Below are 144,179 nucleotides of genomic sequence, written 5' to 3'. Positions count from 1 at the left end.
CCAATGGTCCTGGGGTTTCTCTTGGTGTCTGAGGCGGCTCTCACACACAGAGGAATGGCTATGTGGGAGGCGTGATTTTGTCTTTCAGCTGACCATACCTCCAGGGAAACCGGGTGCGTTTTGGTTCGCAACCTCTACTAAGGTCAGGACGTAATCCCACCTTAATGCTGTTCAGCAGCATTGCAGAGAAACTCACTCAATTCAATGCCACGGAGGCATGATGACTCTGTAGGACTGGGTCACACAGCCCCTGTGAGTTGCCAAGACTGTAACTCTTTGGGGGAGTAGAAAGCCCCATTTTTCTCCCTCCAAGCTGGCTGGTGATTTCGAACTGCTGAAACTTTCAGTTAGCAGCGCAATTCACAACCACTACACCACCAGGGCTCCTTGTGATGAAAGCCACTGGCATAAAGTCCTGAATTATAATACATCACATAAGGAATTAGGCTTGGAGCCCTGGTGGCTTAATGGTTACACATTGGGCTGCTAACCACAAGGTCAGCAATTTGAAACCACCAACCGTTCTGTAGGAGAAAGACGAGGTTTGCTACTCCCATACAGGGTTACAATCTAGGAAACCCACGGAGGCACTCTTACCCTGCCCTGTAGCGTTGCTATGAATCGGAATCAAGTTTGAGTTTTGGAAGGAATTGGCCCAGAAGGGCCATGGCAATTGACTACATCTCACCTCCAAGATTGAAGAAGGCCAAGCCAAAGAAGTTGCCGGAACCCTCATCAGTTCATTTGGATAACTTTGTAACACCCAGCTTCACTCTTGCAGTCCCACCAAATGTCACATCCTCTGCAGGGGGTGGTGGGGGTGGGGGTGATGTCAGAAGGGCTTTCTGAGAGATGAGCCATAAAGGGCTAGAAGTCTAAGGTTTGGTGAGAGCAAGGACCTGCGACTCAGCAAGCCAGCTCTCCCTATATGTTCTGTTAACAATTTGAGCCTTTGATGATGACAGAGGATCTGGCCTAGTGTAGCGCCACCCCGCCGCCACCCATATTTTTTACCTGGAGTATGAAGGTACCATCCATCTCACTGCTGGCAGGGCCTGAGGGGTCAATTCGGAACTCAGCAAACACAGCCCCAAACCACGTGATGAGCTATAGGCCTTGCCTCCGCTATTGCTTTGTGAGACCCGCCCAGCTTCAGCCCCACCAGGGCCTCATCCCTCCTTAGTAAACAGAAGAGCTTTAGAATCACCATGCCGCCCCCCCCACCCCTGCCCCTCTGCCTCTGCACACACACCCCTAGTGCACAAGGGAAAGGGACAAGGACTTAATTTATATTTTCTCTTGGCCAGCATTTGCCTTGTGTCTGCATTAATCACCATAAAGGATAAATGCCACCAGGAGAATGGAGCAAGCCAGAGAGAGAGAGCGAGAGAGCGAGAGAACGAGAGAGAGAGAGAGAGAGAGAGAGAGAGAGATATCACACAACAAGCTTGAGCAGGTAGTCAGGCTTAATGAGAGGGAAGGAAGCACAGTGGCCTGAATGAGCCCTTGGTGGGTTCTCCCTTCAAGCTCTGAAGCTCTGAGCCCTTGGCTTCTTGAAAATTTGATCTCCTTCCAAGTTATGTTGTCCTAGCAGTGAAATGCAGGCAGGAGATGGGATAAAAAATAATTCAATTCCCTTCATAATTTTGTAGATTAAGAAACTGTGATTCAGGGAGTGGAAAGGATTTACCCAAGGCCACCCAGCTAATTAGCCCAAGTAGTGCCCCAGAAAGGAGCCCTGGTGGCAGAGTTGGTTAAGGGCTCAACTGCTAACCAAAAGGTCAGGGGTTCAAACTCACCTGCCCATCCACAGATCGATGCGGCCATCCGCTTCCATTAGGACCACACTCTTGGAAACCCTACGCGGCAGTTCCGTGCTGCCCTAGAGGGTCGGTCACTATGGATTGGAATTGACTTGACAGCATATGGGTACAGGCAGAGCCCCTGAATTGCAGACCAGTCGTTTTTGGTTTTTTTTTTTAACAATTTGTTGACAAATTATTTTGGCAAGCAAAACCCCCAAGAGCTAAGAGTTCTTTTTCTCTAGAACATCTTTGCAAGGTGGTACAGACTGAAGCCTGATCTTTAGAAAAGTCTCTCCTCCCTCCCTATCTCACCACAGCAATGTGGCCATGCTCTGGAGTCAGGCCAAGTTCCAGGAGGCCCTCGCCCTCTTTGCAGCCTGCTCCTCCCCCCTCCCTTTTTTCCGAAGCTTACTGGAAAGGCCATTCTGAAATGAAGATAATATCAGTGAAGCGCTTGTTAGTAGTTAGCTGCTGGCTTGGCCATATACTTGGGTCTCCATTGAAAACCAGACTCGGTTGACTTCCTCTTACCTTTGACTCTGAGCAGAGGGGTCAGTTGATTCTGCCCTTGGGCATATATATAATACATTATGGCTCTGTAAGGTCCATGGCACAAACCCACCAGTCGTTCCTTGGAAGAAAGTTGAGGCTGTAAAGAGGTACAATATTGGAAGCCTTACATAGGATTGCTATGAGTTGGAATCGACTCAATGGCAGTGAGTTTGGGTTAAGTTCATGGAAAATTTCCATTATTTTTTAGTTTCATTTTTCCACAAACATTTTAAAGCCTCCATTTGTGTACACACACACGCTTTATAAAGTTCATGGGAAAAATTCATTTTTCACCACAAGTTTATTGACAGCCCCTGGTGTGCATGTGAGGGATGTTGGTGGCCTAGTGGTTATGTGTTCAGCTGTGATCCCAAAGATCAGCGGTTTGAAACCACCGGTCACTCCACAGGAGAAAGATGGAGCTTTCTATACTCGATATGGGCAATTCTACCCTGTCCTACAGGGTCTCTGTGAGTTGACATCAACTTGATGGCAGTGAGTAGTGAGTTTGTGTGTGTGTGTGTGTGTGTGCGCGTGTTTACAAAACAAAAAGAAACGCTACTGTTGAATGAGTTCCAACTCAAAACGAGGCTATGTAATGTTGCTGAGGCTGTCAATCTTTACAGGATTTATCTTTTCCAACAGGAGTGGCTGGGAAATTGGGACTGCCAATTTTTCAGTTAGTAGTCCACCGCTTACCCAACAGCACTGTCGGGGTTCCTATGTATAAATAGATACATCCACATACATGCATTCATGTGGTCAAAAGTTAAAAGAAGGATTCAGCAACCCAGCCAAGGCACTGCTTTCTCAGTTTACCTGGATGAGAAGGGATACATGCCATCATCCCTATTCACGGGCTTATGTCTACACAGAGGGAGTAGCATTTTCTAATTTATGCAAAGGGACTGAATGAACTACTTGTGACTAACTGCCATCAGCCCATGGCCCCAGTATCCTGTGTTGATCAATCCCTAGGCTCCCAAGTTTCTCTACAAGGCTCTCCCCATGGCTATGTACCCCTTGGTTCTAGGCCAAGGTTTTTTGTTCTGGCCAACCACTCTAAGCAAAGGGGGAGAAAAATCCAACAAAGCAAGCCTCTTGGGGCTTCTGGCTCCATGATGACTCCCAGATTCCTGAGTTCTCCAAGTCCTGGATTTTCTACTCCTGTGTTTGGCCTGAAGGAGCCCTGGCATGTTGGACTGTTAACTGCCAAGTCAGCACATCAAACCCACCAGCCTCTCCACGAGAGAAGGATGAGGCTTTCTGCTCCCCTAAAGACTCCCAAGCTCAGAAACCCAAAGGACAAGTTCTAGCCTGCTCTGTAGGGTCACTATGAGTCAAAATTGACTTGGTGGCAGTGAGTTTGGTTTTCGGTTTCATGGTTGGCCCATCGTGGCACCTCATTCCATTCCTGACAGTTTGGTGCTAACTCTGAGTCAGGGTGATGATCGCTGTGTCCCCTGTTTCCTGTGCTCTGTATGTTATAGCCAGTATTCATCCTCTAGGCCTGGACTCTTGTCTGCCCATGAGGGGGCTTCAAAGAGTTCATGGAAAAATCCCACGATCTTTTATTCCATTTTTCAATGAACTTTTGCAAATCCCCTCAGACATTCGCGGTGGGTGGGGAGGATGCCAGTAGCAGAGGGCTCTCATTTGGAGAATTTGGTCCTTTGACAAGATACCCAGCTGGTCACTGCCCCATTCTTCCTGGGCTGTCCAGGGAGAGGCTATAGTAGGGCCAGAAGCAGGCCTGGGCCTCTGTGTGGTGGGAAGCAAGTTGGTTCTTGAGATGAAAATAGCTCCTTCTGGCTGTGCACCAAGCCCCCACCGGGCCCAAGTCTCCAAATGAGACTCTTCCAGAGGTGAGAGGCTTATGGACCCAGAGGCAACTGAAGCAGATAGCTGTAGAAGAAAGAGGCCCCTAGCAGACCAGCAGGGGGCCCGCTGGGGAGGAGAAGACAGCCAGGGAGCTGCATTCCCTAATCCTCATCAATGCTGACAAGAGGCCAGCATCTTCTCCACGGACCCCCTTCAAGTGGGGACCAGTCAAAGCCCTAGAGTAAAGAAAAATGTGAATGCAAGAGCAAAGCATTCTCCCTCTCCCTCTCTCTTCTGCCCTCTCCCCTCTCCCCTCTTCCTCTCTCTCCTCTCCTCTCTCCCCTCTCTGCCTCTTTCCTCCCAAGAAGCCAGACTGTGGGAGAAGGGATGGGCAAAGATAGCAATAGGACCTGCCATCCGTCTCCTGGCCTGACAAGCTGCAGCATCGCTGGCTCCAGCTGGTTCCCCTGGGGCAAGGGGGAGGGGAGCTTGGTGCGGTTCCTGGCAGTGAGAAAGAGAGCGGTGCTGTGCGTGAAGGCCCGGGCCCTAGGTCTAAGAACCAGAACTGGGGCCGAGGAAGAAGGCTGGGGTCCCCACACGAGGTGGTCAAACACAAAGAGGTCTAGATCCACCAGGTCGTGTCGTCTGGGGAGTGTGCAGAACTCCAAGTCTGCAGAGAGACAGGCAGCCCAGCTGGGTAGGGTCCAGAAATAGTCTCTCTACCCTCCCCCTCTCCACCCCCCCCCCCACACACGTCCTCAGAGGAAGAGAAGCTATTGTTTTTTTTCCCCCAGTGCCTGCCATTCTTCACCTGCAGGACTTCTGACCAGCTCAGTCAACCACCCAGGGGTGGTTGCTAATCCCAGAGAAGGCGCTGAGCTCATTGTGAAGGCTGAAGCTCTGGCCATGCCAACATGTGAACATCAGAGAGAGCGCACCCTAGATTCCGTTTGCTTTCGGTCAGATATATCTGCTTCCTCTTCCTCCAGAACTCGCTCGGAAAGAGCCACATCCAGTGGACGAATGTTTCAATTGAGTCACATACCTGGGCTAAGCCAACCAAGTAGTTTGGTGAGGTGGGAAGAAAGGGGACAGCGAGAGAAAACAGGACTGAACAAGCATCTTGTCCCTGGAGCTTGGGTTCCCCTCTGTTGAGGCAGTTCGTTGGGAATCCGGTGCAGGGCCACCTGGGTCTCTGCGGGGTCCCCACTCCAGGGACTTGGGCCATCTCAGTTTTCTTTCTGGGGAGCAGGTAGGGTGGGTGGGGCAGAGGGCAATGTTGAGGCAGCAGAGAGCATTCCCTATCAAGTATCTCCCATCTACTAAGAAAGCTAAAGGGCCAAACAGAATCCTGTTCAGATTTCACTGTTGTTCGCCTCTTGGTCCATTATATTCGATAGTATATGGGGGTCTGTCCTGAGTCTAAATGGTTTGCAGGATTGTAAAACAAAACAAAAAACCCACCTTGGTTCTGTGTTCAGTAAAAAAGGAATCCAGGAATCCAAGTGGAGGTGGCGGAGAGGAGGAACCCAAACTACTCCCATTTGATGAGTTGATTCAAACTCACATGGACTCTATAAGACCAAGTAAACTGTTTCCTGGGGTTCCTGAGCAGACTTCCTCATCTTTCTCAGAGCAGCTAGTGGATAGGAACTGCTGACCTTGAGACCTGAGCCCAAAGTGTAACCCAGTACACCCCAGCGCTCATTGCATTTCATGCAAAGTATGTGCTCTGGTCTACTCACTTTAAGGTCCCGTCCCTGAATAAGTACTCCTGGGGGATGAGGGTTGGTGCTAAAACCCGGTCGCCTCTAAAGCCACAGGTTCTCTGGAAACTTAAAGGAAGGGGGAAGGGTGGGCAGTGTGCATTACTCAATAAGCAAGACAAGCATGGGCACCCCTGTGCTTACTTACTACTATGCAGTGAGCAGTTTCACATGTTTTCCACCACATCGAAGAGTCTGCTTTTAGGGATGACTGGTATCTGCCTCTCTCCCTACCCTGCACATCACCTTCCTACAGAATCCAAGCCTCTTTTCAAATGTACAATCCCTGGCAGCAGCGGGTGACTAATAAGCAAGGTAAAGCCTGGACTTACTGGTGCTTACTTCCTAATCTGTTGTTCACCACATAGCAATACGTGACACTGTTCACCACGGATTAGTAAGTCAGATAACTAAGTGTGGGTTTACCCTGCTCCTGGGGTAGAGGAAACAGAAGTGCTCCTTCTTGTTTCTGTCTGGCTTCGTGGTTTTTCCCAGAGAACTCATTTGTCACATTTAGCCTTAGGAGGCATGACAGCATGATCCATCCCTCTGACCAGGGCCTAGAAAAACAAGGAATTGACCCCTGCAATCTGCCATTCTGTGCCTTCGCCTGCTCTCACTGCAGCTAAACTGCCGCTACACTGCTGATTCCTGCCTTGTCCATCATGGGGAGCTGGTCATGAAGCTGGAATAAAGAGCTGGGAGGGCCTGTGGGGAGACGCCCAGGGCTGAGTGTGAGAAGCGCCTCGTGGGGGTAGGGCAAATGACCCCTGAAGATGTTCCAGATATTACTCAGGTGTGGCCACCCAGTGCCAGCTCCATGAGCCGGCGACACCACAATTGTGCATTTTGAGGGCTGCCACAGTTCCCTTCGAATCACAAAACCTTGTTTCCACTTTTTACCATGACCTCTGAAAAATACTCCTTTGGGTCAAGACATGGCCATTGGAGGACCCTTATTCAAATGTATCATCATCTGAGAAAAATGGTCATAGGTCAGATTCACTGGCTTTTAACCTGCCAAAGAGTAGAATCCTAGAAAAAATGTGGGATCCAGGACGAGGGTTGTTTTATGCGAAGGAGAGGGAACATGTTGGTAGCATGGTGAAACACTGGGTACGTTGAGGGAGGAGCCATAGTTGACGAGGTAAGAAGGGACAACTGGACAGCCAAGAGGGAAGTCAGGAGCAAGTGCTTGTGCCCAGACTGCCTCGAGGAAGCCCCTGACCTGATCAGGGCCCTTAGTCTACTCCGGGATGTATCGCTCTGTCGCCAACCATGTTTATGTGACAGTTTTGTCAGACCGCCCACATCCTTTTAAAGTTATGTATGGCAGCAAACCTTTGGACAGCATTATGACTTCATGCTAATGGTCTCCCTCATCTGGATAATAAGTCTGTGAAGTTGTCCTGTCCGTGCCCAGTTCAAGACTTAAATGTTCTCTTAAGAAGAAACGAAGACAAGATTGATGGGATCCAAGTATTTGGCCCCTAGTTACCCTCCTGCTCTGGAACTGAAGATAGATTACAGGGTGGCAAGGAGAAGGGATGGGAGGAGCACACACAGGGAGGAGGTAAGATGACGGCTGGCCAATTAAGAGGACTGCAGTGTCTAAGTTAAGACAAGGTATGTATGAATTGTTGAATGGAAACCTGATGTTCTGCTTTGTAAACGTTCAACTCATTCACAATCAAACTGAGGAAGGGGAAAAAAAAAAAGAACAAATGCCTGGGCTAACCATGCAACCTGAGTGACCACATGCTCTCCGCTGCCCATAAAACCTAGATAAGATTATGCCAAATACAGTGTCCTCCAAGGCCTCTGTGAACACCCCGCCCCACCGCCCCCGAAATGGCTTCTGACTTGACAAGCTTCCTCCCCACTCCCTCGTCTCCAGGCCCACGGCTCCTCTGAAGGAGTCGCACAGCTTCTAAGCTTGGGCCACATGCTAGATGACCTGGAGGGATGTTTGGAAAATAGTGATGCCAAGCCCCACCCCAGACCCATTCAAGCACACTCTTCGAGGGGAGGACAAAACGCTCCCCAGGTGATTCCAATGTGCAGTCAAAGTGAAGAACTGCTGGTTTCCTTGAGCCAAAGCCATCCCCCAAATCCGCCGTTAAATCGAAGAACAGTTTGGCTCAGTTCACAAGCGATGTTTCCCTTGAGCTACATTGTGCCCTTCTGAAGAAGCTTCTCTCAGTGTCCCTATTGACAACAGTTCATCTAAAGCTCAAATGTGAACTTCATTTTAAGGGAAAGAGGGTCATAATTGAAGGTGATGCGGTGGTGAAGGAAGATGACCCAAGGCGAAGTGTGTCGCCGCTGGCATTCGATTGTACATGTAGAAATTGCATGTGCATGTATGCTTGGTTGTGTATATTGCTACCAAAGCTTTAAAAAAAACATTTTATTAGGGGCTCATACAACTCTTATCACAATCCATACATATACATACATCAATTGTATAAAGTATACTGCTACCAAAACTTTAAAGCAAAAACAGAAACTGTTGGTTAGAATGAGTGTTTCCAAACATGCGCGATACCAGCCCATGGCAGATGATACACTTGATCCTGGATTCGGGGTTAGAGGACTTTTTCTTTTTTTTTCATTGTGAGGAGTTGAGGTTGCTGAGTAATTTTTTTTTCCTAAAAAGGGATGGTAGGCCAAGTAAGTTTGGGAACCTAGCTATGGTTTTGATGTTCTCCTTGATTCTTTGGATGTGAACAGAAATGTAGAACCTTATCCTTAAAAAGGAAAACCCAAATCCATTATCATCGAGTTGATTCCAAGTCATTGCAACCTTACAGGTCGAACAACCTTATGAGGTTTCCAAGGCTGACATCTGTGCAGAAGCCAACGGTTGTCTTTTTCTTCTGGACTGTTCCATTAGAGTGCTTAACCACCGCGTCACTAAGGCTCCTTCTCTCTTGCCTCAACTAACCATTCACCCAAGAGAAGGCATCAAAGGCGTGAGGGAAACCGAAGGATTGACCTCGAAGGAGCACAAACAACTTAAACTGTCAAGTTACCCCTTGCGCCGTTACTGCAAGGGGAGCAGTTCGAAACCGCCAACCCCACTGTGGGAGACAGATGAGGTGTGGTACTCCTGTGAAGAGTTACAGGCTCCCACGGGAACAGTGCCGCCCCATCCGGCAGGGCCACTGTGAGGTGGAGTGGACTCGGTGGCAGTGAGTTGTTATTGAATGAAGAAATCCTTTGGTTGTTTTCTCCGTCAGGCAGTGGTCGCCCACAATGTTACTCAGTGTCCTTTTCTCCTCTGGCCACTCCTCTTTGTTCTCTCCCGGTCCCCAAATCCTGTTCTTTAAAAAAAAAAAACATTTTTAAACCACACGGTGTTAAAGCTCTCCTCAGTTGCCTTGGCTTCTATATACCCAGACTGCCAAGGTAAGCAGCTTACCGAAATCTTTGTCTCCAGTCAGTCCTGATTTCCTCCCTAAGAGGAGCCCCATGCCAGCCGGTGAGGTGACTGCAATTTCCCCCAGCTCCACATAGTTTTGACCAGGACCCAGAATCACCCCATCTTTATGTCTCCAAAGAACATGCAAGTGGAGACCCACCATTGGCAAAGCATTGGGGAGTGCCTGGCTGTGTGTCCACATGAGGGAGTCTTTGTGTACTTGGGGGTTTCTGTTCCTAATGGCTATTTGCAGACTGTGACACAACAGTCCCTCGTGCACAGAAAAATGTCCTTGATTCATAACTTGAAAGGAAAAAAAGGAAGAATGTAAAGAAAGAAACAGTTACTCCAAAATAGGCTCCGAGTTAAACGAGTAACACTTTATTCAACCAATATCGTCTGTGTCAGCTGCTGGGCTAGGCAGGTGCTTCAGACTCGATGAGGACCCAAACCTGCGCCCCTGGTACTTACAGTCTAGTGGGGTTTGTGAATGTCTTTCTTGAACTTCTCTTGAGCTTTAAAGGTACTCTTTAGAAAACAAAACAAGACCCTTGAAGCTCTGAATCAAAAATCACTAAAATTCTCCTCCGAAAATGGTATGCTTCTACACATGGGCCTGAATAAGTTATTTCTCTGTGTGTGTGTGTGTGTGTGTGTGTATGCGCGCGCAAGTGCACGCGCGTGTGCTCCTTTAACAGGCTTGTGCATGATTCTAAAAAATGGATTGTAAGAGCATTTTTAACTCTCAAACTTCCCTTCTCAAATCTCGTTTCTAAGTTCTTGAGCACTGGATCCCTGGCTACCTAGTTACTAGCTGTGGAGTGTTTGCAGCGAGCTGGCCAGTGGGCTTGCTCTGTTCCATACCTCATCTCATTTCATCTGTACACCAAGGCTGTGAGGATGTAAGACCATCCCCATTTTACAATTGGGGCTAACTGATCACCTACCACTAGGTCTCAGAGCCAGGATTCAAACTATCAGGCACATGACCTCCCTGCCTTAGTTATCTGGGGCTGCCATAATGGAGACACCCCCAAATGAGTAGCTTGAACAAATAGAAATGTAATTTCTCACCGGTTCAAACTCAAAAACGAAACTCACTGTCCTCGTGTCCATTCCAATTCATAGCGATCCTACAGGACAGGGAAAAGGTGCCCCCTGTGGGTGGCCGACGCTGTACATCTTTAGGGAAGCAGGAAGCCTCCTCTTTCTCCCACAGAGCAGCTGGTGGGCTTGAATTGCTGCTGACCTTGCAGTTAGCAGCCTAACCTCTAGCCCACTCCACCACCAGGGCTCTTTCCACCCGCCTCAAGTCTGAATTCAAGGTCGTTTTCTTTCATGGGACGCCTGTGGGAAGGTCCTAGGTTTCTTGTTTCCTTGGGGATCTTCAAATGCTGTGGTGTCTGCCTTCCCTCACCTATGCTTCCTTACTTCTGTGTCTGATCAGCTCTTTTGTATTTCAAGAGTGATTGGTTTAAGAAACACCCTACATTGATAATGCCCTATTAACATAACAAAGAAAAACCCTATCTCCCAATAGCATTACATCCACAGATACAGGAGCTAAGATTTAAAGTGTCCATTTGGGGTGGGGTAGAGGACAATCGCAAGGGAAACTAAGCTCCCTCATCCTGAGTAACAGCAACTTCATCAGGGGCCTCGTGATCAGGGTCGTCACTGGCATCATGTCAGCCACCATGGGTCAAGCACTTTCTTTGTGCCAAGCATTACACGAACATCATCTTCAGAATGATATTCCTATGAATAGCAGCTAACAGTTATTGTGTTCTTTTTATGTGTCAGGTGCTATCCTAAGCCTTTAATAAAAATTACTCTAATAATTCTTCACTGTATTCCTATGAAATAGATAAGATTCTTAGTCCTGTTTCAAAGAGGGTGGGAAGTGAGGTTAAGAGAGGTTAAGCAACTGCGCCCATGATCTCACCGCGATTGAGTAGCAGAGCTGTAAAGTAGCCCAGGCTCCTCCCGAACCTCAGTTCCCATGTAGTCTTGCTCCCATCTGAGGGCTTGTGCCCGCAGAGATGTTTCCGTGTCTCCTTCTCCTCTTTTAGGAGGCATTGTTGTTAGGTGCTGTTGAGTCGGCTCTGACTCACAGCAAGATTTAAAACGAAATCACCGTAAACACTGCCTGGGCCTGCACCATTCTCGCAATTGTTCCTATGTAGCTACTGTGTCCATCTGTCTTGAGGGGTGCTTTCCTCTTTTTCGCTGCCCCTATGCTTTACCAAGCATGATGGCCTTCTCCGGGGACTGATCACTCCTAACAGCATGTTCCAGAGTGCATGAGACTAAGTCTCACCATCCTTGCTACTAATGAGCATTCTGGCTGGACTTCTTCCAAGATAAACTTGTTTGTCCTTTTAACAGTCCGTGGCACTTTCAGTATTCTTTGCCAGCACCAGAATTCAAATACATCGATTCTTCCATGGCCTTCCTTAGTCAGTGTTCAACTTGCACATGCATATGAGGCAACTGACAATACCATGACTTGGGCCAGGTACACCATCGTCCTCAAAGTCACACCCTGACCCTTCAACACTTTAAAGATCTCTTTTGCAGCAGATTTACCCAATACAGTGTGTCATTTGATCTCTTGACTTCTGCTTCCGTGACAATAGATCATGGATCCAAGCCAGATGAAATCCTTGACAACTTCAATCTTTGCTTCTCGTGATGTTACCTATTGTTCTAGTTGTGAGGATTTGGGTTTTCTTTACACTTAGTTGTCATCCATACCCGAAGCTGCAATCTTAGATCTTCAGTGCGAAGGGCTTCGAGTCCTCCTCACTTTGAACAAGCAAGGAGTTTTGAGTGTATCTGCCATCGAAAAGCCTTGGTAGTTTGGTGGGCTCTGCAGTGAGCTGCTTAAATGCAAGGTCAGCAAGCAATTCCAAACCACCTGCCACTCCTTAGGAGAAAGATGAGGGGCTCTCTTCCCGTGAAGAGTTACAACCTTGGAAACTCAGAGGGGCCAGTTCTACTCTCACAGGGTCTCTGTAAGTCGACCTTTACTGGATGGCAGTGAGTTCATGGAGTGCTTGGATTTGCCATTGTTTTCTGGTCCTGAGAGGACTCTCTCCAACTCATTGGCTGACTGGATTAGAAGGCTGGAGTGGCAGGCCACCACGATGTGAGCAGCTGCCCACCATCACTGCCCCCCTGCAGGAACTGACAGCCCAGACCCCTTCCATCTGTCAGCCAGTGTCATGAGCATGAGAAATGTACAGAAAAACTTGAAGAAACGGTAACATCTGAGATCATAAAGGCAAAGACCAGGCACACAGGATGGCTCTTTATGATGTCTTCTTCCTCATTCTTTCAGGAAGGGAGAGCCCTACAGGGTATATAGTCTCTTGGCATTGTACCTCTAGAATGTCCTGCCCACTGGCATCTCTTGCTAATGAGGCTTCTTTCCTCTTCCTTATCCCAGCTAATTCCTGAGTCCCTTACCTCCTGCCAGGTGTCAGGGCCATTCACTCATCTCATTTCATTTCTCTTTCAAAAATGCCAGTTCCTCTCTGCCCCCTTCCCCCTGCTTTTACTTCTGCGCAACCCACATGAAGGTGGTAAAGCACTTTGAAAAAGTGACGAGTCAACGGAGTTTGATGATATTGTGTTGCCATTGAACTGTACGGCCCTGGCAGACCCACGTCACTGTGGGGCTGCTAGTTCACTGTGGATGAGGCCTGTGGCTTTTGGCCCTACAGGGGCACTTTGCCAATGATGCAAAGTCCCTTCAGGGAGAGTTATATTAGCTTGAGTGGCATTACCCAAATTGGCTTCCATGGTACCCTGAATATGAGGGATCAAAAGGTACCAATGAGTATGGTCAATGCCGGGTGAAACAAGCTCAACTTCCAGACAGGGTTTCTGCAGAGCCTTTCGTGTGCCCATGAAAACCATGCATCTTTCAAAGGCCATTTAGGGCTTTGCTACTCCAAGTATGGTCTGAACATCAACAGCATCAGCACCATCAGCTGGGAGCTTGATAGAAATACAGACTCTCAGGCTCCAGCTGAACCCTTCCAAGTCGGAGCAGGCATGGTAACAAGATCATTTGGTTCTTTGTATTGCAAGCTACGTTTTGACAGCATTTATCGATGTTTGTTCTGTTCTTTTTTTTTTCTTTCATCTGTGGAACCCTTTAGAAAGCCTCTTGTGGGATTAGGGTTCCGTGAGACATCCTTTGGAGACAGAATGAGGCTGGAGGGCCCTGCATAGGGATTTCTCACTGTAAAGAGACTCCACGGGAAATGATTAGCCATGAGAAGAATGGAAATCATGAGGAGGGCAGGGAGGACAGAACAGAGAAGGGGCTTGTAGGTGAGTTGATTGAACTGTTGAACGGCCAGAAATGTAACACCACCACCACCACCTATTCACAGTTTAACAAACAAAACAAAACATTAGTTTAAAAAAAAACATAACCAACACATCAAATGACCCAAAGAACCACTTTATAAAAGTTTTCACTCTCCTGAACCATGGATTATCCAAAGCCCCTCCTCCCACTCGGTGAACTCATGTTCTGGGACATTTTGAAGCAGTGTCTTGGCTAGGCTGTTTGCTGTCTAGATCAACCCACTTGCTCTGTCGACCCAGCAGCTTCTACAGATTAGTGGAGCTCAGGATTCAAGCATACAAAGAGACTTGTGTGGTCCCCTGCTGTAGAACCAAGATCAAGGCAATTGTACAGAAGTTGGGCAACTTTTCAGTCCGGTGGAATCTGTTCAGTGAAGCTGCCATTGTTTTTCTTTCAAGCCTTTAAGCAATTGTCCAAACATCAACATAGCATTAGCTATGTTGTATTTAGATCTTGCGACTCATTTGGGGGCATTGTTAATATTTTATAAGAAAATTTTCAATTTTTTCCCATTCACACTGGTGATATTTAAGCATGTTGCCACATTGCATTCATAAGCCTCACTCACACACCCCCATTTTTCCCCTGAGCGAAACACATCTCCAGTTTTATGTTAGAAAGTAAAATGAAAAATAGGTTTTGATATGTGAACACTTGCTATGCACAAAACTTGCTTTGTCCAGAATACAATCATTCTGTAAAGCAAAGAGCTGGGCCCAAGCTCGGGTTAGGACATGAGCGAAGAAAGCTCTTAGCCAGGTTTCTTGGGGATAAAGGGTTCACTAAGCACCTTCTCAATGGCCCCTTTCTATGACAAATGAAGAATGGCTATGGGAAAAGATGGGAAGGCAAACCACAAGATGGTACCTAAAGATATGTGAAACTAAGGATGATCGTTCCTTGTAATACTTTGGCCTCCAGGCGTGGTGGGCCTGCCAACCCCAGAAATTGTCCACTGTGGATTTGGAATAGGAATTCTGACCTCACAGGAACAGAAGCAACAGAGCAAAGATAGAAGGAGGTTGGGAAACCACTGCCACACTAGTGCAGGAGAGCCAAGGCTTCATTGGTTGGGGCCAATGCTGGCTGATGCTGGAAATGCAGTTGAGATAAAAGCTCGATGCAAACCCACCTGCAAACCATTGGAGCCAGTGGTTTCTAACTTTTCAGAACAGGAAGATCCTTTTTTTTTTTTAATGTGGAAACCACCCCCCACCATAGTGATTCATTCTCTCTCTCTCTCTCTCTCTCTCTCTCTCTCTCTCTCTCTCTCTCTCTCTCTCTCTCTCTCTCTCTCTCTCCCACCCCCCAGACAATCCACACATGATATATTCTAGGAATTTTCCTTTCAAGAAACGTGTGGGTCTTTGCAGGGGTCCCAAAGCACACCATTGGTTGGTTGTGATTCACACTTGGGTGCGAAGGCAGAAGAGCTTGAGAACTTGCTGTGTGTCCAGCCAGGGACTGGACATTCTGCACGTCTGGTCTCATTTCATCCTCAGGATACCTTATGGTCTCCATTTTACTGCTAAGGACGTTGAGGCCCCAAGAAGTAGATAGCTTACCTAAAGAAATTCACACAGGAGGGGGAAAGGAAGAGGAGCAGGGAGGTGGGAACAAAAAAACAAACCAAAAAATAAGTATAAATCACAAAGGAGAAAAACAAAAACAGTAAAAGCAACCCCCCAAAAGAAGAAAAGTAAAGAGGCACCAAATACTCAAATATGCCATTTGTGATTTTTTTAAAGTTTATCTGTATCATAAAAAAGAAAGCCACCCAGCTAGTAAGAAGTGGAGCCAGGAAGCAAGTTCAGATCTGTGGGACACCCAAGTCTGTGCTCCTGATTCCTCAGGCTGAGGGCCTGGCATGGAGGGGAGCAAGCCCTATAGAATCCTTGAATTATGAAGGCGTAAATGGGCGTCTGAGGAGGCAAAGGGGAGGGCTAGGGGGTTGGCAGAGAAGTGTGTTGGCCTCAGAATTTTACCCCGGGCCTGCCCTGCACACACGCGGAGGTTAAGATGGCCATCATAGGCAACTTGGAGACCTAATGGCAGAACCCATTCTGGAAGGCACCTCACATACACAACCATTCACGTACATCCTCAGAGACAGACGGTTGCCACAATTCTGGCCTCCTCCATCATTTCTGGCCATTCCAAGCACACTCCCCCTCAGGACCTTTGCACCTCTTCTTCATTGTGTTCAATGCAACAAGCTCTTCCCCCAGATCCCTAAATGGCACGCCCCTTCTTTTCTTCAGGCCTTTGCTTACCTGTCACCTCCTCAGGGTAGCCTTCCCCTCACCACTCTAATTAAAATCGCAACCCCTCATCCTCGATTGTATAGCTCCTGTCCATGTTTATTTTTAAGAAACACATGTATCGACCTATAATTTACATACCCTAAAATCCAGTATTTAAATGCATTAGAGGGTTGTGCAGTCATCACCCCCAATCAATTGTAGAACATTTTCTTCTTTCTGTTTTAAAGTTCACTTTACTGGGGGCTCTAACAGCCCTTATAACAATCCATACATCAACTGTATCAGACATATTTGTATATATGTTGCCATCATCATTTTCTAAACATTTACTTTCTATTGAGCCCTTGGGATCAGCTCCTCTTTGTTCTCTACCCCCCCCCCCCGCCCCGTGACCCCATGTGGGAAGGGAGATAGCGGTCAGTGTAAGATATGAAAATACTATTAACTTATAAACATTGGACTCTTTTATGTGGTGCTTGAGCCTTGACTGCAGTTCAGCTTCTCCCGTCATCACTCTTGCTCATATGCTGCCTCTTGAAATGATTGATTGGTTTTTGTTTTGGTTTCTCATCTTCAGACATAAGGAATTAATGGAGGTAAGGGAGACTGAGGCAGGCCCAGTTACAGAAAACAGGGGTGGGGAGGTGGGGGACAGGTAGCAAATTTGGTCTTGAACTTGGGGGTGAGAAAGTAAGGATGCTTGAGCCGGGGGATGGGGTTCAGTGGGAAGAAGGTCCAGTCTGAGGGGGGCCTGAGGGTGGTCGGACGATGTTTTCTTTTAAAAATAATTTTATTGGGGGCTCATACAGCTTTTATCACAATCCATCCATCCATTGTGTCAAGCACATTTGTTCATTTGTTGCCATCATCATTTTCAAAACATTTTCTTTCCACTTGAGCCCTTGGTATCAGCTCCTCATTTCCCCCACTATTTTCTTCTTTCTTGTACCCATTGTTATTTTCTCTCCAATTCCCCCAACCTCTCCTGGCATAATGCAAAGAAATTATTAATCTAGTTGCTGTCTCTAGAGATTTTCTTATCCTGACTTCCATATAAAGAAAAATCATTCAGGTAAAAAGCAAGCAGCAGCAGCAACAACAACAACCCCAGCAACTACAAATACTGAAACACAGAAGAACCTCAACCCCAAAGATAGCAGAATATAATAAAAACTAGAGTATATTTGAAAATGGGTGAAAATACAAAGCAACTGATATGATGTTCAATTTTACCCTAACTATATCTGCACCAATCCCCATTCTAATGCACTCCGTCTGGGGCAAGACTATTCATACCCTTGGTCGACGGATCAAGGGAATTCAGTGGAGACTTAGTCCATGTGGGTGCTCTGTAAATGGATTTGGGTCTTTGGTCCATAGCCTTCTGCACACTGGGTCCTTGTTTAACTTATCTCCTGTCATTATCTAAAATACCTTATAAGTTTACTTTTTTAATTGACTGTATGGTTCGCATGAGACTGTGAGCTCTCTGAGGAAAGGGCTTTTTAAAAACTGTTTTGGTCACTGCAGTAACCTCCGTGTCTGGCACACAGCAGGAGTTCAGTAAGCATTTGTTGAATGAATTCTTGAATAGACAGATAACTCTACTCATGGTTTTCCCCACCCCTCTCATAGCTGCAGAGACACACAGGTCCTTAGAGGTAAACCAGAAGGCAAGCAGATGAAAGAATGTGTTCGTTTGTAGGTGAGAGCACATAGGTGAGGAGTCCTTTATGAGCTAAATGTCCCTGGGTCTCCAACTGACCAGAGCCAAGAACCCATATTCTGAATACTTCTCAACAGCAGTGCTACTCTTTGTGTCTATTGAGAAACACATATGAACCACAAACTAATAGGAATGTCGTGCTACCTTAATATAAGGTTGTTTTGCTAACTAATGTGTGGAAAACCATGTGTTACATTGTTACAGGATGCTACTTAAATCCCTAGTCTCTGGCATCTTGTCAATCCAGTTTTGATTTCCAGTGTTGCCATTTACTGCCAGTAAACTTCTTGAGCATCTCTTCTTGAGCAAGTTGATTAAACCTTGGCCTCCACTTCTCATTTGCACATGACCCACTGCCACCCAATTGACTTCAACTCATAGTGACTCCATATTGGCTTGTCACATTTTTATAGAAACAGACAGCCTCATCTTTCCCTTCAGAGCAATTGGGGGGATTAGAACCGCAGATTTTGTGGTTGGTTAGCCATCAGACACTTGCCTGGCAACACCACCGGGAAAAGGGGGTTCATAACTATTAAAGAGTACCAAGCTCACCGAGTTATGACATGAGACATCTTAAGTAAACTTCATGTAGTACTCACTGAGCCCATTCCCCTGTGGGGTTGCAGGACTCGTAACTCTTTACAGAAGTAGAAAGCTTCATGGTTCTCCCTCGGATTGGCTGGTAGTTTTGAACTGCTCACCTTGTAGCTAGCAGCCCAGTGCACACTGCACTATGCTCCCAGGACCATTCTGCCATAGTAGTGACATGGTCCTCAAATTGAGAGCCCTTTTCATCGATTTGATCAGGTATTACAGATTGAGTCTGCTGGCGCGATTGTAAACTGTGTACATTTGCACCCACTCTGCAGTCCTCAGCAGCCTCGGGGTCCCAGGTGCACAGTCTAGGGGCTAGTCTAGGGGACACTTATTGCCAGTCAAAGATCAGTGGCCGGCTGAATGAGCAGAGACATGGGTATACTGAGTAAAGGGAAGGTAGGCCAGACGGAGCGTGGCCATCGGCATCCTTTGTGGAATCGTCGCTGGACATCCACATTCAGAGAGAGAGCTGGCAGCCGCACAGGAGGCCCCCCCACCCCAGCACGTTGGAAATCCTCTGACTTAGCTAAAAGTCGCTCAAGAAGACAGATAATGATAGTTATTACTGAGCAGCCCTGGAAGGCGTTTCAAGTGTGTTATCACCTCGGGGTGTTAGCTTCTTCAGAGTGGGGAGGTCACTCAGAGCATCGCTTTGCCTTTCCGAGTCCCAAGTTGCAGCCCATAAGTCGGAGGTTGGGTCTGAGTCACCTGGACGTTTTTTCCCAGCAGTTGTTCTCTCACCTCCCACCCCCAACCGGGAGTTCAAGAAAGCTGTTTTGCAGACGGAGGAGGTTCGGGTGGAGGTGTAGCAACTTGACGGACAATGATCCAAGGTCCTGAAGAGAGCGGAGTCAGGAAGCAGGAATGGGTAGCCCGTGAGCATGGATCCTCTCTTCCCTGGAACTTGACTGCTGCATTCTGCAGAGTAGGACGCGCCACGTGGATTAACGCAGGCGCTCGGGGAGTGTGTTGGTTCTTGAGATCAAGTCAGAAGGAGGTCGGGGAAGAGAGTCACACACACACACATGCACACACACACACACACACATCCTGAAGCTAAATATTATTAGACAGGAAGCAGTCCACTCATGGAGAGAGCACACAAGCTTTTCTTAGGTGGATTGATTCGATGAGAGCATTGGGACGTTCCATGAATTTTGCTCAAAATGGGTGATGGAGCCCAGGAAACTTTACCTTCCGAGGGAAGAACCCAGGAACACCAGCTTTCGGTTTTATTTTAGAAAGCTGATCTTTCTGGAACCCCCCCCCCCAAAAAAATTCCCCAAACAACCTCCTAGTGACACTTGGGAATATGCCACAAAGAAGCTGCTGCTTTGCCTTGACCTTCAGGAGGGAGACTCCCACTCTTGTGCAAGTCGGGCATTTTTGTCCTCAAATCAAGGATCTTAAGAAGACAGCTCTGTCCGTCCTGTGCAGACTGGCTGGGGACCCCCCCCCCCCCGCACCACACACACACCCTTTCCCAGATGCCATGACTCCATTCTTGTCGTCATGCAAGTGGATCATTTACCCGTTGGTGACTGCCCAGTCCCATCTTTGGCCTGATGTGTCGTTCTGCTCTGGGTTTCATTTGCATAGAAAAATGCAGACTGACATCTGTCAGCACCTCAAGCCAAGGAGCTGGAGAGCACTGGGCAACCTTCTGGGCAAATATCTTGGCTATTGGATTAAAAAATGACAGTATCAAATTGGAGCTAATTCGCATAGGCTTATCAGGTTAATTACTACTATGTCTCCAGAAACTTGAAAAATCCTTGAATTCTTATGTAACCAGAATGCTCAAAGTCTGTTGCTATGAAACTTAGAGTGTAAATTACCATGAATACCATTAATCTGTTCACTAGGAGGTTAATTTGCAATTTGTTGGCAAATCACATGTGGGTCTTATAGCAAAGAGTGTGGGTGGTGTTTTCGTGCCAGTGTGTGGACCTGCCTGGGTGGCAGGATGTGAGTTCCCATACGGTTGCCAATCCAAGCTCCATGCTCGCACACACGTCTGGACCCAGCTGACTCTTCGGACACCCTTGGGGTCCTAGGGCATGTGTTCTCAGAGTTGGAGGGCTGCCGTGCCAAGCAGTTCCTGTGGCCCAGTGCCAGCCAGCTTAGGAAACGTTAGCTCCCCCTGAAACTAGATCACCATGGTGTCTTGTTAATGCCTTAGAATCTCCTGGATTTTCTGAAAGATACATTTTCTCATGAATGACTCTTCAGTTGTTATTATTATTGTTATAATTATCATTTTTGCACATTATTGTTATTATTATCATTTTTGCACGCAGGCAAGTTGCTCCTGGCAGAAGAACCAGATCTAGATCTAAAGGAAACAAAGTAAAGGTTGGGATAAGAAATGATGATCAGGACCATCCAAGGTGGAGCTAGGAGTTGAGCTGAGGAGTTTCCATGGCTACCCTGTGTGACTGTGAGCGGCGGTTGGCTGTATTGGCCTGATCTCCAACAAAAGACTGGCACGTGGGGAATCATGGAGCTAGAAAGTAGACTGTGAGAAGCTGGAACCTCATTCACTTGGAAAGAGCATCCTAACAAGCCTCCCAGGGCTGGAAATCCCCTTTGAATGGAGGCATCGGAGATTCAAATTTGTCATCTAGAAAGTCCCAGTGGGAGAGTGGAGCTAGAAGGGAATGGAGGCACAGAACAGCAGGCAATGGTCACCATATTGGGGGCTCTCTGAACAGCATGAGGAGGGAAGCATGCCCTAGTGAAAGGAATAGGACCCTCGGAAAGTTAGAAAAACCAAACCCATTACCCTCAGTTGATGCTGATTCATAGTGACCCTATAAGGTACAGCAGAACCACCCTTTAAACAGGGAAAAATCTTTGCTGAATCAGGTTGCCACATCTTTCTCCGATAGAGTGATTGGTGGGTTTGAACTACCCACCTTGCACTTCACTCTGTGCCAATAGGGGTCCTTGAAACTTGAGATGAGCTCTACAGAGAGTTTTATCCACCTGTCCTAAAGGTGAGTCTTAGATTAGATCTTGGAGGGGCAAGATTGATATGAAATGCTAATTTAAGGAAATCGGGGGAGCAGGCAGAAGCAGATGTCTGCTAGGAACCTAAGAGACCCAGGAAATGTTGTTGCTGGGTTATCCCTTTGAACCTGTCGCTTTCCATCACCTCCCTCCTTCCAGTTCATTCAACAAACATTTGCTAAGCACTGTTTGGGTACCAAAGGAATCTTCGTGGCATAGGGGATTATGAGTTGGCTATTAAAACACAAGTTCAGAGGTTCAAAACTGCCAGCCCATCTGTGGGAGAAAGATGAGACTTTCTACCCTGTAAAGATTTACAGTCAAGGATCTCATTATCAGTACGAGCCAGGGGTAGAGCATATCCTCTGGACCCAACATCCCTGTGCAGTGAACTTCCTGGGATTCAAAAGGATCTTCAGACTTTTTGGAAACCCACAGGGGCAGTTCTACTCTGTCCTATAAAGTCACTCTGAGTCAGGATCAACTCGGTGGCAGTGAGTTTGGGTTCTTGTGGCAAGGAACCCTGGTGATACAGAGGGAGAGCACTCAGCTACAGGTTAGTGTTTTAAACTCACTCAGTGGCTCTGTTGAAGAAAGATCAGACAATCTGCTTCTGTAAAGATTACATCCAAGAAAACCTAATTGGCGGGGGGGGGGGTCTCTACACTGTTGCATGAGGTTGCTATGCATTGAAAGGAAATCAACCGTGTCTCACAACAACGTTCTTTTTTTTTAATCATTTTATTAGGGGGCTCTTATAGCTCTGATCACAATCCATCCATCCATTGTGTCACACACCTTTGTACATGTTGCCACAATCCTTTTCAAAACATCTAACAACGTTTCTCATGTTAGGTACGAGGGAAACTGTAAACAAGACATCTGCCCTGCCCACAAGGAGCTCACCTTCTAGCTGGGTGGGATCGACTTTCGCTCTTCATAGGGATTGTGGTGGGCTTCAGAGTTTCCCAGGAAAGTGTTGAACTGAGTCCGGATGGATGTATAGGTTGCCAGGTAGACAAGGTGATGGAAGGCATTCTGGATAAAAAAATCGCAAATGTGTAAGTATGGACATGTGATAAACACACACAACATAGTATGATTTCCATCAGAAAGCCAAGACAGCTTTCTTCCCAGGGTGGTGGTGGTTAGGTGCCCTTCTAACTCGTAGCGGCCTCCTGCACAACAAACACTGCCGGGCCTTGTGCCACCTTCACAACTATTGCTGTATCTGAGCCTCTTGTTGCAGCCACTATGACAGTCCATTTTGTGGAGTCTGTTTTTCCCTGACCTTCTTATTGATCAAGCGTGATGGCCTTCTCCAGGGCCAGGTCCCTCCAGATAACATGCTTAAAGTGTGTGAGACACTGTGGCCATGACAGATTTGTTCCTTCTGGTAACTCATGGTATATTACAACTGATTCTCCAGCATCGTTCACAGGCATCTATTCTTCTTTGGTCCAGTTTCCATATATGCACATTAACTGATTGGAAATGCCATGTCTTAGGTCAGGTGCACCTGAGTCCTCAAAATGACATCTTGGTGTTTGAACACTTTTCAGAGGTCGTGTGCCCCCGATTTGTCCAATGCAATCTGTTATTTGACTTCTTGACTGCTGCTTCTATGGCCATTGGTTGTAGAGCCAAGTAAAATGAAATCATTGACTTTTTTCCATTGATTTTTGTCGTTACATTTTGCCCCAGTCGTGAGGATTTTTGTTTTCTTTTGTTGAGGTGCAATTCATACCAAAGGCCATAGTAGTCTTTACTCTTCATCAAGGAAGTGCTTCGAGCACTCGTCACTTCCAGCAAGTAAGGTTGTGTCATCTATGATTTCATAAGTCGTTAGTGGGTCTTCCCCTAGTCTAGATGCTGTGTTCTTCTTCCCGTAGTCCAGCTTCTCAGCTTATTTGCTCAACGTACAGATTGAATAAGTGTGATGAGAGGATGCAAATCCTGGTGCACACCTTTCCTGGTTTTAAGACAGGCAGTATCCCTTCCTTCTGTTCAAATTGCTGCCTCTTAATCTATGTACAACTTCGGCATGAACACAATTAAAGTGCAATGCCAATTGGTTGCAATGCTTTCCACAACTTGTAATGAACCACATAACGGAGTGCCTTTACATAGTCCATAAAACACAGGTATTTCCTTGGTATTTTTTGTTGTAGCCAAAACCCATCTGGCATCAGCAGCGATACCCTTGGCTTTATAGGCTCTTTTAAATCCAGCTTGAATTTCTGGCAGTTCCCTGTGGATATACTGCTCCCACTGTTTTCACTCTTTTCAGCAAAAATTTCACTTGCATATATTAATGACGTTGATAATTTCCACATTCTGTCGGGTTACCTTTCTTTGTAATGGACAGAAATATATAGATATAATGCAGTTAGTTGACCGAGTTGCTGTCTTCCAAATTTGGGGCCACAGATGAATGAGCACTTTATTATTGCTTCCATTTGTAGAAACATCTCAACTGGTATTCCTTCTCTTCCTGGAGCCTTGTTTTTTGCCAGTGCCTTCAGCACAGCTTGGGTTTTTTTTCTACCTTCAGTATCCCTTGTTCTCGATCACATGCTACCTCTTCAAATTTTAGTTGAATATCTACTAATTCATTTTGCTACAGTGAAATACAGCTATACATTTCTTCCATCTTTTATATGTTGTCTGCATCCTTAAATATTTTTCCCATCTACTCCATCAATATTACAAGCCCGGGTTAGAATGTTTTTTTTCTTCAGTTCTTTCAGCTTGAGATTCTCTATGTAGCTCATTTACTTCATCATTTCTCACTTACTTCATGAATAAAAATAGCAATACAAGAATGCAAGTGCCAATTGACAGTTGGACCCATCGATGAGGATCCTGGAAGGCGTGGTGGGGGTAAGGGTGACCTGGACAAGCTGGATGCTAGCCAAAAGTGACATGTTCCACCTTTGCTCCAGCTGATTGTGGTTGCATCAAACTTTTAAGGCCTGGGATTCTCAGAAAAGCTTTTCCCCTAAGAAGACAGAAATCTGGCTTCATATATGTGAAAGCAGCTTATTTTAAAATGTTACGAAGTATTTTTTTTATTTGAAAACTCCTCTGCTTACAAGCTGGTTGACCTTTAGACAAGTAATTTAACCTCTTAAGCCTCCGTTTGTATGTCAAAATAAAGATAATACCTACTTCAGAGGGTTAATAAAAGAATGTGCACGCCGAGCAAATAATCGGAGAGGCTGGACGCTATGAAGAGGAACACAGCTTCAAGACTGAAAGAAGGCTAATGAACAACCTGCCGTATGCAGATGACACAACCTTGCTTGCTGAGAGTGAGGAGGACAGGAAGCCCTTTCTGTTGGGATGGATTACATCTCAACAGAAAGAAAAACAAAAATCCTCACAACTGGGCCAATATGCCACAACACAATCAACAGAGAAAAGACTGAAATCAAGGATTTCCTTTTACTTAGATCCCCAAACGATGCCCATGGAAACAGCAGTCAGGAAATCAAATGACCCGTTTTGCATTAGGTAAATCTGCTGCCAAGAATCTCTTGAAACTGGTAAAAAGCAAATATGTCACTTGGAAGACAAAGGCATGCCTGACCTAAGGCCTGGTTTTTTCAGTTGCCTCATATGCATGAGAGAGCTGGCCACCGAATAAGGAAACCCCAAGAGGAATTGATGCTTTTGAATGATAACGCTGAAGAAGAATATTAAACATAACATAGACTGTCAGAAGAACAAACATGTCTCCCTCTTTTTTTTTTTTTACACACCAGGGCATCTTATTGAGCCTGCTGATAGTTGGAGATACATGTGCAAATGACTGTGGACAGGAGCTGAGGCAGGCAGGCCAGGGGCCACGTCATCCAGCAGGGCAGGGCAGGAGGGTTTAGGACACAGCATGGTGCAGTGGCTAGTGGCCTTGCTGGCCCATCATTTGTGACAGGGCTTGGAAACTCATCCCTGTGCCAGGTGGTGAGAAGAATGATGAAGATGGGGATTCCCAGGAGGCCGTGGACCGTAGAGAAGATAGATGTTCAGGTACTTGGCGGTGGACGCGTGGCTCTGGGCCCCAATCATGTCTCCCACCATCTTCTTATCCCTAGACTTCACAGAGTAGGCGTAGGCCATGAAGCCCAGGCAATAGCAGTTGTAGAAGAGTGTGTTGAAGAGGGACCAGACGATGTGGTAGGACACGTGGGGTTCATTCTGGATGTTGATCACGGTGGACTGTGTGGGGGCGGCATGGTATGGAGCCCGCGGCCCACCCATTTGAGCTCCTCTTGAACCATCTCCTGGGTGTGAGGACACAGAGACCTGCCAAATGGGAGAGTCATATCCATCTTTAAAGAAGTAAAGCCAAAATGCTCCTTAGGAAGTAAGGATAGTGAGACTGTCTAATGTACTTTGAACATGTTAGCAGGAGGGACTAGTCCCTGGAAAAGCACATCATGCATAGGAAAGTAGAAGGTCAACCAAAAAAAGGAAGATCCTCCACAAGATCGATCAACATGGTGGCTCCAACCATGATGTAAAACAAAGTGATGGCTGTAGAGATAGTACCAGATCAGGCAGTGTTTTGTTCTGTTGCACACAGAGTCACTAGGAGTTGGAACCAACACCCAAACAGCAGTGAAACGTAAGTGAAATGCCAGTTCCCTAGTAAGTTGTACATGATAGGCATTCCAAAAACTAAACCAAATCTACTGCCATCAAGTCCATTCCAATGCATAATGACTCACCCTCTACAGGATTTCTAAGGCCGTCAGACTTTATGGGACCAGAGAGCCTCATTTCTCTCCATGGAATGGCTGGTGGGTTTTGAAGCACTGACTTTGCCGTTGGCAGTCCAACATTTATCCAACAGCGTCCCAAAGGCTCCTTGCTTATAGCTCTTAGAATGAGGTAATTCTCTAGGAGCTGTCTGTAGGAACCCTGGTGATGTAGTGGTTACATGTTGGACTGCTAACTATAAGGTCAACAGTTTGAACTCACCAGCCACTCCATGGACACTCCCAGGGGCAGTTCTACCCTGTCCCTGTCCTATAGGGTGTGGAGGAGCTGTCTACAGGGTGTCATTCGCTTCTCTGAGAAGTATCTCTTTCCAGGAGCTTGTCATAAAAGTCTCTACCCTCCACCTCAAAAGAGGCTTCATCCTTTAGCTCCACGCTGGCAGGGAAAAGATACAAAAATACGTGTGTGTATGTGTGTGTTTCTTTATATCCTTCACACAGCAAACTCAATGCACACTGATTTGCAAAACCAGTCCAGGACCGAGGAGGAACTGAGCCTGGGAGGCTAGGTAATCATTCAAATCTCACTCGACCTTCAGTTCTTACTGATGGCACCCAAGGTTTTAAAGAAAGCTCTCAGTGGCTTAAGCCTGTTTTGCTTTCCTCTCTTATATCTTCCTTTCAAGCAGTAATAAGCATTGGACTAGCTGTTAAGTTCGGTGGTTCAGACTCCCCAGCCTCTCCATGGGAGAAAGATGAGGGTTTTTTGCTCCCATGAAGATTTACCATTTTGGAAACCCTCTACAGGGGCAGAGTGAGTTGGAATTGACTTGAAGGCAGGGGGAGTGATTCTGAACTCTGGCTTCACAGGAAAATCACCAAGAGAGCTTTTAGAAAATTCCAATACAGGGGGCTGACCCTTAGAGATTCTATGGTTCTATGACCCCCCCCCCACTCACATAATCATTGTATATGTCTGAGTGTGCATGCGTGCCCTTTCCTGGGGAATTGGTCGAAGCCTCCAAGCAGAGTGCCAAAGATGAGTGACGTAGGCACATGAAGCACTATGAGCTGCTCACTGCTCTGAGCCTCAGTTTCCTTACCCATCTCAGAAGGATCAGGAAGCACATTTGCCTTGTTCCCTCGAGTGGCTGTGAGCTTGTAGTGAACTAACAACCATGTACCAGCAGTGCTTTGAAAAAGCCTAGCCCTTTCCCACACAGGAGGGCCTGTCATTACAAGGTTAAGGAGAGTGTGGGTGGGGAGGCAACAGAGGCAGTGGGGAGCAGCAGTACACATTGAGAAAAGGCCACGCATGTTAACAAAGCAGTGCAGAAATGAGAGCAAATTAATATGAGACCCAGGGAGAACAGAACATTCGCGCCGCAGGGGCAAAGCACCCATTGGAGCAGCTATGCCTTGGCAGAGAGAAGGAAGCAGAATAGCAGAGAGGGGCCAAGCGAGGGGGGTTTCAATCCTGTGCCTAAGAGCAAAAATGAAGGGATCCATCGAGCAGGAGGAAAAGCAAACTGTGGCAAGAACCCCGGGTAAGCTTAGTGAGCAGGCAGGAGGGGCACCCGGCAGCCATTCAGGGGAAGCAGTAGGTACAGAATCAATGATTGCAACCACCGTGGAAAAGGGGTGTCCCTCCAACTGCAGCACATTCGCCTTTCTCCCCTGGTTACTGGATGGAGACCACAGAGCAGAATTGTAGCCCCGGGGCAGATCCTAAGAGCTACACTTTCTCCTGCCTTCCCCTCCTTCTTTTTCCTCCTTCTGGGAAGCACCTGAGATCCACCTGACTGAATCAGAAAGCCTTGGACCTAGCCTCAGAGAGCACTGGCCTGAGAAGGGAGGGCGGTCGGACTAGAATAGGCTCCTAGATGGCCTAGAGGGCAGGAGCACTGAGCAGTCAGAGAGAGCAGCACTGGCCCGTCCACATTACTGGATAGAGAGCAGGGGAGGGGGGAAGGTGTACCAGGATGGGGGCGGGGGGAATGACAATCCAAGGGGCTTAGAGCAGGAGATCTTTATCAGTAAGTCAGAAACGTAAGAGATGAACTAGTTGGGTGTTTGCTAGTAAAATGTCAGCCTTGATCTTGGAGCAAAGGGCATCAGTCCCCAGGCCATAGGGGCTTCACAGGAAGACAGATCCCTCTGGGAACTGAAGGGCCCTTCTGGCAAGACAAGGTGAGGACAGGGGACAAGTTCTCCCTTGGCTCCCATGGATCCATGGTGCTGTGCCGAGTCCTGGAATTAGGATAGAAAAGAAAAACAAAACGAAACTCACTGCCATTGAGTTTATGCTGACTTGCAGCATCCCTATAGGGCAGAGTCCAACTGCCCCTCTGCCTTTCCCCCTGGAAGGGAGGGGAAAGCCTTGCCTTGCTCTGCAAAGCAGTGATTTCGAACTGCCGGTCAGCCCAATCAACACATACAGAACCTGCCACGCCGCCCTGGAAATAAATCATTCCAGTCTTGTTTTGACATATGGAGAAACTGAGGCCTAGAAAAAGGAAGTGTAGAGCCATCCACCTAATGAATGCCAAAGCAGCCAGGTGGCCGTACTCCTAGCCCCGTGGTTTTTCCCCCTCCGTTTTCTGTTGCCTTCTTTGCCATTATCCCAAGTCTTCATTATCGTCGAGGGAAAATGTCAGCATATCCTCAGGGCCAGCCTTACACATAGGTAAACATGATGTGATCAAATATGTCTCTTCAATTACCTGTCATTGTGCCTGAAATTCCACCCTCGGTGATTCATTCCTTTGGATCTTGCCGCTTTCGGGACTTTCAGGGGAGTGCAGATGGGGGATTTATTGACAAGCACTGAGAGACAGGCTTTGCAAATTGGACCCAGGCTATGCATTTGGGGAAGCGCAGCAGCAGCAGCAGCAAGTTCAGGGAGGAAGATACAGGCTAGGGGAGGCCTGAGGGCCCAGGGAAAGAATCTGAATCCAAAGTTCAGGCGATGCCCTGATGGGGGCCAGGAAGCAGTATTTAATCCACCCACCCCAAACGCTTCTGTCAGGCCCTGGCTTGGGCACTCCAGAAGCATTTCTCCAGGAGACTGTACTGTGACCTGGGAGGCCTGAATCACTGCTGTGTGGCCCACGCTGGAAGAAGGGCGGGAGAGTGAAGGATAACATCAGGCTGTCTGGAGTGGCCAGGGGGCACTTTATTAAGAGGAGCAGCCTGGGCGAGATGGATGTGACAAGGCAGTCCATGAAGACATGGAGAGGAGCCTCCGCTGCAAGAGGGATGGGTACGCAGATTGCCAAGGGAGGCTGGATGTGGATCCTGTCTGTTGTGCGCCTCCCCCCAGAGACCTGCTACCCGCAGGTGGCCTGAGTCCAAACTATCTCTGCCCCCTAGGCCTCCCATCCGGATTCTGTTCCCAGAGCTATGCAGTGGAGCTCCAGGCTTGGCCATGGTACCTGTGTTCCTGAGTCCGCCCTGTCAGTGTTCTTTCTAACATCGTGCTTGGAGGGGCTTCGGGGGGGGGGGGTGAGGTGGAAGGGGAGGCAGCCTGCAGATATTTCTAAACCTGCTTACCTGGGAAGGTCCTGGTTTTCCCCTGCGTAGTTGGGGTGGTGCCAAATGCTTCTGGAAATTTGGGGACTTACCTTGAAGGTGTGTTAGCAGAACAAGTATGATTGCAATATAGATGGTAGGTGGACTTGGGGGTGGTTTGGGGGTGACCTGAACAAGTCAAAGACTCTCCTCCCCACCCCGCCCCGCACCTAAGCCCCATATCAGTTCTGTTGTAGGTCTAAGCTCACTAGGATGAACCTAGGAAGCCCAGCTTTGGCAATAGTTTTAAAAATCTGGCCTCAAGGCCACCCGCTCTCCTGGCTAACATGAATCTTAGGCTTCCTGCAAAAGGGTTTTGAGGGGCCCCGAGTGGCTTCTACCCCAGTAGGTGCAGTGTTGGGACAGGGTGGGCTCAGTGGGGGAGGTGGTGGCTATGACAAAACTTGATGTGCTGTTGCTGCCAGGAATTTGAGACCCAAAGCCAAGACTGTCCCGTTGGTTCCATTCAAGTTCCCCCGCCCCCCAGCGAAGTCTCCGCAGCTGAAGGCCAGGCCATCACTAATCCATGTGTCATGGGCACTGCTGAGGAAGGACAATATTTCACAGTGCAGAGGCTTCCACCCAGGTGGAGAATCAGAGATTCAGGGAAGATGGAATTCAGTGCAATCAATTTGGAAGAGGCAGCCTGGATTTTGTCTAAGCTTAATTTCCCAGCAGCCCCCTCCCACCGTGGCGACAGACTAATCCTTGACATTTTTATAATGGCGTTAAACTTTTCAAAACTCCCTCACATCCATTATCTCCCCTGAGCCCTGCTAACACCCCTGTGAAGTGGGATCGGGAAGGTGTTATTATCCCTGCTTGACCAATAAGGAAACTGAGGTCCTGAAAGATCCATGACTCATCCAGGGTCACACAGCTAGCTATTGAGTCAAATAATTAAAGCTTAAAAAGTGCTTCCTAACTTCCAGCCCTATCATCTTTCCACTGCCAATGTTCACCCCCCACAGAACTAGTGAGGCACCTGTTTGATGCCTGGTTCATAAAAACAAAATCCATTGCAGTCTAGTTGATTCCGCATCTTACTGAAACCCCCCACCCACCCACCTACACACACTCCTGTATCAGAAGAGAACGTTGTTCCATTGATCACAAATCCACTCCATAGGGTTTGCAAGGCAGGGACCTTCTTTCAAGGCATCTCCAGTGGGTTAGAACCACCAAGCATTCAGTTAGTAGTCAAATACTTCATTGTCTGCGCCACCCATGGACACCAAATGCCATATCATAACCACAGAACCAGACCCACGGCCATTGAGTTGATCCCAACTTGACTCGCAGAGACCCTACGTTGGAATTCCAAGACTGTAAATCTTTCCAGGAGCAGACAGCCTCTTGTCCCTCCCTCAAAGTGGCCAGTGGGTTTAAACTACTGCGCTTGCAGTTAGCAGCCCACTCTATAGTGCTAATGACCATTTACTAATGAAGCGAATGAATGGATAAGTGAGGGAAGGACAGGGAGGAACACAAGTTCTAAAACTTCTATTTCCATGATCAGAATAGAAGGGGGAGGAGTGATGGGGGTTATATCTTCACTCTGACCAGATGGGAGTAAGAAGTCTTTCTCATTTTGCACATGTCACTGGCAAGGCATGGAGATCAGGGCGGTTCCCACAGGGAAGCCCTGGGGGACTCAATCTCAAGAGTCCCAGCAAGGAGAGAGAATCGGCCTTAAGGATGGAGCATCTTCCCCACCGCCTCAGAACACCTCCCTTTCCCCCTTCTCCCAAATAGGGGCACCTCGAGGTTCTGCTGTGGGACAGGTAATCTGTAGGGTCACTGCCACCACCACCACCTTTGGCACAGCCCAGATGTTACCATGTGCCCTGGACAACTACCAAGACTGAGACTGCTTCCTATTCCTTTTTCTGTCTTCTGCCTGCAGAGCCTGGCACATAGTAGGTACGCAAACAAACTCTGACTCACTGTGAACCCTATATAGGGTTTCAAAGGCTGTCAATGTTTACAGGAGCAGGTGGCCTCATCTTTCTCTCTGGTGGCTTCATCTTTCCACTCCCTCCTCCATTGGCTGGTGGGTTTGCTCCACTGACCTTGCAATTAGTCCACCAGGGCTCCGGAATCGGTATGCCCAAACCAAGAACCACCACCACCCTCACAGCTCTCAACTTGACCCCAACGCGTAGTAATCCTATAGGGCAGAATGCAACTGCTTTGGGGCTTAAAATCCAATCTCACTACCACGGAGCCTATTCCTACTCATGGCAACCCTCTAGGACAGGGTCGAAGTAACTGTGAGTTTCCGAAAGCTGTAACTGTTTCTGGGAGTAGAATGCCTCATCTTTCTCCCGAGGAGCTGCTGCTGATTTCGAACTGCTGACCTTGCAGATTATGGCCCAACGCATAACCACGATGCCACAGTAAATCTTGACATGAGCAGACAGCTTACCTTTTCTCTTGCAGACAGGAAGGAGTAAAAAGAACTACCCCATAGCGTGTTCTAGCCTGTAATCTTTAGGGAGGAGCCTTGGTGGCGCTGTTGAGTAAGCAATGGACTGCTAACCCCAAGGTGGGTGGTTCAAACTCACCCCGTGTCACAGAGATAGTGATGGTCTCCTCCCTAAGACCCGTTGCCAGTGGGCTGGGTTTGGGTAACGTTTATGGGGTGGAGATCTGGTGGCACAGGAGTTAAATACGGGTTCAAAGGTGCGCGGTTTGAACCCATGATCCATTCCACCTGGAGAAAGGCGAGACAATTTGCTTTGGGAAACCTTCATGTCTTGGGGAAAACCTTTGGGGCAACCTACGCCCTCCTGGCAGGGCGGGCCGTCGAGAGTAGAAATCCACTCCTAGGCAACATCTTGTCGCCAGGTCTTTCTTCTGTGGGGCAGCTGGTGGTTTCAAAGGGCCCCGAAGTTTAACAGTGGCGCCACCAAGGCCCCTTGCTAGACTGTTTGCTTTGTTCCTCCTCAGAGTCTCAGTGTTATTTCTGTACCACTGGGGTCGTAGGGGCTCCTACATAGAGGAGGATGGGATGAGAACATGGTTGGGGAGCTCAGTGCCCTGCACTTAGTAAGTGCTTGAGCTGCCTCCTCCCCACGCCCCCCCTCCTCCTCTCTGAGGGGGGTCTGTCCCGGGAGGGAGAGGATGTGGAGGGTGGGGGGCAGCAGGTGGGGGGCGCCCTCCTGGGAGCACTGGAGGCTCGAGGGGGCTGGGTGGCTAGGCTGGCGACAGGCGCGGTGTTTACCAGCTCTCTCTCTAGTTCGCCACCTCAGCCTGAGCCCAGCGCGGAGCCAGTCGCCTCCTGCTTGAAGATTCTGGTCACAGCTGGGGCTGGCTTTCTGAGGCGGGCGTGATCTTTCTCTTCCTACAGACGCCGCTCCCGCGACTGGCGGCCGCCAGCGCCGGGCACCGCCAGGGCAGGGCGCGAGCCGGCAAGAGGGCGCCCGGGCCGGCCAGTCGCCCGGCCCGGCCCGGCCCGGAGAGGCCCCGACAGTAAGTACCGCGCTCGCTGGCAGCCGGCGGCGGGGCTCGCCTGGGAAGCTGCGGAAAACAGGCGGCAGGCACTTGGGCGCGCGTCTCCCGTGAGGGAGGCAGGGAGGGCTTGGGGACCGAGGGCCAGACCCCCTCCCCTGAAAGAGGTCGGGGGGCGGCGTTCAGCGGTGGGTGGGGGGGCTCCTCCGGGATGAGCGCCCCACTGGGCACATGCACTCGCTGGCCTGGGGTGGGCGCCCTGGGAACCAACCCACGCGATCTTGCCCCCACCCTCCCTTGCCCCCACCCCACGGCCTGAGGGCCTGGCCCGGGGCCACCCACGAGGAAACGGCCCAGGCGGATGCGCGGGGCTGCGGGCTTGGTCTCCCGTGGAAAAGTAGCGGCGGAGCGGTAAGTTTTCTGCTGGGGAGAAGAGGGGAAGCGGAGAGGGGGGAGACAGAAGGAGCTAGCAGCGACCAGGGCTGCGTGAGGCGGGTGGGGCGGGGCAGAGGGCGCCCCCTTTAGGTACTCAGGCCTTGCCCTCCCTGCCCGCCGTCCGCCTACGACCCTGCCCACCCCCTCGGCCTTTCCCCCATCCCCCAGGGTTGGGGTTGGGGGATCTCGTTGAAAGTCTCTGGTGCTTTGAACGCACACCTCCTGCTGTCCCCGCTGGCCTCAAGACCCGGGGTCCTGTCCTGGTTGGCCTCCCCTCAAGTGGTCTACCCCTGGGTGGGGTGGGGTAGGCAGAGTGAGAGCTGGGCAAAGCTCCTGCAGGGCTGAAAAGAAAACCATCCTCCCGGGTGGCATAGCGGTGGTAGAAACCTAGGCCAGTGGGAATATGCTGGTGCCCCACTAGGGCTTTTCAAGATTCATGGGGTCTGAGATCAGAAGTCACTTAGCCCCCTCCTCAAAAAAGACCCGGATCTCCCTTCTGCACCTCCATTCCCAGTTGCTCACCTGGCCCAAGAGTAGTGATTAGAGATGTTCATGGTAGCTAGTTACTATGTGCCAAGCAGTGTGCCAATCTTCTGATGTGCTAAGAATGATCACCGTGTGACAGGAGCTGCCAATCACTCTGCGCTTTCTGTGTGCCAGGCATAAGTGCTTACATGTGTTGTCTGATTTCATCTTTACAATTCTGTGAGGTACTTACCGTCCTAATAGCCTCATTGTGCAGCTGAGGAGACTCGGGTGGACCCGACCAAGCCCACAGCCAGCAAGAGACAGGACTGGGTCCCAGACCCAGTCTTGTTTCCGCATCCCTCCTGGCAGCGACTCACTGCCATGGAATCCATTCTCAATTGTGGAGACCCTCTGGAACAGACTAGAACTCCCCCTTTCCAAGACTGTACCTCGTTATGGGAGTAGAAATCCTCATCATTCTCCAGAGGAGCAGCTAGTGGTTTTGTACTGCTGACCTTGAGGTTAGCAGCCCAATATATAACCTACTACACTATAGAGTTCCTCTTCACATAGGATAAATTGGCTTGAACTCCCAGCACCCGCAGCCAGTTACCCAACCGTCTGTCCTGTTCTCTGCACCCCCATCCCACCCCACCCCTTACACTAAGGAAGACATTTGTATCGGTTGATGAAGAAAGAGCTTCCTAGAGAGGATGGAGTGTTCTGCATGAATATGGATGTCGTTGGCAGCGTGAGTGACGTGCCTATAACATCAATAAGTTGTTCTGCTTTATAAGTTTTATTAATTAGACAACTGTCTGGTCTACTGGCTTGGAGTTATTAATCCAATATTATGGCTCTATCTGAGTAGCTATGTTGGGAATTATTTGCCAAACACTTTTTAACATGGTACTTCCGAGTGTCGGTTAAGGCCACCGCCCTCCCACCTCCTGGGAAGTTGGAGTGGGGGCTCAATAAGGGCTGTTAACAACAGGAACTGCAACCACTGTCTAAGTAAGTAGTGGTGGTGTGCCTAGTGAAATGCCAAACAGGAGTCCTGGGGCACAGCAGTCACACATTTGGCTGCTAACCATCAGGTCAGCAGTTCCAAACCACTAGCTGCTCTTCCGGAGAAAGATGAGGCTTTCTACTCTTACAGTTTCAACCTTGGAAATTCACAGAGGCAGTTCTCCCCTCTCCTACAGGTTTACTCTGAGTTGGCATCGATTTGATGGCAGTGAGTTTAAGTGCGATTCCCTAGAGCCTTGGTAGCACAGTGGGTTAAGTGCTGCGCTGTGAACACAGAGGTTGGCACATCGACCCACCAGCCTCCAGAGACAGGTGAGGCAGTCTACCTCTGGAAAAACTTCTAATCTCTGAAACCTTATGGGACAATTCTACCCTTGTCCCAATGACTCGATGACATCCCTATAGGATTGCCTCTGTGAGCTGAAAAGGGAATGTGGCCAAGACATTCAGGGATGTTCCTAGGTCCACGTTTGGCCCCAGAGTCGAGTTGTTTGTAACTTCTGGCCATTGGCCCCTGCCCGTTCACAGAGTTAGCTGCACGCAGACCTCCTCCTTCACTTTGCGCCTGCCATGGTATGGGAGCTTTGTGACTTCAGTCTCAAGTTACTATGGCTCCATCTGTGTGCATCTGGGGTAATCCACCCTTCCAGCCCCTCCCATGAGAGGGGAGCCTTCCAGATGTAGCTGTCAGATGCTCCTTAATTAAAGTGGTTGCTATCCCCACTGCTGGGTTGTGTCCCTGTAGCATTTTCTGAGTCCACTGAATCATTTCATCTGAGGGCAGAAAGGGGTTGATGAATTATGCACTCTGCCTTCATTCCTGTCACCAGAAATTACAGCTGTCTTTCACGTTTGTCTAGGGTGTCCTGGCAGCCCCGTCATTAAAGCTCTCAACTAGCTAAGCCAAAGGTCAGCAGTTTGAACCCACCAGTCACTGGGTGGAAGATGTGGCAGTATGCTTCCGTAAACATTACAGCCTGAAGGCCTGGCAATTCCACTCTGTCCTACAGGGTTGCCATGAACTGGAATTGATTAATGGCAGTGGGGTTGGGTTTTTTTGTTGTTGTTTTTCAGCTTTGTCTGATTTTGTTTTATGATTTCTTCTTTGTGTTGCTGTGGCATAAACACCGTAAATACGGAGGTTTTCTTCTTCATGGAGCCTTCCTTATTTGGAGTTGGGTTGGGCCGTGTTTACCATTCCAGAAATGGATCGCCCTGCTCTGCCTTATCCATATGATGGACCCCTAGTCCTCCTCACGAATCAGCCAGGCCAAGGGAGGTACATGCCCTGTTCCCCGTCTTTCTAGGAGCCCAGGTGGCCCAACCCGTTATGTGCTCAGCTGCTCCCTGAAAGGGTGGTTCAGACTCGGCCAGCTTTTACAGGAGAAAGATCTGGTGAACTGCTTCTGTTAGGCCATAGCCAAGAAAACGCTCGAGGGGCATTCTGCTGAGTTTTGGGGTTACCATGAGTTGGAATAAGGAGCTCTGGTGGCTTATGAGTTGGACTAGTAACTGCAAGCTGAGCAGTTTGTACCCACCAACCACTCTGAGGGAGAAAGATGAGGCTTTCTGCTCCCATAAAGATTTGGAGTCTCGGGAACCCACAGAGGCAGTTCTCCTCCGTCCTGTAGGGCCACTGTGAGTTAGGACCCTTGATGACAGTGAGGGTGGGTTGGTTTTCTTGAGATGAGTTAGAATCCACTCGGCAGTGAGCTTGGTTGTTGGTTTATGAGTCATCGAAAAGGCATCCAACTTGACTCTACTCGACCCCTCCCCTTAGCACCCTTTAAGGGGAGAAACAGACCAGTCTACCTGTGTCTCCCCAGTACCCACTATAGTACCTGGCACATCATGGGTGCTCAGCTCAGCTTTTGTTGAAGATGGAGCTCCTTGTGTGTGAGTCAAGAAATAGACAAGTTACAGCCTCTGAAACCCACAGGAGGGGGGAAACCCCACAGGGGCAGTTCTGAAAGGGTCTCTGCCATTATTTCCCTTGTCAAGGAAAGGGAATGGAGAGGGTTCACCCTAGTCTGCAACACAGAGTCCCAGCTCTGTGGATTTTAATCATCGGAGAAATTAGAAATTACTCTATAATACCCAAACCTGAATGTTTGAGGGGAAAGGCTTGTATGAATAGAATGTTCTGGTAACTGAGGATTAGGCCCCGCCTCTTACCCCAAATAATTTTCCCTTAGTTTTTTGGATTCTTTCTAAAAATGCCTGGGTCTACTTTAAAAGAAAAAGAAGCGCGAAAGGAACGGAAAGGAAACCCTAGTGAGTCTAGGGTCTTTCAGCACATCTTGCCTCCAAGAAGGAGTCTTCAGGGTCTCAGGATTTCCTAGGCCTCCGGCTGCCAAGCAGACTGCAAGAGAAGGATGTATCCTGCTCTTCTGTTTCTGGGCTGCCCCTAAAGCCAAAGAGAAAGCTGCAAGGCACGTGAGATTGACTGTTATACCTCCCACTCACCTCGAGGACACACACAGTGGGGCGGCTCCACAGCAAAAAGCTTGGGGAAGTATCTGGGTACTAACAAGGGCCTTCTGTGATCATAACTCAGTGTGCGCTTTTGTGCTTATGTGGAGGGTTCCCAACCTCACACTCCCTTTGCTGACCCCATCGTAAGAAAGGCCTTATTATCCCTTCCTCCCTCTTAAAAAAAAACCCAAAAAACAAAACCCAGATACAGTTAGGCAGCCTGAAAGGTATCCCATTGCTCTGAGGCTGCAGGTAGCATCTCTGGACACTTCCAGACTGGGTGACACCAGTTGACCAGCTCTCTGCTCACCTGCCCTCTTCTGGATGGTTGCCCCTTGTTCTGGACTCCCGAATATAGAGCTTGAAGGTTATGCACAAGGAGGAAGCCGCCACAGGGATATCCTTCACAGAAAGAGGAGGTCAGCCTGACTATGGCTTGGTCCAGCTTCGGAGCATCAGCTACTACCTCCATCATCTCAGACAAACCTGGGGAAGGCCAGATGGATACTTAACCAAAACAGTCAGTTCGGCGGGCCTTCGTTTGGTCCAGTTAGGACTAGTTTTAGGGGGCCTGGTTGTGTACAGTGATTACGCATTCAGCTGCCAATCAAAAGGTCAGCAGTTTGAACTCCTTGGCCACTCAGAGGGAGAAAGATGTGGCAGCCTGCTTCCATGGCCGATAGCCTTGGCACAGCCCTGTGGGCTGCCCCAGTAGAGCCACTATGAGTTGGAATGGATGGGACTACAGTGCATTTTCATTTCATAACTAAATTCATTAGCCTTTCTCCTCACAAACCCCCTTCAACAAGAGGATCTTCCTTACAGCTCAGCAGAGTCAGACAGATGGGAGAAGCAAGGGAGAAGCCCACTCAGGGTCACCTCCGTATCACTTCTTACTTTGCTGCTCCCCGGCAGCCTTCTTCTACCACTCAGGCTGTGTGATCTTCATGCCTCCCGTCCTGTCTCTGGGCCTGCCCTCTGGGCTTTCTCCACCATTCCCTGCTTCCTCACACCGGGCCCTTCCTGCAGCCCCCAGCTGCAGTCCTCCTCTAGAACGCCTTCCACTGCTGCTTTGGGAAATCAGCTGAGGGTGGGCAAGGCTTGAGGTAAATACCTTTCATGATCCTTGCCAACTGATATTCTCCGGCTGTTAGGCCAGAGTCAGGGATTGGCTGCAGCCAAGGCTAATGGGCCAAGCCACTGAGGCCTAGCAGCCTCACTCACAGAGAGGAGGGGATGGCACAGCCAGCCAGCTGAATAGGCCCTCATTTGGCTTCAAGAGGCTTTGCCCAGAGCCCTGTGCAGATGGCGCCAGCCAAGTAGCCCCCAGAGGGGCGCTATTTGAGCCCTGGGTCTTTGGCTGCTGGAAGCAGCTACTTGTTAGGAAGTTCCCAGCCCCTCTTGCTCACACCTGCTCCCCCTAGTTGGCCTCCAAGCTTTGTTTACAGTTCAGCTCTTGGCTGACTAAAAGCTGGGATCCAAGAGGAGAGAGGTCTAGGTGGGCAGGGACCCTCTCCCGGCTTTGCATTCTCTGGCGGAACTCCAAAGCCCAGCTTGGTCTGGGAGAGATGTGTTCACTGAGGGGAAGACTCCAGGCCTGCTGCTCCCTTCTCTGCCAACTCTTACTTTTCCCATCCTGACCGTTCCCTCCCACCTTCTAGAATTCTCTCTCCTTCCTTTTTTTTTTTTTCCCTTTTTCTTCACCTCATTCGCTCTCACAAGAAAAATACAGTTCTGGTGGCTGTGAATTGACTTAAGGTCGGATGGTGACTTGATCTCTCGCTCATGCTGTTTCACTTTGCCCTTGGCTGCCATGTCCCCAAAAGAGCCCTGGTTTACGAGTTGGACTGCTAACCACAAGGTCAGCAGTTCAAAACCTCTAGCTGCTCTGTGGAAGAAAGCTTAGGCTCTCTACTTCTGTAGAGAGTTACGGTCTTGGAAACCCACAGGGGTGGTTCACCACTGTCCTGTAGGGTCGCTGTGAGTCACAGTTGCCTCCGTGGCAGTAAGTTTGGCTAAGCTTCAGGTATGAAACAGGAAGCAAGGCAATCAGGCTATCTGCATGGCACAGTAGCAGTCTCCTTGCTAAGAACTGTGTGTGCTTTCCCCCAAAATATGTATTGTAAATCCCAACCTCTATGCCTGAGGTTATAATCCCATTTAGGAATGGGTTGTCATTGATATTAACTGAGACATATTTGTATAGAGTGTGTCTTGAGTCAGTACCTTTTGAGATATGTTGTTGTTTTTGTTGTTGTTAGGTGCTATGGAATTGACTGCAACCCTATGCACAACTGAAGACAACACTGCACAGTCCTGCACGAGCCATCCTCCCTGTAGTTCCTTATGCCTGAGCCCACTGATGCAGCCACTGTGCCAATCCATCTCATTGAAGGCCTTCCTTTTTTTGGCCTCCCCTCCACTTTACCAAACACGATGTCCTTCTCTGGGGAATGGTCTCTCCTGACAGTATGTCCAAAGTATGTGAGATGAAGTCTTGCCTTCCTTGCCTCTAAGGGGCACTCTGGCCTTACCTCTTCCAACACAGATCAGTTTGTCCCCTTAGCAATCTATGGTACTTCCAATATTCTTCTGTAGCACCACAATTCAAATGCATCTATTCTTCTATGATCTTCCTTATTTCATGTCAAACTTTCACATGCATATGATGCAATAGAAAACACCATGGCCTGGGTCAGGCACACCTTAATCCTCAAAGTAGCATCCTTGTTCTTCAATGCTCTATGGATTTACCTAATGTGCAGACAATTTACCTAATGCAATACATCTTTTGATCTCTTAACTGATGCTTCTATGAGCATTGATTGTGAATCCAAGTATGACAAAATCCTTGACAACTTTAGCTTTTTCTCCATTTGTCATGATGTTACCTATTGGTCTAGTGGTGAGGATTTGAGTCTTCTTGACATTGAGTTGGAATCCATGCTGAAGGCTGCAATCCTTGATCTTCCTCAGCAAGGGCTTCAAGTCTTCCTCCCTTTCAGCAAGCATGGTTGTATTATCTGCAAACCTCGGGTTGATAGTAAACCTTCCTCCAATCCTAATGCCACATTTTTCATCATATAATCCAGATTCTCTGATGATTTTGTCAGCATCATTTTTGAGATATAAAAAAGATTATTTTGAGCTACAAAAAAGATTATAAGAATCTTTTATTTAGAGAGAAGCAAGACCCACTTTTATCAATGAGTTATGACTGTTAATGAATAGAGAGAGGAGGAGGAAGAGGCCAAGCCACATGAAGATCTTTTAGGACTAGAAGATCAGAGGAGACAAGGACCTTCCTCCAGAGCCAACGGAGAGAAAATGCCCTCTCCTGGAGCCAGAACTCCAAATAATGACTTCTAGCCTCTGAAACAATAAGAAAATGAATTTCAGTTTGTTTCAGCCACCCGCTAGTGGTATTTCTGCTAGGGTAAAGCAGCCCTAGATAACAAAGTTCTCACTCACTGCCATCAGGTTGATTTTGACCTATAGTAACCCAACAGGACAGGGTAAAACTGCCCCTGTGGCTCATCTCTCCCCCGGAATGGCTGGCGGTCTACGAACTATTGACCTTGGGGTTAGCAACCCAACGTATAACCACTATGCCACCAGTGCTCCTGGATAACAAATATACAAGGAAATGAATTTCTGTCTGTTAAAGACAAGCAAAAGGGACAGAAATACCCCTTTGTGGTATCTCTGTTATAGCAGCCCAAGCTACCAAGGACAACATCACCAGAGACGTCTGACACCAGGAGGCTCTCATGACAATGTAGCCTTTTAAGCAGTCCTTGGCTTTAACTTTTGGGAGGTCTTGACCTCCCAAAAGCTAAAGCCAAAGTCCCTGGGTGGCACAGTTAGCACCTGTCTGGTAACTAAAACAGTTTGAACCCCCCAGTGGCACCATGGAAGAAACAAGCCCGACAATCTGCTTCGAGAAGGGGCACAGCCAAGAAAGCCCCACGGGGCAATTCTCTGTAACGCAATTCTCTGTAATGCATGGGTCTTCTCCTAAGTCATAAATCAGTCACAAACACAGCATCAACAACAAACAGCTAAAAGCAAACCGCCATTGATGGGCACCACTTCTCTTCGGTGCTTGCCTTCCCCCGAGCCTTCCCCTTCTCCTCGGTGGCCTCCTGGGTGCTCCTCTCATCTCAGCCCTTCTCCTCCGCCCTGTTTTCCCAGCCTTGCTTCCCCTCTCCCTCTTGGCTCAGTCCGGCCCCCTTTCCTGCTCAGCTGGCTGCCCCTCTTGCTTGTCTTTCCTTGCATTGTTCCTGTTCCCACCTCAAGCTCAGTCAGTCTCGATTTGTCTCTGTCTCCATCTCCAGAAGTATTTGATGTGGTGCATGGAGGGCGGAGGTGGGGGTGTCCAGGACTCCTCAGAGTGACATAACAACTCCTTCAAGCTCCCATGAATCTTTGATGGCTCCAGTTCCCCCTCAGTGCCTCTGCCAGGGACAGGTGACCATGGACTAACAGTCCGGGATCTCCCCACAAACTTCACCATGGCTCAGTAGCAGCAGCTTCACCCCTTGGGACCCATGGTGCCATATGGCATCAGTCTCACATCTGGCCCAGGCCTCACATCTGTCAGCAGGCTGGCAGCCCCCACAGGGAAGGTTCGGAGCATGACCAGGTCTGTTGGACACCATGTCTCAGTCTCCTTGGATGGGTGGCCCCTGAGGGGAGAAGTGGGAAGGGTTACTGCCCAAAGGGCTCTTGGTTGCGGTTACTTCTCAGGAGCCTCGTGGAGGGGGTGTCTCATAAGGTGACTCTGGGCTCTCAGGTACTTGTGGAAGGACAGATGATGGCTTGACTTCTCTGCCACCTCCCCTATGACCTACTAGAACAGAGTGACAGGTGTCTCCACTCTCATCTACTGCGAACAAACAACGGTTTGGATAAAAAGAGAAAAAAAATCTAGACACTAGCAGATTCCAGACAATGTCTCTCCAAACTCAGGAAGTTGTGGGGCTATCAGGGCCTGGAAAGGAATGAGGGAAGGAGCCCTAATAAAAGAATCAGAGACTCTCAGGAGTAGGAAGGGCCATCCAAGGACATCTTATTCATCCTCCTGTATTTTGCCATTTGGAAATGCTAGTAGTTGCAAGAAAAATTCCTTCCCGGGGTAGGAATGCCTATTGAATTTCTCACATGCAAAAAAAAACCCTAATGAGGCCTCAAGCTGCATTGCCTCCCATTTCTTCTGAGATGGTTGCCCTTTGGTATTCTTCCTTTGACTCCATTCCCTCCCCACTATTTTCTTTGACTGGAGATAATGGGGAGGTGCTTCCATGGGCCAGGCTCTCTTCCAGAAACCTGTTTCCCATAGGCAGAGACAGAATCAGTAGGCATTCGAAAGAGAATTACCTGGAATGGCCCAAATGATTCTAACCTCTTTCCCTCAACATCATCCATGCATTCAGTCACTTGGAAATGTTAATTAATTATTCATTTATTAAAGCACCTATGGTGGGCCAGGTAATATACTATCATAAGTATTGGGTGGCAAGAGGTGGGGGGGGGAGTGTAATTTTGAAGAAGAGAGAAAGACCCGTTTTCTACTCCCGTAAACGTGGAAACCCATGGGGACAGTTCCATCCCATCTGATGGAGTCATTATGAGTCAGCATCAACTCGATGGCAGTGAGTGTTGAACAAAAGACAAAAGAGTCCCTACTGGTATGGGGTATACAGACAAATAATCCCACGAATGAATGACTATCCAGCTACAAAGGTTGTGCTGAGCCAGTCTCATGAAGGAAGTAAACAGGTAGCAATAATAGAGGATCACAGGGTCATAAGAGGAAAGGCCTTTATGAGGAGGTGATATTGAAGTGAATAAGGAGGGAAACCCTTGTAGCATAGTGGCTACACGGCGGGCTGCTAACCCACAAGGTCAGCAATGTGAAACCCCCAGTTGCTACTCAAAAGAAAGATGAGGCTTTTCTGCTGCAATAATGAGTTACAGTCTCAGAAACCCACATGATCAGTTCTACCTATGAGTCGGCATCGACTCGATAACAGTAAAGGCATACGTGAAGAAACATCTGAATGGGAAACATCTGAAGGCTTGTAAGCAGAGCAGTGACAGGATCTGAATTGGAATTTTGTAATATCTATAGAAAACAAAGAGGAGGCCCGGTGGAATAGTGGGTAACGTGTTGGGCTGCCAACCACAAGGTTAGCAGTTGGAAACCACCAGCGCCTCCTTGAAAAAAAGATAAGGCTGTCTACTCCCATAAAGAGTTACAGTCTTGGAAACCCACAGGGGCACTTCTACCCTGCCCTGTAGGGCCATTAGGAGGTGGAATTGCCTCGATGGCAGTGAATTAATATCTGTTGAGGCCAAACTAGAGTGGAGCAGTGGTGGATACAGGAGAACCAGTCAGGAAGCTGCTGCAGTCATCCAGGCAAGAGATGACTGATGGTGACTTGAAATGGGTAACTGTGCAGATGGAGAGAGTTGGTCGGATTCTGGAGGTGTTTGGAAGGAATACCTGGTGATGCTAACTGAGGGCTTGGAGGTAAAGAGAGAGGACAGGAATCATGAATGGCTCTCAGGTGTCTGGCTAGTGTAATTGAAGTGGAACATTGCCACGCACTACGATACGGAAGAATGAAGGAAGTCTAGGCTTGAGGGAGGAAACAAATCAAGAGTACCATTTTGGACGTGTTCCATCGGAGGTTCTTGTGAGTTCTAAACGTGGAGATGTCAGCGCCGGTCATTGGAATGCATGGGTTTGGGAGTGTACCAAAGAGGAGCAAATTCAGGAGTTGGCTACTGGTAAACCAGGTGCTCTCAAGTTGATCCTGACTCATGGAAACTCCATGTGTGCCAGAGTAGAATTGAGCTCCACAGGGTTCTTCATTAGCTGATTTCTTAGTAGATCACTCAATCTTTTTTCCAAGGCACCTTGGGGTGAACTCCAACTTCCAATTTTTCAGTTAGCAGCTGAGTGCTTATTGGTCTGCACCACTCCTGCGTGCAAATGCATTATGTGTAAAGCTAGGGTACGGCTGAGGTCCCCTCAAAAAGAATGTCCACAGAAGAGAAGTTTCTGGCACGGAGCCCTAAAAGCCTCCAGTACCTAATGCATCAGCAGAGGAGGGGTTGCCTACAAAGAAGACTAAGAAAAAGTGGCTAGAGAGGTTGGGGGAGAATCAAGAGATGGTTACAGGTTCCAAACAAACAAAACCCCCAAACCCACTGCCATCAAGTCCATTCTGACTCGTAGCAACTTTACAGAGCACAGTGGAATGGCTCTGTAGGGTTTCCAAGGATGTGGATTGTTCCATAAGCCGACTGCCTAATCTTTCTCCCGCCAAATGGCTGATGCCTTTAAGCCAACAGCCTTTCAGTTAGCAGCCCACCACTTAATCAACTGTGCAACCAGGGCTCGGAAGCCAAAGTGGGGTGGGGGTGGGGTAATATCACAAAGGAAGTCATGATCGACAGTGTTTGAAGCTCAGGGGAGGTTGCGTAAGGTAAGGACTGCAGCGCATTGGTTATTTTAGCCAGGGGTAACTTGTGATAGATGTGAAAGCCAATTTATACCGGGTTGAAGAGCAAATAGACGGTGAATAAATATGGTGAGATAATACATGTAGGCAATCTTTTTGAGGAATTTAGCTGTGAAGAGGAGCAGGGGAAAAAATGGAGCAGTAACAGAGAAATTGCGGAATAGACAGGTGATTTTTGTTTGTTAAGGACGGATGATTTCCATCGGCATGCTAGCATGATTCTGGAGTGGTAGAGAGATGGATGATTTGGGGAAGAGAATGACTGCCTCCAGGAGCAAAATCTCTGAGAAAATGGGAGAAGATGGTACCAGACCATAAATGGAGAGAATTGCCATTGATAAAATAAAGTCCAGTGTCACCATTTTCATAGCAGAGGAAAAGCATGGGTGTAGATGCAGACAAGGTGGTGGTAAGATGAGGGAAATCTCATGGGATGATTTCAGTTTTCTCAGTAATAACATGAGATGATGCCATCAACTGAGACTTGTTGGGAACCAGTGGGGAGGTGAGAAAGCTTGAGGATAGGTGAGAGAGATTGAGCAAAGAAAGGGAGCTATGAAATAAGCATCTTATCGAGTGAGGAAGTTGTAGCCAGATTGTCTTGAGAGTCCATAACATGCTTGAGACCTGATTTTAAAATGAAATCTGTGTGTGTGTGTTTTAATTTTCATTTAGCTCCTCTGGTGCCGGCACAGACAATGCATATGGTTGAATCCATCAAGGAGTGAGATTTTTCAAAGCAGATAGATAAGGGAGAAGGAAGCAAGGGAGTTGACAGTGTTTTCCAAGAGAAAGATTATAATGATAGGACCAGCTCTTTTAATCTGGACTTGAGACATAACAGCAAGAAAGGGTTTCAAAGAGAGTAAGAAAGTGAACGGTTAGGGGAAGGTGATTGGAAAAGGCCTCTCAATGGAAGTGACATTTAAACTGAAACCAGAATGATATCCCTGCAAAGAATAGGGGTAACCAGGGGGGCGATTGACGATGTTTTACTTTTTTTCCCCTATGGGTTATTGTTTTTCCTGCCTTTAGCTTGTTGTTATTGTTCCTTTTTTCTGTTGGTTTGTTGCTGTTATTGGTGTAGTTGGTCTTATGGGGTTTTGATTTTGTCATATTGTGGCTGGCTGCCAAAGTAAACCTGAGTTGTGCATATCCCATGGACATGCAGATGGATTCTGGGGCTCCTACTTAACTCTAGCCCAAATCCAAGAACAGTTAGTTCTGATAACATGGCCCTACTCAAAATAACTTTCATGAAGAGATCACTGAAGATAAGGGTGCTACAGCAAAGTGTGGTGAAAAAAGCAGATGGTGCCCGGCTATCAATCAAAATAGTGGTCATAAAGACTTGTATTCAAACAAGCAGCCATCTAAATGAGGAGTCAACTAACTCCACATGGAAGAAGCACACCAGCTTGTGTGATCCAACAGTGACAATTACAAAATTCAAATATGACAAAGGGAAAAGTATCATAGCTAAAATTATGAACAACCATTTGGTAGAAGGCCATGAAGGACATTGGGAGCCCAAAACCCATCTGCAAAGTACCTAGTTAGATTAAGCCACTGGCAGATTCCCTCTAGCCATAGGCAAGGATCGCAAACAGCCTTACTAGAAAGCACAGATCAAATCATTATAATCTTGATTATGCTGGATCAAACTTGATACTTGGTTAGCTGACCTCCCTATCGACCCAACCTGAATCTGTTCTAGGCCCAAATATCTCTTGTGTGTTCCATGACAAAAGCTTCTTCCCTGGCTTTTTAAACATTGAAGGTGGCCTTTTCTGTCTTACTCTTTATTTTTATTTTTATCTTTATATTATTATTTTATCCTTACCACTTTATTCCAATTTTGTTTTTTATAGTTTCTAATGAGTTTCCCAGTTTGTGGAGCACAGAAGGAATGGATAAAAAGAGCTTTTAAGGGATGTAAGGGTGAGGTGGGAGATAGGGAGGGTGAGGGGATTTGGGGAGTGAACAATGAAGGTGGGATGGGGGAGGGGGCACTAGAATGGATTGTGATTACACAACTCATTTTAAAGGCGATTTCACCATGAGGGAGGGTGTTCTACAATTGATTGCGGTAATGATTATACAATTCTTCTTGATATGATTGAAATATTGAATATTTGGATTAGGTGCCAATAAATGTGAGGAGAAAAAAAGAATGGAGGTAAGAGATTTCTAGGAAAAGGGAATTACCAAGTAAGAACAAGTGATCACATGTTATTGATTATTATCGTAGTAGAAACCCTTGTGGAGGTAAGCTGTCAGGATAGATGTTTTAGGAAATAATGGAATATTGATAATGGTGATTTGGGAAATTATGTGATATCTGATGGTGACCCAAAGTCTAGGTGTGGTGGTGATGGAAGCAGTATTGAGTTGAGTGGAACAATTAGTTGCTTAAGGCTGCCTCATCACCTAGTGCATGCTGAAACCACCAATATCAAGAATTGGAATGGACTTCCATGAGTAATTGTCTCCTTTTCCATGAGACCTAAAGAACTTGATGGTGCCCGGTTCCCATTAGTAACATGGAACAAAGACTCTAAAGGGATCCTTATCAACAAGAGGAAAAATAATTAACAGAACTTTGAATTCTCACAGAGTGCAGATTTTCTGGAGCCATGGTGGCTGGAAAATTGCCTGAATGTGTTGCCCTGAGAGAATCTTCAAACTTAAAACCAAAGACAGTCCCAGAAGTCTTTCTAAAACCAAACAATAGTTTAGCTTTATTAATTTAAAAAGTCTGCCTTAAGAAGTAGATAGACTTTGGGTCTCTACTTACGTCTTACCTCAGTACAAAAATGGTTTGTTCTAATAATGTGGCAATGTATGATACTCACCTTCGCGACACAATCGTTGAAGAGAAAGTGGGTGCATAAACAAACAAAGCAAATCTGAAGAAAGCTGATGGTGCCCAGTTATTAAAAGATATCACATCTGGGGTCTTAAAGGCTTGAAGTTAAACAAGCGGCCATCTAGCAGGGAAGCAACAAAGCCCACATGGAAGAAGCACACCAGCCTGTGTGATCATGACATGGATGGCATTCAAGGGAAATAGGTATCAGAAGTTCAAGAATGAGTAATCAAATTGTCCTGAAGGAGTGTAGACAAAGTGGAGATCCAAAACCCACCTGTAAGATAATTGGACAAAAAAGAAGGGAAAAAAAGATAATGGTACAGCCCCTCACAAAAGGGCCACATGGAAGGGATGATATATCCAGGGTGCAGGATAGCACTCATGAAACACATAGCTATCCTCTAGCTCTTTAATAGTTCCTCCCCCTACTATTTTTTAATTGTTTTATTATGGGCTCATACAACTCTTATCACAATCCGTACATACATCAATGGTATAAAACACATTTGTACTTTCATTGCCCTCATCATTCTCAAAACATTTGCTCTCCAACTAAGCCCCTGGCATCAACTCCTCATTTTTGTCCTCCCTCCCCGCTCCCCTCTCCCTCATGAACCCTTGATAATTTATAAATTATTATTTTGTCATATCTTGCTCTGTCCAACGTCTCCCTTCACCCACTTTGCTGTTGTCCATCCCCCAGGGAGGGGGTCACATGTAGATCCTTGTAATCGGTTCCCCCTTTCCAACCCACCCTCCCAGTATCACCACTCACTCACACCACTGGTCCTGAAGGGATCATCCGCCCTGGATTCCCCGTGTTTCCAGTTCCTATCTGTACCAGTGTACATCCTCTGGTCTATACAGACTTGCAAGGTAGGATTCGGATCATGATAGTGGTGGTGGAGAGGGGTGGGGGAGGAAATATTTAGGAACTAGAGGAAAGTTGTATGTTTCATCGTTGCTACAGCTCACCCAGACTGGCTTGTCTCCTCCCTGAGACCCTTCTGTAAGGGGATGTCCAGTGACCTACAAATGGGCTTTAGGTCTCCACTTCATACTCCACTCCTCATTCATTATGATAAGATTTTTTGTTCTGATGATGCCTGATACCTGATCCCTTTGACATCTCGTGATTGCACAGGCTGGTGTGCTTCTTCCATGTGGGCTTTGTTGCTTCTGAGCTAGATGGCCGCTTGTTTACCTTCAAGACTTTAAGACCCCAGACGCTATATCTTTTGATAGCCGGGCCCCATCAGCTTTCTTCGTCATATTTGCTTATGCACCCATTTGTCTTCAGCGATCATATCACCTTCCCCTTCTATTATGGTCTTAGTTTTACCTCACTAATCTTGTTAGACCTGCATATGTTCATTTGTATAATTATGATCATTCTATACATGAAATCTGAGATACATAAATCTTTCTGAAACAGTAGCAGAAGTAATGATTCCCTTAGGGTATGAGAAGAGAGGGAGAGAAGGGGGAACTGGTAGCAATGATGACTGTATAACCCACTTGAGGGGAACTAATAACAGAATTGTAGGTGAATGGATACATTGGATGGTGTAAGAAATGGAAAAGTAATCATTGTTATTATTATTAAGGGTTCCTGGGGGGTAGTGAGGGGGAAGGAGGGTGTCAAGGGGAACTGGTATCAAAGAAATCAAGAAGAAAGAAACTGTTTTAAACTGATGTTGGGAGCAATTGTACAATCATGCTTGATCTAATCGATTTATGGATTGTTATAATATCCAAGAGATCCCATTAAATGATTTTTTTTAAAAAAAGGTCTGCTTTGAGCTTTATGCTCTTTTGACAACAATGTGGGATCAAATTGACAAGGTCAACTGGAACCATTTGGTGAGAACACTGGGACACAGTGAGTTTCTGTTCATAGTTAAGGAATAACTCCAAAATATCAGGATGAGTAAGCATGCTTCCACAACCCGAAGAATATAATCTTCGAATTATATTGTATGTATGTATGAATTGTATGAAAGGGCTTCAAAGAGTAGATAGAAAAATTTCATTTTCTTGTCATTCCACCTCCCAGCAACTTTTTGAAGCCCGTCATACATATAGAAATCGTTGAAATGGTGTAGGTTTTGCTGTGTCCATTCTCAACAGCAACAGAAATCAAGGAACAGAGTAAAATGACTGGGAAAGGAAAAGCACCTGTGATAGGAACTCCCTGGATGTAAGGACTGCCAGGTCCATAGAGAGCAGTGAAAAGGGAAAACGGGAGAGATGGATGGCAGGGTCTCTTTTCTTTCAGAAGGAAGGAGAAGACTTGGACTTGTGGCAATAGTAGTGAGCGAAGAGGATACTTACCCCACTTCTGTGTTTGTAGGACTTGAGATTTGAGAGGAAGCAAAGAACCCATTCCACTTGAGAGGGCTGGGGAGAAAATGGTGTCCTCAAGGAAATGAGGCTCCAAACTGGTGGGGGGGTGGGGGAGTGACTTAAGGGGACTTTAGGAAAATTACACTGAAGACATAGGGGAGTTTGCTGGTGCTGTGAGTTCCAGGGGACATGGGTTGGAAAGACTTGAAAGGGGGAAAGAAGAGGGGAATGGAGGTATAAACCCGACCACTATGGGAACCAGCATCTGGGTTCTGAGGACTGGCCAGAGTCCAAGAACTCTTGGACTTCTCTCTAATGGGGACCAAGGTTACAATAATGTCAGGCCTTGTGGGATCAGTTCAAAGAATGGACTTTGAGGCATGTTGGAAGTGAATTCTGGGATGGGAGTCTGCAATATGCCACCTGGTGATGTAGTAGATTCAAGGGATACTGGAAAGGGGACTTTAAGGGTTGCTCTTACAGACAGCACTGAAGATACCCACAGGTCTCTTAGAGAGGAGCCAACTAAATACTCCCATTGAGTTTTCCTCATTGCCTTCTGGGAAACTACTTAGCCCACAGGTTCTTGGCAGAAGTCATGTGGAAATGTCTGTGGAGTTGGGCTGATTTGGATTAGCGTTGTGGCTTCACTACTTCCTAGGTACGTATCCTTGGACAAATTACTTCATCTGTCTTTCTCAATCTCAGTTTCTGTTTCTATAAAATGCCAATCATATTGCCTTGCTTCTGGGGTTATTGTCCAGATGGACTGAAGTACTACATGCACAGTACCTGAATCAGAGTGCATTATCAATAAATGGCTGCAAGAATTATTGTTTTCTGCACTCCACTTTCTCTCAGCATCTTCCACATGTGCCTGCCCCATTGTCTTAGGATAGCATTAACTTAGATCCTTGCATCTCAAAGGGTGGTCTGGGGACCAGCAGCCTGGACGCCTGCTATTTGTGACCTTATTCTGGACCGACTGTCTTCAAACAACAACAAAAACCCTCACTGCCATGAAGTTGATTCCAACTCATAGTGACTCTACTGAACAGGGTAGAACTGTCCCTGGGGGTTCTCCCAGACTTGCTATGAGAGTAGAAAGTCTCATCTTTCTCCTGTGGAGCAGCTGGTGCTTTCGAACTGCTGACCTTGCAGTTAGCAACCTAATTCAGAACTGCTCTGCCACCAGGGCTCCTAGAACTACAGACTCAGAGTTCTTTTAATCCTATTCCCAGGTGATTCAGAAGCAGAGCTACTTGTATATGGAGTTGGTAGTGCTACCTCGAAGTAACAGGTGAGAGTTCTGTTATTGCAGGGCTGGGCAACTGTTTCTCTGCCAAGGGCCATTTAGATATTTATAGCATCATTCGTGGGCCAGACTGGTCAAACCTTTCATTAACTCACCCCTCATGTGATGGCTGGAACGGCTTCTTTTTGGTGAGGCCTGTGATGGTAGTTGACATTGATTTTCTGGGCCTTATACGTCCCACGAGGAGCCCTGGTAGTTCATGGTTACGCATTGGGGAGCAATCTGCAAGGCCAGCATTTTGAAGATCACCAGCTGCTTTGCTGGAGTAAGATGGACTTTCTACTCCCCTAATGAGTTTCAGTCTCAGAAACTCACTGGAGTAAAACTGATGCAAGAACTTACAAGGTACAGGTGTAGGGGTGGGATGGGGGGAATGAGAGTGAGGGGATTTCAGGAGCAAACAATGAAGGCAGGAGGGGGAAGAAGCACTAGAACTGACCGTGATTACACAACTCATTTTAAAGGTAAATTAATCATGGGGCGGCGGGGAGGAAGAAAATGTTCTAGAATTGACTGTGGTAAAGATTGTCCAATTATTTTGGTTATGATTGAATGATTGCATTGTAGTGGATTATGTGCCAATAAAACGATGAGGTGGGGGGAGGAAACTCACAGGGGCGGTTCTACCCTGCCCTACTTAATTTTGATGCGGTTTGTGGGCTGGATGCTCCCCGACCTCACTTATAGAAGAGTTTGTGTTCCATCACCTTACAAGAGGACACCCCGAGCAGCTACTTCAGAGTCTCAGGGATGGGGGTGGCCATCCCCGCCATGAGGAGAAGATGGCATCGCATGGGGGCACAGCTGCTCGTCTGCCAGGCTGCATCTCTGGAGCTCCCTAAGAGCCAGGTTTCTGTTATTGGAATCAAAGGGCTAATTGGCCCCACACAGCTCCACATCCCTGCCAGTTGCAAGGGAAGTGACAAGACTCCCCCAGGAGCCAACCAAATGCAAAGAAAAAGGAGCCAAAAGGCGAGGAGGGATGAAGACCTAAAGAACAAGCTGCTGCCTGGAAGTTTAGCTCTTCCATCTTCTTGCCCAAAAGCACAGGGGAGGAGGGGAGGAGGGGAGGAGGGGAGGAGGGGAGGAGGGGCGGAGATAGGCAGTTTAGGCTCAACTCTTTTTTTTTCCTGAGTTCCCTTGCTCTCTAGCCAGCAACAGTTGCTAACATAAACTGGAGCCGCCAGTTCTTATTGGGACAGGGATGGGGGAAGCAGTGGGGAGAGTTTAGCCCAAAGAGGAACTGGAATTTTGGTGTCCAGAGAGAGCCAGGGTGTCTGAGAGTTGGGTCAGGGAAAGGGCTGGGTGACGAAGGAGGAACCAGAGTGCATTGTGAGACTGTCTTGTTAGAGGGAGTGAACTGGTGGGGGAGGGGCCTGGACTGTTGGGAGCAGGTAGAATTGATCTTCGGCTCCCTCTCTCTGCTCCTCTGGCTACCGGTAATAACGCCACTGCACATTTGTGTGATGCGTTTCGCACATGCCACAGTGCTTCTGTAGCCATGAGCTCATTCCATTCTTCCAACAACCACGAGGGAATGGGATCAGATGACAGGTTAATGATGATGTAGACCGAGCGTCCGGACCAGACTGAGATGTGGAGGCAGCCCCGCTGGGGGAGCGCCTGGACAGCCCTGAGGGACTAGCGGAGAGGGGTGGGTTGGAGGCTTTGTCTGCAGGGTTGGGCTCTGGCTGGGTGGATTCTGTGCTTCGCCTTTATGAGTCTCCATTTCTTCACCTGTTCTGGAGGAGGAACAGTCATGTAGTCTACCTGCCAGGACAGGGAGAAGCTGTGAGGAGAAAGCCGAGTTTGTCAAATGAGGTAATGGATGTCAACATGAAAAAGAAATACATTGTCCAGACAAAGAGACATGCGAGACCTTTACCTGGCTCACTGAAGAGCTAGGGCCAGGCAGGAGTGGGGCGATAGATATCTTGAGTAGAAAGAGGGCAGAATGAAAGCATTCCATGCTTTGGGGAGAGCCACGAAAGGAAAGGAGTCACAGGAACAAAGCTAGGGGGCATGGCTTTGGCTGCTTCATAATTTTGTTCAGGGTTGCTCTGTGTGGAAGGGACCAGAAGCCAAACATCTTTCAAAATCAAACTGCCCGTTTCCACACACCCTCCCTCCCCTCCTCTCCCCTGCCCTCATCTCTAGGAGGGCACTCACGTGACTCGTGGACAGCTGAGTTCTTGTCATCCATTCTGCTGGCCTTCCATGTCACGCCAGACTCTCCAGGGAGGATGCAAATTTCAGAGGGCCTGAGATGCAGCCACCATGAGATGCCAGCTGCAGGGGGTAGGAACAACTTGGACTTGAATTTTAAAGGGACCTTCTGATCTATTCCTGGAGAGCTTCCTTTTCTGACCAGGGCTGGTTTAGAAGCCCAGACAATGGGAAGAGGAAAGGTCTGGTTGCAGAACTGGGGGTGGGGTGGGGGGATCTAGTTGGGGACAGTGAATTCAACCCATTTGGTGACAACCCAGGGACAAATGGGCTCTAGTTACATCTGGAGACCTACCTGTAGTGAGGGAGAAATAGCTGCCTGCCTGTATTAAGCTGGAGATCATCCATGGACAGGGCTTGGCTGCTCTTGTCTCTTGTCATTGCTGCCATTTCCTGTCCCTCTACCACAACCCCCACCTCCTCCATGGAGTCTTCTCCAGCCCCTCCATCCACCCTCTGAACACACGAGTCTGGTGGTACCGTTAGGAAAGCATTGGATTGCTAATTACATGGTCTGTAGTTCAAACCCACCAGGTGCTCCATGTGAGAGAGTTGAGGCTCTCCGCTCCCATAAGGATTTACAGCTTCAAATATGAAAATAAAAATTTATAATTCATCAAGGGGCCATGAGGGTGGGAGGGTGGGGGAGGGAGGGAAAAAAAGAAGAGCTGCTACCCAAGGACTCAAGTAGAAAGAATGTTTTGAAAATGATGATGGCAACATACGTACTTGATACAATTGATGCATGGGTTGTTATAAGAGCTGTAAGAGCCCCCTGATTAAATAATTTATGTTTTTCAAAAAAGATTTACAGCTTCGGAAACCCTCTCTAAGATCCCTCTGGGTTTGCAGTCAACTCCACAGCAGTGGGCTGGGTTTGGGATATACTATCCTCAGGCACCCCTGTAATTATTATGTTTGGTGTCCACTAGCCTTGGCACCCCAGCTAAACTAGCAGCTCTTTGAGGGCAGACGGCTGTTAACATCTCTTGGGTCCCCGGAACTCTAGCCTGTCCAACAGGAAGCACTCCATAAATACTTTTTCACAGGAAGAGCATGGGTTAAGAGAGAAATGCAAACCACTTGTATGTGGAAAGGCTCTCTATCCTTTGGTCCTGCTGGCTCAGGAGCGTCCACTTTCATCAGTGCTGGCAGTGTCTCAAGGCCTCATGGAGACTGGAGTGTGCCCAGCTTCAGCAGAAGGAAGACATGGCAAAGCGGAAGCTGCAGTGGCTAAAGCCCGGAGTACATGACAGCGGACTGAGCACTGCCGTCGTATACCAGTGTCCCTGCTCCCCATGCCACAGGCTCTCATCCTGCCCTGGCTGGGGCCCATGTTGGAAACCAGCTGGTGTCATCCCAAGAAGAGGTACTTTAGTGCTGATAAGGTTGACTGACAAGAGGCAAAGGGCTCAATTCAGAAGCAGCCCCTGTGGGGAGGCAAGACAACAGCTGCTTTGGGCTCCCTTTGGAGCCAAGCTTCTGCCACCAAGAGCAGACATGAGAGAGAGAGAGGCAATAACCTGAGGTGACCCCTGTGGAGCCCCTGTCCTGGGTGGCAGGGGGACTCCTATTTAGGATATCCCCAGACACATTCCTGCTTCAGAATGGTCTTTGAGAGGAAGGATCCAGTTTCTGAATCAAACTTTTTCCTTTCTTTTTTTATCATTTTATTAGGAGCTTTTACAAATATTATAACAATCCATATTTCAATTACATCAAGCATATTTGTACAATTGCTGCCACCATCATTTTCAAAACATTTTCTTTTCTTCTTGAACTCTTTGAAATCAGCTCCCCTTTATCCCCTCCCTCCCTTGTTTATTATTATTATTATTATTATTATTATTATTATTATTATTATTATCGCCATATCTTCACCATCCAGTGTACCCGTTCACCTGCAATTCTGTTATTTTTGGAATCGGGACTTCATCCTAGCATCCGTGAGATGTGATGGACAGACAGTTCTTCTGTATAAGAGACAACTCCAGACTTCTTTGCTAGATTATGAGTTTCTCTTTTAGATAATTCTTCTCAATCTGCTCCCTTCCCCCTTTCCCCATAAATAGTCCTAAAGCTCCTCTCTAATTACTGAATTTGTGTCCCAATCAACAACCTAATTGCTTGATACCATTTGCTACTGAGGAAGTTGATATTCTTAGCTAGTCAACAATCGCATCATGCTCCTCGTGTCAGAACCTCCTACTTCTTGTAGAAAATGAGTACTGTTTGATTAAATTAGCTCTCATCCCTCAGTGTCCTTTTCTGAAGGGCCCTGCCTGGATCCCTGAGTGTAGCGAATGCATATACTGAAGCTAGAGCACCTAAGCCCATAGATTAGGCCTGAAAGGAGCCCTGGTAGCACCATGGGTTCTCTGCCAGGCTGCTAACCTTAAGGCCTGCCATTTCAAATCCACCAGCTGTACTGTGGGAGGAAGATGAGAGACTTTCTGCTCCCATAAAGAGTTAAAATCTCAAAAAACTGCAGGGACAGCTCTGCTCTGTCCTGTGGGGTTGCTATGAGTTGGAATTGACCCGATGGCAGGGAGCTTTTTGGTATTAGGCGTGAAGAACTGTGGTGGGGTGATGGTTGAAGTGCTCAACTCAACCAAAAGGTTGGTAGTTTGAACCAGCAGCTGCTTTGTGGAAGAACAATGTGGCAGTGGGTTTGGTCTTCCATCGAGATCCAGTGCCTTAGAAACCCTATGGGACAGGTCCACTCTTGCCTCTGGGATTGCTGCACAAAGATATTAGGAAGACCCTGAACCTTCCAAATGGTTTCACAGTCCTTCCCCACTTATCTACCTGTTGTGTGCTTTCACCTCTCAAGGTTTAGGCTTCCCTTAGGGAGTTCCTGGCCAATCCAATGAGTGCTAACAGCTCACCCGCAGAACAACACCTTTGCAGTTGGGTTCCATCTAGTCCCAATCTCTTGAAGCCAGGGACTGAATAAAGCAGCATTAGGCTCAGCAGCATCAGTTTCTTTTGTTGGCCCTAGCCCTGCAGACAGTGGGCTTCTCCTTCCTAGACTTCTCTTTCTGTTCACTGAAAACTGAGGCAGTCATCTCCTCCGCAGGGTCCTGGAGCTCACAAGTACAGTCCTGAGAGCCTTGGTGAGAGTCCTAATTGCTGGCCCTCTTGGCTGATGCTGAGGCTTAGTACCCTTTGCCTCTTGCCTTGCTCCCATCTTCCCCTCCCCCCAGTCATGAGATGCCGGGAAAGCACGCACATGCTATGGAATGGGAGCGGCTGCCTAGAGGGACACCACGCTGGCAAGCAACCATTCAGCAAGACCCTGTATATGCCTTTGGCTGCATGCCAGGCAGTGACAAGCCTGTGGTGGTGTGATCTGTGAGGCCAGGTAGGGGTCCCTCAGAGTGTTCCCCCAACACACACATAGCTTCCCAAGGGGCAGAGCTCTTCCTTATCCTCTGTTGCCTCTGAACTCATGAAGGGCCGGTGAAGACGCACCAACCACTAACTATATAAAGGAACTGGCCTTTGAAGACTGGGAGACATACACCATTGGGGATCCTTGGGGGCCTGTTCAGAAGGTGCAGTTGATGGATTAGTAGGGTCTGGATCCTAATAAAGCTGCCCTTTGCATCAAACACTCATGGAAGAACTGTCATGGCTTGGATTTCTAGACTGCCGACTCTCCCCCCAGAAATGTTGTAGGCCAGTCTAAAACACAGCTCCTGTCTCAGGAACCTTCCAACCAGCCTGTGGATTTTGCTGCACACGCACGAAGCATTTCAGCTACCGAAGACCAGAATCAAGAGACTGACTGTAGGTGCCCTATGGCGGGAAAGGAGGTGGGGGGGAGGGTGGGGGGACAAAACAAAACACAACACAGTTACCATTGATGATGCACCTACTTAAAACTCATAGTGTCTTATTAACCAATCAACAAGTAACAATGCCACTTTTTTTTTTTTTTAACCACATCGAGGAGGTTGCTTCCAGGTCTGCTGGCTTGGGTCTCTTACCCAATGCCCGAGCACCTTCCCACAGAATCCAATTATCCAATTTGTAATTCCTGACAGGGATGGAGTACCTTACTGACGAATCCGTAGTGAATACTTTTCACGTGTGGTGGAAACCAGGCAACTGTTCCCATGTGAAATTGCTCACTGTAGATGAGTAAGGAAGTACAAGTCAGCTTGTGCTTGCCTTTCTTCACGGGCAATCCTCTAGGGAACATGCTTCCGAACTCAGCTGCGAACTGAAAAGTTGGTATTTAGAACCCGCTAGCCACTGGAGGGGCTGGGGGGAGGAGAGAGGAGATATGGCCGTTGGCTTCTGTAAAGATTCCCACCGAGCCCTGGGACCGCTGTGGGGCAGTGCTACTCTGCCACACTGGGCCCCGGCAAGTCAGAATAGACTGGATGGCACGTAACCAACATCCTTTTCATCGTCCTGTTTAATCCTTACAATCAAGCCTACCAGGTGAGCACATTCCCTTTGTACAGAGGAGGAAACGGAGGCATGTTGTTGTCAGTCCTGACTCCTAAGGACCACAGGTCCAACAGAACAAAGCACCGCCTGGTCCTGTGACATCCTCCCAACTGTTCCCATGCTTGAGCCCATCTTGTCTAGGCTGTTACCCTGTTTTGCTGCCCTTCTACTTTACCAAGCAGGATGTCCTTCTCCAGGGACTGGTCTCCTACTAATATGTCCTGAAGTGTGCGAGACGAAGTCTCACTCTGCTTGCTTCCAAGGACCATTCTGCATGTACATCTCCCAAGACAGATTTGCTGGTTCTTTTGGCAGTCTGTGGAAGTGTTATTTATTTATTTAGTTATTTAGTTATTTATTGAAGTTTTAATATTCTTTTCCAGCACCATATTTCAAATCCATTGATTCTTCTTTGTTCTTCCTTATCCAGTGTCCAACTTTCACATGCATATGAGGCAATGGGAAATACTATGGCTTGGGTCAGGCACATTGTGGTCCTCTGAGGCAGGGAGAACCAGAATGACTAGCCCAGGGTCACCCAAATAAGGTGCAGTGGAGCCAATATTTGCACCTGGGCCTTCCAGATGCTGGGGATGGGGGTGGGGGGGTAGGGGGCAGCATGGGGCTTAAAGGAGACCATGCAAATTAGAACAAATGAAAGCTTCACAGGAACTGTGAAACCTTGCCACGGTGAAGGAAATGGGAGAGCGCCTAAGCACTGTTTTGTTCCAGAGCTGCTTGGTATTGGCAGCATTGACAGACAAAAAGCTTTATTTCTGACTTGCTGGGCCTGAGGCTTTAGATGTTTACAACAGTTTCTCGCTCAGTCAAGAGGAGCAGCCGGTGTACAAACTGGTCTTGCAGAAATTTGATGAATTTCACAATCCTCAAAGGAAAAGAAAAAGATTTTTTGTAAGCTCTCTCTTCAACTGGAGGGCACAGAGGGAAAGGGGAAAAAAACAGCCAGCAACAAAACAATTCAGTACAGGAGTTAGTGGCTGACCTAAGGCTCCAGAGGCAGTCATGCAGTTGGGCAAAATGTTTTTGAGGCTCTGATCAGAAATCAAATTTGTCCTGGGGAAGGAGGGACCAGAGAAAACGTAGTAGCAGAACACCAGAAGCCCCTGCTTCAGCTTCAGAGGAGGGCATTCGAATTCCTAGGCCTGAAGGAAAGCTCCCCAGGCCTAGAAAGGAAGTGTAGGTGGCTGAAAGTACCTTGAGAGAGAACGAGAAGTTGGGAGGAGTGAGCACCCTACATGAGAGCCATTGAAAGCCATGGGATGGCAGACCCAGAATGCAGAGGCTTTGCAGGTGTTGTGGTTGAAGCCATAAGAAAAGACAGGAAGTATCTAATTATGAAGCAATTGTGAGTAAGCTGACAAATCATTCCTTGAAAATAATAGTAGATTGAAATCATGACCATCAAAGAGGCAAAGCACTTTGGAAGAAAGGGAAAGAGGGAAGGAGGGAGGGAGTGAATGAAAGAAAGGAGGGAAAGAGAGAAGGATAAGAGATGGGTATTTGAGGCAGAAGTAGATCAGAGGAATAAAATGAGTTTAAGAAATGATCTCTTGGAGGATACTTATTGCCATGTTACTCTTAGGAACTCTATAGGGCAGAGTAGAACTGCCCCCATATAGTTTTCAATGATGTAAATCTTTACAGAAGCAGACTGCCACATCTCACCCCTGAAGAGCAGCTAATGGATTGGAACTATTGACATTTTGGCTAACTTAGCAGCTAAGCACTTTAACCATTGCGTTGCCAGGGCTCCTTGAAGCAGCGCATTTAAGTGCCATTTACTGTGTTCTTACTAACAACAGGCACAGTTTTCAGTGAGATATATATATATATATATATATATATTATTCATCATTTCACTTATGTTCTCAACAGTCTTCTGATGCACACAAGCAACAACAAACATTGCTGTCTCATCAATGCGGACTCATAGCAACCTTAGATAAGGATTTCCAAGGCTATAAATCTTTTTTAAAATGTTTTATTAGGGGCTCATACAACTCTTATCACAATCCATACATACTTTAATTGTGTAAAGCACATCTGTACAGCACATCTGTACATTCATTGCCCTCATCATTTTTAAAGCATCTGCTCTCCACTTAAGCCCTTTGTTACAGGTCCTCTTTTTTCCCCTCTCCCTCCTTGCTCCCCCTTCCCTCATGAGCCCTTGATAACTTATAAATTATTATTTTGTCATATCTTGCCCTGTCCGACATCTCCCTTCATCCCCTTTTCTGTTGTCCGTCCCCCAGGGAGGAGGTCACATGTCGATCCTTGTAATCGATTCCCTCTTTCCAACACCCTCTCCCTCTACCCTCCCAGTATCGCCACTCACACCCCTGGTCCTGAAGGTATCATCCGCCCTGGATTCCCTGTGCCTCCAGCTCCTATCTTCACCAATATACATCCTCTGCTCTATCCAGACTTGCAAGGTAGAATTCAGATCATGATAGTGGGGGGGAGAGTGTGGAGGAAGCATTTAGGAACTAGAGGAAAGCTGTATTCTTCATCGGTGCTACATTGCACCCTGACTGACTCATCTCCTCCCCTAGACCCCTCTGCAAGGGGATCTCCAGTGGCCAACAAATGGGCTTTGGGTCTCCACTCTGCACTTCCCCTTTCATTCACTATGGTAAGATTTTTTTTGTTCTGATGATGCCTTATACCTGATCCCTTAGACACCTCGTGATCTCACAGGCTGTTGTGCTTCTTCCATGTGGGCTTTGTTGCTTCTGAGCTAGATGGCCGTTTGTTTACCTTCAAGCCTTTAAGACCACTGACACTATCTCTTTTGATAGCCGGGAACCATCAGCTTTCTTTGCCACGTTTATTTATGCATCCATTTGTCCTCAGAGATCGTATCATGGAGGTGTGCACCCAATGATATGATTTATTGTTCTTTGATGCCTGATAACTGATCCCTTCAGAACCTCGTGACCACACAGGCTGGTGTGTTCTTCCATGTGGGTTTTGTTGCTTCTGAGCTTGATGGCCACGTCAAGCCTTTAAGACCCCAAACGCTATCTCTTTTGATAGCCGGCACCATCAGCTTTCTTCACCACATTTGTTTATGCACCCGCTTTGTCTTCAGTGGTTATGTCGGGAGGGTGAGCATCATAGAATGCCAATTTAATGGAAGAAAGTATTCTTGCATTGAGGGAGTACTTGAGTAGAGGCCCAATGTCCTTCCGCCAACTTAATAACACACCTGTAAATATAGGCTCATAGATCTATTTCCCCATCCTCATATATATTTGCATATGTACATGTCTTTGTCTAGACCTCTATAAATGCCCTTTGCCTCCCAGCTCTTTCCTCTCTCTCCCTTGACTTTCCTCCTGTCCCACTATCATGCTTCATCCCCACCTGGGTTTCAGCAATTCCTCTTTGTTACATTACCCTTGATCATTGCCCTACCAGGCCTCCCATACCCACCTTGCCACCAATTTGTATCACTTGTTTTTCCCTTGTCCCTGGGTTTGTTAACACCACTTCCTTACTCCCCACCTTCCCCTATCCCATTTCCCCCTGGAATTCTCAGTCCCGTTGTTTTTCTTCCAGCTTGTTCATCCAGCCAATCTTATTTAGACAGACCTGTGGAGATAATAACATGCACAAAAACAAGACAGAGCAAAACCAAACAACAATATACAACAAAAGAACAAAAACAAACCACTGACTAAGAACTAAACAAACCACAACAAGAAAGAAAGGCTTGTAGTTAGTTCAGGGATCGTTTGCTGGCCCTTAGGAGCGTTTTCCAGACCAGTCTGTTGGGGCACCACGCCCTGTCCCCAAAGTCCACTTTCAGCATTCTCCGGGGACCTTGCCACTCCATTCCCTTGCTGTTCCGCTGCACTCCCCCAGTGCTTTGCCTCGGTGTGGTGGGATCAGGTTGGGCGCAATTCCCACACTGTGTCTCCAGTGCTGTCCCCCGCAGGGCCATGGGTAGTGAGGGGCGTCATGTCTCATAGTGGGGCTGGCCTTGCGGTCCTCTCTGTGGACTGGCTGCTCTAATTGGGGTATTCGTTCTCAGGGCCTGGTGGGTCAGGATGTACTCTACTCTCTCCTACTCCCCCTTCATCTGCTCCCGTGTGCTCTGATCAGATATGTCCCTCGGCTATAAATCTTTACAGGAGCAAATAGTCCTAACTTTCTTCCATGGAGTGGCTGGTGGGTTTGAATCACTGACCTTAAGCTTAACAGTTCAATGCTCACCCAACATTGCTACCAAGGTTCTTCTCTTAGGATGCATAGGTTGTAGTATTGTTCCCATTTTACAGATGGGAAAAGAGATTCAGAGAGATGAGATGCCTTGGTCAAATTCTTACAAGTAGGGATTTGCACAGGTCCTGGGTTAGAGTCCAGGTCAGTCTGGCTGTTCGGTCTTGTCTTGAAGCTCTTGTGCTGATTGGGTTAGGATCATCCCTATTCGGGTGTGAATCTTGCTGACTATTCCCACATAAGATACTCTCAGCACCCCGTCTCCCATCTCCATGCTTCAGAGCCCCTGAGCTGGGTTCCCAGGACGTATTCACTTCGTGTAGACGTTTTTTGGAATTGGGTATGTACTTCTTAGTAGAGCAAGTGAGCAGAGGCCCTCTGGAGTAGACACACAACCCCCAAAAGTCAAGGCTGGCTTGAGCGTGGGACATGTCATTAACCATTTACTTGGGGCTGGAGTTTGCCTGAGTCTGACATCTTGTTCTCCCAGAGTCTCTGAAGAGCTTTTCTCTGTGCCTTATTGCACCTCTTGACAACCCAGCCAAGAAGGAATGGCTTTTAGACAGTCTGCTTTCTTAACCCTGACAGACGAGATGGGAAAGAGAAAGCAAATTTCTAACTGCCCATGATTTCCGGTGTGTGCCTGTTTTCTCTCATTTATCAGGGACTAACATCTCTCGGTGTTGAAAGAAAATAAGTCCTGTGGGCCTTTTAGTTCATCCCCCAGCCTCCAGGCACATGAACACCTAAATCATCCCAGACAAGTAAGTATGAACAATATCGAAGTATGAAAATCCTTCTGCCTCCTCTTGTCACCTGTGCCCCCTTCCAGTAGTCTAGAAGTCATTCCTTATGCATAAGAAGATCCTTCCTAGTTAAACAGATGTCCACTTCCTAGTTAAACAGATGTCCAACTTCCCTTAGTACCAAGCCATTGAAGGACTTATGAACCCTGCCTAAGTACCAGACCTGGGCTTGCTACACCACTCCCAGCTGAAGTCTTCTTATCTTTTCCGGGCCTCTGCTGCAAGTCAGATGGCAGCAGCAAGCAGCACCACTGAGCCTACAGACTTGACACTGGTAACTCTTGCCCAGACCTGCACTTCCCCAGCAGTTGCTCTAAGCCCTCACACCTTTCTCCTCTCCTTTCCTGGAGGCCTTTCTGAGGACAAGCTCCTGGCTGGTGACCAGATTGTGGCTATTACTGAGGAGGATGTGAGTGAAGCCCCCACAGAGAAGTCCATAGAACTTTTAAGATAATAGGGACTAAGCATTGTCCTAGTCCCTGTCTCACTAGGGGCATAAAGCTACCATGATCTCCCCTTGGTCTCAGTCAGAACATCCCCAGCCAGGGCTACCGGCTATGCAAGACTTCAGGGGCCAGCCATTCAGGGTCACAAAGGATCTTCACACACACACACACACACACACACACACACACAACAGTCACTTGTCAACCTTTACATCTTACACCCAACCATTTCCTTCACCCAAGCCCCTTTGTTTTAAGTCACAACACAGCAGGACAAGAAACTCCCTGTTGGTGCTGAAGACTAAACCCTGGGCTGCTAACATTGAGGTTGACGGTTCAACTCCACCAGCCACCCCATAAGAGATAGATGAGAGTATCTGCTCCTTTAAAATGGCATGGTCTCAGAAACTCTATATAGGGCAGCGATTCTCAACTTGTGGGCCATGACCTCTTTTACATGGGTTGCTTGATTCACAACAGTAGCAAGATTATAGTTATGAAGTAGCAATGGAAATAATTTTAAGGCTGGGGGTCACCACAACATGAGGGACTATATTATAGGGTCGTAGCATTAGGAAGGTTGAGAACCACTGATATAGGGAGTCTTGGTGGCGTAGTGGGTGACTCGCTTGGTTGCTAACTGCAAGGTCAGCAGTTCCAAACCACCAATTGCTCTGTGAGAGAAAGATGAGACTTTCTACACCTGTAAAGATTTACAGTCTCAGACACCCACAGGGGTAGCTCTGTCCTATAGGTCTGCCACGAGTCAGGATTGGCTTGGTGGCAGTGAATTTTGTTTGGTTTATAGTCATAATCAACTCGATGTCTGTGGAACAGCAAATGAACAATGAGCATATAGGAGCAAGAAATTCTTTCCTGTGCTTCCGACTCTCTCCTCAAAACATACACACACACACACAGAGAGAGAGAGAGAGAGAGAGAGAGAGAGAGAGAGAGAGAGAGAGAGAGAGAGAGAGAGAGAGAGAGGAAAATCCAAGTCCCTGGCAAATCGATTAAAAGGAGAATCTGCCATTGTGGATTCTGCCCAAGGTGTTTGTGACTCCTTAGTGCCCTCCTCAGATGGGAAGGGGAGAGTGAAAGAAGCAAGTGCCGGGGGACTGCCAGCATCTGTAAACAGGACATCATCACATTGGCTTTTCCTACCCCGTACCGCAAGTCAACACAAATACCCTAGGACCACGCACACCACATCCTGCACATGTACGTGCACCACATGTAATCCACAGAGGCACCCCCCCACACCGAAGAGAAACTCCGCGCACACACACGCATGCACACACGAGGATCTCAGTTCCTTAGGGTGACGAGTTGACTTGGCTATCTACCTATTGGGGGAATGGGAAGATACAGTGTTCGTTCTCTCTCTCTCTCTCTCTCTCTCTCTCTCTCTCTCTCTCTCTCTCTCTCTCTCTCTCTCTCTCCACTCCCCTTGTGTAATATGACTTCATCTTTTTCAACCCATCTTGGTTGAGAGTATTTTAATCCTATTCATCTTTCTTAGGCGCCCAAAGTCCACCTGCCCCAAAGCCTCTCTCTGCTTCAGAGGCAGTTAATAACTCAGTTTGTATGGAACACTTGAGAGGCTTGGCATACACCCTGCTGAAGGCCGAAGTGGGTCCTCCTTGGCAAGTTTCTCCTCAAGCTCCATCTCTTGGATTGTGTCTGATCCCGAATGACCTTTAGTTGGCCTCTTTCCAAGTTCATTTATCTACCCTCACCTTTCAACCCAAATAGGGCATGTTTGGGATTCTCTCAGCCTGACCCCTAAGAAAGGAATGTTTTGCTACTAGTGGATTTTTTGTGTATGCCAAAACAAGGTAGCCTCCCCCTCCCCCCACATTGTATTCTTTTAAAATCTGAGTATCTAAGTCATTTGGTTCTTTAAATCGGTTCATCCCAGTGCCACTGATACATGTATTCTTTAGGACTTTTTGATTACCACTATGCCACCAGGCGAGTTAGCACTTTGATTGACACCTTTTCTATAACCACATCCAGGGTATTCATAAATCCAGTTATGTTTCTCCCAGTTTTTCTAGTAGTTTCTCCAGTTTTCCACATGTGATTTCCTTCTCCAGGGCCCAATCTCTCCTGACAGCATGCCCAAAGTACAGAAGTTCCATCATCCTGGCCTCTATGGAGCATTCTGGCTGTACGTCTTCCAAGACAGATCTGTTTGCTCTTTTAACAGTCTGTGGTACTTTTCAATATTTTTCTCTAGTACTAGACTTTCTCTTCTGGTCAATTTTTCAAGGAAGTTTAGAGCTGCTTCAGGGTCAGGGGGTCACTTTAAAAAATTGTGATTTAGGCAAAAAAGGTTCACAGAGTTTTCCCTTCAATAACTTATCCATTTTGTGCTTCAGCTCCTCCACTTCAGTCCCATGTGTGCCATTCATGACTTACCCTGCTTCCTCCCAGTGTTTCCTGTTTCCATTCCTCTTCCTTTTCTGACCCTCCATCCATGGGTAAATGCTGCTCATTGATCTTCAAGGATTGATTATTCTTACACAAGAGCAAGTTTGGTTCCAGACCTGAAGAGTGACTGAAGGCCATCGGCTTGGGAGTCCCATCAATCTCTATCTGGCCGGTAAGCCTGGTGTCCTTTATGATGGTGAGTTTTGTTACACATTTCTTCCCACTCTGTCCAGGATCTTCTAATGCAATCCATTTGAGAGCAATCGTTAGTGGTAGCCAGGCACCATCTAGTTCTTCCGGTCTCAGAGTTGTGAAGACTCATATCTGCATGACCCACTAGACAGTTTTCATGTATCTGCAGATTTCTTTACTATTCTTTCCTCCAGACAGGGATAGATCAAAAGTTCCCCTTAGATGGCTGCTCCTGAGCTTTGAAGAGTCTTGTTTCTATGCAACAAAATAAGGATATAACACATTTCCTCGGTGGACTTTGGTATGCCAAATGACCTGGTGTTCCCCAAGACTAAGGTCCAGAACCTCATTCCCTCAAGATGTTTGGTTATGTCTAAGACATTTTCTTAACTTTTTCTCCTGTAATGTTCCACCATATTCTTGAATATATTTGCAGCAAATGGTATTACATATTTATTAGTAGCCTTTCAAACCTATAGATAATATATTCAAGGTCATGCTCCCCTTCTTCTTCTCTTATCGGTTCAGCCTACATGTCTATCCAAGCTGATATTGCAGGATTGTGTATGTGTTGTAATGAACTACAAGTTGGGCTGCTACTGCAAGTTCAGCAGTTCAAACCACCAGTTCTGTGAGATAAATATGACATTTATAGTTTCAGGAATCCACGGGGAGGGGACAGTTCTATTCTCTCCTATTAAGGTCTCTGAGTGAGAATCAACTTGGTGACAGTGAGTTTGGCTTTGTTTTGGCTTTTGCCTCTGTTGCCTTTAACTCTTGCAAACCTCCCAGTATCTTCCCCTGGTTCCATCATTTTTCTTAGCTTCCCCCTCACTTGTATATCACCTTCCACTTCACCCAAGTTAGCACTTATCTAGTCTCTAGCCTGTGACTTTTCCTTTCTCCTTCCCTCTCCCTGCCCAGTAGTCATCAAAGAATGGTTGTTTTAGTGTAAAGACCTTTTCTTGACTTTTTAGAATAGTCCTTTTGTGATTGACAACTACAATCAGCATAAGGTCCTCCAACTCCATCCATGTCATGAGATCTTTCACAGTTTCATCATGATACTTTAATAATGCATAGCATTCAATTGTGTGTATGTACCAATGTTTATCCATTTTTCCACTGATGGACATTTTATTTCCATCTTTTTGTTAGGCTTTCTACTCCCATAAAGATTGAACGAGTGAATTCTATAATGTGTGGATTATGTGCCAATAAAACTGTGCGTGTGTGTATATATATATATATATTCATAAGACAAAAAATAAAATATGTATAGTCTTGAAAACCCTGGGGCAGTTCTACCCTATCCTACAGAGGAGCCGTGAATCAGAATTGACTTGATGACAATGACTTTGGTTTGATTTGCTGCTCTGAATAGTGCTACAGTGAGCATGGGTGTGCATATTTCTCTTTGTGCCATGCCTCTTATTTCTCTAGGATATTGTTATCAGGTAGAAGGATCGTTGAGTCATATGGTATTTCTTTTTTTGAAATCATTTTATTGGGGACTCATACAACTCATCACAATCCATACATTCATCCATTGTGTCAAGCACATTTGTGCATGTGTTGCCATTATCATTCTCAAAACATTTTCTACTTGAGCCCTTGGTATCAGCTCCTCATTTTCCCCCTCCCTCCCCACACCTCATTCCATCACGAACCCTTGAAAATTTGTAAATTATTACTGTCATCTCTTACACTGTCAGATATCTCCCTTCACCCACTTTTCTGATGTCCGTCCCCCAGGGAGTGGGTTATATATAGATCCTTGTAGTTGGTTCCCCCTTTCAACCCCACCTTCCCTCTACCCTCCCAGTATCGCCACTCTCAGCACTGGTCCTGAAGGGATCATCCATCCTAGATTCCCTGTGTTTCCAGTTCCTATCTGTACCACTGTACATCCTCTGCTCTAGCCAGATTTGTAAGGTAGAATTGGGATCATGATAGTGGGTATAGGAAGCATTCAAGAACTAGAGGAAAATTGTATATTTCATCATTGCTACAACACAACCTGACTGGTCCATCTCTTCCCTGCGACCCTTCTGTAAGGGGATATCCAGTTGCCTACGGATGGGCTTTCAGCCTTCACTCCGCACTCCCCCTCATTCACAACGATATGATTTTTTGTTCTTTGATGCCCGATATGAGTCATATGGTACTTCTATCTGAGGAAATACCTCAACTTTTTGAGGGAGCACCATACCACTTTCCCTAGTGGTTGCACCATTCCGCAGTCCTACCAATGATGTATTAGGGTTCAAGGATCACCACAGCCTCTTCAGCATTTGTTGTTTGCTTGAACTATGCTGTTAATGCTGGAGTGAGGGGATACCTGCACTCACTTTTTTGATAACTTTAGGGGCCAGTCAGTTATTCATTCATTCTTTAGTAATTAGTCACTGAGTGGCTGCTATGTGTCAAGCACTGAAGAAACAACAGTGAACAGGTCACACAAAAGTCCCTGGCCTTCTACTCAAGCACTCCCTCAATGCATGAATAATTTCTTTTATTAAATTGGCACTCTACGATGCTTACCCTCCGGACACAACTGCTGAAGCCAAAGCGGGTGAACAAGTAAATGTGGTGAAGAAAGCTGATGGTGCCCAGCTATCAAAAGAGATAGTGTCTGGGGTCTTAAAGGCTTGAAGATAGATAAGCGGCCATCTAGCTCAGAAGCAACAAAGCCCACATGGAAGAACACACCAGCCTGTGTGATCGCGTGGTCCCGAAGGGATCAGTTATCAGGCATCAAAGAACAAAAAATCATATCATTGGCTGCACACATCCATGATACGATCACCGAAGACAAACGAGTGCATAAGCAAATGTGGCGAAGAAAGCTGATGGTGCCTGGCTATCGGAAGAGATAGTGTCTGGGGTCTTAAAGGCTTGAAGGTGAACAAGAGGCCATCTAGCTCAGAAGCAATAAAGCCCATATGGAAGAAGCACACCAGCCTGTGCGATCACGAGGTGCCAAAGGGACCAGGTATCCTGCAATACACACACACCATAGTGAATGAAAGGGGAAGTGCAGAGTGGAGACCCAGGGCCCATTTGTCGGCCACTGGAGATCCCCTCATAGAGGGGTTTAGGAGAGGAGATGGGTCAGTCAGGGTGCGAGGTACTACCGATGAAGAACACAGCTTTCCCCCAGATCCTGGATGCTTCCTCCCCCCAACTACCATGATCTGAATTCTACCTTGCAGGACTGGATAGGGCAGAGGTTGTACACTGGTGCATATGGGAGCTGGAGGCACAGGGAATCCAGGGTGGACCATACCTTCAGGACCAGAGGTGTGAGGGGCAATTCTGGGAGAGTGGAGGGTGAGTGGGTTGGAAAGGGGGAACTGATTACAAGGATCCACATGTGACCTCTTCCCTGGGATTTGGACGGCAGAGACAGGGGCAAAGGGAGACTCCAGATAGGGCAAGATATGATAAAATAACAATCTATAAATTATCAAGGGCTCATGAGGGAGGGGGGAGCAGGGAGGGAGGGGGAAAAAAAGAGGACCTGATGCTTAAGTGGAGAGCAAATGCTTTGAAAATGATTAGGGCAGAGAATGTATGGATGTGCTTTATGCAATTGATGTATGTATATGTATGGATTGTGATAAGAGTTGTATGAGCCCCTAATAAAATATAAAAAAAGTTAATGGAAATATTGAATAAAATGATAGCGAAATTTTACAAATTAAAAAAAAAAAAGTCCCTGGCCTGCTGGAGTTTACATGCTTGTGGAAGTAGATAAGCTGGGAAGGAGGAACATGATCCGTAAGTGATTATACACTATATTGGAGTTATTGGGTAGTGCAAACAACATGCTCAGCTACTAACAGAAAGGTTGGAAGTTCAAATCTTCCAAGAGGTGTCTCAGAAGAAATGCCTCAGAATTGATGGCCACTGATTTGGGGGTAGGGGTTGGGGTTAAAGTGTATTCAAAATTGACAGGAAACATGGGAAGGAAGTGGGATAAACGTAACAAAGCATGTCCGAATTGTTCAATGGAAAACTGAACTGCCCCTTGAAACCTCCACCCAAGGAAGTTACAGTGAAAGGAAAGGTGGGTGGGGTGAAAAATAAATAGAGGAATAAAAGACAAGAGAAATCAACTTTAGAAAAAAGTTGGAAGATGTTCTTGAAGAATCAAAAGTAGAGCTGGGAAAAGAACACCAGGTATGTGGGGTGCAAGAGTGCAGACTGGAATTTTTAATTGTGCAGCCAGCACCAGTACCATTGAGCTGATTAGAAGAAAAACTTGAAGGAAGTAAAGGTCTTGGGATAGCTCAGACAGGTGTAAGTGCTGAGGCAAGAAGGTCTGGCCTGTTTGGATTATGCAGTTTAGCTGGAAGGGAACAAAGAAGGGGTAGACGTGTGGGAGGTAGGTCCAGATCCTGTGGTACTTTAAACTCTTGTACAGACTAGCTTTATTTTAAATGAAATGAGGAGAGGTGGCAGGCGCTGGAGCTGACCAGTCATTTAGTCTGACTTACGTATGCCCCTTTCCTGTTCAAGATAAAGGTGCTTGTTTGTTTGGGGTTTTGTTTTCCCCTAGCATTTTCCCTGAAACACAACTCCGTAGAGCTCGTGGGAGCATCCCAGATCTGAGAGCGGATTTCTCCCTGGACATTGCTCCACCCAACCAGGAAATGCTCCCAGTTCTTGAGTAGGAGACCTTGGCATGTCTTGAATACCCAGAATCAAGGCATGCTGATTCTGCTAGTTGAATACCTTTATTGTAACAGGCATTTGAAAATGGCTGACGAGGAGAGGCGACACTGCTTCAAGGCAAACTGCTTCCATTTCTTTTAGTTCAGCCAGAGGACTATGGGACAGCATTTTCATACCTCACTCAGCCTGCGTGATTTTTGGCATAATTCTTGTTGGGCGAGTTTCACCTTCTATGCCCTTTTAAATATTGGGTGTCTGGTGAGGTGTGGCTTCCACCTGTTGCTCACTGCCTCTCATTTTGGGGTCCTTCAATTAACGCAAATCTGCTGTGCATGAGGGGTCAGAAGCAAATGACCGCCTCTAGATTTCTCCTTTGAATTGCTCTTCTTGCTCAAATTCCAAATTACCAAGAATCATCCTGCATGGTTCCCAGACCTCCAAAAGGGTGCCCTTTGCACTTCATCATTCAAAGCTGTTGTTTTCCTTGAGAGTCTTCTAGTCTATGGATGAAATTACTCCTCAGGGTTGGGGATGTCTACAGGGATAATGTACAGTGTTGTGTGTGTGTGTGTGTGTGTGTGTGTACCCTGAAAAATGGGGACTTCAGCTGTAATGGTAATGAGCTCCTCAAATGCCCGTGTACCACTATAGAGATGGCGTGTGTTGGCTTCCACAAGTAATGGGAGATGAAGCATCCAGGCTGGCATTCCTATTGCCCCCTGTCCTAATCCATATACATGAATGCAGCCCCTGGGAAAATCCTGGTGTTGCTTCTTGTACTAGATGAATACCTAGTGCGTGATACACTGCTCTCCTGTTCCCTCTGTTCTCTGTCGGAGTGCTAAGAAGTCCCTTATTCTTACAGTTCTGCAAGCTTAGCAGGTGACTAGGGAGCCTCTTTGCCATCTGCTCTGCCTCCTGACCCCGTACTGGAAAGAGAAAGGGATGGGAGAACAGTGAGCAGCGGAAAGTAGGTAGCAACATGTTGGGAGCCGAGGAGCTAGAGGGGAGCCAAAAGATATTCAGGACATAATGTCTACTAACATATTCAAGGCTTGAGAATTTTAAAGGGGTTTACTGTGGCCAGTTCTGCCCTGTACTCATGGTTTTACCTCAATACTACTGCTTACTGCCTCAATTCCAGACTTATTTTCCACCTAATTTTTTTCTTGTGTCTCTATCAAGGTTTACCTATGCCAGGCCCACCTTCCATAAAGTCTTGGCAGATGGTGGATGTAAATCTTATTTATTCATTCATGGGAGTATTTACAAAACTGACCTTTCATGTATGAGACACAGCCTGGTATGTGGGGAATGCAAAAAAAAAGTACCTGGGGGAGGTACCATTACACCAACGAGTTAATCATTTGGAAATTGCTAGGGAAAGTATAATTGGACTAACTAGCTATATGGCCTTGAGCCTTTTTTCTGAGCCTCCATTTCCTCATCTGTAAATGAAGGCATTCCCAAGTGTGCCTGATCCTAACTATGTACTAAATATGACAAAGCTACCTCTACTCGAGAGGCAATTTCAGAAGACCCCTTGCCCGGGACTACATGACAACGGTAAAGCAATCCAAACTCAAATGCACAAACCTACTTGCAAACCCTCCATTGAATGAGAGCTAGGCCACATGAAACCAGGGGAGACTTCCTAGGGGAGACTCTACCTGAGCTCAGGGCCATGGAGGGGTGAGGTAGGATTTCCCAGAGAGAAAAAGAGAAGTGTGCATGGCCAGAGCCAGGAATGATGCAGAGGTGAAGGGGCTTGTGAGTCAGTAGGAGAGTCAGTAAAGATTCAAATCAAGCCCTGGTCCCAACAACTTCTCATGGTTTCCAACCCTCTTCTCTGTCAGTGTGAGCCACACACACACACACACACACACACACACACACACACACACACACTCCTAAGCAGACACACTTTTCTTATTTATGCATCTTTTGTTGAGAATATATACAGCAGAACATAGGGCAAGCCACCGATGTCTGCATGCCACCGTCAGTGAGCCCAATCCCTCTCTTGCTGGTGAGCAACCCACTGGTAAGAACCCTATGCTTTCGGAGTGGTCCCACTGCCATTCGCATCAACTCACAGCCCCCAAGGTTCCTACCTCATCTCAGTTGCTATTGTCAGCTTGATCCCGTACAGAGAGTACTTTAAAAGAGCACAATGCTCAAGGCAGACGTTCTCTACCAATTAAGCTAAACTGTTGTTTGTTTGAAAAAGAACTTACTGGGATAATTTTGGTTGAAGGGTGAAGGCTTAAAGAGGATCTCAGGACAATAGTTTCAGGAGTTCATCCAGCCTCTGTGGCTCCAGAAAGTGTGGATCCCATGAGAATTTGAAATCCTCTTTCACATTTGCCCCATTGGGGGCTCAGAACATTTTGTAATGGTAACCAAGCACCATCCAGTGGGGCTTGAAATCATCAGACAACCCAAACCATTGCTCCCTAGCCCATTCGCACTCAGAGTGACTCAGTAGGAAAATGTAGAACTGTTGACATTGAGTTCCCAGGGCTGTCATCTTTACAGAAAGAATCCCCGGTGCTACTGCAGGGCAAGCGTTGGACTACTAACCACCAGGTCAGTGGTTTCAACCCGTCAGCCACTCCACAGGAGAAAAATGAGACTCTCTGCTCCTGCCAAGATTAACAGCACCAGAAACCCTATGTAGGATCACTATGCGTCAGAAGCAATCCATTGGCAGTGGCGATTCATCTTTACAGAAGCATCTTTCTCCCGTAGAGCACTGGGTGGGTTTGATCTTCCAGTTAGCAGCTGAGTGCTTAACCATTGCTCCAGGAACACTGGAGCTTCGACCTATTTCATTGCAGAGCTCTAGATACCAAGTGAAAAGAACCTCAGTGGCATAGTGGCTGTGCATTGGGCTGCAATCCAAAAGGTGAGCAGTTTGAAACCACAGCTGCTCAGTGGGAGAAAGACGGAGCTGTCTATTTCCACAAACAGTTACAGTCTCAGAACTCAGGGAGCGCTTCCGTCTGGTCCTTTCCAGTCGCTGTGACTCAGCACCAACTCAATGGCAGTAAGCTAAGATGCCAGTTCTCCTCTGCTTCGGGCTGAGGGTATTATTTCCAATAGCCCACCCTACCCTACTGCTCATGTGCATTTGCCTACTAGGCACTCTGCTCTCTCTGCGGGATTCTTGTCTTGAAAATGGCCATCACTCTTCTTCAGAAGCCTGCCTGCTTTGTGGTGAGAATTCATTCCTCTGATCAGAGAGCCATTGGGATTCCTCTGTTAATAAAGTTTCTACCCAAATGTCCCCTCCTTGTAGAAGCCTTTCCTAGCAACCCTTTCTAAGGTGGCATAGACTTGATACTGCTTGCCGTATATACCCGTGTATAAGCTGAGTTTTTCAGCACATTTTTAATGCAGTTTTTGTGGTAACATTAGGTGCCTCGGCTGATATTCGGGTCGGCTTATACTCAAGTATATACAGTAGTTTCTCTTCGGAGTGTGTGTGTGTGTGTGTCTGTGTTTACTTTATATTTTGCACTAATGATAGAATGATAGGAAGTTGCAAAGGTAATACTGAGATGTTCCATGTACCCTTAATGTTGTTTGTTCCAATGGCTACATCTTACATAACTATAGTATAATGTCAACACCAGGAAACTGACATCAATTTAATGTGGATGTATAGTTCAATATTCGTTTATCACATGTGTGAGTTTGTGCATCTGCCATCGCAACAAGATTCTGGACCATTTCGTGACCAAAAGGATACCTTTGTGTTGCCTTTTTACAATCACACTCAATTTCCTTCCTCTCTCCCCCCCCCATTGCACCCCCAATCCCTGGCAACCACAAATCTGTTTTCCATTTCTGTACTTTTTGCATTTGAGGGCTATTATATAAATGGCATAATACAGAGATTGACTCTTTTCATTCACCATAATGCTCTCAAGAGTCATCCGTGTTATTGACATCCAATTTGTGCCTTTATGCTGCTGACTACTAGTCCATGGTATGCGTGTACTACCATTAAACAATTCATCAGTTGAAGGGCATCTGAGTTGTTGCCAGTTTGCAATTATTACAAATAAGGCTGCTATGAATATTCAGGTACTGGCATTTTATGAAGCTAAGTTGTCATTTCGATGGGGTGCATGCCTCAAAATATGATTGCTTGGCTGAAAAGTAAGTGTATGTTTAGTTTTGTTTTTCAGACTATGCCAAACTATGTTTCCACCTCAGCTATATAATTTTCTATTCCCACCGAGGTAGGATATATGTCAAACTCCTGGGTGGCACAAGTGGTTTTGTACTCTAATCTTAACCCAAAGATTTAAAGGTAAAAGTTGGTAGTTCAAACTCACCCTGTGGCACTGCAGAAGACAGCCCTGGCCATCTGCTTTTGTAAAGATCGTGGTGGTTATCAGTAACCATCCAGGTGATTCTGATTCCTGGCGACCCCAAATATGCAATGGAGAACTGCACCTCGTAAGGTTTTCAAGGCTGTGACTGCTCAAAAGCAGATTTCCAGGCCTTACTAATTAGTTGCCTCCAGGTGGATTGGAACCGCCAATCTTTGATCAATAGTCCAGTGCTTAACCATGTGCAACATCCAGCGAAGAAACCCCTATGGAGCATTTCTGCTCAGAACACTTTAACGCATGGGGTCACCATGAGCCAGACCCAACTTGACAGCAATGTGCTTGATTTGATGCTGATGATAGATAGATAGATAGATAGATGCACACAGATATATGTATACACATGTACATATATATGAGCAAAAGAATATCCTGGTAATAAAACACATATATATATGTTCACCTGCTAACCAAAAAGCTAGGGGTTCAAACCCACCCAGTGGCTCCATAAGAGAAAAACCTTTGATGTGCTTTTCTGAATATTACAGCATAGGGAACCCAATGGGGCAGTTCTAGTGTACCATATAATATTACTATGTGTCAAACACTGACTTGACAGTACCTAGCAACACGATACACACACCTTGTGTGCCTCTCTAGATAGATAGATAGATAGATAGATAGATAGATAGATAGATAGATAGATAGATAGATAGATAGATATTATACACACATACATAGTATATGTATATCAAATCCCCCTTATTATCATATCTCCTGTTTGATTCACTGCTGTGGCCCCAGCACCTGACACAGAGTAGTACTCAATAATAATTGTTGAAGGAAGCCCGGCTAGACCCTAAAGAAGAGAGAACATTTAGCTGGGCAAGAGGAAAACTGGAGAGGTGAGGATAGAGGGGAGACAGCATGAGATGAACCTAGTGGTGGGAACAAAGCCCAGAAAGTCTAAAGAACTGTGGGCAGAACTGACTGACTGCAGTACAAGATCCCTATTGAAGATAGATGGGGAATGCGGTTAGAAGGTCAAGTGTGCCTCTAGGAAGCCAGGTGGCCTGTTCATCTCTAGACAGTCCTGAAGTCTCCTGGTCCCCTTTTCGGTGGTCCAGGGAAACTAGAATGGCCCTCCATTTATCTTAGGCTCCCATAGTGGTTGTTAGAGGAATCAGGAGTATATGTAGACTGAGCTGCTAACTGAAAGATCAGTCGTTCAAACTCAGATCACAGCACTGCAGAAGCGAAGATCCTGCCATGTGAGTCCATAAAAATGACACCATATGGAGCAGCTGGACTTGTTCACAGAGGGCGCTGTGAGTCCAAATTGGCAGCACACGGGAACAACAGACTCAGAGGCCAAAGACAACCAGACGGAGGAAAGGTAAATCAGGAAGCTGGCAAAGCTTTAGAAACCTGCCACTGACTTGACAATACCTAACAAAACTATATATACTCATACACACACCTTTGTGTGCATATCGAAAGAGAGAAGGAGAGAAAGAAAGAGAGAGAGAGAACATATAACCATTTTATTACCAGGGTGTTTTCTCTGTCATATATATATATATATATATATATATATATATATGCACGATGGTCTTCCAAGACTATCATTGTAACTATAGCAAAACGCAGTTTCACACTCAAATTGTTGGTTGAACACCTGACTTGGGCTAAGATATGAGTGATCACAGTCCTGAAATGGGTAATAATAGAGCCAGCAAATTAAAAATTGGTCAAAGAATCACCAGCTGCTGAATTCAGCCCTGAGGGAGAAGCAGGCTCTCTCCTATTGCTTATTTCACCTAGCTGCTAGCGGCATATTTGCTTCAAGGGGCTTGCAGTGGCCCCGGAGGTACTTAGCAATTCTAGTCCCGTGTTTGCAGCCAAAATGCGTTTTAGCCAGAAAGGGTGCCTGTTACAAAATGAGCTTCCCAGCTCCTTGGAGGAGAAATAGAGCCAGTGTACAACTCAGCTGTACCAGCCTGTGGTCCTCAGTTGCTCTGTGCTTCATGGGTTAGGACATTTTGCACAATGCAGCATCCTGGGCAGCCTTATTCTCCCTGGCCTTTAAGAACCCTTTCTATTGCGCTACGAGGCAGGCGTCATCTGTGTCTGAGCATAAGGCTAGACATGACACTGTGACATCTAGCCGAGACCAGCTGGCAGTGAGTGAATCACCATCAGAGATCAAAGCTGATGACCAAGAATAGGCTGGAGTTTGGGAGACCAACAGGACAAGGGTCAATGAGGAATGACACACAAACAGCTGAAAATAGTGCTAAAGCAGACACCTGAAGGTGATTCTAATCCCTGAAAATATTGGCAATTCCATTTCCTCCTTCGTGCTCTTGCTCCTATAAATATCCAAGTCATTTGCAGTGGTATTTCCAGGAGAGGATTTAATCTTGGATGCTCTCATTGTCACTGAGGGTGAATACAAAAAAGGAGACCATTTGAAATTCTTCTTCATTTGGCTAAATCCATTAAGCAGGACCAAGGTAGAACCAGTGGATGACAGACTAGGAAGAGGCTGCCAAGTTCTGCCTGCTGGTAGGAGAATCGCTCATTGGAGACTGAGACCATTTGACTTTGAGTTTCAAGCACTGCTACCAAATTATGGTTCCAAGCCTCTGTTTCACATACCAAAAAACAAAGGGGGGGACTATGTGACCCACTCATGCCTCTAGGGATGTCTCATCCATCCCACACTGTGCCTTGGAGATTTCTGTTAGTAACTCATCACAGAGAAAGGAAAAAGTGACTGTCATGTAGAAAGGAGGTTTCACTGGTGGTGTGTTTGTGGCACTGAGGATGGACATGTGGACTCCTGTGAGGATGGGGTCAAGTAGAGCTACCTGAACATACCTACCAATCCACTCTCTTCCCCTTCCTCGTTATTGCTGCCACAACCCGCAGCAGCCACCCACCGGCCCCTTCCCAGGCTTCGAGCACCAGGTGGCTGTGGCTTTCATTGCACAATGGTGTTCCTTGACAGCCCTGAACAGTCACTAGTGTAAGCACTTGCTTCCGTTGCCAGCTCTGGATTAGGCTAGATCATCTGTTACCAACAAATTGCCCTCCTGACTCACACTGGGAAAGTGAAGGTTTCATTACTTTAGTAGTTCTCACCCTTAGCTTTACATTGAAATCATTAGGAGACTTTTTAAATTATTGATGCCTTGTTTTGGTGAGTAGTGACTGGGGTCTTAAAAGCTCATGAGCCACTATCTATTGGTCTCTAGCTGGTGCAACTATTGGCCTCTCCCCAATCCGAGGAAAAAAGAGTAACAGAAATCAAAGAATATCGAGAAGCAATCTATCCAGCAGACAAATAGACCACGTAGACATCAGACGCCACAACCCTGAGACCAGAAGAACTAGATGGTGCCCAGCTACCACTAACAACTGCTCCAAAAAGGATCTCCTTAGAAGGTTCTTGATAGAGTGAGAGAGAAGTGTGGAACAACAATCAGAATTATAAAAGAGACCACCAAGCTTACTGGTCAGAAGTGACTGTTGAGACACACACACACACACTACCACCACCACCACCACCACCCCAAGACTATGACCCTTAGTCATCCACGTCTGGAGCTGAACTCATCCCCATGTTAGAATAATCAACCATATAAGATCAAAAGGGTACCATTGACCTATGTTGTCCATTCAAAGGGTTGGTAAAGAAGAAGGAATAGAAGTAGGAAACACAGGGAGAAAGGGGAGAAGTGAAGGTGCATTGAGGGGATTTCAGTGGATGAGTTGAAACAAAATATATATGAATTTTCAATGTAAAATCAATGATCTGCTCGGTAAACCTTCACCTAATGTACAGGAATTCTGGTTTATTTGGTCTGGGATGGGGCTTGGCCATTAGGAGTTTTTCAAAGGTCTCCAGTGTTTCCAATGTTCAGCTAGGGCCAAAACCTACGATGTGGATTCTTACTGGACTCAGGTGGAACAGGTTTGCAATCTGACCTCTGTGGGGTATGAAATGGCTGGCCCTGAAAGACCAGGACCCAAGGGGAGGAGGATGTTTGTTTCTTGGGCTGTGATCCACAGGGTCGGTAGTTCAAAACCACCTGCAGCTATTCAGGAGAAAGACTAGGCTTTCTAGTCCTGTAAACAGTGTCAGAAATCCACAGGGAGGTGCAATGAGTTAGCATTGACTCAATGGCTGTGAGTTTGGATTGTTTTTTTAACTTAGAGCCCTGCTCACCTCTGACTAATCTAGTAGATTCATTTCAACCACAGCATTAGCGACAGATGATGGCTTAATACAACTTCCCAAATTGGCAGGGACCTTCATGACTTTAAACCAAAGGAATTCCTGATTGTAGGACTCAAGATTCCATGGTGGTTTGAAGTCACCCCCTGCCTCATTTGCCTCCTAACCGTTCTCATCTCAGCACACACCCACTGCATTCTTCCCATTGGCGCCCCTTTTCCTTAATCCCTCATATATGATCCATCAACCTACATCTTCAAAATCTATCCAGAACTCAATCATTTTTCATCGTCTCCATTATTAACATCCTAGCCTAAGCCTCCATTGTCTTTTTACTGTGTTCTTGCAATAAACTTCCAACTGTTCTCTCTTCTGCCCTTACCCTCCAATATTCTCTTTTCCACACAGCAGTCAGAGGCAGGCTTTTAAAATTCAAGTCAGGCCATGTCTGCTCAAAATCTTCCAATGGAGTAAAACTCGAAGTTCTTAACATGGTTTTCAAGTTCCTACATGATCCAGCCCCCAGCTGTGACCCTCTGATCACATCTGTACCCACTCCCCTTCTCCATCATTCTATACCAGCCAGAGTGGGCATGTCAGTGCTACTCCTACCCCAGAGGTTTGACCGTTCTTTTTTACTTGGAAGGCTCTTTTTTTCCTTTCTATATCCCCTTGGCTGTCTCTCCCTCACTTCCTTCAAGGCTCTGCTGAAACGTCACCTCTTTGGATAATTCTTTTTTCTGTCCCACACCAAAAACAAATCTACTGCCATTGAGTCAGTTATGATTCAGAGGGATTCTGTAGGACAGAAAGGAACTGCCCCAGAGTTTCCAAGGCTGTAAATCATTACAGAAGCAGATTGATGCATGATCCTTCTATGGAGCAACTGGTTGCTTTTTGTTTAACAGTTCAACACTTAACACACCGTGCCCTCAGGGCTCCTTTCCTCTAAGGCAACCGAGTGTCATCAAGTTGTTTCCAATACAAGCAACCCTATATAGGGTTTCTAAGGCTGTAAATCTTGATGGGATGAGACAACCTTCTCTTTCATCCATTTGAGTGGGTGGGTTGTAACCACTGACCTTGTGGCTAGCACTCTGGTGCTTAACCTGCATTGCCACCAAGACTCCATTCCTCAGAGGTTACAAAAAAAACCCAAACCACAACAAAGCCTCTGCTATTGAGTTGACTCATGCTTAGCTCCCCTATAGAACAAAGTAGATCTGCCCCTTTGTGTTTTCAAGACGGTCACTCTTTACAGGAAGCCTATTCTTGTCTATTTCAGCTCCTAGTCCCTGGGCTTGTCAATTAATTTTCCTCTGTCAGCATCAGATAGCCGCATCTGTCTTCCCTGTTGGTGCTCTCTTTCTCACCTCTGCTTCTCTCTCTCTCTCTCTCTCTCTCTCTCTCTCTCTCTCTCTCTCTCTCTCAATTGTTTTATTGGGGGCTCATACAACTCTTATCAAAAACCATGCAGACATCAATTGTATAAAGCACATTTGTACATTCATTGCCCTCATCATCCTCAAAACATATGCTCTCCACCAAAGCCCCTGGCATCAGCTCCTCATTTATCCGCTTTCTCTCTGCTCCCCCCTCCCTCATGAACCCGTGATAATTTATAAATTATTATTATTTTGTCATATCTTGCCCTGTCTGACGTCTCCCTTCACCCATTTTTCTGTTGTCCATCCCCCAGGGAGGAGGATATAGATGTAGATCCCCATAATTGGTTTCCCCTTTCTGCCCCACCCCCCTCCACCCTCCTGGTATCACCACTCTCACCACTGGTCCTGAAGCGATCATCCGTCCTGGATTCCCTGTGTTTCCAGTTCCTTGCTGTACTCTTTTTATAACTCAGAAGTAATTAGGTTCAAGACACACCCTACAATGGCATAGCCTCAACTAACTGATTATATTACTATACAGAAGGGGATTATTTCACATTCACAGGTATAGAGTTAGGAAACCAATACATATTTTGAGGAGGGAAACAATTCAACCCATAACAATCGGTTACATAGAACTCAGTGAGGAGTAGGGAGCAACGCCATTCATGGAACAACTAAGAAAAACTGAGTTTCCAGTGTTTACTGGCCAAATTTATGGGAGAATTTTCAAGAACCAGGAACCTAGCTGATTCCTTGGGCATTTATTACAGAATAGGATAATCAAATTTGTGTAGAATCCAGAACTAGAAGACCAGGAGGCCTGGGCTAAAGTTCTAATCCTGAAAGATGATTGATGATGTCATCTAACATAAAATGGCAATGATGTCTCTAAGGTGAACCAGACACATACATAAGCCATAGATATAGGAATGGATTTGGGGCTCACACTTAAATCTAGCCCAATCTAACAATTAATTCATATGTCATGGCCCTCCTTGACACGCACCCTCATGAAGATATCACTGAGTATATAGATGCAACAGCAAAATGTGGTGAAGAGACTAGATGGTGTCCAGCTACCAGAAAGAATAGTATCTGGGGTCTTAAAGGCTTGTCTTCAAACAAGCGGCCATCTAAGCGAGGCGCCAACTAAATTCACGTGGAAGAGACATGCCAACCAGTGAGATCCAAGAATTGTAAATAATATAATACAAATCCAAAGGAGAGAATCATATCTGAGTTTAAATTCTGAGCACCTCATTTGCAGAAGGCTATGCATGGCAGTGAAAGCCCCAAATCCATTTATAGGATCCACATATAGACTAAGCCTCTGATGATTTCTCTCTGACCATAGTCAAGGGATGTGAATAATGTTAGCAGCCAGAGAGTCCCGTAGAGACAATAATAGTGGATGGAGGTAGGCGAAAATGTAACATCGGATTTGATCCTCCTTTTGACCCATTTAAAAGCTCTATCTTTTTTTTAAGTGAACCAATAATGTGAATAGCTTTGCTATCAGACACAGTGCATTAGACAGTGGATTGTGGGAGGGAGGGAGGGAGGGAGGGGGAAAAAAGAGGACCTGATGCAGAGGGCTTAAGTGGAGAGCAAATGCTTTGAGAATGATTGGGGCAGGGAATGTACTACGGTTGTGCTTTATACAATTGATGTATGTATATGTATGGATTGTGATAAGAGTTGTATGAGCCCCTAATAAAATGTAAAAAAGAAAAGGAAAAAAAAAGAAAATGATTAGGGCAAAGATTGTACAGATGTGCTTTATACAATTGATGTATGTATATGCATGGATTGTGATAAGAGTTGTATGAGCCCCTAATAAAATGTTTTAAAAAAAGAAAGTGGATTGTGGCAGATATAGCTAGGTTAAGTCTAACACCCTGTCAGCGTGCAATATAGCAATGATGAAACATACAACTTTCCTCTAGTTCTTTAATGCTTCCTCCAAGCCCCCCATCATGATCCCAATTCTAGTTACAAATCGGGCTAGACCAGAGGATGTACACTGGTACAGATAGGAACTGGAAACACAGGGAATCCAGGATAGATAGTCCCTTCAGGACCAGTGCTGAGTGAGAGTGGTGATACCAGGAGGGTTGAGGGAGAGTGGAGTGGAAAGGGTGAACTGATAATAAGGATCTACATATAACCTCCTCCCTGGGGGATGGACAACAGAAAAGTGGGTGAAGGAAGTGGGTAAGATATGACAAAATAATAATAATTTATAAATTATCAAGTGTTTCTGGTGGGGGTGGGGAGGGCTCAAGCAGAAAGCAAATGTTTTGAGAATGATGATGGCAACAAGTGTGCTTGACACAATGGATGGATGGATTATGATAAGAGTTGTATGAGCCCCCAATAAAATGACTTTTAAAAAATCTAACACCTTATAATTTAATCTCCCTTTTGGTCTATGTGCTAGTCTGGGTAGACTAGAGAAACAAATTCATAGACATTAATATGTATATAAGAAAGAGGTTTATATACAAAAGCAATGGAATATTCAGAAAATGTCCCAGCCCAGTCCAGATCAAGTCCATAAGTCCAAGATTAGCCCCTATGTCTGATCCGAATCTATAAAGGCCTCTTCAGACTCATGAAATACTTGCAGTGATGCTGAATGCAGGAGGAACACAGGCAGTGGGTTGAAAGTCTTCTGGATCCAGTGGTATTGTAAGCATCTCAGCACTGACAGTGGTCTCTATGTGGCTTCTCCGGCTCCAGAGTTCTGGTTGCATCAGGGTAGATCCATGTGGCTTCTCCAGCTTCCAGGATGTCGTGTCACGTGTCTTGTCAGTGGAGGGTCTCCAAGGGAGTGAGCAGAGAGAGTCTTGTGGGTCGAGTCTCCAAGGGAGTAAGGAGAGAGAGAATGTGCCTCCGTCTCCAAGGAGGAAAAACAGGAGCTCCCAGAATTCTCAGGGGAAGGCCATTTGCACAAAGAGCCCTCATTGTGTTTGACAGGCCAGACTCCACCCCTTCATTCAAAATCCTCTCAAATTGACACCAGATTATGTAACTACCATAACCCATTTTATTTATTCATTCGCTAAAAGATCATTTTATTGGGAGTTCTTACAGCGCTTATAACAATTCATACATCAATTGTATCAAGCATATTTGTACATATGTTGCCATCATTATTTTCTAAGCATTTACTTTCAATTTGAGCCCTTAGTATCAGCTCCTCTTTTATCCACCCCTCCCCCTCTTTTGATCCATTTTAAAGTTGTTCTAGCTTGTAATAATTTTCTTTTCTTTTTTGTGAAAATGGTTCTTTTTTAATTTTATTTTTTATCATTTTATTAGTGGCTCATACAACTCTTATCACAATCCATACATCCATCCATTGTGTTAAGCACATTTGTACCTTTGTTGCTATCATCATTCTCAACACATTTTCTTTCTACTTGAGCCCTTGGTATCAGTTCCTCATTTTTCCCCTCCCTCATGAGTAATTTTCTTTTCAGCTGGGGTTTTTCCCCCCTATTTAATTTTATCATTGTTAGTTTTTTTGACTCCTTGTTTTTTCTTGTTTCTGTGTGCTTTTCTGTACATGAAATCCAGGATGGGTGATTCTATAGAGACATTAACTGGACTAATGGTTTCATGGGGTACAGCAGGGAAGGTTGTGGGGAAGTGGGGAGCTAATAAAGAGGAGTATAAGAAAGAAAAAAATGTTCTAACATTGATTATGGTAACGATTGTACAGTTCTTCTTGATATGATTTAACTATTGGAGTTTAATCATGTCCCAATAAAACTGTTTACAAAAAATAATAAAGTTCTAGAGTCACGATACCAGTAGAGTAAAGGGAAGGTGGGGGGAGAAAGGGGGAACCAATCACAACAATCAACATATAACCCTCTGACAAACAACAGAAAAGTGGATGAAGGGAGACAGTGGTCAGTGTAAGACATGAAAAAAATAATAATTTATAAATTATCAAGGGTTCTTGAGGGAGGTGGGGAAGGGGGGAATGAGCTGGTACCAAGGGCTCAAATAGAAAGAAAATGTTTTGAAAATGATGATGGCAATATATATATGGATGGATGAATGGATGGATGGATGGTGATAAGAGTTGTAAGAGCCCCCAATAAAATGATTTAAAATAATAATAAAGTTCTATTCCTGAACTGTGAACAAATCATTTTAGAGTGTTAGGCCTCTTTTCTTCCACCTGTGAAACAATATATGCTATATGCATCATTCTTAGGGACAGGGTATATCTGAGACCTATGTAAGACCATTACTGTCAATCCTGTGTGATACTTACATCCAGATATAATTAAGACCACTGTTTAGTCATATGTCATATTAAGAAAATTAAATATATAAACATTATGTTTAGTTATTACTCAAGAATGCTCCTTGGAAGATGAGTGGCAAGACTTTGTTCCATATACTTTGGGCATGTTATCAGGAGGGACCAGTTCCTGGAGAAGGACATTATATTTAATAAGTCAGCAGAAAAGAGGACGACCCTCAAGGATGTGGGTCAACACAGGGTTTCAAACATAACAACAATTGTGAGGGTGGCACAGGATCAGGTTGTGTTGGGTTTTGCTGTCCATGGATGAGTCAGAACCAACTTGATGGTCCCTAACAACAGCCAAGAATTTGTGCGAACCTCCCTAGGCCTAGAGATTCCATGTACCCAAATTCAATCTGCACCCAGCTTTCTTGGAACACACCAACTATATAAGGAATCACTTAGCACATTACCTTGCACCTACTAGAAAATCAGTACTTACTGATTGACTTATTGATCAGGAAGGCAGAGTGTATGTGTGCTTAGATATCTTAAATTCCAACACTGACAAAGGCTAGGTTTTCCCCAAGGATGGAGAAATAAGCAGTCCCTTGTTCTTTTTCCAGTCCCCCAAACCTGCCTTCATCAGTGCTGTGAAGAAGGCCAAGTTGAGGTCCAATCCTGGGAAGGTGTCCTTTGCTGAGCTGTTGGCAGTCGGAGAAACAGATGCAATAAGAGCAGCCTCAGCTCAGTCTCCTGGGCCCTTGACCAGAAGTGGTCTAGATTTCAAGTTCTCACTCAGGAGCAGTTGCTTGTCCACTCTTCCTCATAGGAAGAAGTGGGAGTGGGAGGACCCCTGGTGCTCTATAGGTGGGAAACAGGTGAGGAGGGTGTGGTGTCCAGAGAGGCCTCAGGCATAGTGGGGAAGCGTATATCCTGCGTCACTCTGGATCCCCATGGAGCTTCCGAGCATTTCATCCTCACGCAGCAGCTCCCACTCACAACAAATGCTCTGGAAGTATGTTCTGGTGACTTGGTGAAAGCAGGCAGGAAGGAGTGGATTGCTGAAGAGGCACTGGAGGGGCGGCTGGTGAGATTAAGCCCTCTTCACGTTGAAGTGAGCCTGCAACTCCACTTGGTTGACCGGAGAAGACTTCAGAGAGGTGGATGAAGCATTTATAGTGAACATGATCCAGACTCCCATTAAGTTACACTATCTTTAATAGGCATCTGCTGGATTTCCAGGCCTGTATAAACCAGACCAAACTCCCTGTCATCAAGTTGATACCAACTCAACGACCCTATAGGATAGGGTAGAACTGCCCCTTGTGAGTTTCAGAGAGTGTAATTCTTGATGGGAGTAGAAAGTTCAGTCTTTCTCCTAAAGGGTAGCTGGTGCTTTTGAACGGCCGACCTTATGGTTAGCAGCCCAATGTGTAACCAGTGGGCTATCAGAGCTCCTTCCCAGCCCTCTATAGGATGCAAAATAGATATCTGTTCCTTGACACTGGATTACTCACGGTGATGTTGAGGGGACACTTGGTTCAGACTGAGATAATATTGAATCTACTGCTGAGTGGCATTGTTTCATGGAGCTGGTGGTGTTCATGTAGCTGCCAATTTGGGGGATTGTAGCTTGCCCACAGGGAACCCTGGTAGCTCAATAGCTAACAGAAAGGTCGGTGGTTCGAACCCACCAGCCACTCCTTGGGAGAATGGTGTCCCATCTGCTTTCTATACCGATTACAGCCTTGGAAGCCCCAGTGGGTGGCTCTCTTCAGTCCTTCAGGGTCTCTGTGAATTAGAGTCAACTCAAGGGCAGTGGGCTTGGTTTGGGCAGTCCCCACTCTTGGTCATTGCTTTGTGGGGTTTCATGAGGTGAGATGCCTGCTCTAGGTCGGCACATGAGAAGAGGTGGAGGGAGGGCAGAAAGATGTGTATTATGCAAAAGGAAATTGGGGCTCAGAGTCCCCCAGGACTCAACGGAAGTTGGTGAGATCCCAGTGGGGCTGGGGCGAGCTGGCACTAAGGGCACTTGCATGCTTTTACAGGCTGGGGCTGGCTGGCCTCTCAGGAGGTCCTTGTCAGTCATGTTCTGAGGCACAGCTGCAATTGCTGAGAGACATAACAATCCAAGGCCCAACAGGGAAATCAGTGGGGAGCCAGGCACTCACAGAGTTCTTTGAACCAGAGATGCTCAGAAGGCCTAGAAGACTCAGGTGTCTCCCATCCCCATTTTCCTGACACTTGTTCCCAAATTCTGCTCTGTGCCCTCCCCCCATCCCTGCCTGAGGAAGTCTGGGAAGTCCAGGAGACCATAGGATGCCACTAGGCAAATGCCCATGCCATTCCTAGCAGAAGAGGTTGAGGGTGGAGGGGAGGAAAAGGAGCATAGACCCTGCCAATCTGGATGAAGCATCCTGAGGTCTAAATCACTAGTGGCCCGAGCCCTTGAAAGACCCAGAACCCAGCAGCTGCTCTGTAGGAGAGAGATGAAGCTTTCTACTTCCATAAAGAATTAGTTTCAGAAACCCAAAGGGGTAGTTCTACTGCATCCTGTAGGCTCACTCTGAGTGAGCATCAACTCATTGGTAGTGGAGTGATAGGCAGATGTATCCTGTTGAACCTGCACATTCCAGAACAATCATCCACCACCAAGCCACTCAGTGAAGAGCTCCCGCACTTGCCCTCTCATCCCTTCCCTTCCTTCTTTCCATCCCTTCACTTTCCTCCATTCTCCCTCTCCTTATGAATCCCTTCTTATTCATACGTTTCAATGCAGCCGCATACCACTACCAGTACTCCAGACCCATCAGACCTCCAGTGCCCCAGGAGGTATTTGTCTCTCTCTCCTGGATAGGCGTTGAGGCACAGACTCCAATCTTCCAACTCAGCTGTGCTCTACCTGGTACCACAACAGCAGCATCCCCCTATCCCCACCCCATGCAGATCACAACAGCCTCACCATTGGTTGAAGCCTGGGGGAGTGCAGGCCCAGATCACTCCTGGGTATCCTATCATCCTGTTCCCTTCATGTTTCAAAGCTTTATTAAGCAGCCACAGCAAAAATAAATCCTGTGGGCGTTCCTTGCCAACTCTATTTTTAAGCAAAATCAATTAAGTAATTATCTGAGTCCAACCCAGTGTGCTAAATAAAAGCTGCCACTGCTGAGCATCACCAGCCTAGGGATCCGGGGCCTCTGTGCTTGGCAGGATTCTCGGGATCAGAGAGCGAGCCAGGGAGTTTCACTTTTCCAGAGCTATATACCAGCACTTCCCACCTTGGCTTCACCCCAGCCAAGCCAGACTCCTGGCTTCCACCCCTGCCAACCGTCCCTCATCCCCAGAGGATGTGCTCGTTCCTCATCCCATGCATTCTCATGGCAGTCCCTTGATCGAAACTGTTCTGATCTCTCTTACAATCCACCCCCGTCACCACCTTCAAAATCAAGTTCCAATCCTCCTGTTCTAGGAAACGTTAACTTATCTCCGTTATATCTACTTCTTGGGTTGCTTTGGTCAAATAATCATTCTCTAGTGGATTCATGTGTGTATGCCAGGTCACTGTAACAAGAATGTAAGACAGGACCCAAGTCCTCTCATTTAGATGCCGTCCTCATGGGGCTGAACATCGTGCTGGACATAGAGACTCAGTGACTGTCCACTGAATTGAGGAATCTGGCTACCTTATGCCAACCTCCAGTTCATACAGAGCTAATGATGTGGGTCCAAAGAAATGGTCGAACCCTTCTAAGGAGTGTAACCATTCAAGTCAACACAAATTTATCCACCACTGGAATCCCTGGCTGGTAGACACAGTTCAGTGCTCGATTGCTAGCCCCAAAGCTGGCAGTTCCAACCCACCTAAAGACAACTTAAAAGAAAGACCTGCTTTTGAAAGGTCACAGATTGAAAGCCCCATGGCGTGTAATTCCACGGGGCACATCAGCCAGAGCTGACTTAAGAGTGTCTGGCTTGGTTTCCTTCCTACTGTTCATTCATTCAGCAGCCTGTTGTGGATCACCAACTGTGTCAGGAACCCAGTCATTGGGCTCCGAGTTAACCATTTGATGAGAAAGACAAACCTCTAGAAATTTGCCGAGAGGTATGTATAAACTGCGATAGGAACGCCGGGGAAGAGCAGGTCAGGTCATTGGACGAGGCTGCAAGTACCACCAATTTGGGCCGGGTCTTGGGGATGAATACCGAGTTTAGCAAGGAGAGAACGAGGAAGGGTATTCCAAGTAGGGGGAACCACCTTCACCAAATACTTAGTGAGAACTTAATACACACCACATCTTATTCAGAAGCACAGAGGCATGAAAGAGCAGTGTGCTAACCAAGAATGGTAAGACACGATGCTGGAGAGGTCTAAGGAGGCCACATCAGAAAGAACTTTAGATGCTACGAGGGAGGGGGAATGGGGAAGGGAAGGCCTAGGTGTGGCCTGGATCATGATGTTGGAAGCGCATGATGGAAAAGGAGAGGGTGGGTGTGTTAGTGTTGCAGGAGATGTGGTCAGGTGAGGGAGGTGAGCTCAAAAGGAGCTTTCTGGTCCACAATAGAACGTGGCATCAAATGAGGGATGAACTTTGGACCTGGAAGAGTCATTGTCTTGGGAGAGTTGGTTGATCTGCTTTCCCGCCTGCTTTACCTGCCAGACCATTGGCTGCCTGTCTCCTTTGCTTTGTGCTTCCTCTCCCTCCTTTCTTTTCCTTTCCACACCCCGCCTCTGGCTTCCCTCCCCTTTCTACAAGAGCATCCTGCTAAATGAGCCTACATCTAAATAACCCTGCCCTTTCCCTGTCTGTTGCAGAACATGATGAAGAAAGAAGCTCTTCTTCTTATCCCCAATGTCCTGAAGGTTTTCTTAGAAAATGGGCAGATCAAGTCATTCACATTTGACGGCCGGACCACTGTTAAGGTACAGGCAGAGGCTCCTCATGATGGGGACATCTTCTCTGGAGGACGTACACCTGCTTGCCCTCACCTTCCTCTCAGTCTGGACACAGCTGCTCACTGCTGGCACTTGGTAGCCTTTTAGCTCCTGCTGCTTTGAAAGGCTGCAAAAGTGCCATCCTCACAGTGGGCGGCGGGGGGTGAGGAATCGTTGTTTGGTGAGGTGGAAATCCGCCTGTGGATATGCATGAACACACAGATGCACATCTACTTGTGAACTGCGCCGTGTTCGTGTTACACTGGTCCCTTCGGGACTCTTAGGAACCACCAAGTGTGAAGATCATTAAGCAAGCCATTTATAAAGCAGAGGCAATCTCTATTGATACAATAACACCTACACAAGTTTACACACAGAAATCAACACATGCAATCTCCGGGGAGAGCCGTTTCGTCTTGCTTTGCTTTTTAAGTAACAACCAGATCTTAAACACAACCAAGATGGGAAAGGTTCAGCAACAGCCCCTTTGGCTATTCTTTACACAGGAAGAACAATTACGAAGCTGGGATCCTTAGTAGCTCAGCCAGGCATCTCAAAGTTGTACTGATTATCTTTGTCTTGATCAGTCGAAGTGATGATATGACTAACCGCCAGGTTCACGTTGCTCTGGGAAAAGAATGTTGACTATTGCTGCTGCGGCGGCTGCGGCTGCTTGACTCTCTCCAGAAGAACGTCTGTCCCTGGAGGCAAAGTGTAATGCAGCCAGTACTGTCCAAATGACTGGACACCAGGAGTACTTTCCAGGAAGGTCCACAGGTGTCCTGAGATAACTATGCTTGGGCCAAGATACCCATATACATATATTTTTGCTGTAACCCCTAATCTAGGGACAAGGAGCCTTGGTGGTGCAGTGGGTTACTCGCTAAACTGCTCCCGGGAGCATTGGACTCCACCAGCTGCTCTGCAGGAGACAAGGGTCCCTCCTCCCGTCAAGATTGACAGCTTCAGAAACCCAGAAGGAGCCATTAGACTCTGTCCTATAACGTCACATTCTGAGTCAGAATCGACTCGATGGCAGTTAGAAGCTAGGGAAACTTTTTGCTAAGAAGAGTGATCAGGTGTTCAGAAATTACTCTGCCAGTGGCTCTCAGCCAGGGTCAGTTCTTTCCATTCCCAGAGGGCTTCTGGACATGCCCGAGAGCCTTTTGAATCAGAACCACAATTTGGTGTGCTGCTAGCATGTAGTATCTTCGAATCAAGGGTGCCAGTTGTCTGACAGGGAGTAGAGCAATCCTTGTATGGGAAAGAGTGGTCTTGCCCAACGTGCCATTAGCACCCCAGTTGAGCAACAAACACTGTGCCCCAACCACATGGATTGAACCAAGAGTTTCTTTGGAAAGTTTGTGGTTCCCAAGCCAGGAACCTACATAGATAGGATCAAAACTCCTTCTTTGAGGGGCCAGACTATGGGAGGGAGTGTCCAAACAGATCACTCAGGGGTTCTCCAAATATCACTCCTCCTGGTAGGCAGATCTTTTTGTGTCAGAATTGCCCTTGGCAGTTACTCATGGGTTGATCTGTCCATTGGATAGTCTGTCTCCACACTGCAGTGCAGTCCCCTCTCTCCCTCGCTGAGCGACTTCTCGGAGCATGCTCCCACCTCACACCATTACTGTCACTGTTGCCTCCGGATAGCCCGAACCTTCGAGGGTGCAGTGTTCTCCTTGCTCGGGAACTCATGCTGCCTTCGTGGAGGGTACGCGTGCTACTTATTGGAACTTTGACAGCCTGCCAAGCCACTTGTACCAGAGAGGTACCTGGGTGAATCGACAGCCTGGCACAGGGGCTATTACACTTGTAACACCAGTTGGCAATCACTGGCTTGGCTGTCCACAATCCCAGTGCAGCTGAACTGCAAAGAAAACCTCATCTGTCCCTGCCAGAGTTCCAGCAACACAGGAGCCTCTGTAAAGACTTGGATACGACAAAGAGATCTTCTCCTAAACATATGCATAGCTACGTGTCTTTTCGTGTTCAGAGTGGCTTGTTTGGCAACCCTGGCTACAGACACTTCCCATCTGCAAGCGTCTTCCTTTCTGGTTTGGGGGAGGTCAGGATGTTAAAGTCACAATGAAGAGCCTCACATAGACATTTGCACAACACTCACAGATAGGTTTCCAGACACCCAAATATTAAAAGTAGGACAGCTAGTCTGAAAGGAAACATGCTGTAAGTCTAACACACAGAAGACAGATGGGATTTAGAAGAGAATGTGTGTGTGTATTTATATTTATTCTGTTCTGGTCATGTAGATGTGTTGGGCTGCTAACTCATGAGGTCAGCAGTTCAAAAGCCCCAGCCACTCTAAGGGAGAAAGATAGGGCTTTCTACTCCCATAAAGAGTTACAGTTGGGTGGGAGAGGGAAGTGGAAAGCAAATATTTTGAAAATGATGATGACAACAAAAGTATGAATGTGCTTGACACAATGGATGTATGTACAGATTGTGATAAGAGTTATCTGAGCCCCCAATGAAATGACTTCTTTAAAATAATTACAGTTTCAAAAACACACAGGGGCAGTTCTATCCTATTTTATAGGGTTGCTATGAGTTGGAATCAGCTTGATGGTGTTGAGGTTTTTGTCTTGGAGGAAGTACAGCCAGAAGCCACCTGAGAAGTGAGGATGGCAAGATTTCATCTCATGTACTTTACGCATGTTATCAGGAGGGAGCAGCCCCTGGAAAAGGATACCCTGCTTGATCAAGTTGAGGGGCAGCACAAAAGAAGAAGGCCTTCAGCATGCTGGGTTGACAGTGGCTCCGACAATGTGCTCAGGCATAGCGATTGTGAGGAAGGCGCAGAACCAGGCAGCGATTCATTCTGTTGCACACAGGGTCACTGTCAGTTGGAACCCACTCAATGGCACCTAACAACAAGATAGATAGATAGATAGATAGATAGATAGATAGATAGATAGATAGATAGATAGATAGATAGATAGACGGACAAGTAGGTAACTCACTACTATCGAGTCAATGCTGACCCATAGTGACCCTATAGAATAGGGTGGAATTGCCTCTGTGAGTTTCTGAGACTAACTCTTTATGGACGTAGCAAACCCTGTCTTTCTCCATTAGAGCAGCTGGGGGTTCAAACTACTGACATTGCAGTTAGCAGTCAATGTGTAACCACTACACCACCAAGGCTCTTCGGTAGGAAGAGAGAGACAGGTCCCCAGGTGGTATAAGTTGTTTTATTAACCTAAAGGTTAATAGTCAAGCTTGAACCCACTCAGTGGCACCGTGGAAGAACGGCCTGGTGATTTGCTTTCATAAAGGTGTTAGCCAAGAAAACCCCATAGTGCAGTACTACTCTATAACACATGGCATCTCCGTGAGTCAGAATTGACTCAGTGGTAAAGAGTTTGTGTTTCTGTGTTTGAGATGTAGAAATCTCCATATATATTATACAATTATATCTCGCTGGTAATGTTTTATATCGATTATATGCTGAAATCATAATTTAGGACATATGAGTTAAACCAAATCCATTATTAAAAAGGAAAAAAAAGTAGGGCAGCCAAGCAGATGGATCTCATAAGTCGTCAGATTTATGACTGTGCACAAGACACATGGCATAATTCCTCTGTGAGGACACATTTGTCAAGTTGCTAAATTGATCATCTATAATAGGCAGCCACAATCACAAATGAGCATTTTGCCGATAACTCCAATCATTGGATTTAGCTTATGAATCCAGAAATAGCAAATGTTTTAATCACATAAAATCATATACATGTGACTCTTGTTTTTGGCGAATGGCTTAGAAAATACTTGTTGGACAAACCAGTTAACATTCTGACTTCCCAGAGAAGGCAAAGGCAGAACCAGCTCGGGGCCTGCCACTTAGTAAGCACTTCCCTGTGAGAGGGAAGGAGGGAGGACTGGAGGAGAGAAAGGAGGGAGGAGGGCCAGGCGAAATGCAGAGACGCCTCCCTCCACTCCCTGGGCCTTTGGTGTTCCCTACAGTTCAGGCCTCTGACACTCCTGGGTCACTTTCCTCACCCTGATGCACAAGGCTTGGGCCACCATAGATGTCTGGGCAACTTCTAGATCTGTCTCCGAGGGTCCACACTTTCCCAGCTGCAGCCTTCTCAGGATATTTCTCAGTCCGGTTGAGCATTTTGAGTTCCTCCAAACTGAAGTGAGTCAGTATCTCAGGGCTCTTGTCTTTTCCACAGGATGTCATGGTGACACTCCAGGATCGACTGTCCTTGAGGTACATTGAGCACTTTGCTCTTGTCCTTGAGTATGCTGGGCCAGAACAGAATCACAAGTTCCTACTTCTCCAGGACAAGCAGCCCCTGGCTTACGTAAGCAAGTCCTTTGTCCTTGCTTGATTGTACACGCATGTGGCCTCTACTAGAGAGGAAGCCCTAAGACCTTCTCTGTTTGGAAAATGAATGATGTTGTACACAGATAGACCCCACAGTCCTCAACTGAGGTTGGTACAACCAATCTCCAGAGGGCTTTGAGAAATGTCCCATGAAGACCTGTATTCTTGGCCTGTAGTTGAGAAAGTTTGGGCTGGCGATTCACTGCATAGTGCTCTGAATGTAGAGCCTGAAGATCAGCATCACTTTCCTGTATCCTAAAAACCCCACCTGCAAGAATGTTCTGCCTCCTGAGAGGAAGCATGGCCCTTCAGATGCCAGCTCTAATTTGGAAGGCTCAGAGAGTAAAATTGCCCACTAGAGCTATTTAGTGAGACTAAGAACATGTAGGGCTTGCAGATGGGTCCGGATTAGGACCAAGAATGGACAGTATGTCACCTAGACCAACTTGCAAGGTAATAGGGGGGAAAAAAGACAAAATGATGTCCAGTATATTTCATTGTCATATGAGGAAATACTGGAGAAATTTATGTGTGCTGGATAGTTTGTTACTAATGGTGAAACACCCAGAAGAGTCCAAGGCACCCAGGGCCAGCTAATAATCGCAGGTTGAGTGGGAAAGAATGGCACAGGGACTGTTGGGAAGAAATTGGGATCTTAGGAGGTGGGGGTGGGAGTGGACCTTTATGTTTTTCTTCTTAGCTAAATGCAATCCAGAGACTCACAGGTGGGAAAGAAAGAAGGTTGTAGGTGTCCTGCTGGAAGGAAGGCCCAAGCTTCCCACCCTCATCTTCAAGAGGCCTTTTGGATTCATTTGGTCTCTTGTTCTGAATGGAAATTTTGAAACTTTTTCTATGAAAAACTTCAAACATTCACAAAAGTAGGAGTAGGCCCTCAGTACTCATCCTCAGCATCCACAATTATAGTGATATATATTTTCACCTCTGCTGCCGCAATGCTCTTTTACATCTGTGATGTGGCTTATAGCCACTAACTTCCCTTCCTTGATGCTGAGCCCCTAGGCTCATTAACCCCACAGCAAGAGGCTGAGATGCTCCCAAGATTCCTCTCTTCCTGCCTAGCGTTTTTGTTTTGTTTTGGTTTGGGGGTGCCTAGTGCTTTGAAGGCTAAGCCCCAATGGTTAATCAAGAGCATGACCAGGATAAGCGATGGCAAAAAATCTAGCCCCTCTGTATCAGAAAGACTGCAGAAAAGATGTAGCTCGCTGTCACTTTCCTCTAAGGCAGCGGTTCTCAACCTGTGGGTCACAGCCCCTTTGGGGGTCAAATGACCCTTTCACAGGGGTCGCCCGATTCTTAACAGGAGCAAAATTATAGTGATGGAGTAGCAACAAAAATAGTTTTATGGTTGGGGGGTCACCACAACCTGAGGAACTGTATGAATGGGTCGCGGCATTAGGAAGGTTGAGAACCACTGCTCTAAGGGCAATTGGAGTTTCAGGGTGGGAGACCAATTGGGAAACAGCAGCCTAGCCTGCCCCAAACCTCACCTTGAGGAGTCACTGAGTTGGCTTGCTGTCCTCGCAACCACTGATTCTGGGTCTCTTTTCCTCCTCCTTCGGCCCATCTGTGGGATTCAGGTGGTACAGCGGACACACTATCAAGGAATGAAATGCCTCTTCAGAATAAGCTTCTTTCCCAAAGACCCTGTGGAGCTGCTGCGTCGGGATCCTGCTGCTTTTGAGTATCTGTACATCCAGGTAGAGTTTGGTTTGGGGAGAAACAAGCACACCAAAGGGCACACAGCACTTCTGCCATCACAATAAGCTGCTATGTAAAAAGAAATAAAAATTTAAAACTTTCCCTGTAATTTGCAGGTAACTCTGAAGGCCCTGTTTTTTGCTGCCATTGTAGGCCATGGCCAAATTAACTGGCTTGGTGACCCGACTGGCTGGGGCTCCACATTGTATCTAAGTTGCCAAACAGGTCTTATCAGTTTTCAAGAGCAAGAAATCTTAGTAGATTGGACATTCTTACAGGGTCCCGAGATTTAACTAGCCTATTTGAGTTCCAAGCACCTAATAACAACAAAGAGACTCTAAAGTACAGTCAAGGTCAAAAACTTCCCCCAGAGGGTAAGATCACAGAAAGGTTTGATGAAGAAGCATAGCCTAGTCAGAGGAACCATTTAGAAAGATCACAAAGAAAGGCTACCAAGCAGGCAACTACTGGAGTTATCCAGAGAAATGACGAGGACCAGAATCAGGGTAGTGGGGGATTCTTCAACAAATATCCAAGAGGGAGAATTGGTAGGCCTTGATATAATACGTATCGGGTAGAGGGTGTTATCATCCCCCAAGTTAGGGAATACTTTGAAGCGGGATTGATTTGGTGAAAAAGATGAGCTCATTTTTTGGATACATTGAAGTTAGGTAGGACCCACAGAGCACTTGATAAGAGACAAAAACATTCTGGAGACATATTTGCCTTTGTTGATGGCATTGAGGGAGGTACCATGAGACATCATGGTTGTCGTTCCTGCCCCTCTGACAGCCTACAATGTCAGGAACATGTCTCCACTATCCTCCTATTCCTTTGACAGCACCCAAGGGGGCAATGAGTTGTGCTTGCTCTGTGAATTTCCTAAGTCTGTTTGCTCTACAGTGCTGTATTCAGCTTCTAGGAACTGCCTTGGTTCTAATATTTGAGAATGTGATGACAAGACCATCTCCACCCTGTCTTTCCACTTCATGATGCTATGAACTTCAGCTCTATTTCTTCTTCTTTAAAAAAAAAGTCAATAGCACCAAATCGGTGTGAAGGGGGCGTAGATGTAGTGGAGACCCAAAACCCACCTGTAAGATCATTGGACAGTCTTTCTCAGAAGGGCCACATGAAAGGGATGATAAATCCAGGAGGTGGTGTAGCGCTGATGAACCACGAAATTATCCTTTAGTTCATTAATATCTCTTCCCCTTACTATTATGGTTTTGATTTCATTAATAATGTCAATTTTGCATAGATTCATCTGTATATTTAAAATCGCTTGATACATGAAAGCCAAGATAGATAGTGCTTCAGAAACAGTAACAAGAATAACAGTTCCCTGAGGGGACGGGAAGAGGGGTGGAGTCAGGGAGGAATAGGGAGCTGAGAGCATGGATGGCTGTATAACCCCACTCAAAGGGTTTGAACAACAGAATTTTATGTGAATGGATATATTGGGTTTGTAAGATATGGCAAAAAATAAAATGAAATAAGGGTTCCTGGGGGGTCAGGTGAGGGAGGAAGGGGGTAAAGGGAAGCAGATATCAAGGAGTTCAAGAAGAAAGAAAATGTTTTGAAACTGATTGTGGTAGCAACTGTATAGCACTTGGTTCATGTGATTGAACTATGAAATGTTATGATATTTGTACAAGCTCCCAATAAAATGATTTCAAGAAGAAGAAAGAAACCACAAAAGCAAATAAAAAGTCAATACCCTCATTGTAGTGTAATTGACACATAACAAATTGCATATCTTTAAAATGTACAATTTAATCAATTTGGCCATATGGATACCCCTGAAAACATCACTTTAATCAAGCTATTGAACATATCCAACACTCCCCCAAATTTTCTCAGGCTCTTGTATACTTCGTTCCTCCAATCAACCGTTGTCCTGCTTTCTGTCACTTAGCGATGAGTTTGTATTTTCTAGGGATGTGTGCACACCCACACACTTGCTTTATTCAGCTTCTTTTACTTGGCATAATTCTTTTGGGATTCATTCATGTTACTGCATCTATCTATAGTCCATTCCTTTTTATTATTGAGTGATATGCTATTGTATGGGTGAACAAAACTTGGTTTATCCGTTCACCTCTTGGTGGGCACTCGGGTGGTTGTTATTAGGTGCCATCAAGTTGCAACCCCTAGTGATGTTGTGCACAACAGAACATTTGGGTCGTTTCTATGTTTGGGCTACTACAAAGAAAGCGACTAGGAATATTGATGTACCGGTCTTTGTACGGGAACATGCTTTCTTTTCCTTAGGAGTGGGATGGTTAAATCATATGGTAGACTCACCTTTGACTTTCAAAATGAATTCTAAAACTGTTTTCCAAAGTTAATTGCGTCACTTTACAATGTGTAAACAGCAATGTGTAAGAGTCCCGATGCAGTGTATAAGGGTTGCAATTTCTCTCGTAGGTGTACAGTGGTATCAGTATTCTCTTAGCCTTTCTCGTAGGTGTACAGTGCTATTAATATTCTCTCGTTTAGCCTTTCTCGTAGGTGTACAGTGGTATCAATATTCTCTTAGCCTTTCTCCTAGGTGTACAGTGGTATCACTCACTGTGGTGTGTACTTGCATTTCCCTAATGGCATCTATTCCTGTGCTGATTTGCCAACTTCGAGTTTCTTTAGTAAAATGTCTGTTCAAGTCTTTTGCCTACTTTTTTTGTAATTGGGCTCTTTCTACGGTCATTATTGAGTTCTGGAAGTTCTTTATGTATTCCAAATACAAGCCCTTTGTTGCAGTTATTTTCTGTGGCTTGTCTTCTTCAGTCTCTAAATAGTATCTTCCACGAAGCACGAGTTTGAATTTTTATAAAGCCCCATTTGTTTGTTTATGGGTTTGTATTGTTAGTGTCATATTTAAGAGATCCTTGCCTAGCCAAAGCTCATAAAGATTTTCTCCTGTTTGCTTCCTTCTAAGAATTTTACCATTTTAGGCTTTACCTTAGATTTGTGATCAATTTGGGAAGAACATACAAGGGGCCTTCAAAAAGTTCCTGGAAAAATGAAAAGATAATAGAATTTTCTGTGAACTTTTTGAAGCCCCCTCATGTATGGCATGAAGTATGGGTCATGGGTTTTTTGTTTTGTTTTGTTTTTAAGCATGAAGATGTCCAACTTGGCCTGTGGATGAACTGCCACTGTTGTTGAATAGACTATCCTTTCTCCACTTAATTACTTTGCACCTTTGTAAAAACTTTGCTATATATACATGCTTTAGGCTATATATGGTATGGTTATTGGGTATGTGTTGAGCTGCCAACTATTTGGTCAGCAGTTCAAACCTACCAATAGCTCTCCAAGAGAAAAATGAGATTATCTGGTCCTATAAAGATTTATAGCTACAGAAACCCTATATAGGGACACTATGAGTAAGAGTCAACTCAATGGCAGTGACTTTTGAATCTAATATATGTGTCGGTATGTTTCTGAACTCTGTTCTATTCCACTGTTCTACTTGTGTGTATTTATACCAGAATCACCCTCTTCTGATTATTATAGCTTTAGAATATGTCTTGAAATCAAGCATTGTTTGTCTTTCAACATTGTTCCTCTTTTTCAAAGTTGTTTTCGATAGTCTAGATACTTTGCATTTCCATATAAATTTTCCCCCCAAAAAAAATCCTTCTGTGGTTCTGCTTGACATTATGTTGGTTCTGTTTATCAGTTTGGAGAAAATTAATTTCTTAGCAATGTTGGGTTTTCTAACCCATGAACACAGTATATTCCTACGGTTATCTAGGTCATCTAAATTTATCTCTGCAATATTTTATAGTTTTCATTGTAGAATTTTTCACATTTTTTTAGGATTTATCCCTAAATAGTTCATATTTTGGATGCTATTATAAATGGCACTGATTTTTCATTGCACTATCTGACTTTGGTTTTTGTGTATTGAACTTCCACTCTATGACTTGCCAAGCTCATTGATTAGTTATCATAGAGAAAGAGGAGATGGATTGTTGCAGTGACTGCATCAATGGGCTCAGGCATTGGAACAATTGTGAGGATGACGCAGGACCGACCTGGCAGTGTTTTGTTCTATTTTGAATAGGGTCAGTATGGGTCAGAGCCAACTCAATGGCACCTACCAAGAACAACAGCATAGATTCTTTTATAGATTCTGCTGGGCTTTCTACATAGGTGAGCATTGATGCAGCATTCCTTTCTCGAGTCTCTCCTATGCTATTAGTGGTACCATCATGGCACCCTCGTCCCCTAGCACATTGTGAGTCTACGTCAACGAAATGGACAACTAGTCTAATGAAAACGGATTCACTGAGAAGTGGAATTTTGAACCTCTGGGTTTGGGGCTTGGCAGGTCCTTGACCAGTAGATCCAACGGATCCTTTTCAGGATGGTGTAAGCAAGATTGAATCCTCACTGATACTGCCTTTCACACCTCAAGGAACAGAGTGTTTGCCCCATCCCTACCCTCTTTCTGTCACCGTAGGCTTTGAGGCCAGATCTCAATGAAGAATTCCTCCCAATGTCTCTCTTCTTTGTTTCTTTGTGAGCTAGTAGCCCTGTGTAACTGGGGGATGAATATAGGCCTCAGAGGAAAGGTGGGAGAGTCTCTTATAATAAAAGGCCAAAAAATACACCAAAAGGGTACCATATCTCACTTTCGCAGCGATCTGGACTTCTTGTCCAGTTGCTCCTTAATGTGTCTGTCAGGGAGAAGAAGATTGTCCAATGTCTGCGGAATGAAACCAAGAGCGTTTCTGAGACGCCAGGCTCCTCTGCTGTATCGTCCCCAAGGGCAGTATCTTCCTCTCTCCCTCCATGTAGGGCGTCTTACTGAGACCCCAATTCTTTTCTGCGATGTAAGAGAGTTGATGAGGGGAGTGAGGAGGAAGCATCTTCTTTAACTGAATGGTTTGGACTCCCCTCTCTCACAGAGTCGGAATGATGTTATCCGAGAACGCTTTGGAATGGACCCTAAGCCGGAGATGCTCTTGGACCTTGCTGCCCTTCACATCTATATCACGGTCTCAGCCACTCGACCTAGTCAGAAGATCTCCCTCAAGAATGTGGAGTGAGTTGTACGGAGAGTCCCTTTGGGAGGGAGGCAAGTAGCTGTGTAGGAAAAAGGTACCTTTTCAGGAAAGTAGGCCATGGGATGGGGAAGTGAGCGTGACTTGGAAATTCTCAAACCTAGAACATATGCCCTTGAACTTCCCTGGGGCCAATGTTCTGTCCTTGCCCCTTCCCCTCTTTCTCTCCTAGTTTCTTTTTTTTTTTCTCTCCTAGTTTCTATTCATCCATCTCCTCTGTCTCTAAGATTTCATCATTTCTGCCTTACCATCTTCTTTTTTCTGCCCCATTTTGTGTCTCTAGCTGATTTCTTATTCTTTGCTTCTGTTTTTAGGAAGGAGTGGGGCCTGGAACCCTTTCTTCCCCCCACCCTCCTGCAAGGCATCAAAGAGAAAAACCTCCGGAAATCACTCTCGCAGCAACTGAAGGCTCACCAAACACAGCCTTCCAGTGACACCAAGGTACCAAGAGTAGGTCATTTGGTGCTCTGCTCAGGCACCACTGGCTATTGGGTAGGTGGGGTGATACCTGGGTGGTCTTCCAGCAGGGACTGGTGATCTGGAGGAGCCTTACCACTCTCTTTGACTAAGGTAGACACCCAGCTTAGGCTAAAAGTAGTTTTCTCCAAGCCCACGCTTCTCCTGGAAACAACTCCATGGGAATTCATGAGTGAACCAAAGGGTCTAGACCACGTGTCCTCAAACTACGGCCCACGGGCCACATGCGGTCTGCTGAGGACATTTATTCGGCCCACCAGGTGTTTTGACCCATTTGTTTTTTACTTCAAAATAAGATATGTGCAGTGTTCATAGTTTTTTTAAAAAAAACTATAGTCTGGTCCTCCAACTGGTCTGAGGGACAGTGAACTGGCCCCCTGTTTAAAAAGTTTGAAGAACCCTGGTCTAGACACAGGAGGAGATCATGGTCAAGTGTTGGCACAAATGTAGTCAATGCTGATGGAGCACCTACTGTGTGGAAAGGAGTACATTCTCAGGAAGAACATTTCCCAGAGAACTGACTGGCCTGCCCTTCACCAGCTTTCTGTTTTCTTGGATCTAGAATTCTGGGCGAGAAAAGTCCTGGCCAGGGTGGGACAGGGCCTGCCATGGAGAGTAGGTTCCTGGGAAGTTTGCTGAGGGTTCAGGGCACTGCTGTGCTCTCATCCACTTTCTAGGGTACAAATCCCTGTTCTGCTGAGGGTCCCCCACCCCCTGCTTTCCCAGCCCTGCAGGCCCTCCTTAGTCTTATACAGCTCTACCAGCTGGTGCTTCCTGCCCAAGAGGCAAGAGGATGGTGAGGGATACTAGAAACAGCACACAGATAGAGACAGGACACAGTCCCTGCCCACCCCCCCAGATATTCTAACCATCCCCCCCTTCCTTCCATTAGCTTCTCTTTTAATGCAAAGTTCCCCAGAAACTGAAGCCATTTCTACCTTGCTATGCATATGTAACCCTATTGTTTTCTAGCCCACACCCATTTCTCCAGCAAACCCCCTCCTCCCCACCCCAGGCACTCCCAGGGAGATAAAAGGAATTGTGGTATCTGCCCTCAGGCTAGCCACAGTCCTTTGGGAGAACACAATAGGCAAGTCACAACACCTTGTGACAGGGGTGGGGGCCCTGGAAGCATAGAGAAAGGGCTCCACGCCCAGCCTGAGGGAAGTTGGAAAGGCCAGGAATTGGTGGATTCTATCCCATAGCTGGGTCTTGAAGGACAAATAGGTGAGCTGAGTGGTGATGGTAGAATGAAGATGTTGCCCTGCCCAGCACAGACAGGAGAGAAGGGGGGCATGCGGAAAGGCATGCCAATCATTCCACATAGGGGAGTACAAGGGCTGGACTGGGCATCTGGGGGACACCAGTGACACAAGAGAGGGCCCTTGGGTGCTAAGAAAGGAATTTGCACTTCATTCCAAGGAAAGGGCCAATCAGCAGGTTTAGGCAGGAAGTTGATGCCATGACATTTATATGTTTATATCCATATGTTCCCTTCCTCTCCCAACAATGTTGAGGGAAAGGAGCAACAAGACCCGGCTGATACCCGGCCACACACATTTGGGGGTGCTTTCTGTGGACTTAGAGAAGAGAAAGAGAGGGGAAGTGGGATGCGAGAGATTTAGAGTGGTCCAAATTGGAACCTTCCCACCATTGTACTGAGGGACTCCTTAACATGCTCACACTGTGGCTTGCTCGTTCTCTCGCCGGCCCTAAGAGGTCAAGGTGTTTCCTGAGAACATGGCTTTGCTTCTCATATTTCTGGGTGGGTTGTTTCCACAGGGCTCTGCAGTCCAGGCAAAGCTCCAGTATCTTCGAATCCTGAATGAGCTTCCAACCTTCACGGGCGTTTTGTTCAACACTGTGGGTCTGGTCAGTGACGGCCGTGTGGGGGCGGGGAGGCTTCCTTGGCGCTGTGGTTTAGAAGGTGGAGGCAAAAGGCACTTGCCTAGGTCCTGGGGTGGTCTTCTCTGTCTGCCAATAAGGCTAAGGGCCTTCCCACTGCTTCCTTCTCCTTCTGTCTCTCCCCACTGTGCGCTTCTGGCAGAATGATAAAATCAGGTCCCTCTGTGACCCATCATGGACGCTCCCTACCTCCAGTGATGAGTTGGCCAAGGGGTTTTGGGGGTTGAGTTTTTGTTTTTAATCATTGTAATTTTATTTATTTACTTACTTTTCAATAATTTTATTGGGAGCTCGTCCAACTCTCATCACAATTCATGCATCCATCCATTGTGTCAAGCACATTTGTACATTTGTTGCCATCATCATTCTCAAAACATTTGGTGTTGTTGTTGTTGTTTTGTAAAGGGGCCAGATAGTAAATATCTTAGGCTTTACAGTTCCCTGTGGCAGCTACTTAACTCTGCTGTTGCACCGCAAAAGCAGCCAGAGACAATGCATAAACAAATGAGCCTGGCCAAGTGCCAATAAGTCTTTATTTAGGGACACCGCAATTTGAATTTCATATACTTTTCATGTGTCACAAGATATGGTTCTTTTGCTGTTTTCTTTTCCCCCAGCCCTTCAGAAACATAGGAACCATTCAGAGCTAGCAAGCAGTGCAAACACAGGTGGTAGACCGGATTTGGCCCACAGCCCAACTTGATGATCTCATTGCCCTTACCCATACTCCTTGGCTCTCTCACTCCAGCCTCTTGGGCCCTCATACTTCCTCCTGCCTGCCCAGCACCTCTAAGGTAGCAACACTCCTCTGGGGCCCATCGCAGCATTTTCCGGCCACCACCCTAAGACTGTGCCCCAGGCTTCTCTATCCTAGTGAGCCCTGGTGAGGAGAAATTCAAATAATCTTGCTGACTGCCTCCAGATGCCTGTCATGCTCTTGGAAGCACACTGTCATGCTAGTGGGACTCGCTGGTAGAAAGCTGCTTATCCATGTGTTCATAAAAAGACAGGAATGGTTCTTTGGGGTGATGCCAATGCCAGGGAATGGGATGGCAGAGGGCTCCAGCCTGATGGCTCCAAGGAATCTGTCAGAACCCATAAAAGGGATCCACTTCATCCTGGCTTAGTGGGATCCACTTGCATATTGGGATTTAAAGGACACTGAAAGCCCACTTCCCTTTCCTCTGTCCCCACAAGCCCCAAATCCCATGCTGTCAAATGAATTTCCACTCCTTGCTCCCCCCATCCCACCAACCAAACCCACTGCCATTGAGCCCATTCTGACTCGTGGCTACCCTATATAGGGGTTTTGAGATGGTAAATCTTGGTGGGGGCAGACAGTTTCATTTTTCTCCTACACAGCAACTGGTGGGTGTGAACCACTGACCTTGCAGTTAGCAGCCCAACACTCACCCAACCCCCATCAAACCATCAAGTAGATTCGAACTCATAGAGATCCTATAGGACACAGAACTGCCCCTTGTGAATTTCCAAGCCTATAACGTTTTATGGGATTAGGAAGCCTCATCTTTCACCCCAGGAGTGGCTGGTGGTTTTGAACTGCTGAACTTGTGGTTTTCAACCCAATAGGTTGTCCTCTTTGCCACCAGGGCTCCCTCCTGATCCCCATAAACACATCCTTAAATGTCTCTTTTGATCATACTTTTGGCTATTCCTTTACCTTAAGACTGCTGTCATGTCTATTAGAAGGCAAACTATCTTCTTAAAGGAGAAACCCATTAAACTCCCAGTCAGTCCTTAATACCTTAGGCAGAATTTCTTTGTCGGTGTAGCTTTGGGTAAGGTATTAAGGAAATCAGGCACAGGCTGAGAAATGCAGGTTTTAATGGCTATTCAGTGGAGGCAAGGTAAAGACCAAGCATAGGATGCTACCTGGCCAGGTAGGTAGAATACTGGGCTTTGGAGGATGGGAAACAATAAATAAGTCCAGGGGGCGGGGGTGGTGGTAGGGAGAGGGTTCTCAAAAGAGATTTTTAAAGGCACCAAAGGAAATATCTCCAAACTCATAGTTTTACTAGAACCAGCCCTCCTATTGCCTCCTTTAACCAACCCGCTACTGCTGCTAAAATGCCCGTTAAGACTGGCGGCCTAGGGCCCTCTCTTGGGAACAGGGGTGTCCCATTCCATTTTCCCCTCAAGGTTGTCCTCCTGCCCTGGCACTCAGCCTCAAATTCATGCAGGCCTCCCAGTAAACCTGGTCCAATGCATGCTTTGTATCCCCTTCTCATGCCTCCCTTTCCTACCTCCTCGGCCCTTCTTTCGGTGACTACTGAATGCCACACGTGAACACCAGGATGAGAAGCAGTCAGCCACTACTCTTCTGGTGGGACCTCGACACGGCATTAGCCATGTTATTGACCTCAAAACCAACCTCACCACTGTGCTGTCCGAGTTCAGCAAGATCAGTAAGATCCAGCTGTTCCGGGAGAACCAGGGCGTGGCCCGTGTGGAGACCAGCATCATGGATGCCAAGGTAAGCCATGCTTTGGGGCTCTCTCCATTAGTTCAGGGCCAGACCTTGGGACCAAAGGAAGAATTCAACTGGGAGCTCCAACAAAGGTAGAAAGAAAAGCTGAACTCATTCGATGAGGTCCAGTGATTCTGTAGTTGTTTAGACCCTATGGGTTTTTCTTTCTTTCCCAACTCAACCTTCCGGGACATGGTATCTTGGTTACATATTAAAGTCAGTCGATGTTAGATAAAGCTATTGGGAGTACCAGATCATCCCAGAGAGGAAGTGAACAGCGCAGCAGGTTAAGGGAATTAAAGAACTCAGAGCTACCCCAGTTTAGTCTCTCCCAGTCTTTCTCATATCATAAAAAAAATAATCAAAACCCAACCCTCCAAACTCACTGCCATCAAGTCGATGACCAGTCACAGTGACCCTGTAGGACAGAGTAGAACTGCTCTTGTAGGTTGCTGAGACTATAACTCTTGACAGGATTGGAAAGTCTCATCTATCTCCTGTGGAACTACTGGTGATTTCGAACTGCTGGCCTTGTGGATAGCAGTACACTTGTGGATAACAATACACTGTAACCACTATACCACCAGGGCTCCTTCTTGTATCACAGCTGTGAAAAAAATATCTATGTGTAGACTGTTGAGATCAATGGACCAGCCCCAGAGACTTTGGGCAAGTGCTTTGTATTGTGGATTGAATTGTGCCCTTTCTCCCCCCCCCAAAAAAAAACCCCAAAATATGTTGTAAAACCTAACCTCTATGTCTGTGGTTATAATCCCATTTGGAGGCAAGCTCTCTGTTAAGGCGATGAGGTGAATTCGTGTGGGGTGCATCTTGAGCCAGTCTTTTGAGATAAAAAAGAAACTCAACTAATGAAGCAGAGCTGGGAGAAGTGATAGGCTAAGTCCCATGGAGCGCTCCCAGGAGCAGAAGCTAAGAAGAGACAAGGATTTCCCTGCAGAGTTGACAGAAAGAGAAAGCCTTCCCTAGAGCTAGCATCCTGAATTCTGGCTTCTAGCATCCTGAACTATGAGAAATGCAATTTCCCTGAGGTAGAGCCACCCATTTGTGGTATTTTTGTTACAGCAGCAGTAGATAACCAAGAGAGAATTTGGTACCGAGAAGTGGGAATACTGCTCCAATAAATACCTACCATGTGGAAGTGGTTTGGGAATTGGGTAGTGAGTGGAGATTAGAAGAGTATTAAGATGTCTAACAGTAAAATCCACAATCAGTGCTTCCGGAAGCAGCCATCAAGGGATCAAACAAAGCACTAAACATTGGGAAAATCTGCTGCACAAGCCACAGTGTTGAAAAACAAGAAAGTTCCTTTGAGGACTCAGGTATGCCTGGCTCAACTCATGGTATTTTCATTCACCTCCTATGTATGTGAAAGTCGGACATTGAATAAGGAAGACCGAAGAAATATTGATGCATTTGAATTATGGTGCGGGAGAAGAAGATGGAAAGTACCGTGGACTGCCAAAAGGACAAACAGATCTGTATTGGAAGAATTATGGACAGAGTGCTCTTTAGAGGCAAGGATGGCCAGGCTTCACCTTACAGACTTTGAACATATTGTCAGGAGAGATTAGGCCCTGGTAAAGTGGGGAGGCAGCGAAAAAGAGGTAGGTCCGCAACAAGGTGGCTGCATTGGTAGACTCAAACATAAGAACAATTGGGAGGGAAGGGGAAGAGGGGAGCTGATATCAAGGAGCTCAATAAGAAAAAATGTTTTGAAACTGAGTGTGGTAGCAATTGTACAGTACTGCTTGGTGTGATTGAACTATGGAATGTTATGATATCTCTAATAGCTCCCAATAAAGTAATTAAAAAATAAGTATCAAAAAGTTTTAATTATATATAAAACACTTGATATTGACAAAGATATGTTACAATAAACCTCTATTGATTAAAAACACACATAAGAACAATTGTGAGGATGGCACAGGCCTGGGCAGTTTATCGTTCTGTTGTACATAGATAGGATCACTATGAGTTGGAATAGACTCAACTCAAGAGCACCTAAAATCCTAGATTGCCTTAAATAGGATTATGGACACAAAATTCAATTCTAGTGAGGACTCAGAAGGAAGTGAGGAGAGAGATAGAAAATGTCTCTATTTCCTTAGACAACAAGTCTTGCCCCCCGTAACAGAACATTGCTGGAAATGTTAGCATTAAATGTGTTTTAAAAGAAAATAATGAACATGTGATTGGACAGTAGAGGAAGGTCGATGCAAAGAACTTGTCTGAATTGCATCCCAATGCTTTGTGGAAGAACTTGAATAACTGGCTGATGAGATTTCTAATCAAGATCTTAAAGGAGCCACATGGTTTCTCCTTGGCACACACTCCAAAGCAGGAGAGGAAAGAAAGACTAAAAATGAACTGTGCAAAATGAAAACAGCACTTCAAGATGTGGAAGATTATGTCGTCCAAGTTAAGGACATGTGTACTAGAATTGTCACTGAGGAAATGGCTCCACAATCTTTTGTTGAAGATATTAAGCCTGTGACGGATGGAGCTAACCAATTACCTCAGCAGAGACTGAGCGGGCCCTAGACAGAGAACACTCTCTGCTGCTTAGATTTCTCAGACAGGACACGGGCTGGAAGAGTTATACTCATATCAGTTGCCTTCGAATAAAAGAAAAGGGGCCGTCACTGAATCCACTCATAGCTGAGTGGAACTGTTGGAAAGAACACAGGAAGCAGGCTTCAAAGGATGGGACCATGCTGGGGTCACATCCTCCTCGGTTTCGAGTAAGTGGATCTTCACCATCTTAGTTAAAGTGTGCCAGGTGATTGGGGCTGCTGCCCAAAGCTGAAGGGACAGGGCTGCCATGACCAAGGAGACAGGGGAACAGGCTCTGCCAAGGCTAAGCCGTAGGGTCACCATTCAGATGGAGCAGGAGAATGGTGTCACCATACCTGTGAGCCTAGAAGGCTGAGCTGAATTCCGGAGGGGAGAGACCTCTACCCAGAATTTAGAAAGTGTGGCAATCCCGATGGCCTAGATCAGCCGTTCTCAACCTGTGGGTCGCAACCCCTTTGGGGGTCGAATGATCCTTTCACAGGGGTTGTCCGATTTATAACAGTAACAAAATGACAGTGATGAAGTAGCCATGAAAATAATTTTATGGTTGGGGGGTCACCACAACCTGAGAAACTGTGTGAAAGGGTCGCACATTCAGAAGGTTGAGAACTGCTGGCCTAGATGGTTTCAGAGAACACTGTTCTTTTCAGACCTTGAAAACTGATGTCAATGGATCAGCTGGGTTAGGGACTTGCCCTCTCTTTTTACCCGCCATTTCCTCTCATTTGTAATGGAAATACCTTGTTCCTGTTCCACCATTGTATATTGAAAACAGATAAATTGTCACCTAGATTTCACAGGTGTACAGATGAAGATTAATTTTATTCCAAGATGAAATACACCTAAAGTCTTGCCCATATTTGATTTAGATGATTCAGAAGATGATATTTGGGACTTGGAGTTGATTTCAGGTTTGTGGGATGGTGTGATGGGGTGAATGTACTTTGCATATGACAAGGACAGGAATCTGAGGTGTGGGGCCAAGGATGGAATATGTTGGATTGAATCGTGATTCCCCCCCACCGCCAATAAAAGTATGTATTCTAAATCCTAACCTCTATGCATATGGTTATCCTCCCATTTGGGAAGGCGTTGTCTGTAAGGTTAATGAGACTGGATTCATGTAGGGAAGATCTTGAGCCCATCTCTTTTGAGATATAAAGGACATTAAACAAGCGTGAAGAGGCTGAGCCAAGAGAAAGACCAAGCCCTAGGAAGAGCAGCCAGGAGCAGAAGCTCAAGAGCCAAGGACCTTCCTCCAGAGCCAACCCCCTGACTTTGAACTCCTGCACTGTGAGAAAACCAACTTTTGTTTGTTAAAGTCGCCTGTCGGTGGTGTTCCTGTTAGAGAAGCACCAACTAACGAAGACACTGTCCATTAGGAAGGAGGGTGTGTCCAAGACTGTGGCTAAATCAAGGGTCTGGTCCTCATTTTACCTCCCAGAGACTTTCCCCCATGTATCAGCTCCTTCAGGCTGGCTGGCCATTGTTGCCCTGCCCTCTGGTGTGGGAGGGGAGCACACCCGCTTGCCAAGTGGTCACACCTGTTAAAGGGGGCACAATTTTTCTGTCTTAAAGAATTTCCCACGGGGAGGTGTTCACAGATTATGAGGCAGAGGGTTTGCGGTTCCTCTAACAGTAAATAATTTACTTTATGGGTGTGCTTCTGAAATTCAGCTCTCATATCTTAATGTTTCCATCTGTGACTCACAGGATCCCCCACTAGGACGTTGCTTGGATCTGGTTCTGAAGTCACTTATTGTTGCCCTCCTCCATTGTTGAGTAAAAAGGCCAAATGGACAGGGAGGGAAAGGGGAGGAAAGAGAAAGCACGGAGGGGAGATATGACCTCCTGAGCAATCCAAGGAGTTCAACACAAAGGAATGGTTTTCTAGTTCAGACTTCTGTGTTCCATGAATGACTCTCAACATTGGTTGGACAATCGATTTTCCTTGAGCGCTGTTAAAAAGTACAGGTGCCTGGGTCTTATGCTCAGAGATTCTGATTGAATTGGTCGAGGTGCAGCATGGACATTAGGATTTAATTTCCCCACGTGATACCATAGGTGCAGTCAGCTTTGAAAACCACTGTTGTCTGGACCCCAGAGCTTTGGAAGGAAACAGGCAGAGGAAACAGGGGTCAGTTGGTACAGTGGTGGGAAATGATTTGGTATGGCTCTTCTCGCCCTAGTCTTTGTAACTCCCACCAGATGACTAGATGGGAGCATGCAAATTGTTGTGTGAAACTCTAATGGGGCAAGGGACATGGAGGATTGGTCAGGTCTGTCATTCCACTGGGTATAAAGTGAGCCATCTCAGATGCAGGAAGGGAGAGGATCCCATAACAATCCAGAAAGAAGAGCCACTAATTGAGCATGTATGAGATCCCTGCTAGATGTGTGGCAGCAGAGGCACCAGAGGCCACTCCACTAAGACCAGGCAACAGAGCTTCCTGGCCCACAGAACAAGTTAAGCCGAGTCTTAGGGCAGGAGGTTGGCTTTTGGAGTGGGGTGCCCTTTGGACATTTATCCACACTAAAGAAACTGTGTGACATATGCTGAGCAGAAGCTAAGGGATCATGTGGCGAAGAGGCCAATGACTAGAGACAGACATGCCTGCTGGGATGACTGAGAAGAGGTACGGTGGACAAAAGGACTGTATCCTTAATGTATTCTGATCCTGACTTTCGGGAGCCTGTGAGCCTCCTTAATAAACCCCCATAGTCATGAGTATTGTCTGTGAGTTCTGTGTGGCCATTGTAGCAAATTGTCAAACCCAGCAGAAAAGTAGACAGTGCTGTGGGAGGGATGATTGGTGTCAAAAGAGAGGACAGAAAGATGGAGAGTAGAGGCATGCCTGACCTCTGTCTCCTAGCCCTCAGCCCTTGGCTGGTGTTGGCTAGATTTTCCACCCCCTGTGTAGCTAGAGGACAGCTCCCATGCCATTTCCTTGGGGGAGTTTGACTACATGAGGGGCGCTTATAGTGAATACATCTGTTGTCTACATTCGTGCTCAAACACAGAAAAGATCGAAGCCTGGACATATTTTTCCCATAAGAAATACTGGAAAACCAAATCATTGGTTTTGAGGCCCCCGCATTACACTTACAAGTTCCCTATGGGGGCTTTTAGCCTGCTAACATATCACTGTCTTGGGTACACTGTCAGCATTAAATTCTGTGTTTCTGATTTATTCACAGTCACTTTTCAAACTCTTCAATGGTCTGGGTTCTTTGTTTCGAGGGTAACCATGTCACACTTTTCATTACTTTAATCACCTCCCCTCCGCCGCCCCCCAAATGTTGATAATGTTGACTTAGCTATGTTGTATTCAGCTGCCAAACCAGACAAGTGGGGACCTGATTCAAATTTCGTAGTGACTTCTTTAACTCTCTCGTGCTTCTCACAGGCTTCCTCTCAGCCTGACTGCGGGTCTCACTCACTTTCTGTGGTGCCATGGTTGCGAACCACTACCTTAAGGTGATTAACACACACACACACACACACACACCACAACGACGACTGTTTTAACGCACTAACACAAGCACTGTATGTTGTCTGAGCAAGAGCAGCGCTTCGGCTGCACTGTCACTCCTTTGCAGTGAGATGCGCACAACGTGCTCTTGACCATACAGGTTTTTTTCAAGTCCTGTGGCCTACGGCGGATGTCCCAAGTATGCGGAAGAGCATTGCTATGCGCAACATGCAATGGGCGGCGTGGGTAGAGAAGTGAGTAACTAAACTGGGATAACCACGAGAAGCGTTGGGCAGGGAGCGGAGGGGGAACAAGGATGCACCTTGCTGACCAGGAAGCCTTGCGTGGGCAGGTAAATGCGATTGTTAAGGCTCCTGCCTTAAACAATCGATGAAACTCCGATGAAAGCCAGAGGACAACCATCTACTTCACAGTAAGATTTTTTCCGCTTTAGAAAAAAGAAATACTACATCTGGTAGAAAGTTGTCCCTGCCAGACCACTCCCCCCACCTCACCCCCCCACAACCTGTGAATATGCTATGTAATAGGAAAGTACGGTTAACACTGGAATTGTTTGCCAATCAGATGCCCCCCAAATTGGAGGCTTATCCTGGATTATCCCCACCGGCCCAGTGTAATCACACAGATCCTTAGAGGTGGAGGAAGAGGATGACAGGATATGATAGGGACTCAGCCTGAAGGTCGAAATAGGGGACCAGGAACCAAGAACTGCAAGCAGCCTCTGAAACCCCACTGCTGTTAAGTTGATTCGATTCATATCAGCTGTATAGGCGCAGAACTTCCTGTTTGTGTTTCTGAAACATTTCCATCTTTGTGGGAGCAGACAACCTCAACTTTCTTCCCTTGGAACAATGGTTGGTCTGAACCGCTGATCTTGTGCTTAGCAGCTCAATGTGTAACCCGCTACACCACCAGGGATCCTTGAAGCTGGAAAAGGCAAGGAAATGGATCCTTCCCTAGGGCCTCCAGAAGGAAGCCAATCTTGATGGCAGCCAGGTGAGACTGGTGTCAGATTTCTGATCTCCAGATTGTTACAAGAATGCGTGTAGTATTTCAGCCACTAACTTTATGTTACAGCAGTGATAGCAAACTAATACACTACCAGAGTCCCTTAGATATCAAGGTCTTTTATACCGCATTCATGATAGAATTTGATTGGCAAGCATTCTGCTCCCACCCCACTTTTGTTCCATAAAACCCAATGCATCTCTGCTTGGCAGTGACTGCTATTTGCACCATAGTTACAAGTCAGTGCTTTATGAAGTGGACCGGCCAGTATCTATCCCTTTACCAGAAAAACCGGTAAAGATACAAGCAGTGATTACGTTGTTTTGAAAAAAAAAAAAGGAATATTGAGGCGCAGGGGGAGGCTGCTTGCCCTCAAGAGGTTTAGAATTTTGTAGGAGAAAACAAACAAACGGACTCAGTGACTTTATAGGCCAGGGTAGAACTTCCCTCTGTGAGTTTCTGAGACTGTAACACTTTACAAAAGTAGAACACCTCCTCTTTCTCCCTCCAGTTCTGAGCAGCTGCTGGCTTCGAACTGCTGATCATGTGGTTAGCAGCCCAAGATGTGACCTACTATTGCCACCAGGGCTCCCTCCGCATAGGGGAGAAAATGAAGGCCACAATAAGAGGGGGCTTCAAAAAGTCCTTGGGAAAATTCCCTGAGTTTTATTCCCATTTTCCCAGGTATGTTCTAAAGCCCTCGCCTGTGTAGCACTCTAGAGAAGGTGGTCGGAGGAGAGCGATCAAGAGACTGTTAGAAGACTTAAGAGGATGGTAAAATTCACACTTGTTGGGCATTAAGGCAGCCTTCCTGAAGGCACTTTTATGCCAGCAGCATCTCTGGTTACCGAGAGGTGCCTCTCTCCATATGTATGCAAAATGGGCAGGTTTGGAGGATGGATGGGGGTAGGGGTGGGGGTGGTGGTGGTGGTGTGTGTGTGTGTGTGTGTGTGTGTGTGTGTGTGTGTGTGTGTGTAGCTCCTTACTAGAGAATGGCTTCCTAGGGCAAGGTAGGTGTCTACACATGAAATCAGTAGCATCCTCATAAGAGCTAGTTGGCATATCTCTTCCAACTTTGTATTCAAAGATGTGTGGATAATTAGAAAGCAGCCACAGTGGGAGAATTTACACCAGGTAAATAGGCCAATGCTACGAATCAGACCTTCAGATAACTGCTTGTTAAACATTTACCAGCATATCGTTATACAGGGCACCTTGAAGAAAGACTGACATTCCTTAACAGGGGGTGTGGAAAAGACAAAGCAACCCGGACCGTTTCACCCTAGATCATGCGCCTCGGCTCTGGAAGTCTTCTAGAAGGGCCTGATTGAAATGAAGAGTCTTCACTTCAGAACAGTCATGGGTGGGGGGGACGCTGGTGTTATGGTGTAGTGGGTTATGAGTCGGGCTGCTAACTACAAGGTCAGCAGTTTGAAACCACCAGTCACTCCATGGGAGAAAAATGAAGTTTTCCACTCTGGGAAAGAATTACAGTCTCAGAAACCCATTTGCGGTGGTGGGCGGGGTGGGGGGGGGCGGGGGGGCAGTTTTACTCTGTCCTTTAGAAGTGCTGTTTGTCAGAATTGACTCCACCCTAATCCTAGATCATTGAAATCACTTGGTCTGGGGATGGGGCCCAAGGGCATACAGTTTTTTGAAAAAGCTTCTCAGGTGACTCTAATGTGCATCTAGGCTGTGAACCACTACCTTAAAGTGATATTCTGCCTTGCCTCCAAATTGGTTGGTTGTGCCCAGTTAGCCTTTTCTGGTCTCCTAGACTCAAGAACTATCATCCTGTGCCCTTTCCTCTTTCAGACCCGTGGATTCCCAAGGGGCCTAGATGCTAGAGTGAGAGCTAAGGTTACCTCAAGGGCCAATCCTCTCCCTAATTGACAGCCCCAAACTCGGTGCCTTCAAGCTCCCAGAGCCCCCTGGGAAGAAGATAGGGCTGGAACATGTTAAATTAATCCCAACTCTGCCTTCTGATAGTGAGCACATGGATCAAACGCCACTGTCCTTCTCTTGGTTTCCACTTGAAAATGGCATGTTTAGTGACAGTTCTCACTCTGCTTATTTGGTCTTAGTGAAGTGAACATGAAGTAGTGTTCAAATATCTTTCTCCAAGAAACAGCAGTCTGGGACTGAGACATCACGACACCATTACCACACCCCATTACCACAGAAGCACATAAGGGGGAGCAGAAACCATCACCGGAATGTCCCAAGGGATCTCTTAAGGACCAATGTGTCTGCTATTCTTGTGTTTGAGCTTTATTGCTCTAGCGCTTTCTGTAGGGACGAGCATTACATTAGACGCCGGAATCATTAAAATTCTATTTCAAATAAAAAGCTGCTTTTGAAGGTTTCTAAGAAAACCGATCCATCCTCGCTGCTTGCCTGCCTTGGATTTGATGTTTACCCCTGCTGACAATGAGCACATCTGTGTTCCTTTGGCCCATGTGCTGGGGCCCAGTTGGCTGGTAGGGGTGGTCCCTGGTGTGCTATGCTGAGCCAGCTGAGGAGGGGCTTCGCCCATTCTGTGCACAGTACTTCGCCTCCATGCTGTTTCATTACTGACATGGGGCTCTAATAGGGATAAGAAATAAGACAGGAAGGCTAAGTGAAGTCAGACAGGTAAGTTGGTCAGCCATTTAGTCTCTCAGTCTCCAGTCAGTAATTCTGTCCATTAACCAGCCAGGTAGCTAACCAGTTAGAATGGCGCGTGGTTAGACATTCTGCCTATCCTGCAGCCAGCTGGTTCGTGACCAGTCTGCCCTTTAGCTAGTCAGTCTCACTCTGTCCATCAGTCAGTAAGTCATTTGGTCTAATGAGTCCCTCAAATGAGTCCATTTGACCTGTCGGTCGATGTCATTCTTCAAAGAAGCTCTCCCCAACTTCTGAATCCAAATTAGCCGCTCGTGTATCTGTTCACACCCACCCGCTCTAGGACATTCTGTGTTTTCATGGTTTTCTGTGCCTTTCCTCCATATCCTGGCTTGTGGTCAAATCATAATCACTTGCGTGGTTATTTGGCATCTTTCCATTGCTTGCGGGAGTGTCAGCTCCTTAAGAGCAGGAACTGTGTTGGCCTTGTTCGAAGATAACAAGGCCTTCTCTGTGTGAGTTCTTTAGCTAGTTTGGAGCTACTCACGGGGTGGACAAAGTGGGGAGCAGGAACATCTCAGCCAGAGTGATTGGCATAGGTAAGGGTGTGAGAGAACATAGCTGGTGAAGTGTAAAGGGAGGAGCTCAGAGCCTCTGGTGGCTCAGTGGGTTCCAGTTCAGATTGCTAGTCGCAAGGTCAGCCATTGGAAACCACCAGGCACTCTGGGAGAAAGAGGTGGCTTTCTGCTCGTGAGAAGAGCAACAGTGTCACAGACCACAGGGGCAATTTCTACCCTAGGGACCAGGATCAACTCAGTGGCCATGACTCTGGTTTCTAGGTTTGAACACAAGGAGCAGTGGTAACAGGAGGACACACATCAAGGGCGATGGGGTGGGGGCCTCTGCAAGCCATTTTAAGACCTGTGGTTATTGATGTTAGTTCTATGGCTGTGACTCTGTGACTGAGGGGACCCCATGTGTTAGGGAATAGAACTGCTCTGTCAGGGTTTCTGGACTGTGATTTGTGCCGAAGAAGATGACCAGGCCTGTTTCTCCCGCACTGCCGCTGGCTGGATTCAAACCACTGACTTTGGGGTTACCAGCTGAGTGCCAAACTGTATGCACCACCCAGGGGCCTGCACTGCATTCCAGCATATAGGTGATGAGCTATTGCAGATTGTAAGTGGTGGAAGAGTTGTTTTTTTAGAAAGAACTGTCAGACAACAGTATAGGCAACAGTGACATGGGTAGCAGGCGGAGGCAGGAGACCCATCAGGAGGCTACGAGGGTTCCTTAGGTTACTGTGTCCCAACCTCTTCCATATCCAGAAAAATGACACAATTTGTATGGGCCATCAGAATAAACACGTGAGGCTTCTTGTGCCCATAGAACCAAGGTGGCTGACTCAGTATCTCAGCACATGTGTAACCCACTCACACATCCCTGAACAAGGGCAGCTTTGGGGGGGAGTTGAAGAGGGCTTGAAAGGAAGCAGTGGCATAAAGGATGGCCCTGATGTCCATTCATGTGTCTTGCTAATCCCGGGCCTGCAGATTCATGGCGGTTGCAGCTAACTGCATCCAAGCCTTTGTATATCTTTCTGGTGTTGGTGACAAAGGGCTAAGGCAGCAAAGCTATTTTATTCTCTCCCCATTTCACCCCCTTCTGTCTTTACTTTGCTGCATAAAAGGTTGACTCTTGTTGCGGTGACTGAGTCTTATCCATTTGGTTGGAAGTACAAACATCCCGTTTTCCCCTTTTCGTCATGACCCCAAAGTCCCATCCCAGCCTTGGCCCTTTTCTCATGGGAGAAAAGAGCATAGACCTAGTTAGTCCCCTTTTTCCCCCTGCTCCGACTACATTGATTGGACAGGAGCACCACGACCTTGTATGCATTCTCATTTGGTCTCCTATCACTATCCAGGAAGTCAAGTTAGTGTCCCATCCAGCACAAGACTGTGTGTAACAAGAGTTATAAGCATGGCTGGCATTTGTTCTGAGCTAGGAAAAGCATTCACGAGGGCAGCAGTCTGGAAATGCTGATTTTTGAATCCCCTGCACAGAGATAAAAGTTGACATTCAGAGGATTTTTGCTTATTTGGGGGGAGGGGGGCAGATCTCATTAAGGATAGGTTGCACCACTGATTCATGAAACTGCTGTTTAATAAGTTGGACACTTATAAACAGTAGGATTGGTGAATGTGGTGTGATAGAGTAGCGACTGAGGCTGTTTATGTACAACCACTCACCTTTCGGGTTCCTTGGTTTGGAGGTTTAAGGTCATGGCTTCATGGTATATGTCAGCTAATTGGCCTAAGAACATGTATTCCTGATCTACCTCCTAGACAGGGATTTCTACTCGTATATACCAGTCTCAGAAGCTCACAGGGGTAGTTTTACCCTGCCCTATAGGGTCTCTGTGAGTCAGAATTGACTTGATGGAAGTGAGTTTGGTTTTGGGTTTGGGGGTCTTAAAAGTTTGCAAGTGCCCCCTCAACTACCATGATCCGAATTCTACCTTGCAGGACTGGGTAGGGCAGAGGTTGTACACTGGTGCAGATAGGAGCTGGAGGCACAGGGAATCCAGGGCGGATGATACCTTCAGGACCCGGGTGTGAGGGGCGATACTGGGAGGGTAGAGGGAGAGGGTGTTGGAAAGAGGGAACCGATGACAAGGATCTACATGTGACCTCCTCCCTGGGGGAAGGACAACAGAAAAGGAGGTGAAGGGAGGCGTCGGACAGGGCAAGATATGACATAATAATAATTTATGAATTATCAAGGGTTCATGAGGGATGGGGGAGCGGGAAGTGGTGGGGAAGAGGACCTGATGCAAAGGGCTTAAGCATAGAGCAAATGCTTTGAAAATGATTAGGGCAAAGAATATATGGATGTGCTTTATACAATTGATGTATGTATATGTATGGATTGTGATAAAGGTTGTATGAGTCCCTAATAAAATAATAAAAATAATAAAATGTACTGAAAAAAAAGTTTGCAAGTGGCCATCGAAGGGACAATTGGTCTTTGCCTGGAGCAACATGGGGAGAAGGAGAGTCAGGAACAGGAGTAGGATTTCAAATGTGTGGGAAAATTTACCATCATGAACAATAAGACCAGGAAAAAGGTCACAGTGACATTTTGAACAATGATTCTATGGAAGATTTCTAATCAAAGCGGGAGTATACTGAACAAAATTTCATATTCTCATGGACTGCAGTCTTTCTGGAGCCACGAGACCTGGCTGCACCCTCTTAGCTACTACCCTGAGATAATATTCAAACTTAAACCAAAAATATGCCCAGCAGTCATCTTTAAAACCAAAGGATCACATAACTTATCTTCCTAATAAAGAATATCTGCTTTAAGCACAGTGCTTTTAAAAGCTCTGTCTACATCAGATCAAATTGACAGCAGCAACTAAAAAGATTAGATCAGAAGCTTAGAGGGCAATAAGTTTATGTTCATGAGAAAGGAACAACTTAGAACCAAAGAGAATAGTTGCCAAACTCTCAGGAATGCAAGCAGGGTCACCAAAAAACACATGCAGAATTGGTTGATGGAGTCGGTGTGTTTTGGTGTGTGCATTCTCAACAATAACAGAATCATAACTTTTCAAAAAAGAATGTCCCAGCTTCATCCCACCTCAACTTCCACCCCAACGCTCTCTGGGCTGCACATCTGACTGAACTCTTACAAAAATGAATACAGCCCCACAAAGATCATAAGATGTTATATCATTTGATATCATTTTAGTTGTTGTCAGTAATGGTGGTTCATTAAATGTGTAATGAAAGTTTGATTTCATTCTTAGACCTGGCTAAGTGTTTACTATAAATAAATGCACAAATGTGAAGAAATTACTTCGCAAGCCATGTGCTTTGATTCAGGAAGTATGGTTTCCATAACTATGCAAGTAATCTTTGCGTCACTACAGTCCTTCTGGAAACTTGCCTGCCTTTCTCCTAATCCCTCTTGTGTCCTCCTGTCTCTTCCCATCTCTTTCTCAGCCTCTGGTGCTGTTGATGGAGTGGCCAGAAGCCACCAACTTTGCCTGCCTGATTGCGGGTTACTGCCGCCTCCTGCTGGATTCCAGGAAGATGGTCTTCTCCAGGCCTGCTAGCCAGCCCCTTCCTCCTCCAATGATCAAGGCAGGTAGGGCTCAGCCTCGGTTTTCAGTATACCAGAGGCCCTTTGGGGCCTGGAGATGTGGGGGGAGGCGCTCCACAGCTTTCCGTGCTCACCCTATTCTGACAGTTTGCCACGGTTCCCCACATAGCCCAGCCCAGTGGAAAGACATCTGACCCTCAGGCATACCTGTTCCACAAAGGGTGACCATGGCAAACACCTTGGGATTGAGTCAGTGAAGGAGCGTAAGATAAAAATAGCAAACAATTGATAAAGCCGGTGAAACAATTGCCTAGGATCAAAGGCAATGCTTTTGAGGCAGAGGTTCTGGGGAGATTCATGGCTTAGTTGAGTAGAGTTGAAAACAGAAATCCCAATCTTTTGGACCGAGCTGCCTGGAATAAGAGGCCATGAAAGGGTTAGGAAAGGCTTTGCAGGGCTAGCTTACAGCCTTGCAGGAGGTGCCCGATAAGAGCAGCTCATCTGCAGCTCCCTCCCGCTTCGCCCCCCACTAGCCAAACAGAAGGCTATCCCAGGAAGCAACTCAATGGCAGCCACCCTGCACAGCCCTTTTCTTAGTGATGGCATCGAAAGGGATCCTGGGACAATTAGGCCAGCCAGGAACTGAAATGAGAAGAGAGGGCGCAACTGCTCAATGTACATGTATATGCATTACGTACTGCCCCATGCCAGCACCCCAGCAGGGGCAGTGAAGGTGAGCGGGACTACCTCATAATCACTCTTCTCACTGAAACCTCCAATCCCCTTGCCCTTGCCGTTTGACTATGGTCTTCTCTTGGCAAGACTACCTTAGTAGTCAGCAGCACACCATCTCATCTAGGCTGAGGTATTTGAGAACAGAAACACACTCCCAATAGATAATCAAATACCTGGAGAGCTTTTGAAATGCCCCTCCCCCCGCCAACTCTCTCACCTCATCGCCTCTTCATTATGAACACCTCCGTGACAAACCCATGTGTCCCAGAACACCATCTCCGGGAATTGAAAAGCACTCTACCTGTATTCAGAAACAGCTAAGTGGTATAGGATGGAGGCTACACATAGAGATGTAAAGAAATAAACTTGGACTAGGAAGAGGCCAGGAATAGGTGGGTGGGTGGGCAAGATGTCAGTGAATAGTTCTGAGATAGGCAGCTGGACTTTGAAAGCTAAGACTAGCCACGTGCAAAGCCGGCATGAGTATTATCATTGTCCCTCTAGTCACGTCCACGTAAATGATACTTGGGAAAGGGGAATGTAGAAGAAAGATCCCAGAGCCCAGCCAAGAACCAAATGTAGGTGTAAGGGTTATTTAGGGAAATCTTCTGTCAAAACCCACCAGAAATGACTCTACATCCCCCCCCCCCGCCCGAATGCCTCAGAAGTGGTTTCTGTCTTCCCTTCTCACTAGTTTGTGCAGTCCCCTAGATATTACCCTTGGTAGTGGGGACAGTGGCACTGAGTGAGGGACACGGATTTAAAACTCAGCTTTCCTGAATACATCTTCTTTTGTTTTCCTGTCGCTTTTTCCGAAGGAATATTGATTTCATAGGATTCTCATTTGGGTGGTGCAGATTGGTAACGAGGTTTCTATCAATGCTAGGCATGTCTTTAGCAACCCCTAATGCGGCTTTGGAATGCCTTCAGCCCAAGGCCTCTATGTCAATGCAGGACCCCATGGACGGACCACCATGTTGCCTCTGCTCTTTGTCATGTTACCCTCATTGGTGTGTTAACAGTCAGCTCAGGAGTTAAAGGGGCAGGAGAAAGCCTCTGCTAGTTCCTTGCCATTCTCTTTTGGGAAAGGGCGTGAACTTGAGCTTGGCATCATCTCCTCGGGAGCATGGTTAGATGCCTCGGCCCAATTTCTTGGCCCTTTGGACTGCTGGCTGCTGGGTTGACATCAGCCACCAAATGCTCTTGATGGGTGGGGTGGGGTGAGCCTCAGAATTCTGCCTGAGGTCACTGAACTGCCACAACATGAGCAGTAGCAGCAGGACTCAGAGGCTGCCTTGACCATCTCATTTCATGGCTCCTAGAAGGGGAAAGTCGGAGAGCCAGCAGCACCACCGAGGAGACCACAGCTGAGGTTACAATGAGGGGCTACATTTGTTACTAATCTTGTAGACCCCTGGGAGTGTACTGGGTTATGTGTGAGGCTGCTATAACCACAAGGTCAACCGTAAGGAAACCACCAGCCCCTCCTCGGGAGAAAGATGATGCTTTCTACACCTATAAAGAGTTAGTCTTGGAAATCCAAAGGGGCAGTTCTACCCTGCCCTGTAGGATCATTAAGAGTTAAAAATGACTCCGTGGCAGTGAGTTTGGTTTTGAGTCTCCTTCCACCTGTTCTCACTTTTCAACTCAGTACAGAAACCCCCAATGCCAACTCTTGTTGTTTAGCAAAGACCTACAGGGAACAGCCATCTTTCTGCAACCATAACCAGCCTACTAAGGGCCTGGTCTTTGTAGAAAGAGGTGAAAAGGGTGTCTCTCGCCTGGCTGCATATTCTTGCCCCATAGTAGCTACCTGCTGCCAGCTAGCGTAACTTCGTGTACAACTGCTGAGCCTAAAAGGATATTATTAAACCAACATCTTGGAAAGAGAACAGAGAACTTCCCCTTCAAGGCCCTGAAAAAGGGAAGTGGGGGAATGGTAGGGAAGGGATTAGCTTTGGGGTTTTATCAGTAGTTTCACCAACGTAGCATTTACTCAAGAAATCTCAAGTATCTATTCATGGTTCCATCCTCAGTCTATGGCACATAATAGTCGACCTATACTCACATACCTTCCAATCCAGTGAAGGAATCCAGATAGATGATTAAAGGGAGAATGCTACTCAAGTATTACCTTTGTATTTACATGAGGAAAGTGTGTTAGTCTGGGTTGACACGAGAAACAAATCCTGAGGCACTCAGATGTGTATAAGAAAGAACTTTATATCAAAGAATAATTGTATATTAAAAAAATCCCAGCCCAGTCCAGATCAAGTCCATAAGTCTGATATTTGCCCATTTGTCTGATACTAGTCTCTAAATTCTTCAAACTCATGCAGCCATGCAATAATGCCGAATGCATGAAGATCACAGGCCAGTGGGTGAAAAGTCTTGTGGATCCAGTGGCAGTAGAAGCTTCTCCAGCTGGCGTGGATCTCCACATGGCTCCTTCAGCTCCAGGGCCCTGGCTACTATCAGCTTAGCTCCATGTGGCTTGTCAATAGGAATGTGTCCCAGGGAGAGGAAGCAGAGTGTGTGGGTGGGTGTGTCCTGCCTCCAAGGAGCTATTTATCTCCTTAGCACTTGCAAATGAGGTCATCAAGCTACAACCAGATTGACAGGCTAAACTCTACCAATTCACTCTTAATAGTTTCAAGCTGCCAACAGATTATGTAACTACCACAGAAGGGGATATTTAAAAGGTACAACAGCACAGCACTTGTACTTGAGCTTGAAGGAACAGTTTAGAGGAAGGCTTAGTTAGTCTATGCCTCTTTTCCCTCTGTATTGAGGTGCTGGGAAATCTAGAGGCAGCTACTCTTTTTCTCCCCAGCCCTAAGCTCCACTGTATTGAAGTTATCCAGAAAAAGAAGATGTTGGGGCCCTAGTTTCTCTGTTAGAGGAATTCAGCCTTCATTTTCCATCATAATTAGAAAGAAGTATGATTGGTGAATCTACTCTTCTGGTTACTGTTAATGGCTACTGTATATTCCCATACATGACCTTACCAATTTTCTTTTCTTGGTAAAGGTATCCAGAGTACTGAAGTGGAACTGAACATAGCTGGCTCTTTGGTTGATAAGTCAGAAAGGACCCGAGGCTCTAACAAACTCTCTAGGTGTTCATGAGGTCCAGGAACGCCCACTCAGACTAAAGAAAATAGCAGCGCTAAGTCATAGGAGAGTTGATGCCATGTTGACTATGCATGTGAATTGCATACAATTTGTGAGGAAATGCCATGATCTCTGTTTTTCCATGAGCTTTTAGAAGTTGTGTGTGTGTGTGTGTGTGTGTGTGTCTGATAGAGAGAGAGAGAGAGAGAGAGAGAGAGAAAGAGAGAGAGAGAGAGAGAGAGAGAGAGAGAGAGAGAGAGAGAGAGAGAGAGAGAACTTCAGCTGGGAACCATCCTATTCTTTGCAAGCATTTTATTTCAAGTCAGTCATCTGAGTGGCTGAGTACAGAGGGATACACCAGGGCATTCCCGTTGGGGAAAGCTGCTGAGCAATTTCCAACAGATTTCCAATCTGGGAAGCACACTGTCCCAGCCATCAGCTACGTGCACCTGGCTTTACTGGCACTTCTCACCTTCTGCCTGGAGAAAATCTGGGCTTCGTTTTCTTTTCTGGACGGCCTCGTGCTGCTCTGCTGCTCTGGAATTCCCAACAACAAGTAGTGGGCTGTGCAGCACCTGCCCTGGGAGAGTCCTTCATCTTGTGGGGGAGGGAAGCCGCCTTTAGACCTCCAGCCCTTGTGTGAGAAGAGTCACCACCCGCTTATTGGACATGCTCTCTGAGTGCCAGCTCTGATGAAGGCCTATTGCTAGGCTAGCGACCCGAATTTGCAGCCTTTGCTCAGGTCATCAGCACCTGTGGCCTTGGGATCAAGAAAACCCCAACCTCAAGCACTGCCATCAAGTCAATCTGAATGACTTATAGTGACCCTAGATAAGGTTTCGGAAACTGTAGGTGTTTGCAGAGGCAGATTGCCTCATCTGTCTCCCACCGAGCCGCCAATCTTGTGCTTCACAGCCCAGCACGGAGCCCACGGCACCGCCAGGGCTCCATTTGGGACAGACTTCCTGGAAATGAGAGGAACTTCTTCCTAAAGTCTCAGCAGCCTGAATGGCGAGTCTTTCATTACTCCCCCTTTCACTGATCCCGAGTTTGCAGATAATACCCACTAAGGCCTGAATTGTATCCACTGAATGTATTGTATTGAATCTATACTTAGAGAGGCATCGTGGCCCATGGAAAACAACAAGAGCTTGGGATCTAAAATTAGAGCATCCCTGTTTCTCCCTATGTTAGCTATACGATCTTGGGCAAGATCTCATCCACTTGAAGTCTCAGTTTCTTTGGTCAAATGAGAATAGTAATAGGAGCTGCCTCATGTAGTATTGGAGGAGAGTATGTGAGATGAACAACACGGTTCTTTCACAGTGCCTAGCACATTTGGGATCTTTTTATTAGTGTCGGGAGTTTGTCATGTGTCCAGCTGTGTGCTTTTTAACTCAACAGTTTTATTTACTGTCCAAACCGTAGAATGTGACCCTTTAAAGTACGCAATTCACTGTTTGTTTAGCATCCTCACAAAATAGTACAGCCATCACCACAATCCAGTTTTAGAACATTGTTGCCTCCTAAAATAAGCACTGTGCTCATTAGCAGTCACTCCCCATTTTCCTCATAATCACGCCTCAACCCTAATTAGCCACTAATCTACTTTATATCTCTATAACATTTCCTAATTCTGGACATCGTATACATGGGACCATACACTCTATGGTTATTTGTGACTTTTCTTCACATAATATTTTTAAGACTTTTGCATGGTTTAGCATATATAAGTGCTTCGTTTCTTTTCATGCTCAAACCATATTCCATTGTCTGGATACACCACATTTTGTTTATCAGTTGATGAACATTTAGGATGTCTCCACCTTTCAGTTTTTATGAATAATGATGTTATAAATATTCATGGACAATTTTTTTTTAGTTTTCATTGCATAAATATCTAGGAGTCCCTAAGGGCACACAGAAGAAGCATATCAGCTGTGTGTTCCAAAGATTGGAAATAATAAAATCCATGATCAGAAGAGGAGTCCATATGAGAGCTTAAATTCTGCGCACTCAGTTTACAGAAGGCTATGGAGCACAGTGAAAGCCCAACAGCCATTTACAGGATGTAAGCCTTCCTGCATTGAATCCCCTCAGTCCATTGACAAAGATGTAAATAGTCTTGTCCTCAGACAGAGTGCATCAGAAAGTGGATTACTACAAATATACGTAGTTAGCTTAAAATTTAACCTCTTACCAGTTTTTTCCCCTTTTGACCCCATTTTTAACTTGCTCTACTTTTTATTATTTTCTGCTTTCTTTTGTAATTAGGCTTTTCTGTGTTTCATTTTGTTGTTGGGGGTCTCGTTTTTTAACCATTTTGTTGGCATATAATTCACATATCATACGTTTCAATAGTCAGTCATATTCATAAGAGTTGTGTAATCATCACCACAATCAATTTTAAGACATCCCCTCTTCCTTGTACTCGTTGTTAACTTCCTACTTCCTGGCAAACTCCAACACCATGCCCCTAGGAAGCTATTCATTCCGTTGCTGTCTCTCTAGATTTAACTATCCTGAATGTCATAAACAGAAAATCATACAGACTCCAAACAAACAAACAAAAACCTAACAATAATGACAGAATAAAACAGGAAAACCTCAATTGAAGAAAAAGCAGCAAATATTAAAAAACAGGACCAAGTATACATTGGATCAAAAAGGAGATCAAATGACAAAGTCTAACAACCATTGTAAACAGTCCCTGGAGAAGGGCATCGTGCTTGGTAGAGGGGCAGCGAAAAGAGGGAGGCCCTTGACAAGATGGATTGACACAGTGACAACGACAGTGGGCTCAAACGTAAGAACCAATGTGAGGGTGATGTAGGACGGAGCAATGTTTCATTCGGTTTTATATATAAGGTCGCTTTGAGTTGGAACCAGCTTGATGGCACCTAACAACAACACACCTACAGTGATTCACCCCACAATGCACTGTCTGATTACAAGACCCTTCTCCTCCCTGATTCATAGTCTGAAGGGATTTACCGAGGCTTAATGCCCTGGAGGATCCTGAAAATGGGTTCTGGCCTTTCCCTGTCATCCATAGCTTTCTGATAACTAACTAAGTGTTCGGAATTTAAGCTCTAAAATTCTTCCCTCCTCTGGATTTGGATTTTATTATTTACAATCTTGGGATCACACAGGCTGGTGTGCTTCTACCATGTGGATTTAGCTGTCATCTCACGTAGATGGCTGCTTGTTTTAAGACAAGTCTTTAAGACCCCAGGCACCATCTGTTTTCTTTATCACACTTTACTTTATCACACATTGTTGGGATCTTATTTGTATGATTTTCTTTTTTTCCCTATTAATTATGTTCACAGAAACTTTAAGTATTAAGTTTGAAGTGACACTTTCTTTTGATATTGGTAATGCTATGTATTTTTCTTGCCTGTTAAAGTTTATGAAGAATCTTTGCTACATTCAGTTTTCTATATAAAACTCTTTTTTTAAAGATCTTGTTATTGGGGGGCCCTTACAGCTCTTATAACAATATGCATCAATTATATCAAGCAAATTTGTATATATGTTGCATGATTTTCTTTACATGAAATTCAGTATAGGTAAATTTATAGAGACCATAACAAGATTAATACATTCTTAGGAAAATAGAGGAAAGAACTAGGCATGCATGTGTTTATATGTTATTATATAACTATATTGATACAGGTCTATATACATATATTTAAAGGTTAAGTGTTAAGGTAGCAGACGAACATTGGGCCTCCACTCAAGTCCTCTCTCAACACAAGAACACTTTGTTCTAATAACCTGGCATTCTGTGCTGCACACTTTCCCGACATGATTTCTGAAGATAAAGTGGGTGTATAAGCTAATGTGGTGAAGAAAACTGATGGTGCCCAGCTATTACAATATATAATGTCTGGGGTCTTAAAGGCTTGACGGTAAACAAGTGGCCATCTAGCAGGGAAGCAGCAAAGCCCACATGGAAGAAGCACACCAACCCGTGTGATCACAGAAGGATCACAAGGAAGGGGCGAGCCAGCCAGGGTGCAGTATAGCTCCGTTCCTCCAGTTCTCCAACCACCACCTCCCCGCCCACCCCACCCCCCCGGCCGCCACACACACACACACACACACACACACTACAATGACACCAGTTCTATCTTAAAAATCTGGCTAGACTAGAGCATGTACACTGGTATAGACAAGAGCTCTCGACACGACACACAGAATCCAGGACAGATAAACCCCTCAGGACCAATAATTAGAGTAGTGATACCATGAGGGTAGGGAGAAGGTGGGTCGAGAAGGGGGAGAAAAGGGGAACCAATCACAGTGATTGATGTACAACACTCCCCACCCAGGGGAACAGACAACAGAAATGTGGGTAAAGGGAGGCAGCATATGGTGTAAAATATGAAAATAAAAATAGTTTATAAATTATCAAGAGTTCATGAGGGTGGGAAGGTGGGGAAGGGTGGGGGGGGAAAGAGACACTGATACCAAGGGCTCAAGTAGAATGAAAATATTTTGGAAATGATGATGGCAGCATGTACAAATGCGCTCGACACAATTGATGCATGGATTGTTATAAGAGCTGTAAGAACCCCCAATAAAATGATCTATTAACATTTTTTTAAAAGAAAATAAATTTTGACCAATGAACTATCATTTGTGACATTGCAAAGATAAAACAGAAACTTGTAAATAATGGCATATTAAATATCTTGGACCAAAAAAATTAAAAAGATACTTTCTGAGGGTTATGACAGGGGAAATTGGGGGAAGTGGGGAGCTAACAATAATGGATATTATTTTATACAATGTATAGCTATGTGTTTAATTATTTTGATGCTACTGAAAATAGAATTGTTTTCCTAATTTTATTGTACAGTGTTTATTGCTAATATAAAAGTTTAGCTGAATTCTGTACACTGATACAGTATCCTTGTAGCCTTGTTGAACATGGTTATGAGTTCTAATAAATTTTTAGTAGATTTCTAGGGTTTTTTATATGCAAGATCATGCCATCTGCAAATAGAGAGAATTTCCCTTTTCCCTTTTTGATCTAGGTACCTTTTAGTTCTTTCTCTTGCTTGAGTGCCCTGTAATAGAAAATACCCAGTCCAATATTACAGAGGGGTGATGAGAGTATACCCTCTTTACTCACTTTGAGGGAAAGCTTCTAGTCTTTCACTAGGTATGAAGGCAGTTCTGGAGGTTTTGCATATCCTCTTTACCCAGTTGAGAGCGTTTCCTATTCATTTGTTGACATTGGTATCATAAAAGGATATTGACTGAATGTTATCAAATACATTTTCAGCATTTCTTGAGAGGTCATGTAGTTTTTGTATTTAGTTCTTCAGTATGATATATTACATTAACTGATTTTTGGCTGCTGACCCAACCTGGAATTTCTAGGATAAGTCATAGTTGTATGAGGGGGCCTCAAAAATTCCTGGAAAAATTCTGTTATCCTTTTAATCCCATATTCCACCAATATGATTCCACCAATATATCTTTCATAGATATATTGTCAGGCCTTTCTTCCTAGGGCCCTTTTGGGTAGGCTCTAACTGCCAACGTTTTGGTTAGTTAGGACTCTGGAATTCTGCTAAATCCACAGCCGCCAAGTCAATTGTGACTGATAACCCTCTATAGGGTTCCCAAGACTGTAAATCGTTACAGGAGCAGGATAGGCTCATTTTTCTCCCTCAGAATGGCTGGTAGGTTTGAATCACTGACCCTGAGGTTAGCAGCCCAATGCTTACCCAATAGCACCACCAGGGCTCCTTGTAATTCTGCGAGTAGAGCATTATTCTTTTCGGGTCTGTAATCCTACAGTCCTCTTTGAAATGCACTCCTGGATAGAGAAAGGTTCAAAAGAACAAGGGTGGAAGGCAGGGCCGGTTCCAAAGGGAACATCATAAACCAAACCTTGCCACTTTGAATATGCATACAGCTGACTCTCAGACCAGACATCCCCACACAAGAGTCCAGTTGGGTCCAGATTCCAAGGTGCCCCTCCGAACCCCACTTCACTCCCTGCCTCTTCTCATTTAGGAGCACAGTCCATTAGTTTATACCCACTCTCCTTCCAGGGGCAGCGCTGCCATGACTCCTCAACTCGCTCCCATTGCCCTGATCACCAGGATCCGGGCAAAGCCTGTGCTTGGTAGCTGCCACCCAATTGTGCTGCAAAGACATGGGACCGAGATGCCAAGAAAGCTCAGCTACAGTCCTGAGCACCAGGGCTCATGTGTTGATTCTCTTTCTGGGTTTAGATTACATGCACAGCGCCCACCGCCCTGTCACTGGGGGCCACCTGGGGAAAAAGGAGAGTAGTTATGTGGGCAGCGTGGGCGCCAGCCCCAGGAAGTCGAGCCACTGCACGCCCCCGCCTGCCGACTCTGAGCTTGTCAGCTTCTGCTACCTCCACATGCGAGAACAGAGAAAGGAGCAGGAAAGCGGGACGGATGTCAATGAGAACCTAATCTTCTTTGAGGAGACCAGGCCGCGGACCAAGTCGGACCCCACATCCAAAACCTCTGGCCAAGACTATGATGTGGTCCCTGATGACTTTGATGCAGCCAGCCTCGACCATGAGCCTTGTGCCAGCAGGGCCCGCTCCTACACCTTGGACAATTCCCTTGGGGCTGAAGCCCTGAATTTCTACTGTGACTCTTGCAAAACCAAACTTCAGCAGCGGCGGGGCCCTCGCAAAGGCGGACGGCCTGGCTCTTCCCGTGACAATATGGTAGACTTGATGTCCCTCCCACCGCCAGGGAGTGAGGAGGAGGAGGAGGAGGAAGATGAGAGCACATCTCTGTTGCCTGCCATTGCTGCCCCACCCCCTGGTTTCCGAGACAACAGTTCGGATGAGGATGACCCCAAGCGCCGGGCCGTCCAGAACCAGGAACCAGGACGCCAGCTGCGTGGGCTCCTGTATGATGATATCCCAGTGACGCTGATCGACAGTGTGCAGACCCGGACAGTCCGAGATCATGCCCAGGAGCTAGATGATGCTTTGGTGTCCACTCTGCAGGCTCTGGAAGCCCTGGCTGCTTCCGAAGATGGACCCCATCCCCCACCCCCACAGACCGCAGGTAATGGCCCATCCCTCTGCTCTCTGGTTTCCCTTCCCTTCTCCTGGCCAGGCAGGGACAGCAAGTGACATTTCTTCTTCCAGAGCAGACCTCCAAGTCACCATGTATGTCAGGGCAGTGGATGGGCAGGCCATAGTTCAGCTAGGGTCAGGGGAGCGGAGGAGCAGTGACTAGCTGCTCAGCTGTAGCTAGAGCTCTGACTCTCGCCATTCTGTCTCTTTGCAAATGCTGTAGGGTTTGGGGCCATGACAGCTGCGAGGCCAGGCCAGGATGGAGGATCAGAGAAAAGCTGTGAGAGCTAGAGAAGATGAGCAAGGGTCATCCAGTATGCATGTGATTGGAAGAAATCCAAACCATCCAGCCAACTCACCACCTAGCACCCTAGGTGATCAAGGGAATCACAAGTCTTCACCGCTCAGGGCTTGGGGCTCAGGGCTTTATCCTGCCTAGGAACATGGACTCTGAGTCCGACGCATCCAAGTCCTGGCTTCTTGACTCACGGGCAGGATCCCCTTCAACACGATACGTGCCCTCTTTGCATCTCAGTTTTGTTGTCTTAAATGGGGTTGGTAAATATTATTCATACAACATAGGGGGAGGGGGCTTCTGTCATGATTAAATCAGATTACTGGTTAGCTGCAGTGATCATGACTCATGACTATTTCATAGGCGACCCCTGCACTATGTGTGCTGTTCTTCGTAGTAGACACATACGTCCATCTGTTGGACCCACAGCCGCATCCCACCTGCAGCTGTAGTCACGCACATAGACTTCCACACATGTACACTTTAAAGCGAAGAAGAAGAGGTCCCTGGCACAGCCATCAAATGAGCATATGGAGGAAAGACTGTGAGAAAGACAAAGAAGGGGCAGAAAGAGAGGGAAAGAGATTGGAGTCCAGGGACACCCAGCCAACCAGAGTACCAATTCCGGTCTTTCCTGTGTGTGAGGGTCCTGCTGCCCCATCGGGCACCTGGGCCTCATCCTTGTCATTGGGCATTGCCCCCACATGCTTAGTCCAAGATCGGGCACTTCTCTTTGCTCCAACTCAGGAGCACCAAGAACTAGCTGCTCCCAGATTTGAGGCCAAGGTGGCAGCCAGAAAGCTGACAAGGTCAATGAAATGGTTCTCAGCTGCTAGCATGGCAGAAGGCAAGCCTGGCCGGATGAGGAGGGAGCAGAAAAGGACCTCCCTTTTGCCAACCCTCTTCAGGGCAATTGACAAAAAATACCCTAGCTGTTGACTCTAAAAATAGTGTTGATTAGCATGTTGTCTGGCATGTGATTTGCATGTTAATTTGCGATCAAACTGCCCAGATAGTCCCTTTGCCTCTTTTGTTTTCTCTTGCAATTGCAAGCCCTACACAATCCCGCCGCACAGCTTGCCCCTCCACTCCTCCACCCTCAGCCCTGCGAGTCCCTCCTAGGCCATATTGGTTTTTGTGCTCCCCCCCCCCCCCAGCTTGAAGCCAATCTGTTTTGAAAGGAATTTGAGCTCAGTCCGAGTAACCAAGCCCTCTCCCCTTTTCCTCCAGGTCTGATCGTGCTGGCCACAATCACCCCGGAATCATCACTGGACTCGGGCCACGAAACCAACTCCTCGGAGCTCACAGACATGTCAGAGATGATGTCAGCCATGAAACAGCACCAGAATACCACCTACTTCCTGGCTCAGCATCTCAACAAGGACAGTCTCCTGGCCCGCAAGGACCTGCCCTTCCGGATCCAGAGCTGTGCGGCCCAGGCTGTTCTCACAGCCCCTTATTCTCTTGGGCGCCCGGATCCCAACGCCCCCTTCCCACCATCTGCCACAGGCCAGAGTCCGGGGCCTCCTGGTGCTCGGCGGAAGCTACCCCAGTCAGAGACCCAGCCACAGGGCGAGCGAACGTATGCCCTGGCCGTGCACCCAGCACTCTCCCCCCGGCGAAGTGAACAGCAGAATCTGAGCCTGCTGCCTCCAGTTCCAGAGGACAAAGGGCCCGGTCATACCAGGGCCGGCTTAGAGATGTCACTGAGGGCAGCCACACCGTCCCTCAGTGAAGAGCAGGTCTCTGAGCTGAGGGAGAACCTTCCCAAGGAGGTCAGGCTGAGCCCCAAGCTTATCTTGGACCCGAAGGGCAGTGTGACCCCAGCCATCATCTCTGCCGCCCTACAACAGGTGGTTCACAGTAAGAGTCTTGCCACCCCCGGCGGGGCCTTGGGGAACACCCCCAGCTGGGGGGAGAAGAGGCTGGAGGCCAGTGTAGGGAGGCCAGAAGCCAGCATGGCAAGCAGCAGTGCCAGTAAGAATCTGAAGTTCAAGATGAGCCCTGGTGGTGCAGAGAGCGGGCACAGTTCCCAGCAGCAGAGCCGCTCTTCCAGCCCCAGAGCAATTGCAGGCAGCGGGGCCGAGAGCCTGCAGCTCGCCCTGCCGCCTCCAAGTTTCCCTCCCAAGAGCTATCTGTCCAGAGCCAGTCGAGAGCCAGTAGGCAAGCAAGCTTCGGGGGAGGGGGCAGGCAAAACTGGGCCTGAGGGCAGTAAGCCAGCCTTGCCCAAGCAGGGCTTCATCTCAAGCCAGGGGGACAAAGGGCAGCTGGAGAATATATTCAAAAGCAGCAAAGTGGAGGAGACCACCTTGGTCCCTCGAGCTGGCTACCCCATGGTGCTGCAGAGCCCCAGCGCCCAGCCTCGAGGCCACAGCCCCAGAAGCTACAGCCCCAACATCCCACCACGAGGCCACAGCCCCAGTGTCCAGCCGCGAGGCCACAGCCCCAGAAGCTACAGCCCCAGCATCCAGCCCCGAGGCCACAGTCCCAGCGTCCAGCCGCGAGGCCCCAGCCCGAGCATCCAGCCGCGAGGCCCCAGCCCGAGCATCCAGCCGCGAGGCCCCAGCCCGAGCATCCAGCCGCGAGGCCCCAGCCCCAGCGTCCAGCCGCGAGGCCATAGCCCCAGCGTCCAACCGCGAGGCCACAGCCCCAGTTTCCAGCCACGAGGCCCCAGCCCCAGCAGCCAGCCGAGAGGCCCCAGCCCCAGCAGCCAGCCCCAAGGCCACAGCCCACTGAGGCCTCAGGGTGACAGCCGACAGGTGAGCACCATGCCCTCCCGGAAACTTGAAACAACCCTGGATGGAGCCCACTCTGCCTCTGAAGGCCCTGCCAAGCCCAAGTCCTCCCGGGGGCCTTTCCGGCTCCGAAATTTATTTTCTGCCACCTTCCCAACCCGCCAGAAGAAGGAGACAGACGAGCGGCAGGCCCAGCTGCAAAAGGTGAAGCAGTATGAGCTGGAGTTCCTGGAGGAACTTCTCAAGCCCCCCAGCCAGGGGGAGTTGCCGGGCACCGAGTACCTGCAACCCCCAGCACCTGGCCGCTGCAGCTGCCAGCTGCGGAGCAGCCCCGTACAGCAGGGCCCTGGCATGTCTCGCGAGCAGAGGCGCAGCTGTGATTGCAAGCGCATCTGTCGCGGGGGCCGACCTCAGGCCACCCAAACCCCAGTGTCCAGCCTCCAGGGGAGGGAGAGGGACAGAGTCCCCACTCCCCCTACCCAGAGGCAGCCAGAGGCTGGCCCAGGCTTGAGTCTCAGCAGCCCAACCAACATGGGGCGCATCCGCTCCACCAGCCTGGATTCCCGAGAGTGCCGCTCAGACCCCGAGAGCGGCGTTTCCTGCCTGACCACGTGTGCCTCCGGGGGCGAGTGTCTGGGCGCGCCCGACTACAGGAAACTGATGCGCTGTGCCAGTATTAGTGAGCTGGACCAGAGCGACCAGGCCTCGCTGACCTCAGATGTTTACCCGAACCCACCCCTGGGCATGCTGCCCCGGGAGGCCAGGGAGGTCGAGGCAGGCCTCCCCCTAGCCTTGGGTCCCCAAAGCAAGTCTCTGGAATCACCAACGCTGGGAGAGCCCTCCTATGTCCAGGTGGCCCCTGCGACCAAGGGCCCCCGGCCGATGGCCGTGTTCTCCCTGCCGGAAGAGGTGTGCCGCAAGCCAGCTGAGCTGGACGACGACGGCGAGAACAAATGCTGCTCCATCCGCTACTGCTTCTACTACCGCAAGTGCGACGCGGCCGACGATGCCAGCGATGGCAAGGATGAGCTCTCCTACTCCATCCCCATGAAGATCCTGCCTGGCATGAAGCTCGATGAGCAGATGGTGCCTGTGGTAAGCAGGACCCTGCAGGTGCTAGATGCAGCCACCTGCAGCAGCAGCAGTCCCGAGGCTGCCCGCACCCAGGAGATTGACCTGAGGGTATCCACCTTTGAAGGGAGCCTGGCCAAGATCAATGCCCTGCGGGCCCATGCCTATGGGCTGCCCGATGGCTTCCGGGCTGCCCGGCTAGACACCAACGAGCTGCTGACAGTCCTGAGGCAGTGTGTGGCCAGCCCTGAGGCCCGTGCCCCCAAGCCCTATGTCTCCCAGATCTCGGAGTACAAGCTGGAGCTGGCACTCAAGTTCAAGGAGCTCCGGGCCTCTTGCCGCCGGGTGGCCAACGTGGACAAGAGCCCCACTCACATGCTAGCAGCCATCACAGGCAGCTTCCAGGTGCTGAGCAGCCTCATCGAGACCTTCGTGCGGCTCGTGTTCATCGTGCGCTCTGAGGCCCAGCGCCAAGAGCTGCTAGCCAAAGTAGAAGAGGTGGTGAGGAACTACACCTTCCTGCTGCGCGCCGCGGAGGAGTCTACAGCCAGGAACCTTAACCAGCAGCAGCAGCAGCAGGAGCCGCCGCCGCCGCTGCCACAGCAGCAGCAGCAGCAACCGGCAGCAGGAACGGCGCTAGGGGCAGCCACCATGGGGCACCCACCAGACTCCCCAACCTCGGTGACTGTTATGAGCACATTCACCCGCTCCTTAAAAACCCTTATCAAATAGGGCATCTGCCCAGGCCTGCCCTCTCCCAACCATGGCCCCAGGTTCTGAGCTTCGTGGTCCTTGCATCTTGTGGTGACGTGTATGTGTCCGCTGGGCCTCTCAAGGTCCAAGAGTCCTTCAGTCATCAAGGAGTACCAACTCCCTTGGCTGAGGTGGGCCCCGAGGGCTCCAAGCAGCTGCTGCCCTGGGTGCCCTAATCCCTTCCCCTGGCCTCTGGGTGTCACTGTGAGGGCAAAGGCGCCCTCGTCGCCACGCCCACCGACAGCGACAGCGCTGTCTTTCCTCTTTTCCCAGGGGGTGAGAGGTGACCTCAGGCTCACTTCCTGCTCTACCCTAAGGACCAGGGGAGCAAAGCCAGAAGCTGGCTGACCCACCCTAGGGCCTGGCGTTCCTCCTGACATCTGCTCTCCAGTGGAGCGTAGGGCCAGTAGCAGTAGACCAGGACCACTGGGCAGAGGGGAGAGGGCGCGCCACCCGGATGTGCCCGCCCACCCTGGGCTCACCCTCATCTGGCAGGAGCCACTGCAGAGGGCCCGGGCCTTGGCCCAAGTGGCATGTCTGCCAAAAACAGCTGCACAGAGCTGTCCACAGCTGGCCTCACCGCCGGCAGCCTCGGGATCCCTCGGCCCCAGGTTCAGTAGCTCCACACCAGCCATCCCCAAAGTGCCCTGCCCCTCCCTGAGGACGGACAGGGAAGCTCCGTCCACTAGGGAGCAAGCAGCTGGGATCAGCCTGGTCAGTCTGGTCTAGATGAAAACCCTCTGCCAGGGGAAGACCCACCGCAGGCCCTGGGGCCTGCACAGACCAGCCCAGCAGCTCCTCTTCAAATCTCTCTACCAGACAGTCTGTCCTTAGGAATTTGACTTAGCTATGGACTGGGGGTGGGGGTGGGGGTGGGGGGAGGGGGGAGGGGTGGGGGGTGTTGACGACTATATCTTACACTTCTGGAAGCTAGTGTGATATGTTAATCCTGAGTATATGCTTTTGGCTGTGTGTTGACCCTGTGGATTTGTCTCTCTAAGAAAAGAAGCTGAGCGCCTTATCCGGTGCAGTTCTGCACCGCTTGCCCACTCTCCAGAGCCGTCTGGAAGGGGGTTCACACTCTTTAGCATCCTCCTTGACACACATCTCTTAGCTGCTGCTGCTGCTGCTGCCCCCGCCCCCACCCCTGCCCCTCTTCTCCACTTTCCTGGGAGTGAAGACACGGAGTCCCTACCAATGATCCCACTGTAGGGGGACAAAGAAAGCCAATGTTTCTTCTGTATAGATTTGCTTATCATCCGTCCACCTCTCCATCTTGCCCTCCCCCCCACCACTACCACCACTCATCCCTGGTGTCCACCTCTCTGCCACCTTGTGAGAGAGGCCCGTGTGAACGTTCTTGTGTGAGTTTTATATTTAGAAGGAAAATAAAAATACACTGTGCTTTAACCTCTGCCCTTCTTCCCGTCCTGGGGACCCCCGCCCCTCTGAGCGGTGATTGCCCCTGGCAAGGATGAAGGGAGCTTCTTCTGCAGAAGCCAGCCCCCCTCCCTTCTTGCCTCTCATCCCACAGGACCAAGTTGTTGAATGGGCCAGAGATGCAGCCAGTGGGGACACCCTTTCCCCCGTGACCACTGCCAGCCAGAGTGCTGCTGGCACTTGGGGTCTTCCTCTTCCCCCAACTTCTTGATCCTGCCCATTCGCCACTCAGCTCCCGCCTGGCTCATTCCACCACCACCACCCTTCACCTCTCCTGCAGCCTCATGGAGTGGAACCATTTTCTAATGTCTGTATATAGTATATATACTACGTAAAATATTTAAATTATATATATATACACACACACACTAATTTATGTCTTGTTTTTCAAACAAGAGTGAATAAATCTATTCAGCTTACAATCCCAATCCGACTTCCTGGTGCCTCTTTGTGGGTGTTCCGTGTGTCCTTGAATGGTTGGGTGTCGGCGGGCTGCTGTGGGGATGTAGTGGCTTACCAGCTGGGCTGCTCACTGCAAGGTCAGCAGTTAGAAATGACCCGCTGCTCCACGGGAGAAAGATGAGGCTTTCTACATCCTGTGAAGATATGCGGTCTCAGAAAGCCACCGGAGCAGGTCTGCTTCATTTTACAGGGTCACTAGGAGGTGGAATCCACCCGATAACAGGGAGTTTGCACTAGTGGGCTGCTCACTACAAGGTGGGGGTTCAAACCCACCATGAGGTGATCTGCTCTCAGAAAGACTTAGAGTCTCGGAAATGACACAGGGTCATTATGTTGGAATCGACTCGATCATAGTGGGTTTGGTTGGTTCCGTTTGGGGACTCCACTGAGTGCTTTTTCTGGTCCTTTACTCCCATGCGCGTGGGCCCTGATTGGCTGAAGCCCCTGCTCCTCCCATCTCACCAACATACAAGAGTTCCCCTTTGCTGCTCTTAGAAGCCGCTTGTTTGTCATAAGAGTTGCATCTTGCCTATTGCTTTTCCTTGACCCTGAGGTTTCTGACTCAACAGGCTACCACGGCACTGACCTCAGAGCTAAATGGTTCTGAGACAGAAACACAATGTGCTGCATCTCTAGTGCACCAGACACCCTCAGACTGAGGAAACAGGGTTTAAGGACAGTTATCAAGCTGGGAAGCATTCCTGGTAGCACAATGCTTAGGTATTTGGCTACTAACCAAGAGGCCAGTGATTTAAACCAGCCACTCCAAGGGAGAAAGATACGGCAGTCTGCTTCTGTTAAGATTATTATCAAATGGACAACAGAACAGTGAGTGAAGGGAGACATTGGACAGAGTAAGACATGACAAAAATCATAATTTATTATCAAGGGTTCTTGAGGGAGGGAGGGAAAAATGAGGAGCTGATGCCAAGGGCTCACATAGAAAGAAAATGTTTTGAGAATGACACTGGCAATAAATGTACTTGACACAATGGATGGATGGATGGATGGATGGATGGATGGATGGATGGATGGATGGATGGATGAATGGATGGATGGATGGATTATGATAAGAGTTGTACAAGCCCCCAATGAAATTATTTTTAAAGGTAATTTTGGACACACCCTAAAGCTGTTGTCTGTCCTATAGGGTCTCTGTGAACCAGAATCAACTCAGTGGCAATAGGTTCGGTTTGGAGCATCAGGTTGAGGTTGGGAAATGAGGCCTCTCCTTCTAAAATTTGCCCAGTTGCCTTAGAACTCAGCCTAACTACCTTGTTCTTTAGACTAGTGTGTTCCTTCTAATTGCCTTTGGCCATTTATTGAGGCAGATTGCAAAGGGTGGCTTGATTGGGTACTAAAAGCCCAACCCGAAGCACAATAACTCTCTCTGGCTGTGCCAAGCATTCCTTCATGGGGAGAGATTATTTTGTTGCTCCTGTTCTCTTGCTTCCTCTTGTTCATCACAGGTCTGCCACCATTAACCTTTGCTGAGTCTTTCTACAAATCAGAAAAAATTGCTTCCACCCTGTGTTAGGCCATGTTGTCTAGAGAAACATCTCTAGTGACATATATATATATATATATATATATATATATATATATATATATGTATTAGAGCTGTGTATCAAGAAGTAATTATATGTCAGGAAGGTGTCTCAGTCGAGTCCAACTCAAGTCCCTAAGTCCGATGCTGGTCCATACATCCCTCTTCAGACTCATGTAGCCAGGGGTCAGTGAAGCAGGAAAATCACAGGCCAGTGAATGTAGAGTTCCATGGATCCAAGGTGGAAACCTGACAGGACACCAGGGAAGTTCTCCATTTCTCTGCTTACTAGAAATCCGCACCACCAAGGCGGCGATGGGCTGATTGACAGGTTGGATTCCACTCCTATAGTTCCATAGATCTTCCAGTTGACAGAAACTCACCTAACTACCACATGCCCCCAGCCCATAACTTACCCAGGAGCTAAATTAGAAAAAGACTTGCCAGGGAATCCAGGACAGATGATCCCTCCAGGATCAGTGCTGAGAGTGGCCCTACTGGGAGGGTGGAGGGAAGAGGGGGTGCAAAAGGGGAACCGATAACAAGGATCTACATATAACCTCCTTCCTGGGGGACGGACAGCAGAAAAGTGGGTGAAGGGAGATGTTGGACAGGGTAAGATATAACAAAATAATAATCATTTATAAATTATCAAGTGTTCGTGGAGGGGGGAAACGGAGGGAGGGGGAATAATGAAGAGCTGATACCAAGGGCTCAAGTAGGAAGCAAATGTTTTGAGAATGATGAGGGAAATAAATGTACAAATGTGCTTGACACCATGAATATATTATAGATTGTGATGAGTTGTATGAGCCCCCAATAAAATGATTTTTTTAAGAAAAGAAAAAGACTTGCTTGCAAGGGTGGTGCAAATGTTTTAAGTGCTAGACAATTCGTCCAAAGGTTAGCGGTTCAAATCCACCCCAAGGAGACTTGGAAGACAAATCTGGTGATCTGCTTCCCAGACGTCACAGCCTAGAAGCCCCTCTGGAGCAATTCTCTTCTGCCCTCTTGAGGGCCTCATGAGTCAGAACCAACTCAATGGCATCTGCACACTCGAGGCCATCAGTTCACCATCAGTCTCTAGGAACAACTGGGTGATGCTCAGCCACGACAGCCTGCGCCAGCCCTCTATGCATCTTGGCTGGATGCACAAACCGCATAATCACCCTGATTAGTCACTTCCCCTCAAAGCTTGATTGCAGATTCTCCTGCTCTCGCTCTTACTGTTGGGAAGAGATTTTGAATTTAGAAGCAAAACTTAAGGAGGAGCCAGAGACAGTCCAGTCAGCCTGAGATAGTCTTTAACTTTTTACAGCAGAAGGGCTTTCCCGAGTTCTTCATACAACCCAACAGGTCTTTAATTAGTGAAGAAGGCCTGCCTTGAGCAATGCATTCTTAAGGTTGATAAGACTTCTCACATACTTTGGAGAGGTTGTCAGGAGAGACCAGTCTCTGGAGAAGGATATCGTGCTTGATCCAGTGGAAGACCAGCAAAAAACGAGAAAGGTCTTTGGCAAGATAGATTAGCACATCGCTGGACTCAAACATAAGAACAATCATGGGGCTGGGTTGGGAGAACTGGGCGCTGTTTCATTCTGTTGCACATAGGATTGCTATGAGTCAGAACCAACTAGATGGTACCTAACACCACCACCACCACCGCGGCCACCACACAGGATCCGCTTAGCAACAGCAACTTTGAAAGATTACATGGGGATCAGAGGGGCCAGTGAGTTCATGGTAATGGGGGAAGAACTCTAAATCAGAGCTTTCTTTCTATGTATGGGAAGGAGCCAGGGTGGCAGCCTTTTGACAGCGGAAGAACCCTACAGGCTTATTGGTCTCCAGGGAAGCCAACACCAATGTGAAGTGCAGCCGGATACCACTTAAAATGGGCCAACTGGGCAGTCCAAAAAAGACCACTGCCCTGGGTAGTTCTTTAAGGTCAGAAAGTACTCTTAGTCAGTTCTAGACCCTGGATATCCACCCTGGACCGGGCATATAGGTGTTGTTAAGTCACTATCAAGTCAGCCCCTGACTCACAATGATCAAAGGAAACACTGCCACGCCCTAGGTCATCTCCGATGATCCTTCGCAGGTCAGACTGTGGTGATCCAAGAGGTTTTCTTGGCTGATTCTCAGAAGCAGAGCACCAGGCCTTTGTCATAGTTTGTTGTATTGGGGAGACTGTGCTGAAACCTGGTCAACATCATAGCAACATATTAGCCTCCAATGACTGACAAGCAGTGGCTATGCCTGAGGTGCCTCAGTCAGTCGGTCAGAAATTGAACCCCAGGCCTCTCACACAGAAAGTGAGCAGTCTATCGGTGCCCCAGCTCTGTCTCCTCTGGCATATAGTAGGTCTTCAGTACATTTTTATTGACTACATGAAGAATGGGTGCGTGGTAAATGAAGTATATGGTTGTCGTGAGCTCTGTAACTTGTTGCAGCATCTTCGCTGCCCTGGGAAAGGTTCATCTAGAACATTTGGATGGGGCTAGTCAACCTAACAAGGCATAGTGGGTTATACAGTAAGCTGCTAACCACAAGGTCAATGGTTCAAAGCCACCAGCCATTCCACAAGAGAAAGGCGAGGCAGACAGCTCCTATAAAGAGTTACAGGAACACACAGAAGCAGTTCTACTCTGCCCTATAGGGTCACCATGACTTGGGAGAAATGTGGAGCTGTCTAGCCCTGTCAAGATGTACAGGCTGAGACATCCCCAGGGGGCAGTTCCACCTTGTATTACAGGCTTGCTGTGAATCCCAATGGACTCCATGCCAATGAGGCAGAGAATGAGGGGTGGAGATAACATTCCAGTGTCCTCCTGACTCGGCTCTTGTTCACCAGCTACTTTCCAAACACTTGTGAAACTCTCTTGAGGTGATTCTTATGATCTCCCTTTCTGGGGACCAGGGTCGTTCGTTTCAGTAGCCAGAGCTCTGTAGGGGGGTGTTGAGGGCCCCACTATTTCTTCCCTCATCTTGCCCACCTCCTGTAGCTGGAAGCAGATGCTCTTCAGTCACAGCGCATCAGAAACGAGTCTCTCAGAGCCTACATCATGCTTTTCTGGCTTCAGCCATTTGAAGGGAAATGGATCCACACTGTTGGTACATATCCAGGGTGCCAGTGGGCTGACACAGTTACATGTTTTCAAACTGCCCTCTGGGCACCCCTGTGAATAGTAGGCAATTTCATCAGCAATGAATTGAACGAAGCTGCCTCAGCCAGAATGTGACCTGCCAAAAGGCCAGGAGAGGATCCGCTGCCAGCACTGGAAAGGGGCAGACACTGATGTCTGAGGATCAAATGCCTCCAGTCAGTAGGATAGGAGTCCTAACTGCAGCCTCCCTTCCATACTGTAGGCTGAAAGTCAGGCTGTGGGCATGTTCCTAGCGTCAAGAGGTTCTTCATTCCCCGGAGAGGAAATGACCTGTGAGAGTTCCCCATGTAGAGCTCTGTTCCAAGGCTCTGACCTGCTGAAAGTCTCTGGCAGCAGGGGGACTCTATGATAAAAAACCAACTTTCTTTCTAGATACCACAAAACCACTTGTTTCACTTGAGTGTTTCTAGAGACTCTTTCTCAGCCAGACCCAAGCACCTACCCATGGTGGCTTTAAGCATGGCCCATACCTCCAACATCCTAAGGACATGTTCCTGTGCTCGCACCGACATTTTCAGCTGCAGGTTACAGACCTACCACTTAGGAACCCACTCATGTTTTGCTTCCCTGTTCTCCTACCTTTGATTTGGCTGTAAGTCTATTTGACGTAGGGATCCTTCCACAACGCAGAGACGTTTATCTCTGCCCTAAAGATGGAAAAACCAACTAGGGGGGAGCACTTACCATTGGCCAGGCACTATGCTAAGTACACTGTGTGAGCTTATTTAATACAGAACAATCCCTTCAGAGAGGTGCTATGATCGGCTCCATTTCTCAGATGAGGAAAAGGAAGCCTGGGGAGGTTCAACTCAAGATCACACAGCTGTAAAGTGGTGCAGACAATCAGTTTCCAAGCTCAATCAATGCTTTAAACCACTACCTTACAGCCCCACATCACCCTCTCATTGCAGCACTTCCCCAGAACATACGGAGACGGCAATGCAGATGCCCTCTTCAGAAGATAATCTAATTCTTGCTTGAGGTCCAGCCAACCTATGCCACATAGGTAACTGTTGGGTGTGAGGTCAGAGATCAGACAAGCCCATGTACCCTCTCTTCACTGTCTACCCTAGTGCCACACCCCTCTCAGCCCTGGAGGGTAGAGTGGCATGTTGACATGAAAATATGTGGGTAAAGTGATGTGTCCCAAAAGCCACCATAAAAATATCGATGTGCTAACTGAATGCCTCCCCTCCCTAACATGCTCACGATTATGGGACCTCTTCCTCAAACCAAGGTTTGAGTTTCCAAAGATCTGTGCCAGCAAATACACCAGCTGTAATGTGGCCTGTCTTCGTAATATGTTTGCATTTTTTCTCTAAGAGTTCAGAGGGAATGTCATTCAAATGATATATCAAATATCTTCATACGATATTTTCATGGGAGTAATGCAAATGCTGCATGCTTTTTAAAGAATGAATGTAATTTCAAAGGCATTCAAGACTTGTAGCTGATACTTAGGAACCCAGGTAGCATCATGGGTTACACGTTGGACAGCTACCCATCAGCAGTTTGAAACCACTAGCTTCTCCATGAGAGGAAGACAAGGCTTTATGTTCCAGTAAAGATTTCGTCTCTTAGACCCACATGGACAGTTCTAGCCTGTCTTATAGGATCAATATGAATCAGAATTGACTCTATAGTAGTGATTTGGGATTTTTTTTTGAGTGAATCTTATACTTTTGTCTATAT

General features: G+C 47.0%; 1 protein-coding gene across 1 annotated transcript; it reads left to right on the top strand.

The window, feature by feature from the left end:
* The first annotated feature begins 33,057 nt into the window (after positions 1–33,057).
* FRMPD3 (FERM and PDZ domain containing 3) lies at positions 33,058–136,715 on the top strand. The gene is made up of 11 exons (XM_075539228.1): positions 33,058–33,122; positions 90,129–90,236; positions 94,451–94,582; positions 96,204–96,323; positions 101,244–101,380; positions 101,714–101,840; positions 103,659–103,748; positions 106,096–106,275; positions 119,981–120,125; positions 130,186–131,007; positions 132,544–136,715. The coding sequence occupies exons 2-11, from the start codon at positions 90,132–90,134 to the stop codon at positions 135,849–135,851; spliced, it is 5,166 nt and encodes a 1,721-aa protein (XP_075395343.1). The 5' UTR covers positions 33,058–33,122; positions 90,129–90,131; the 3' UTR covers positions 135,852–136,715.
* Positions 136,716–144,179: the final 7,464 nt, after the last annotated feature.

The sequence above is a fragment of the Tenrec ecaudatus genome, chromosome X, assembly GCF_050624435.1.
Source record: "Tenrec ecaudatus isolate mTenEca1 chromosome X, mTenEca1.hap1, whole genome shotgun sequence".
NCBI lineage: Eukaryota > Metazoa > Chordata > Mammalia > Afrosoricida > Tenrecidae > Tenrec > Tenrec ecaudatus.
This window is presented reverse-complemented; position numbering and strand designations above follow the sequence as displayed.

Excerpts from the sequence above, each read along its gene's own strand:
- FRMPD3 (XM_075539228.1), top strand. The coding sequence starts at position 90,132 with ATGATGAAGAAAGAAGCTCTTCTTCTTATCCCCAATGTCCTGAAGGTT. Across the intron at positions 90,237-94,450 it reads ACGGCCGGACCACTGTTAAG|GATGTCATGGTGACACTCCA; the intron begins GTACAGGCAGAG and ends TCTTTTCCACAG. Across the intron at positions 120,126-130,185 it reads TCCTCCAATGATCAAGGCAG|ATTACATGCACAGCGCCCAC; the intron begins GTAGGGCTCAGC and ends TTCTGGGTTTAG.